The sequence below is a fragment of the Rosa chinensis genome, chromosome 5 (assembly GCF_002994745.2).
Source record: "Rosa chinensis cultivar Old Blush chromosome 5, RchiOBHm-V2, whole genome shotgun sequence".
NCBI classification, from domain to species: domain Eukaryota; kingdom Viridiplantae; phylum Streptophyta; class Magnoliopsida; order Rosales; family Rosaceae; genus Rosa; species Rosa chinensis.
This window is the reverse complement of record NC_037092.1, coordinates 51,508,803-51,652,981: the sequence shown is the minus strand read 5'-3', so window position 1 is coordinate 51,652,981 and position 144,179 is coordinate 51,508,803. Positions and strand designations below refer to the sequence as shown.

General features: G+C 39.2%; 7 protein-coding genes and 2 long non-coding RNA genes across 16 annotated transcripts; 6 read left to right on the top strand and 3 right to left on the bottom strand.

The window, feature by feature from the left end:
- Positions 1-17,275: 17,275 nt before the first annotated feature.
- On the bottom strand, positions 17,276-24,532 carry LOC112168119 (pseudouridine-5'-phosphate glycosidase). 3 transcript variants are annotated; one of them, XR_002924071.2, is made up of 14 exons: positions 24,236-24,532; positions 24,046-24,142; positions 23,846-23,956; positions 23,308-23,390; positions 22,856-22,915; positions 22,649-22,709; positions 19,891-19,997; positions 19,725-19,802; positions 19,473-19,518; positions 19,271-19,391; positions 19,092-19,177; positions 18,828-18,911; positions 17,602-17,698; positions 17,276-17,437 (listed from the first exon to the last, which is right to left on the bottom strand). XR_002924071.2 is itself a non-coding variant. In XM_024305240.2 (13 exons), exons 1-13 carry the CDS (start codon positions 24,323-24,325, stop codon positions 17,685-17,687), a joined length of 1,038 nt encoding a protein of 345 aa, XP_024161008.1. In that variant the 5' UTR covers positions 24,326-24,531; the 3' UTR covers positions 17,555-17,684. The 3 variants fall into 3 exon arrangements, 1 of the variants encoding a protein (XP_024161008.1); XR_005800839.1 differs by lacking the exon at positions 17,276-17,437 and having other exon boundaries at positions 17,555-17,698; positions 18,828-18,915; XM_024305240.2 differs by lacking the exon at positions 17,276-17,437 and having other exon boundaries at positions 17,555-17,698; positions 24,236-24,531.
- A 24,084-nt stretch (positions 24,533-48,616) lies between these two features.
- Positions 48,617-50,176, top strand: LOC112166783. The gene is made up of 3 exons (XR_005799138.1): positions 48,617-48,680; positions 48,797-48,844; positions 49,897-50,176. It is a non-coding gene; the product is annotated as an uncharacterized LOC112166783 (long non-coding RNA).
- A 6,767-nt stretch (positions 50,177-56,943) lies between these two features.
- Positions 56,944-61,261, top strand: LOC112166782. Of its 3 annotated transcripts, none has more exons than XR_005799136.1 (10): positions 56,944-57,068; positions 57,162-57,375; positions 58,197-58,343; positions 58,455-58,700; positions 58,797-58,899; positions 58,988-59,112; positions 59,481-59,562; positions 60,478-60,607; positions 60,818-60,975; positions 61,119-61,261. XR_005799136.1 is itself a non-coding variant. In XM_040505425.1 (10 exons), exons 5-10 carry the CDS (start codon positions 58,862-58,864, stop codon positions 61,183-61,185), a joined length of 558 nt encoding a protein of 185 aa, XP_040361359.1. In that variant the 5' UTR covers positions 56,944-57,068; positions 57,162-57,375; positions 58,197-58,343; positions 58,455-58,700; positions 58,797-58,861; the 3' UTR covers positions 61,186-61,261. The 3 variants fall into 3 exon arrangements, 2 of the variants coding, with proteins under 2 accessions (XP_040361359.1, XP_024159450.1); XM_040505425.1 differs by having other exon boundaries at positions 60,478-60,565; XM_024303682.2 differs by lacking the exons at positions 56,944-57,068; positions 57,162-57,375; positions 58,197-58,343 and having other exon boundaries at positions 58,445-58,700; positions 60,478-60,565.
- Positions 61,262-61,362: 101 nt separating this feature from the next.
- On the top strand, positions 61,363-63,067 carry LOC121049018. The gene is made up of 3 exons (XR_005799137.1): positions 61,363-61,502; positions 61,730-61,963; positions 62,778-63,067. It is a non-coding gene; the product is annotated as an uncharacterized LOC121049018 (long non-coding RNA).
- A 4,661-nt stretch (positions 63,068-67,728) lies between these two features.
- LOC112202374 (protein SET DOMAIN GROUP 41) lies at positions 67,729-70,963 on the top strand. 3 transcript variants are annotated; one of them, XM_024343369.2, is made up of 6 exons: positions 67,729-68,432; positions 68,522-68,561; positions 68,650-68,750; positions 69,001-69,099; positions 69,894-70,174; positions 70,265-70,963. In XM_024343369.2, exons 1-6 carry the CDS (start codon positions 67,917-67,919, stop codon positions 70,929-70,931), a joined length of 1,704 nt encoding a protein of 567 aa, XP_024199137.1. In that variant the 5' UTR covers positions 67,729-67,916; the 3' UTR covers positions 70,932-70,963. The 3 variants fall into 3 exon arrangements, with proteins under 3 accessions (XP_024199137.1, XP_024199136.1, XP_024199138.1); XM_024343368.2 differs by having other exon boundaries at positions 69,894-70,963; XM_024343370.2 differs by lacking the exon at positions 69,001-69,099 and having other exon boundaries at positions 69,894-70,963.
- A 1,260-nt stretch (positions 70,964-72,223) lies between these two features.
- Positions 72,224-79,341, top strand: LOC112201654 (protein STABILIZED1). 2 transcript variants are annotated; one of them, XM_040507438.1, is made up of 4 exons: positions 72,224-75,404; positions 77,371-77,454; positions 78,608-78,656; positions 78,772-79,341. In XM_040507438.1, the coding sequence occupies exon 1, from the start codon at positions 72,307-72,309 to the stop codon at positions 75,382-75,384; it is 3,078 nt and encodes a 1,025-aa protein (XP_040363372.1). In that variant the 5' UTR covers positions 72,224-72,306; the 3' UTR covers positions 75,385-75,404; positions 77,371-77,454; positions 78,608-78,656; positions 78,772-79,341. The 2 variants fall into 2 exon arrangements, with proteins under 2 accessions (XP_040363372.1, XP_024198334.1); XM_024342566.2 differs by having other exon boundaries at positions 78,608-78,680.
- Positions 79,342-99,875: 20,534 nt separating this feature from the next.
- LOC112202197 (uncharacterized protein At2g37660, chloroplastic) lies at positions 99,876-106,946 on the top strand. The gene is made up of 9 exons (XM_024343128.2): positions 99,876-100,195; positions 100,295-100,407; positions 100,783-100,836; positions 100,964-101,048; positions 101,301-101,406; positions 104,641-104,727; positions 104,828-104,925; positions 105,510-105,619; positions 106,670-106,946. Exons 1-9 carry the CDS (start codon positions 99,940-99,942, stop codon positions 106,733-106,735), a joined length of 975 nt encoding a protein of 324 aa, XP_024198896.1. The 5' UTR covers positions 99,876-99,939; the 3' UTR covers positions 106,736-106,946.
- A 1,026-nt stretch (positions 106,947-107,972) lies between these two features.
- LOC112202176 (phytochromobilin:ferredoxin oxidoreductase, chloroplastic) lies at positions 107,973-113,555 on the bottom strand. The gene is made up of 8 exons (XM_024343104.2): positions 113,196-113,555; positions 112,258-112,374; positions 111,188-111,282; positions 109,628-109,721; positions 109,387-109,518; positions 109,133-109,237; positions 108,461-108,511; positions 107,973-108,389 (listed from the first exon to the last, which is right to left on the bottom strand). The coding sequence occupies exons 1-8, from the start codon at positions 113,421-113,423 to the stop codon at positions 108,201-108,203; spliced, it is 1,011 nt and encodes a 336-aa protein (XP_024198872.1). The 5' UTR covers positions 113,424-113,555; the 3' UTR covers positions 107,973-108,200.
- A 1,788-nt stretch (positions 113,556-115,343) lies between these two features.
- LOC112166022 (CRM-domain containing factor CFM3A, chloroplastic/mitochondrial) lies at positions 115,344-120,502 on the bottom strand. Its single transcript, XM_024302773.2, has 9 exons — positions 119,490-120,502; positions 118,635-119,127; positions 118,435-118,565; positions 117,109-117,459; positions 116,769-116,925; positions 116,399-116,691; positions 116,199-116,258; positions 115,986-116,075; positions 115,344-115,888 (listed from the first exon to the last, which is right to left on the bottom strand). The coding sequence occupies exons 1-9, from the start codon at positions 120,345-120,347 to the stop codon at positions 115,661-115,663; spliced, it is 2,661 nt and encodes an 886-aa protein (XP_024158541.1). The 5' UTR covers positions 120,348-120,502; the 3' UTR covers positions 115,344-115,660.
- Positions 120,503-144,179: the final 23,677 nt, after the last annotated feature.

Genomic DNA, 144,179 nt, shown 5'->3' with positions numbered 1-144,179 from the left:
CCTGAAAATTGAAACGTTAGCAAAACAAATTAAAGAATATATATACAATATTTACGAAAATAAGAAGGGAATTTAAGATTTTATTTTCTAATTTAACAACTAAGTATTTATATACATGTGTGACACACCAAAACCAAGAATCAAGTAGAGATATATGAATGGAATGAAATTAGATAGAATTAACTACTATTAACACGTTGGCAAGGTTTCAAACATCAAATCACAAATCAAAATATATCCAACATAGAATCAATCAAGAACAAAGATGAACGCATACAAAGTTCTTTTTACTTCCCTTAATTAAATTAACTAGATGAACACACCATAGTTAACCCTATTGATCATGCAATTACTAGTGGTAGCTAATCACTAACAAAAACATTCTTAACGCAGTAAACACATTGAAAGTTTGATCAATTCAAGTCAATAACACAAGTTAGAACTCTAATCAAGCATGCAAGACTCATTGTTAATTTACCTAAGTAATTTTAGGTTTTCGGCCGAATTTAAAACGCTAGCACCTTAATATGGATTCAATTACATGTTCATCAACCTAAGTATGCATCCAAAGATCAATTAACACATAACAATTGGGATTGAAGCTCGAAATTAACAATTATGCAGGAACACATTGAAATCGCAATTTATCTTTTTGAAAACCTAAAACATGCTTCATAGTATTCGAAAACTACATATCTAAAATCAATCTTTCATCAACACAAGAAATCGCAAAACATAAATCCAAATAAGAAAACCAAATCGCAATTTATATAAAACCCGAAATAGTTTTATAATCCAAAATCGAAAACATAAATAGAGTTCTATGGTTACACTTTTTGATCTTCAAGAACGCAAGAAGTTTCAAAAGGTGGTGGAATGGATGAGAGCTACGACAAGGATGCTTGAATGGATAAATGGATGCTTCACGGCCTTGAACTTTGGAATTCTTTGAAGTTGCCGAAACCTTGGAAGAGAAAGGGTAGTGTTTGTGTATTTGATTCTGAATTTTGTGGTGTGTAGAATGTCTTCACAAACTCCCTTTATATAGTGAACGGCAAGGGCTAGGGTTCCCTTGAATTTCTCTTGAATTGCATCACTTCGGCCAATAAGAAAATAGAATGAAAATTGGAGAGCAAGTAACCTTCTTTTGCCGAATTCTTCCATGTATGTAGACTTAATTTCGGCCTCCTTGTATGTAGAGTCATAAATCAATACTTATTCCTCTATTTTTTCTCATCAAATCCCAAAATAATCCCATAATATCTTTTTGCCAAAATCTTCTAGTAATTCCTTGTAATTCTCACGGCATAAAGCAATTAGAACGGGCCAATGACTCCTCCAAAACGTCAAGAAGGATCTACAGCATCATGTGCAAGTCACACGCTTCAAACTTCGGGCCAAACTCTCCCAAAATGGGCCAATTCGAAATCCATCGTCAACATTGCCGAAATTCTTCTTTATTCTAGAACAATCTTGAACTATCTTGAGTCATCTTCAAGACACAGCATCTCCTAGTCTCACCAGGTCTCCTAGCAGTATCAGGACTCCTAGTGTGATCAGGTTTCCTAGTCCAACTGGGACTCTGTCATTTCTTCATTTCTGAACATCATTTTTCCAAGCTCACTCCTAGTTGCATTAGAATTCCTACTTCAACTGGGATTCATTCTCCTGGTAGAACTGGGAAAACTTCATTTCTTCCATTTCTGAGCAAATAACTCTTTGCCTTCCATTTCTAGACTCAAAACTACCTAAAAACATAAAACGAGTTAGAAATGACATCGTTAAGAGAATAACTAAGCAAAATGTAGAGAGAAATGTACTAAAAATATAGTAGAAATTAGTCTCAACAATTAGGACCTAAAAACTGAATGCTCGAGATGTGGATATGCGATCGAAAAGTGGGTCTATCAAGGAAATTCTTAGATATTAATATCTAAGGACCTCCTTAGCAAAGAGAGCGCCCTTCCACAAAGAGATCCCATTTTTTTGTCTTTTCTAGGGATAGGGCATTAGACTAATTTTTCGATCATATTTTGGCATCTCAACCGTTCAATTTTGAGGTCCTAATATGTAGATCATTTCGGCAAATTTGCAGCCAAATCGGTGTTCATTAAGGTATCAAACTAGATTAAATGAATGGACAAACCAAATCTATCAAACTTGAACCATTCATACCTATAATCTTAAGTTGTCGTTTTGAATGCCTTAATGATAATCAATTTGGCTGAAAATTTGCAGAAGTGATCTGATAGGAGCATTTTAATGCGACGTTTTACTTGTTTTTCCCTACATTTCTTGCGTTATTTCCTTATTAAAACCCTGTTTAGGAAAGTTTCCATTCTTTGATTAGGAAAGTTCCTATTTGTAGAAGTTTCTATTTTTGTAGTTTCTATTTTTCAATTTTTGGAAAGTTTCCATTTTCAGTTTAGGAAAGTTGCCATTTTTCATTTTAGGAAAGTTTCTATTTTTCTTATTAGTTTCTATTTTCAGGACCTCCGAGCTAAAAAGTGGAAATGAACTCACAAATGGAAAGAGGAGCTTGCGAACACCAAGGGGAGCAAAGATGAAGAACAATGAGCCACATAAATGAGCAGAAATGAAGAAAAGAAGTTTTCCTGGTCCAACCAGGAAACCCTGCGAAAATGAGGAAAGCTCACCAATGAAGTTTCCAACGTCACTATGAAAGAAAAAATGGAAAAATAAAGTGTTATGAGATTGGAAGATGACAAGGCTTGAATGAGAAGCAACAAGGCCCAAGAACTCTCAAGAATGAAGTGGATTTTCGGCAAATGGATAAAAGGCCCATAAAGCCCATACAATTAGGGTTTTTGACGCATGAATAAACCCTAGGGGAGTTTTGCCGTCCAAAATGAAGAGAGAAACAAGGAAGTGGCGTCCAAAAATCAGAAATTAAAAGGAGATTTTCTAGGGCTATTTTTATGGAAATACATCAAGAGATAAACCCTAGAATATCTTTTGCCGTCCAAGCCAAGAGGAAAAGAAGGAATGAGCCGTGAATTAAAGAAGAAACCCTAGAGATTTCGGCAAGATGTCATCCTCTAGAGAGTTTTAAGGGATGAGAAAAAGGTGGAGACCAAGAAAAGTGCAAAAGAAGTCTAGATACATTCCTACATTCCCTAAAGAGTTTTGGCCGAAATTAAATGTCTAAAATCAGAAAATATCTCTATATTTCGGCAAGGATTATTTAGGGAATTAATATTGGCATTTTGTGATTGGTTGCACCACCTCATAGGGCTTATGTGGCAAGAAATCATTGGGGGAAATTATGTGGAGGAAGCAAGCAAATGCCGTGAGGTTCTCTAGGGTTTTGGACGGCTTGGAGACCTAGGGGCCGTCCCCTATATATTCTCACACTTTCTCAACGTGAGGGGTCCGAATTCTTTACATTCGACACTTGAGAAAAAAATCAGAAAACTCTCTAGCTTAGCCGTGATCTTCTCCATCCTCTAGGGCAACCACGAAGTTCAAGCAAGGCCAAGGGAGAAGAAGACAAGCCGTGAGCATCATCCATCACCATCCTTGAAGATTGCTTACGAAATTCAAGAGACCACATCATCAATTCATTCATCTCATCTTCATCCACGGTGTAATCCGATTCTCCTTGTAACCTTTGCTTTGTAATTCGTTGGTTTTGCCCTAGTTGACATATATGTTTGAATAATTGTTGAATTCTGGAATTTTTATGATTAATTGATATTTTCAGATTCATATATTGCGATTTATGGTTGCTTTTGTGTGAGTGTTTGATTAAATTTGCATGATAGAAATCTTTTGTATATTAATCTTGAATGGTTTGAAACTTTTAGGGTTTTTATATGAATGGTGCTACGAATTTGAGAACATGAATCAACTTTTTGATTTTGTGTTCTTAAATCAATAAGTAGTAAAGGTTTTGTGCAAAAACCGAATTTAATCAAAGAGGATTGCAATTAGGTGGACTTTTTCATACTAAGTTGCACACTTGAGTTGATAGCCTTTCTAGGTGCTTATTGCGTTGAACATGTTGTGTTTGACTAGCTTTCTAGGGCTTGCATGCATGTTTGATAGGATTAGTCTTTGTGCTTTCACTTAGATTAATTAGCATTAAAAGTAAAATATGGGAAATTGTTTGCTTTTAACGTTTCACATGATCAACTCCTCTTGCATGACTATGATGAGCAATGTTAGAAGTTGATTCGATTTTTATCATATATTTCAGTTTTGATCTTTGTTCTTTCATTCCATTTGTGTTTTTATGTTTTTGCATTTTAATTGTTTTGTTAACTTAGTTTTATTTTACGAAAACCAAAATCAAAAATATTCCCCCTTTTTCGTAAATAGTGTATATGTGTGTAAATATTATACTTTGTTTTACTTTTAATTGTTTGTGTGTCCTACATTGACAGGTGTACCCTCAATCCCCGGAATAGAACAATCCCTGCTTCTTTATACTACTAATGACATTTCAGGGTTAAATTATGCGCTTGCTTTTGAGCGCATCAATTTTTAGCGCCGTTGCCGGGGATTGAAAAATCACTTGCTAAATATGTGAATATTTGTTTTGTTCATTTGTTGTGTTCGAAAAAAAAAAAAAAATTTTACTTGTTAATTGTTCATAATTTGTTAGTTAATTAGTTAATTAGTTAATTTGTAGTTAAATACTTAGGTTGTTATTTATATTATTGAATACGAATTTTAATTGTGAGTTGTAAATTAAAGAAGGAATAGGTGAAGTTGTGTTTATTAATATTGGCCTAAACCCCTTATTGGTACCTAGTTCAGGTCTCTTAAGGTTGAGGGCGGCCTTTATTAACATTCATTGAACTGTCTTCACACTTAGGACCTTTTTCATCCAAGTAAGTATAGCCTATGTGGGATGGTGTCTAGGAAGGGGACAACGCTCATGACTGGTTCTTGAATTCAGAAGTGCGTACAAATGGGCCTAAACCACAATGTGGGAGTAGCTCATGCCAAAATGGATTCTACCTCTCGTGGTCGCCCTCCCCTACCTGGCCATTTCAGTAAGGTTGCCCAAAGGATGTAGGAGGGACTTGGTGTCTAGACGACTATACTTGGGCCGCACGTCCTCTTGATTTACCACTTGGAATTTAATTTGAAATCAATGATATTTATAACAAAAGAAAATGTTGTGATGCACTAAGGTATATTGGATTAAACATAGTCTTGAAAAGGGTAGCTGTTTCAGTCCCATTGCACATCGAGACTCCCTGTTCCCGTACCTAAGTGTTGAAAATAATTGTAAAGAAAAGGAAAGAATAGAAATATTTGTACTTAAGTTCGTAAAAAAAAAAAAAGAGAAAAAAAAAAAAGAGTGTGTACAAAATGTGACGTTTGTTTGTAATCTTGTTTGAAAGTTTTTGTAAAATGTGTCTAATCTTGTTAAAGAAAAGAATTAATTGTAAATATCGTTAAATTCTTGATTGTTATAAGTGTGTAAAATCGTATGAGTAGATAAGGGCCCTTTTATTAATATTGGCCTTAACCCTTCATTAGTGCCTTTCTGAGGTCTTTTGAAGTTGAGGGCGGCTTTTATTAACATTTGGAGAACTGTCTAACACATGAGTTATTTCCAAGCTGAGTAAGGGGCATATAGATGGTGTCTTAGGTTGAGACCCTGGGTGACGGGTTTAAATTGGATCTCAGAGACACTATAGACTGTGCGTAAACCACAATGTGGGAGTAGCCGATAGGGGCCTAAACCTCAATGAGGGAGTAGCCTCCGTAGTGTCACCAAAATGAGTCCTCCCTCTCACTTACCTCATAAGCTGGCAATCTAGCCTTCTGAAACAAAGGAAAGCGACTTATGTCTAGGCGACTATCCCTAGATCGTATCTCACCAATAGTAGTGGTTTCTATTGGGCTCGACTTACAACTTGTAATCAACTGAGATATTAACTTTATTTGTAAAGATAATAATACACTTGAACATAACCTCCACTTGTAAATTGTGTTGTTTTGTACATTTTATACTTGTATAAACGTCTCATGTAATATATATTTGTGAAGTTTGTGGTTAGTTTGTAATTTATACTCCTCTTTATACTTGTATAAATTCGTGAATAGTGACTCGTGAATAGTAACATTTATGTATAAATCATTAACTTGTATTTACTTCACTATGTAATTTACTAACTTTTCTAATTTTTAATGATGTTCAGGATTTCTATGAATGACCGAGCCTTCTAGGCCCTCTACAATAAAGGAAATTGAAGCAAGGCTCGCTCGTTTGAAGAATCCTTCACTTCTTGAGTACACAAGCCCTTCCCCTTCAACATACAAAGAGTACACATTCAACGAGCAAGGGAAGCGGATTTACTCTTCTGAGGAGTCTACATCACCTACACCGAGTCCATCTCCTCCTTCACGTTCACCTTCACCTGTGGTTTCGTCCAACTCTACACCACCTTCACCCCCACCTGAAGAAGTCAAGGAAGAGAGAATGGCATCTATTAGGGAACTCTCCACAGCAACTGTTGAAGGAGGACCTCCTTCAGGCATAGTATACCCTGCCCCTGCAGCAGGAAGACAAGCAGAGTTTGAGCTTAAGAGTGGATTGTTGCACAAGCTCCCTATGTTCCATGGCCTCAATATGGAGGACGCCAACAAGCATATCAGAGAATTTCAGTCTGTGTGTGCTAACATGCAACCACAAGGAGCAGATGAAAACATTCTGAAGATGAAGCCATTTCCGTTCTCCTTAGCTGACAGAGCCAAAGATTGGCTATATGAGCTTCCTGCTGGACGTATCACATCATGGGAAACAATGAGGAAGGCCTTCTTGGAAAAATACTTCCCAGCTTCCAAGGTCATCACACTCAGGAAGAAGCTCAGTGGCATAGAGCAGGCCCATGATGAATCCTATGCTGCCTACTACGAGAGGTTCAACTCCCTACTTGCACAATGTCCTCAACATCAGATGAAGGATGAGACCCTACTTACATGTTTCTACGAAGGACTCTTACCCTTGGAAAGGCAAATGCTTGATGCTGCAGCTGGAGGAGCTTTTGTGGATAAGTCACTTGAGGTTTGGAAGGAACTTATAGCTAATCGTGCCCTAAACACTCAACAGTATGAGGGTGTGAGACAAACCACTCGTAGGGTAAATGAGGTGAGCACTAGTCCTGCCATTGCGGATCAATTGAGCAAACTCACCCTTCTTGTGAACAAGGTGGCGACTACTCAAGGCCATGGAGGACCTTCTGTTTGTGGGGTATGCTTTACCCAAGGACATCCTACAGATCAATGTCCTCAACTAAGTGAGAATGGTGGTTGGGAGTCTGTGAATGCCATAGGAGGCTATCAAGGGAACCAAGGGGGTCCCCAACGTCCAAGGTATGATCCATATTCAAATACCTATAATCCTGGATGGAGGGACCACCCCAACTTCAAGTGGACCAACAATGAAAATGTTCAGAACCCTCTTGGTGGCAATTTCCAACGTCCTCAAGGACCTCCCTATCAAAGACCTTACATGCCTCCTCAACACAACGTAGGGAATTCCAATTCTCACTATGATAAGACGATAGAGGCATTGACTAATTCCACTCAGGCATTGACTAGTGCCACACAGACTTTGCTTCAAGGACAACAGGCCCATACCAAGGACATTGCAGAACTCAAGAAGCAAATGGGACAAGTGGTGGACTTCATGACCAAGTTTCATGAAAGTGGTAAGCTTCCGAGCAACACAATTCCAAATCCAAAGGGAGGCTTTGAAGACCCTACCAACTGAGGACAACAGGAAACCACGTCTAGGCTGAGAAGACGTTAAAACCAAGCGCTACTTGGGAGGCAACCCAAGCAAATCAGATTTGCTTTCTTTATCCTTATCTTTTATTTTTTCGTTTTTGCTTATTTGTTTTAGTATTTATTTTTGTAAATTTCTATCTACATGCTTATTTGTTTCATTGCATGCTTATTCTTGATTACATTGAGGACAATGCAATATTTAAGTGTGGGGGAAGGGATTTACACTTTTGTCTTGAGTCATATATTGAAAAATACAAAAAAATTGAAAAATGTCAAAAATTTAAAAATTTTTCGTTGCTTTTTCTTAGGATGCCCTTTCAACTGTCTAGGATGATTCTATATCTCTGAAATCATGACTAAAAGAGGATCACAGAATTGAGATGATTTAAACACGGTATTCTTTGGTTAATTGAGATATATGAAAAATATGTGCCTTGTAGTGGATATGGATTTCGAAACTTTGGTACAGAATATGAGCATGTTAGGATGAGTTTTGATTCATATAAACCCATGTGAGATATTGAGCCCATGTCCCTTTTTCTTGGAGTGATAATTGAAAAATATATTCTTATTTTCTTGGCGATGTTTTGATGATCTCATTATTCTTTCATCTTGATTGACTACTTGCCATAGATTAAGTTTGATGGACTAGAGAATGCTAGAATTCACTCTTGTGCTTATTGAAACGTTATATCAATACATGGCCCTGATTCTGGAAAGGATAGAGGCACCCTAGGAATTACCACCATTGTCATATAAACCTGTGTCCCTAATTGTGCCCGTCGTGGGACTCCCCTAGATAAGCCCCTTTGAGCCTACATTAAGCATTTTCGTTCATCACCCTTAAAATCCTTAACCATGAAGCTTAGTATAGTTACAACCCTACCCTTTGTTCTAAGAACTTAGTGGAGCTATCTTTTGAGACATACTACGTGGGTTTGGTGCTAAGGATGAAAATTGAGAAGAGGTGAAAGTTCAAGTGTGGGGGTAGACTTGTCCATAAAAAAATAAAAAAAAAAATATATATATATATATATATATATATGTGAAAGCTGTAAAAAAAAAAAAAAAAAAAAAAATGTACGGCTAGAAAAGAAAAGAAAGAAATGTTTATGGATTTTAGTCCCCCATACTTAGCGATTTTGGAGTTTACTTTGAACTGAAGGTCCACTATAAGAAAAATTTGGCCTTTGTCCATTTCACTAGAGTTCAAGGGAAGCTTACATTGAAGATTGGGTCCAACATGAAGACATTAGGCCCTTTTATGATCACCCCTAGGGAAAGTGACGTTTTTACAATGCCTTGCTGGAATTTCTTGAGGTCTCTACATTTACAAGTGCTTTGCTAGGTTTTTAGGACACTTTGATAAATCCTTACCTTTCATTTCTTTAAACCATGAGCCTTAGCCCCATTACAACCTTTGAGAAGACCTTCTTGATCCTTAAGATGGGACAGCCCTTGATGTGGAGATGAGTTACAAGAGTTGAACCTATGGCTTGGGTCCATCTGTGCAAGTAGTTGGTATCCTTCATGAGATCTTTAAAAGAAATTTATACATGTGCTTTCGTTTCTTACATTATGTGATATACTTGCTATCCTTCACATATACTTGAGTGTACAAGCTTTTAAGCATTGCCTTGAATTCTGAGAGAAGAAAGAGTGGATATACCTTGTGAGGATTTGAATCAAACTTGTTTGAAACATGCTTAACAGAACCCATCACCATTGTTACGACCAAGTCCTACTTGTGTATGTGCGGATTATATGTTTTAATTAACTCTCGAATGCTTAAATATTTGAATCTTGGTTGAGTGCTAATCTTGGTGTTGTGAAAGTAAGAGATTGCTGAGACAAAAAGTTGAAGGGCAATAGAGTCATAGTATTTATAGAGTCTTTAAATTTCGTTGAGACTTAGTGTGATTTTGCTAAGGGACTAGCAAAAGCTAAGTGTGGGGGAATTTGATAGGAGCATTTTAATGCGACGTTTTACTTGTTTTTCCCTACATTTCTTGCGTTATTTCCTTATTAAAACCCTGTTTAGGAAAGTTTCCATTCTTTGATTAGGAAAGTTCCTATTTGTAGAAGTTTCTATTTTTGTAGTTTCTATTTTTCAATTTTTGGAAAGTTTCCATTTTCAGTTTAGGAAAGTTGCCATTTTTCATTTTAGGAAAGTTTCTATTTTTCTTATTAGTTTCTATTTTCAGGACCTCCGAGCTAAAAAGTGGAAATGAACTCACAAATGGAAAGAGGAGCTTGCGAACACCAAGGGGAGCAAAGATGAAGAACAATGAGCCACATAAATGAGCAGAAATGAAGAAAAGAAGTTTTCCTGGTCCAACCAGGAAACCCTGCGAAAAGGAGGAAAGCTCACCAATGAAGTTTCCAACGTCACTATGAAAGAAAAAATGGAAAAATAAAGTGTTATGAGATTGGAAGATGACAAGGCTTGAATGAGAAGCAACAAGGCCCAAGAACTCTCAAGAATGAAGTGGATTTTCGGCAAATGGATAAAAGGCCCATAAAGCCCATACAATTAGGGTTTTTGACGCATGAATAAACCCTAGGGGAGTTTTGCCGTCCAAAATGAAGAGAGAAACAAGGAAGTGGCGTCCAAAAATCAGAAATTAAAAGGAGATTTTCTAGGGCTATTTTTATGGAAATACATCAAGAGATAAACCCTAGAATATCTTTTGCCGTCCAAGCCAAGAGGAAAAGAAGGAATGAGCCGTGAATTAAAGAAGAAACCCTAGAGATTTCGGCAAGATGTCATCCTCTAGAGAGTTTTAAGGGATGAGAAAAAGGTGGAGACCAAGAAAAGCTCAAAAGAAGTCTAGATACATTCCTACATTCCCTAAAGAGTTTTGGCCGAAATTAAATGTCTAAAATCAGAAAATATCTCTATATTTCGGCAAGGATTATTTAGGGAATTAATATTGGCATTTTGTGATTGGTTGCACCACCTCATAGGGCTTATGTGGCAAGACATCATTGGGGGAAATTATGTGGAGGAAGCAAGCAAATGCCGTGAGGTTCTCTAGGGTTTTGGACGGCTTGGAGACCTAGGGGCCGTCCCCTATATATTCTCACACTTTCTCAACGTGAGGGGTCCGAATTCTTTACATTCGACACTTGAGAAAAAAATCAGAAAACTCTCTAGCTTAGCCGTGATCTTCTCCATCCTCTAGGGCAACCACGAAGTTCAAGCAAGGCCAAGGGAGAAGAAGACAAGCCGTGAGCATCATCCATCACCATCCTTGAAGATTGCTTACGAAATTCAAGAGACCACATCATCAATTCATTCATCTCATCTTCATCCACGGTGTAATCCGATTCTCCTTGTAACCTTTGCTTTGTAATTCGTTGGTTTTGCCCTAGTTGACATATATGTTTGAATAATTGTTGAATTCTGGAATTTTTATGATTAATTGATATTTTCAGATTCATATATTGCGATTTATGGTTGCTTTTGTGTGAGTGTTTGATTAAATTTGCATGATAGAAATCTTTTGTATATTAATCTTGAATGGTTTGAAACTTTTAGGGTTTTTATATGAATGGTGCTACGAATTTGAGAACATGAATCAACTTTTTGATTTTGTGTTCTTAAATCAATAAGTAGTAAAGGTTTTGTGCAAAAACCGAATTTAATCAAAGAGGATTGCAATTAGGTGGACTTTTTCATACTAAGTTGCACACTTGAGTTGATAGCCTTTCTAGGTGCTTATTGCGTTGAACATGTTGTGTTTGACTAGCTTTCTAGGGCTTGCATGCATGTTTGATAGGATTAGTCTTTGTGCTTTCACTTAGATTAATTAGCATTAAAAGTAAAATATGGGAAATTGTTTGCTTTTAACGTTTCACATGATCAACTCCTCTTGCATGACTATGATGAGCAATGTTAGAAGTTGATTCGATTTTTATCATATATTTCAGTTTTGATCTTTGTTCTTTCATTCCATTTGTGTTTTTATGTTTTTGCATTTTAATTGTTTTGTTAACTTAGTTTTATTTTACGAAAACCAAAATCAAAAATATTCCCCTTTTTCGTAAATAGTGTATATGTGTGTAAATATTATACTTTGTTTTACTTTTAATTGTTTGTGTGTCCTACATTGACAGGTGTACCCTCAATCCCCGGAATAGAACGATCCCTGCTTCTTTATACTACTAATGACATTTCAGGGTTAAATTATGCGCTTGCTTTTGAGCGCATCATGATCTACACATTAGGACCTAAAAACTGAACGGTTAAGATGCCAAAATATGATCGAAAAGTTGGTCTAATACCCTATTCCTTGAAAAGACCAAAAAAGGGATCCCTCACTAGAAGGGCCTTATGTATATGTACACACGCACACACCAACTATAGTTGACAATTAATATAAATAAATCTGACAACAAAGAAATTCCATTCTTAAATGAATCTTGTGAGATTTACTCATCTCTATATACCGCTACTTCTTCACACGCACACGAGATAAATCACATAACCATCAACTTTGTTGAAAACGACTTCGTCAAACACCTAATCACATCAAGGCCACAACTCGTCACGACACGAAGTATGAATGCGTTTAAACACATGTGTACTTACATGAGGATTTGCCTAAAGCATAATTAGCTATAATGAGCCATGCTCATGTTATCGCCAGCAGTTCCAACAGCTATCAAGGGTGTGACCTATGAAAACACCACCAGACAGGCTATCACCTGAGCTCCGGCTCAGCCCAGGATCGCCGCTGACGCGCCGCAACACCCCACGCCAATGTCACCTCGCTGAAGTATCAGAAGCTGGGAATAGAAGCATATCAGTCCCGCATCGAAAGCAAGGAAAATATCAGTCTCTTCCTCATCTATAAAAGGTCCACTCCTCTCTCCTCATTAAATACACATTTACTACTTACCTAACGTTATTCTGTAAATATAAATACATTGACTAACTTAGGCATCAGAGTAGAGAAGACCGCCAACCGCGGTCTCCCTCTGACGCCCTGTGTATTTTATTTGACAGATAGCAGAAACAACAAGAGCATCACAAGTAGCGGTCTGCCCTGTGGGCCAGCGTTAACCAAGATTCGGCTGCCGTTGAATCTCAGACATCAACAACGTGAACTAAAAACCAAAGACTACGTCAATTGACATGAAACTTCATCTGAGACCACCCAAGGTCTCTAAAACACTTCAATGATCAATTTTGTCAAAACAACAAATCGATCCAACGGTCAGATCATTATGGATCGAAAACAGAACGAACCAAAACTACGTTAAACCTAGCATGTCACAAACAATCAAAATTTACAACAACCTATATATCAAAATGCTCATATCGACGAGTACATGATAACGAAGCGAAACCAGCTCCAACCACGGCCGGACACACCGCCACAAGCGGCTGTGTATGAGCCCCATGCGCCGCCATTCCAACCTCAAAACCAGGTCGATCCAACCGTCTAGAATGTTGACCATGGTAAGAGAAGCAACTTTCATATTGGTACCAAGGCCAATTCGGCCTAAATTGCTGTCGAAAGCTCAAAACTTCAACTCGGAAATCGGAGTTACGTACTTGAAATCGACTGTGAAGGCTACCATGGATCGAAAAAGAATGAAGAGAGCTTCAAAACCCGACAAGTTTCATGTCTAGCCTCCACTGGAAAAGGGGGTTCCGATTGGGTTCGTCGCCTCCGCCACTTCTGCCATTAGATCCGCCGTCTGCGGTGTAAATTGGTGAAGATGAGAGGCAAGGATCCCAAGAGAAGGAAGAGGCGTCGGTCTATGTCAGTTTTGATGCTGAAGGACACCAGACGGCCGAGTCTAGAATGGGTCTCGCGGGTTGGATCTAAGTAGGGCTGGGATTGGGCCCGGCCCGTGTAATATTTATAAGGCCCGGACCCGGACCGAAATTTTCGGGCCGGGCCTAAATTACATTTTTTTAGTTTAGGGACCGAGTTGGGCCCGGACCGTTTTTTACGGGCCGGGTTTTCGGGCCCAACATGCTGATTAAGGGAGGGAAAAAAACACCCTGCTCTGTCCAAATTTCATATTTTCACAAGATCAGTACCACTGATGAACATGTCAAATTCCACCTGCTGAACTTAACATAAGTACATAACAACTCAACAAATCCCAGCAAATTCAAGCAAGTGATTCATCACAATTCAAGGCAAACCAAATGAATAAATCGACCTGCTGAACAAGTTTCAAATTCCAACACAAGTACATAACAACTCAACAAATCCCAGCAAGTTTCAAATCTTCCAAGTTCCAAATAAACAACCAAACAAGTTCATATTTCTGAAAAAAAAAAAAACAAAGTAAACAAGTTCAGTAAGCAAGGAGGCAACTCCTTCACATGGATCCAGTACTCCAGCTCCAGCAGCTTCATTTCAGTTCCATCCTAGCAGTGATTGAATATAGCCTTAATGAGCTTGGACAGAAGGATTGTTCCCTGCATTTCAAGAACATGACCAGCAGCAACTCAAAAACGTGACTTGCAGCAATTCACAAACATGACCCCCAAAATTGATGCAGACCAAATCACCAAAATTGCTTTCTTCTTTTCCTCGCACTCTCGCAGACCTTCCTTGCAGACAATCTTCTCACTGCCATGTATGATTGAAAGGAAATCGCATAAGAGATGGCATCGAACTTTTAGATTCAAGATCGAACTTTCAGATTCCAACAATCAAGTACAATGAGAAATTGAGAATTACTTACGAATGTCGCCTCAGATGGTATCGAACTTCGATATTTGCTTTCAGTTTGCTTTGATTCAAGATCGAACAGTCGAAGCAAAGTCGAAGAGAAGATGAGAGAGTGAGTCGAAGACTGGGCTGAGAGAGTGAGACTGAGAGGTTAGACAGTTAGAGATTAGGCGGCGACATGGTGGTAGGCTGAGACAGTGAGACTGAGAGAGGCCGAGGCCTGAGGGTGAGTCGAAGAGAGGCTGAGGCGTTGAGGGACTGAGGGTTAGGGATCGAGTAACCCTAAGTTAGGTCACTAGTTGGGATCGTAATCCCCTGCAGCATACATATTGTAAGCCTATTATCATACCAATAATATACAAACATGTGTCAAAGAACAATAACTTCGGGCCTTCGGGCTTTTTTTTTTTGTTTTTTGAGGCCCGGGCCCGGACCGTTTTATATTTATTTCGGGCCGGGCCTTAAAAAACAGGTATAGGAAAAACTAAAGACCGGACCGTTCGGGCCGGTCCCGGGCCGGTTCCGGGTCGGGTTCCGGGTTTTTGGGCTAAAATCCCAGCCCTAGATCTAAGTGTTTCAGAGAGAGAGAAACTTCTGGAAAATTCCAGGAAGTTTCCAAAATGGGAAACTCCAATATTTTTTTTTCCTAAAAAATCATATTTATACTAAAATTTCCTTAAATGGAAATAACTTCCACTGACCATAACTTCTTCATACGATATCCGATTTTTGCATGACGCATGGCTACGAACTCGTATCAATGCGCTCTACAACTTTAATGAATGAAGTTTTTGAAGAAAATCAACAAATAAAAAGTCAACCCTTGCCCCCTCGAAAATAAAATGCTTCGAGTAATTATTCGTGCAACACACTTTCACTTCACCAACGAAACAACTAATCGCACAAACAACCAACATAATAAATTTCGGAAAACACATGAAACTTAATAAGGAAATTCCGGGGTACTACATGCAACCCTCAGAATTTCGTCTCGAAAAAGAATGAGGATGGAAGGTTGTTGAACCCCCTCAGAAGGTTTGACGGCGACTTCATTGATTGCCAAACCTCTCTGTACAATAATTATAAGAATACAAATTAAATAGAAAATTTCACTTGCACGGACTTTGGCTTCTAATTAGGCCAGATCATTGGGTGGGCAAAGGATGTTGCTTTTTAGCTTAACTCTGAACTTTTGCATTGTATAAGCATATTAGACACCAATTTCATAGCCACTACGTAGACACCTTCATACTCACTGATTCTTTATATTTGTATACAATTTATAGTAGATTCCTCTAGAAGCATTTTTTAACATGGTCTTCATGCAATTTTCTACCATACCTACTGGCAAAACATCAAAAATCAGGTTATCCCTTTTATTCAGGACCTCTTTCTTCATAATACCCCTCTTCATCTTATCAATCAAACTAATATTGTTCTATCCAAAAAAAAAAAAAAAATCAAACTAATATTGTTTTAATTCCTAAGATTGATGACCTAAACTTGTGAATCATTTTCGTCCAATTAGTCTTCGTAATGTCAGTTACAAAATCATCTCCAAAGTAATTGTTAATAGACTAAGACAGTAAGACCTCTTCTTTTCAAATGTATTTCACATAATCCACGTGCTTTTGCCCCTGGGAGATCTATTCTTGATAACATTCTTATTGCTCATGAGCTTTTCTCTTCTTTTAATAAAACCAAAAATAAGAAAGGTGCTTTGAACATCAAATTGGATGCAGAAAAAGCCTATGACTTTTTGCATTGGGATTACATTGCTCATTGTCTTGCTAAATTTGGTTTTCACAAGCATTGGATTGATCTAATCATGAATTGTATAACTTCTGTCAGCTTCTCTATTCTTTTGAATGGGCTCTCCTCAGATTATTTTTTTCCCCTAGGAGCGGTGTCAGACAAGGAGATTCTCTTTCCCCTTATATATTTATTCTTTGTATGGAAGCTTTAATTCAAAATCATATGGGCTTATTAAGTTCTTCTAATGGTATCAAAATTTCCAATCTCTTCTTTGCTGATGATTGTCTGATCTTCCTTTCAAAAAAAAAAGATGATTGTCTGATCTTTACTAGAGCTACTGCTACAGCTGCCAGAAATGTTCTCCAGGCCTTAAATCTTTTCAGTAGAGCAACTGGACAGCAGATCAATTATCAAATCTACTTTATATTTTTCTCATAACATTCCTACTGCTCTTAGGAATCATATTAGTCATACTTTAGCAATTCAACATTAATCTACGATTGGCCGCTATCTTAGAATTAATAATATTTTCTTTTGGAAATATATTAATTTTAAGACATGGTCCTTAAAATGTAAAAGAAGTTAGCAGGTTTGAAGCCACCTCTTTATCCAGAGGTGGCAAGCTGATTCTCCTAAAGGTCAATCTTTCCGGTATGCCAAACCATGTCCTTTCTTGCTTTAAATGTTCTTCGGATATTATTCAGGCTATGGACTCTGAATGTAGGAAATTTTTTTGGGGCAATCTTACTCAAAACCCTATTGCTTGGAGCTGTATCTGTACTCCTAAAGATAAAGGGGGATTAGGCATTAGAGCTTTTTCAACTTTTAATCAAGCTGCCCTTGCTAAATTAGACTAGAAAATTCTTACTGAACCAACTAATTGGTGAGTTCGATTAATTAAAGCAAAGTATCTTAGACGTTTTTCTTTTTGGACTGTAAAGAAAAAATCATATGCTTCTTTTGCCTGGAAAGGAATTCTGGATTCAAGGAATTTACTAACTGTAGGAATGCGCCGGTCTATTGGAGATGGTAAGACTACTAATATCTGGTTGTTTAATTGGGCACATCCATTCCCTCTTCTGAATTTCATTCATGATTCTCAAAAGTATAGTATTAACACCTCTTAAGTTGTTGCGGATTATATTCAAATTTCCCATTGGAATGAGACTAAATTGAATGATGTTCTGCCTCCACAAGTAGTCAATCATATCCTGTCTATTCCCCTTCCTTATTTTCCCCACAATAATGAAATGGTTTGGGCTCCAACAGGTAATGGCAAATTTTCAATTAAGTCAGCATCTTCTCTTCTTTTATCAGAACGTTGCTGCTCATTCTAAATCTTAGCTCTTGTTAAAAATTTGGAAACAAAATTTACCTCCCAAAGTGAAAGTAAGAAAAGGAAAAACATCAAGCTCAAGTGTTTGCCAGATCTGGATAAAAATACTTTAGAGCTAGTGCTTACTCCAAACCACCTGTCAAAAGTAAAACTTGCAGTTATTTATAAGTGAATGAAAAGGCAGCTAAATTTTACCAGTAAATTCAAGTACTGTGCACACCAACAAGGAATAACATATTTAGTCTGGAAACCAGTGCTAATTCTATCCAATTCTCATGTAGGTATTCAGAATGATGACAGGATTCTACCATCTGTAGTTCAATCTTTCACAATTAGATATTGTCGGTTTCTGAATTGGGAAACTCAATTAAAAGTTGCCAAGGAGATGTCAACTATACAATAAAGATGCAATAACTAGAATGCAAGGGCAAGAAATTGTCAAGATAAAAAATCCAAAAAGAATGGCAACATGAAGAATTACTTCCATGACAGAATTTTCCATGTGTGAAAAGGAATGCTGTAGTTTTTCTTTGAAATAGTTACACCAAAAGATAAACAAAAGGCTAGTTTCAAAAGCTCCATTTTAAATTTTATTATTAGAAATCTAGCTTGTTAACCACTTTTTTTTTTTTGAGATGATAGCTTGTTAACCACTAAGCATCCCAGGTATAAAAAAAAATAAAAAATAAAACATACAGATATATCAAGAACTTCCCCAAGAAACTGGCTGATGAATAAGTAATTGAAACACATCTCTGCAGCTATATGCAATCCACATCTACTCACATGCTTTCACTCTGCTAATCATATTATTAATAGTGATATATCAAATCATGCTCTATGGGGGCACATTTGCTTTCTAAGTTGCCTCATAGAAAAGAAAAGAAAAGAAATCAGAAAACCTCTTACCAGTAGACAGGGCCAACTAAATGATAAGACTCTCCCTACCCCCTCAACACAACCCCACGTAATGCTAAACTCCAACTTCCACAAAATATCATAGGAAAGAGTCCACAAATGATAAATTCCTTTACTTTTATGATGATCTCAAGTAGAAAGAGTATTGCCAAGGTGTTAATTTAACCACCATTAATTGATTGGCTGCCCTTTCAACAACCTCAAGCCACTTAGTGCAGCTTTGTTTTGTCTCTTTCTGACTACTATATGGCATGACCAGTCTGTTCATTACTCAGTAATTTTTTCTTTAACACACAAGTGCATGAACTCTTTTGTCATTATTATGGCAAAACGCAAGTATAACCCACCTTTTCTACAACATTCTCTGATCTGGGAAAGTGCTACAGCAATTTTAGAACCAACAAGTGCATTATTCTTCACCAGGGCAATGTCTAACTATTGGTTAAAGAGGCTTAATCAGACGACATGAAAAGTGCATTATTATTTGTAATATGCATAAGAAATCTTTCAAGTCAGCCTCCACTATGCTTAAAGTTGGTTGTCATCAGCATTGTTTTCACTGAGAATATAAATATGGCAAAATGGTTTTTGAAAGAAATATTAAAGGATACTCGAAGCCAAAGATGCTCCTCCAGTTAGTTCATTTACTCTTGCAAGCAAGAATGGAGTAGCAGCATTGCCTGTTATGTTCTTATCCCTGCAAAATGCAAACTTCCTTTTAGTATGTATAGAAAATGAGCCCTAAATACTATAAAGTGAAAAATATTATGCACGGGCAGAACAAGTCCACCTAGCTTCTCTAAGAGCTGTCTGTATTGCAGACTCAATTAAATTTCCAGAAGCCGAGTGTTCTTTAGGAATTGGAACAGCAATCAACATTCCAGTTCCAAGCTCAAGTTTAAGGTTTGCATCTGTAAAATGAAAATATTTGAGAAGAGAAGGTATTACTCTAAACTTCGATACAATTTCTTCTAGGTAAAATAACGAATTACCTATAAGCCGAGCGCAATCATCTGGGGTATCTACACGGCAAGGCACCTAGATTTTGAAGTCACGATGGAATGCAGAACTCAGTTAAACACAGATTTATTTTGAAACAATGTATTGACAAGGAGACACAAACACAGAATGGTAGGATTTATTGTTAAGGCACCATTATAAAGCATAACATGAATCAATACATTGTTTTAGTATCTTGAGAACTTCTACCAAGTAACATTTTAAATAGTATTGACCATCGATACCTTGCAGCCACTTGCTTCTGTGAAAAATGCTGGAAATTCATTGGTCTTGTAAGCAGCTACACAAACTCCCTGTGTTTCCTGTTTAAAAAAGGTGCGACTTTAAATTGATAATCTTTTGGATATAATATAATTCCAATTATGTACATGGACATAGTTTACTACAGACCAAATATTCGAGGGTCCTTGGGATATCCAAAATTGATTTTACACCAGCAGAGATGACAGCTACAGGTGTCCTTCCAAGCTCAGTAAGATCAGAAGATATGTCCATTGCTGCAAAGGACAAAAACAAAATCTTATAACATTTTCCTACCCAACAGCACACTCCTTAAAGCACTAATCTTGCTACACACATCTCTGGCCCAAGGTCAAGATTTAAATAACATTAATTTCTACATATGAACCACATGAGGCAACAAAAACTGGTAGGCGTTATTAGGATGAGTTGCTGCACAGACACATAAGAGCGAAAGCAAAAACAATAGGTTTTTATAGAATATTAGTTCTTTCAAAAAATAGCTAAACAGCCTACACAATTCAGGTATCCATTTGAGGTACTTATATATGAATAATGATTTTTGCACATGTTAAGTCTCACTAATCACGTTTTTAGTTTTTCACTCTTTTCTTTTCTCTCTCTTCTTTTTTTTTTTTTTTTTTTTTTTGGTTTTACTGATAGGAAACGCTCATTAGAAGGAACAAGAAAAGCAATACAATACAGGGGACAAGATGTCAATAGCATGAGAACTATATAGCAGCAAAATACCAAAAAAAGAAAAAAAAACAACTAAAAAGAGACTAACAGATTGTAAAAAAGAATAATCTCTAGACTGAAGAAAATACCAATGCCAAAAGCAGGACCAAAAAAAAAAAGACGATTTTTACCCACAAGAGATCAACCTCTTCATCCCTTACTCCCTAAAATATCATCCAATTCCTGTCCAGCCCACACCACTAAAACACTGCCAACACAGGACCTCTCCTTAGCATAAGGCCCCTCTGTTTTCCTCCAATGAGCTTTTAACTTTCACTTATTAAGGCAACACATGAACTGGGATTGTCCCAGATCACTTGGATTTCCCTAAACAATCTTCGTCACAGGGACACAACAACTGGACAGTAAAGCAGCATGTGGATTCACCTTTCAGGATCTCTTTTACACATCAGACACCAATGGGTTGAGGCACCAAGAATGTCATGGGTCCTCTAAACCATATTGTGTTCATCATTCCATGAGCGCTAACACACGTACCTTGGGAGGTAATTTGGCCTTCCAATTTGCATGAGAGGGATATAAAAAAATTAAAAATTTAAAAAAAAATTTAAAAATTTAAAGAGAGAGAGAGAGAGAGAGAGAAAAGCTTTGATGCTTTGCATGAGAAAACTCCTAGTCTCCAACTTCCATAATTTCAATCCTGCCTAGACGGAACCAACAAGACATTTTCTAAGGCAAGACCTTATCCTCTTTCCTTACCAAATTTCCAACATTGAAGTCCCTACCCTTTTCCTGCGACTCTAATTTCATCTACCCAAATGATCTCTTTCCCCTTCCAACATGCCTTCCCATAGAAAATTCTGTCAAGCTTTTAATTCTTTTCGCCACAGTAATAGGGATACGAAAAAGTAAAAGTAAATAAGTTAATCTTCCCCCTCTAAATTCTTTTTTGCCACAATAATAGGATACTGATTGAATAATAGTTAATGTTCCCCCTCTAGATCGAGATACTTTGCTTCAATTGTCTAATCGTTTATCCACCTCTTCCAACATCAGATTCCAGAAACTCATTGGCCTCAAGAGGAGGCCAGAAACATTTCATAGGCCAATGTACCTATATCGTACACAAAGACCATTGCTCACTCCTCAATTTCTTTCTTTGGTATGTATCCCTGCAATTGAACATTTACAAATATTGATATTCAATCCTGCAACAGCACTGAAATATCCAATATGAAAAGCAAAACTCTCAGATACTAATCTCCCTTTGATAGGAAATAAAATTGTGTCATCTGGAAACTGCAATTGAGTGATCTCCACTTCATCCCTCCGAATTACCAGACCCCTTAGAAAATGCCACTATTTAGCTCTTCAAAAAAATGCTCAGACTGTCAACCACCGTAGTACATAAGCCAAAAGTGGATAACCCCCTACATGCTCCAAACTTTCCCCTTGTCATCCCATTAATTGAAATTGAAATGATTGCCAATATCAAACATACCCTTTTCCATTTCCTCCAAACAAACTTGTGCAAAAGAAAAATTCAAGAAATTCCAATCTAAAGGTCATAGGCTTTCCTCCACAGCCTCAGTATGTATTTCATAAAAGCATCTAAGATCTGCTGCCTTTTACAACTACCCTCGAGTTTGTAGTATAATTTCAGCATTTCCCTAGTGTAAACTTAGTAACGAGGATGACAAATCTCAGTAACGAGGATGAAAACACAGCCTCAGTATGTATTTAATAAAAGCATCTATAATCTGCTGCCTCTTACAAATACCCTTGAGTTTGTAGTATAAGTACAGCATTTCCTTAGTGTAAACTTAGTAATGAGGATGACAAAACTCTGCTACTTATTTTGTTTTCCATTTCTTATTATCGCAGAATACAAGGTAACTACACTTAAAGTATTTACTGAAGTGAATGATGACAAATATCATTGACATTGGCTCTTTTTCCTACGAGGGCCTCTATTTGCTACAGATAGACTACTTTGAGGCCTGCAATTTGGAGAAAACATGAATGTAGATTTGAGAAAAAACATGAATGTAGATTTGAGAAATATGGAGAAAATGATTGTGAGTATCATAGCATCACAAAAGATGGTAAAAGAATAAGCAAGGCACAGGTAGTCAAATATTAAAAAAGAAGGCTTCCATCATGATATCTTAGTAATATCTAACATCAAATGTATATACAACTGACTTACTATGCTCGCCATGTTGATGTACTCCTCCAATTCCTCCCGTTACAAACAATGGGATGCCAACCTGCAATAAGATGCACATTCAAAAGCTACCAAGCATATACATTCGTATAACAACAAACACATATTCTTTCATTTTACTTATACAAAGTGGGGGGGGGGGGGGGGGGGGAAGGAATTCCCAAGTAAAGCCAATAAAAGAGTATTTACCATATGAGCAAAAATCATGGTTGCAGAAACAGTAGTTGCACCGTTCCCTCTGGTTGCCACCTACAAAAGAGAGAACAAGTAACCTTGTAAAATTCAGCATCAGAAATGACCATGAAAGAATTACAATAATGGAGAAATTTTATAGAAAATGATAACAGTTAGAAAATCCCGTCAGTGTGTGAGTATGCAGTTTATTCCATAGGATCCAGCATTCTAATAAAACCAATAATATGTTACATACACATTTACAGAAATGCCGGCAATGCAAGTGATGGAAACCAACAATATAACCAGTTTTGGGCAATTCCCACCTCTAAAAGCATAAAGGTAAACTAAGACAATGATATTTGTCTCTCCAAATAGATGGTGGTATATGTATATGTGTGTATTTGTAAATTAAGCATTCGTTCTATAACCTCCAGTACAATAAATGCAATGCATAATTTACTTACAACATGTGCAATGTCTCTTCGAGCTGTCTTCTGAGCTCTTGGACCCAATCTGGCAAGCCTCTCCAGTTCTTCTATAGTTAGACCTACACAAAGATATTATTCTGAATCAAAAAAAAAAACTCATGTAATCAAGTCCCCCAGAGTAATAATCTGTAAACAAGTCCCTTAGCAAACGAGTATTATCAATTCATTATCATCTACCAGTATCTACTTTCCTCTGAATCAAAAGACTAAATCATAAAAAATAAAAATAAAAGCTCTAGATCCAATAAACAGAAACTCAAAAGGAGATCAAATCTTTTATGCTGACAAATAAAGCTATAACCTATTTTGAATTTGGTTGTTGCTCTAATTTTAACATTGTGACAGGTTATCCGGTTGCAATGATATACAATGCATTCTCCTTAAGTCTGTCAAAACTTCTCTTTCCCAAACCATATCCAATAGCCAACCGATACGAAGTCATACACCCACATGCATTCTCCAATTCGATATACATTGATCTAAAATGCAGAAGAAGAGAGTCGAATATAAAGACCTATGCAAGGTGTGCCATCCAAGATAGCAATGGTGGCAGGAACAGCCCCATTTTCCCTGACAATTGCCTCAACCTCCTTTGCAGTCTCCAAATTCTTGGGATACGGCATCCCTAGGATACATAATTCAGAAAAGAAAAAAGAAAGAACAAAAATTTAGCAGAGTTCCGAAGTATGGGGAGAATGAATGGGTTTCACTCACCATGGGAAATAATGGTGGATTCAAGAGCAACGACGGCACGCCCAATTGACAAAGCTTCGGAAACCTCTGGAGAAATCTTGATTAAGGCCACACCGTCCTTGAAAACAAGATAGCTCCCAGTGTGAAATTTGGAAAACAGGTTAGCAAGAGAGAGAGAGAGAGAGAGAGATAAAGTGAATTGGGAGGTCACCTTGTTTGGGTGGGAGGGATTGAAGTGTCTGCTGATACTGGACAGTCTTGAGAGAGCTGAAGACGACGACGACGCCGACGCCGACGCCATGCTTGATTGATACTACTCGATCGTCAGATGCTAAAACACCCCAACCCTTTTCTTCGGTAAATAATCAAGTCCCACCGATCAATAAATTACCCAAACAAACTTAAGCCTCTTGATTTCAAAGCTCCTATCGCTTCGGTTCAAAGTTCAAACTCCCCCGTCACTTAAAAAATTTCCCATTTAAGTCTCTGACAGTTATACTGTATAACTTATACATGTGCGCTTCTAATTTCATAACATGTATATCTTTATTCTCTCCGATTTAAAATAGAGCCACTCTAGTCCAATTATTAATTTTTTTGTTAATTATTTTAAATTAATAAAATAGCTCCATTGAGTTTCCTTATAGGATGATGGTTTATAAATTGAGAATACAAAATTATCCCGTATGTGATGAGAATTTCAAAATATATTAGCAAAAAAGATAAGGATTTGACAACATTGATTTTTTTTTTTTAATAGAAAATAGATAACTTCATTCATTTATCTATTGTCAAAAGGCACGTACATCAAATACTGTCTATACCAAAATCATAAATGGTATAAGCTACCAGACAAAGGACCCTCACTGCTAACACATTCGCTCACTTATTGAGCCTAACCACAAGAAAGAAAATGCTCCCTACCAACTTCCCATGAAGTAGTAACTTGGCCGCCTAAAAACCTCAATTGGTGTACAACTAGAGAAACTAAGATGAAAGTAGTAGAAAACTCAATTTCTAGTATTAGGCAAGGAAAACTGGAAAAGCCTAAAGCTTTCCCTTGCCCTTGTCGCTAGGGCTGGGATCAATACCAGTAACTGCAGGGTAAGAGAATCGTAAAGCAGCGACATTCGACTTCTTGCTAGGGCGATGATTCTTGTTCCTACTCCCAAGTAGCTTGCCCGATTTCAAAAACACCAGAGTGACATCCATCCAGATACAAAGGAGGTGAGCCTTGAAGGCAGTATGGTTGACCAGTCGGCAGGTCAGAGGCTTCCCAATCAGAAAAGATTTGGAAGACCAACGATAGCATCAATTGATCACAAGCGCAAGGGAGGCAGCACAGCTTGACACGACCCGCCCCGAATTTCACCCTGAAATCCGAGGTGGCCCTGTGGGCCCACCTTAGGGATAGCTCTACCAAAAATTCGGCAGAGTCACCCCTAAAATGGACTACCCAAAAACCTGTAAAACACACAAAAACACTTCAAGCAAACCAACCTTATACTCCTGGAGCCACCCTGCTCCCAATTACCAACAACTCCACTTTCACATAACACAAAACTCAACAATACTAATCACAAAGGTTATCAGAGCAATACTACTATACACAGGGATGTAAAAAGAAGAGTAAAGGATCAAGGGATCCTACACTGCGGAAGTAGTGACAACTATGCCTCAAATGTCATGTACGCCTGATCTCCACTAATTCGCCTGCAAACTGGGCATTAGAAACCGAAAGGCCCAGGGGAAAGTGGACGAAAAACGTTAGCGTGAGTGGACAAGAATAAACAATTTAAAAGAAAAAGGATTTCATACTTTCCCACATTTATTCTCTTAAAAATCTGATGCATGCAACCATAAGAAAACACATTTAGCTTTAAATCCAAGAATTTCAAAACGATAAACCGACTAGCCTCGCAAGTCACAACATTCGAAAAGATATATCGTAAAACCGAAATCTCGTTTCTCAAGAAGATAAGACTAGCCCCGCTAGTCAAGCACAATAAGATATGGGGAAGAAGTATCACCATACGAAAGAAGGGAGCCTCCCAGGCTCGGGTCGGAGTGTCCCACACTCTGGAGCACCCCATGCTCTGCTCGACTCACCCGCGAACACATAGTAAGCAGGGAGGAGTACTAATAAGGCTCGACTACACCCACGTGAGGAGGAGAACTAAATGACGACCCATGTATGGCGGGTAAAAACTATTCAAATCCAGCAAATCTATAAGGCTTCCTCATAAGTCCCGCAAATAAAGAAAACACGGGTACGATTCCCAACCGTACCCGGAAATTCTCGTAAAAAGTCGCATAAATCAACAGCGTGTCCCACATGCTAAAAGAATGATTAGATCATCATTCAGGCATTCCCAATGCCAAAACCGAAAGTCGAATAAATAAATAAGAAATAACTTCATCAAAATCCCATTTCGAAAATCTTTCCAAAAATCTCAAATCAATGAATAGAAAGATACTTAATTCCGGAAATCACCTCGGAAAATTACTTCAACGAAATTTAACATAAATCACAGACTCAAAATCGAGCATAACAACTTCAATTCGAAAATCCAATTGACATCGTAATAAAATATTTAAATCCGTTTAATATGCTTGATAGATTAAAACAATAATTTAAGTCACTAATTAATTTCCCAAATCAAATCAAGACAAATCAACAATAATTTCCCAAAGGCAAAATATAATATCATGGATTAAATAAATAAATAATTAATTCGGGAAAAACATTTGCATGCATCCTTATTTAAAAACAAAGGTCCACTCACAGTACTATTGGGCGACCACGCAAACGAGTTCCTTCATTTAACCGTAGCTCGCGACATCATCCTGTACACAATTATATTTCCGTAAACGGCAATCCGATAAAATAAATACAAACCTAAACGAAACCCGAAAATCCCTATCTCCATTACTTCTCAAATTCCACCCAAATCTCTCTCACAATACCAATTCCTCAATTAACATATTCCACAACGAAAACGAGGGAAATCCGACTGTCGGATTTCCCACAATTCAATCTCAAAACTCCGAACTTCGGAAAATCACAAACAATTCCAAACTCCTCCAAAATTCACCAAACTTCACATACAAGCTCTACAACATTTCTACAATTTAATGGGCTAAAAACTGAAATTAAAACACTGCCCTACACGCCTCCACGCGCCACCAACAGTGGCAGCGCGTGGGCCCCACGAGCCGGCGGCCACCACCTCCGATGGCCACCAAATTTTGGCAGCACCACCTACTCAACAGACCCAACATTTTTCACAACTACAACAAGTTCCAATTTTACCTGTAAGTGCTCCAAATTGGCCGGTGAAATTTTTTCAGAAAAACCCAAGAACCCTAGAATCTGAAATCGTCGATTCAACCTCCACACTGCAAATCGTGGCTCAAGGCTAGGGGGGAAATGATCCTTGGCAAAAATCGCACCTTCGACACCGGTGTGGTGGCCGGAATCGCCGGAAATCGACGAAACCTCCGTTTGGCTACAGTAATCTTCGGGGCTCAATTCCGAGCTCCTCTGGCCGAGCCACCGCAAAACACCACCGCAGCCGTGACAATGAGGAGAAGGCGAGCTTGCCGATGCCTAGATTCTGTCGTGGGTAGGCCGGAGAAGGGAGAAATCGGAGGAAGAAGAAAGCGGACCGAAGAGGAAGAAAGGGTCGGGAGAGAAGAGAGAGAAAAGCCGGTAGGTTTCCAAAAATGGAAACTTATCACAGTAACTTCTTATATTTATATAAACTTACCATGAACAGTAACTTTTACATTTTCTCTTATAACTTTCGCATACAAACTCGGATTTTTACGTACCACATATGCACGCGCTCGGTTTAACGTCCTCTACAACTTCCATGAAGAACATTTTCTCAAATTTTGACCCGAATGAAAAGTCAACTTTTAGGGCCACTAAAAGTATCGAAACAGAGTAAAAAGTGAAAGTAATTGTCGTTTACCGTCCAAATGACTAGTAAACCGATAAATTTAGGTTCTGGACGTAACACAGCTAGCGATGATAGTATCAATGGAGGCCATGTGGCTGAGTGAGGGTTGAGGGTGAGAGACGTAGAGAAGAAAACTAGGAGATCGAAGAGGAGGCGACAGCGCCGTAGAAAGCTAAGGTGAGAGAGAAAATCTCTCCTAGAAATTTTTTTTTTCCCAATTATTTTGACAACATTGATTGAAATTGATAAGTATAGGGATACCCGTGATAAAATTAAAAAGGGTTATTATCACAAATGGTACCTGAACTTATCCTCTATCTTATCGATGATACCTGAACTTCAATTTTGATCACAATCAGTACCTAAACTTTTCGATTTCATTTTAAATGGTACCTAAGGCCACCTTCGGTCACTATTCCGGCCAAAAAAGAAAACAAAAAACAAAAAAAACAAGTTCAAGACAAGTCTATTACCAAAAAATCATCACTATATATGATCGCAACCCTCGAAATCATCAAAAATCATCACTATGATCGCCTTCCATGTCGTTTTTAGTCGGAATAGTGACCGGAGGTGGCTCTATGTATCATTTAAAATGAAATCGAAAAGTTCAGGTACTAGGTGTGATCAAAATTGAAGTTCAGGTACCATCGATAAGATTGAGGTATAGTTCAGGTATCATTTGTGATAATAACCCAATTAAAAATGTAAGAGCACAAGTGATTTAGGATATAAAGGTCAGAAAGGTAAAATGAGATTTGCTCCAGAATTATGATTTCTTACTTTTTTAATGTAATTAGTTGACCATTATGAATATTACGTATTTATAAGTTTCCAAATGTATAAGTTTGTATCAGTATATTAGGAAATATAGAGAATAAAATCATCTCAGAATTCTCGAATCGTAAACTCCCTTGCACCCCCACATCCACACACACACACACACTATAAAGCCTTTGGGTGTCATTAAAGCTTCACCAAAAATTGAACTCTCTTCAACTTTGGAGTGGAGGAGGCTGGGGTCTGAAGAAAATCAAGTGTCAGTGAAGAGATTGACATGGCTTTTGGGCTGGTTTCGACTGAGAGAATGTTGCAACATAGTGCTTAAATGTCTAATGTTGGAGTTGGATATAAGTGGTCGGGCTAGTTTGGGGTGTTAGATGCAACAACCACTACGTTGGAACAAGATTTGGGTTTGGAACCAAAGTATAAGGGTCAAGAATCTCAGTCGGCTTTGGTTAAGGCGGTGTCTCCACCGTCTGGAGCCTAGTCTCCAATCAAACCCAAGGATAAGGAAGAGGAGAACGGGCTTGGGCCTTTGGGCCTTGGTTATGATGTATTGGGTTACCTAGTCCCATGTGCAAGACTGCAGCTAGTTTATGGGCTTGGGTTTGGGGTTGGCTAACATCATTTTGTGGTCATTTTGATGGCAGGCACATCTTAATTTATTAGTATTTTTAATACACCAAATGAGGTCTCCAGCAAGCTTACTCGTTTTAATTGCTTTGAGTGATGTATCATTTAAGAAGTTATGATTTTCTCTTATTAGTCGCTTGATTTAAAGCAAGCGGCATTTGCCGATTTTGTAAATGCTTGGCCCTCAATTGATGAATATTATCTTTTTTTTTTTTTTAAAGGTGTTTGGAACCCAACCTATCTGGGAGGCTCAGGCCCATCCGCGGTTCCATTTACTTTATTAATAGTAGAATTTTGCATCAGGGGAGACATAAAACCTAAACCCCGCGCTACAGGAAAACAGTGACAATAATCCTCGTAGAGAATATCCTGAATAATAGCAGGAGTCTCATCTAACCAAACATCATCAATAGCAAAACACTAGCAAGGTGTGCAAGCCTATTTGCAACACCATTTGCTTCCCAGTAGGTATGTTGAATTCTAAGTGATTGAAAAGAAGAAAAGTACTCTTTACAATCATCTAAAATTCTACTTACCTCCGAAAGATTCTCCTCCTCACTTTTAAGTGCAGCAATTAAAAGGGTCGAATTACTCTCAATATCTATGTCTGCCCAACCTTTGTGAATATCAAGATAGAAGACGATCAGCTCTACATGCCTTTGTCTCCATACTAAGGGCTGAGTGTGCATGTAAAAAAGGACTAGCCATGGCCGCGATTCCCCTACACTCATGATCTCTGACTACTACACCAATACCTCCACAACCATCATCCACACGAAAAGCCCCATCAATATTGATTTTTAGTCTGCCGCGAGGTGGATTCTGCCATTTAGTTAATGGCCTTTTCTTATGCTTTCCAGCTCTACAATTAACCTTCTGATACTCCTCCAACTGTCTGCTGTACCATTGTATCATGCACATAGGCTGACAAACACCATCATTCCAAACCAAGTTGTTCCTTTCCGTCCACACAGTCCATAACGCCATAAAAAATAATTCACATGGTCCTCTACTAGGCCATCAATCTGGTCAAAGATCCAATCCCTCACACAACTCCCAGGTTGCACCATTGTGTCTAGCTTCAATGGCCCACACATCCAAAATCCACTAAGAGCACCACACTTAATAAACAAATGCATGCTAGTCGAAGCCTTGGTATAGAACACACAATTATAATTAGGTAAAGAAACTCTACGTGATTTTAAGGCTGACCTTGTAGGTAGAATATCTCGTAGAAGCCTTCACATGAAGACTCGGACTTTAGGTGGGACTACAGCCTGCCATGTCTTATTCCAATAACCTCGGAGAGCATATCCATTATTGCTTGATGACACTACTGATCTTGCAGCAACCTCCATAGAATTCAGATACACGTAGTAACCACTTCTGACACTATACTAGCCTTTCTTGTCAAAATGCCAAACATAACGATCATTGGCATTATGTAGGCTCAGAGGGATAGCAGCAATCCTCCTTACCTCCTCCTCCGTGAATAACTCCCTCAGCAAGTCACATATCCATTCTTTATTTTCTTCGTCAATGAGGGCAGCCACTGTCCAGTCTTCTGTAACTTCCATAATTGGTGAAAAGGGTTTAAACGAGTACGGCAAGGGCACCCATGGATCCCTCCATATAAAGATATTTAACACGTTTCCCACTTGAAACCGAAGGCCTTTTTGGAGCACCAACCTACCAGACATGATGCTACGCCATGTATAAGACGCTCCTCCCTTCAAAACAGCTTCCATGAAGGAATACCGAGGATAATATCTAGCTTTTAGGAGGCGAGCAATGAGAGAGTCCGGTTTGTGTATGAGCCTCCAACCTTGTTTTGCCAACAAAGCCAAATTGAAATAATGCATATTCTTGAATCCCATACCTCCTTCATTTTTAGGGCAACACAACTTATCCTAAGAGAGCCAATGAATTTTCTTGCTATCAGTTGAATCTCCCCACCTGTGATGCCTCAAAAATTCGTATTTATTTTCCAAGGATTTTTCGGAATCTAAATTCTGATTTTTGGACGATTTCGTGGCTCGTAGATGGAGCGGAAGTGTTTCGGGAGAATAATTATTCGAAGAATATGGTTTTAAGGGGGCTGCAAAGGTTGAATTTTTATTCGTTGGGATTCTCCAAAAACTTCCTTATGAAAGTTGTAGAGCGCGTCGATACGAGTTCGTGGACATGTGGAATGCGTCAATCGGAGTTCGTATGAAGAAGTTAAGACCATTGGAAGAAGTTTCCATTTTGGTATAAATAAGGAATTTCCGAAAAATCATTTCATAATTTCACTTTCCTTTTTCGGAAAGTTTCTTCTCTCTCTCTTCACTCTCGGCTGCACCTTCAGTATCGAAGAAACCCGACTGACCCGACCGGAACCCAGAGGATCCGACCAGGATTTTTTGTAGAACTCCAGCGGTATCCGGCGACGAAACTCTCCAGATCAGATCGCCTGCTTGCTCTGGTCATCCCTGTGGTGTCCTCTAGCAGCGATTCTCGGTGGTGGCAGTGCTAGAAGGCAGCGAAGATTCGTGTATTTGAACCCGATCTATTCTCCGATCTCCGACGTCGGCGAGGCTTCAAGTCTTCTTGGTTGAGCTCAGAGCAGCCTCCTTGATAGATCCTTGGTGGTTGTTTGGATCGATTCACGTGAAACTTGGTTCAACTCGGATTGAACAGTAATCCACGGCTTGTGAGGTAGTTTTCGATCCTTTATGCTTGTTTTCTAACTTCAAGCTAGTTATGAAAATTCACAAGCATGCTTAGATGAAACTTTTTGATGTTGGGAGGTTTGTGAAATAATGAGTTTTGACCGGCGGCGGTGCGCCACCACCTGTGGCAGCGTTCTGGTGGTTTTCCGGCCATGTAGGGAACTGTTTTTGTATTATATATGTTCTACTCGTTGATACGAGCGTTTCGATATATAATATGCAAATTTTAGAGTTCGAATGGATTTGTTATGATTTTTACGGTTGATTTATTTGATCCGTGAGGATTCGAGCTTCCGATCGACTTGTGGTTTGGACACATCTATCGTAGAAGTGTTCTGGAGACTTAGGGAGGTCTCGAATATAGTTTCGCCTCAATTGGAGTTACTTTTGGGATTTGGGTTCAAAACGGGGGTTTCGAAATTTAATCACTTTGTGATTCGTGCACTGAATCAAGACCCTATGTGTTCAGGTGCTTGTTGGACTTGTTGAACGGATTTCGATGATTGTGCTTTTTTGGTTCTCTTGTGAAGACGCAGCGGGATTCAAAGGTGAGTAAATCTCACGATATTTGTTATGAGCATGATCAATATTTGTTATGAGCGAGATTACCCCATTGTCTTGGAGTTATTAGGTTAACTATGACTACAGTTGGTATTAGTGGTATTCCTGAGTGAATGACTACGTACATATATATTTGCGTGATATATATATATATATATGTATTGGTGTAATCTGTGTGATGAGTTGGATGATTGCTATCTGTGTGATGACTGATGAAATTGTGTATTGAGTTGTGATTGTAGGATATCATGTGTTGAGATACCATGGGTCTAATATGACCGTCTTAAGTGAGATTTAAGATATGGTAGCTTTTATAGGAATATCTATGTGATGAATCGATGACATCAGTATGATAAATCTTTGTGATGATTGTCATGTAAAGCTTGTGTGGAAATATCTGTGTAGCTTGTGTAGGAATATTTGTGTGATGATTGCTATCTGTGTGATGACTAGCAATGAATCTATGTGATGATCGCTATCTATGTGATGACCGACGATATCTGTGTGATGAATATGTGTGATGATCACTATCTATGTGATGACCAGCGATATATGTGTGATTATTAGTTGGATGATATATGTGTGATGATCAGTAGGATGATGGCTATCTGTGTGACGATCGGTGAAATCTGTGCGATGATCAGTGTGATGACTGCTCGGTAACGGAGCTGAATTTGTTATTAAGTTAACAATAATCGAGAAGACTGCTGTAATGGTCGGGGCTACCTACAAATATCAGAGTGTGAGATTACGATGACTACTTTGACTTGAATTGCTTGACTTAATGTGACTTCCTGAACTAAATTATATGCAGGGGTTATGTTAGGTCCATAATTACCTAATAATTATTCCCCTAATCTTGCACTTTTGCTTAGCCTTTGTGTTTATTTATATCTATTTATTATGTTTTCCTTATCATGCTAGGAAATGATGGAGAAGCTTGGAAATGCACTAAAAAGTCAGTCTTAGGACATTTTCCTACTCCGGCTAGGAAAAACAGAGCAAGGCAAAGAAGGAGGAGCGGCAGACTAACCAAATGAACTCCGAATGAGTTGAAAATTTCCAGATCCATTCTAAACATCCTAAGGATCATTTGTTACGAAGAGTGTAAGAGCTAGTTCAGAGTGGAAGGGCTTCAAAAGATCGTTACAAGTTTCTGACTAAAAGATGAAAACTACGAAACCGGAGCTGTAATGATTCCGGCAGCATTTTCGGCCACACCACGGTGAATTAAGCTCTGAAATTTTACCAGGATGATCTACACTCATGGAAGAACATTTTTTATGAAGAAACCTAAGGCCAATTCCTAAGTCTCCGTGGAGATTCAATTGAAGGAAGAAAGGAGAAAAAGGAAAAAAAAAGGGTCAATGAAGGTCAATGCCGAATTTCCAACCATTTCTAGCCAAGGACATGTGTGGGAGGCATGGAACAGCTGTTGACTAGGGTTAGAGAGTTTAGGTGGGAAGACTTTAGGTGTATGTTATTTTGAAATCCAAAATTTGAAGGATGACAAGGTCCTCCTCTTACATCTTACACCCTTCTCTCCCAATGACCCTTCTATCCGTACTTTATCTCCTCCACCAAAATATCTATGGGCTTCCTAGGTCATTTTCATGTAGAGTTAAGGATTAGATCCACATTTTGTGCTTACACATTTGTTTTTTACATCTAGCCCTTCATTTCCTTTGATCTCCACCCTCCATTCATCACTTTTGGCCTATAAAAACACCCTCCCCTCATGGTGGACGTTTTTCATGTTCTTCTCTCACTTTCTCACACATCTCTTCACACATTTCTCTTAGTTTCATAGCTTTAGTTCATAGTTTCTTAGTTTTGTGTAGAGATAGGTGTATAGCTTCTTGGGTTCTTGGTTTTTCCTTACCAAAACCCAAGTATCTATACACTTTTGATCAATCACAACTCCAGTTTCACATATTCGAGTCTTGCTCATCATACTTCTAAGAGACTTTGTGGAGTTGCATGGTGTTTTTGGATCCTTTCTCTTATTAGAAACCAAAAATACCATGCTAGGAACATTTCTCACCTTATTTTGCATCTTGGAGGGTAGAAAGTGTTCTTAGAGGTACGGTTTGGTTCTTTTTGGAACCAAACCCGTGGGTATTTCTTCCTTTATCTACTATTTTCTCTCTTAACTTGATGCTTTACAAGTTTATGGCTTTAATTTATGGAACTATGAGTTGTGAGTAGAATAATTTTGGGGCTAGGGTTTAGCCCTAGCCAAATTTGTTTACAAACTATGTAGTTAAATTTAATATGGATCATGCCATGAATTTTTACTTTGCTAGTTTAATTGTTCATCATTTATGCTTCTTAGATTTGTCACCTAAGGTTGGTAAATGTTGATAATTTCATGGAAGTATGCTAGGCTTGACAAACTTAGTAAACTAAAGCATGTTGCAAATGTAGAAATGGTAATCTTGTGATAATCAAATAAGGTTGTTTGGGTCCTTACAATTGAGCTTATCATGTGGATGTGGCTTAGGTGTCCGATAATCAAGGGATCTTAGCTTGCATCTACATAGGTCCACTTGTGTCTGATAATCAAGGAATGGGTAGAAACTAAAAGGATTGTAGGAGAATTATGTCCGATAATCAAGGGGTAGCTTCAATACATTCTCTAGTATAATTGTTTCTTGGTTACTCGATAATCAAGAGAACCGAGGGGGATTCCATCTTGGCTTGAGCATGTTAGATTTCGTTACTTAGAATTTGCACAAAGGAGGTTAGGTGTGATGCCTTACAACCCCTTTTATCTCATTTGATCAAATCTCTTTCACTTTGTTAGTTTATTTTGCTTTATTTGCACTTTAATTTTAATATAGTTAAAATTAACTCAAAAGCCGATTCATTACTATCCATTGTTAATATCACTTTTGGTAGTTAGGCTTCCAAAGGGCCAAAACTATTGAACTTGTGAAAAGTAGACTTTGCATGTGTTTTCTAGGTTTATTTTCGCGGTGATCTAGTTAGGGTGGAGTTTCCCCCAATCTCTTGGGTACGATACTCTACACTTTCCCTTACTAAAACTTGACCTTCTACACTTGGAAGTAAGGAACATCATACACAAATTTGCACACACTTTCACACTCAATGATGTCTCCAACAGGTTACTATGAATTGTTTTGCATGTTTTGAATTGTGATTGCTTTGCTTCTTCTTGATTGTATTGATTGATGGTTTTATTTATCTTGAAGACCATAGTGGTGAAGCTCTGTGTGAGGATAGGAAGGTGATTCATTATTTTCACCTTGATGTCATGTTGATGACAAAAAGCTCCTAAGGGGCGGAGGGAATGAGTGTGATTTGGAATTCGCCGTAGTGCGTTAGGATGGCGTCAAACATTGCTTGAGGAAGTCTTGTTTGACCGAAATTTGTGTAATTGGATGCTAGGATTGAGGTTCTGAGCATGAGGCTTTAGTTACCAGTTGACTTCTGTAAGCACAATATGGAAGGATATGGAATGGATGGTTGTAGGTGTGAGATGTGTGCTTATCGTTGTTTAGGTTGTGGTGACTTAAGAAATGTGTTTTGCTTTGTGGTTTTGAGTTTACTCATACGAGCTTCATAAGCTTACCGGATTTGTTGTGTGACAACCCGGTGCACTATTTAATGGAATGGTGTAGGGGTTAATCCTGCAGGTCAGGGTAATCGTGGCTGAAGCTGAGGTGGCGCCTTTGCAGCTTTACGGTAGGAAACTATCTTTGTGACTTTACCGTTGATAAGGACTTCCGTTGTATAGTTACTCTAAGCAGCATTTACGTTTTATTTTGTTGTTGACAATTTAATTAGTAAGCATTGTAATATATGACTCTGTGGAGCGGGTCAATATTGACATAATGGGTTTATGGCATCAATATGTACTTGGGTTAAAAGGGAAAAAGTTTCTAGGTATTTTGTATTGATGGCTGAACGTTCATGCATATGTAATTATGGGATTATATATATCGATTTTCATGTGTGTAAAATCAGGGGCGTGACAGTTTGGTATCAGAGCGTAAGGTGCATATTTGGTGACAATCAATACTCGAGTGATGGCCCGTCTGCAGCGGATCCCTATCTTATGCTCTTCAATATTGATATAGTCATTGGGTATGCAATGAGTGTAGGAATGTGAGTCTTTAGGGTAGTGTTGGCTCAGTGAACAAGTTGTAGGAGATTAAGGTTGCTTCTAGGAGTTATAGTCTTTTGAGGAATGAGGACCTTTAGATTTAACTCTTGTTTACGTTGGGGATAGAATTGTATCTTCTGACGTAGTGTGTGGTTGATTTAGTCATAACGATGACTTATACTTGTGTTTGAAGATTTTACAAGTATTAACCAAGGTTGCTATGCTCCTTAGGTTATGGATTCACAAGGAGGACGAGCTAGGGGTCAAGGTAGACCCAGAGGCAGGGGTAGAGCTCGAGGTAGGGGCAGGATCCCTCCTGTTGAGGATATATTCGAGGCTGTCGAGGCATCAAATGTTGGGCTGCTTGTTCCACCTATTGTGGAGGTTGCGAATGTTGTAGATCCCACTCGTTTGTCGAAGTTGGCAAAGGAGATTTCGAGGTTGGGAGGAGTTCCATTCCAGGGAGGTACGGATCACATGTTGGCGGATCAATGGATCGAGAACATGAAGACCTACTTCTAGATAGTCGTCTGCGACGACATTGAGAAGAGAAAGATTGCCACATTTATGCTCCAAGGAGATGCACGGGTGTGGTGGAATGGTACACAAAGAGTTATGGATGTGTCCACCATGACTTGGAATGAGTTTGTGGAACTATTCAGGAAGAAGTACTTTCCGCCTTCAGTGAGGGAGCAGTTGGAAAGGGAATTTATCTCATTAGTCCAAGGGACTAAGAGTGTGAGGGAGTATGAGGCTGAGTTCTCAAGGTTGTATCGCTTTGTGTGGCAGATGGATGCTGAGAGCTTAGCTATGAAGTTTCAGTGGGGACTGAATGCTTCAATCCGACGCGATGTCGCTGGTCTGGAACTGAAGACTGTGGAGCTCATTTTCGTTAAGGCTATGGTCATTGAGCAGGAGAACTTGACTTTCCAAGAACAGGAGTCAGCTGAGAGGGACCTTCAAAGGAAGGGAAAGGAAATTGTTGGGAGCAATGAAGGGACAGATAATCAGGGTGGGTTCTGGAAGAGGCAGAGGACTCATCAGCAGGCGCCAGGTAGAGTGGCAGCTGCACCTGCTGGGGTTGCACCTAACGGGCAGGTGGCACCCTTAACATGTTATAACTGCAAGGAAGTGGGCCATATGGCGAGGCAGTGTTTGAAGCCGAAACCTAGGTCATGCTATAATTACGGACAAGTAGGGCATTTGGCAAATGAGGGTACCTGACCTCAGGGTATGAGACAGAGGAATCAGTAAAGGCAACATCCTCAGGGACATGTGAGGGTGGTTGCTATTGGCCAGCAAAACGCAGGGGTGCAAGGTACCTTATCTGCTTGAATTTAATCTTGTGTAGATGAAGTGCTTACCTGCTTGAATTTAATCTTGTGTAGATGAAGTGCTTCTCTGCTTGAAATTAATCTTGTGTAGATGACTTGTGATAGTAGAGTATCGCATCTCTTTGTGTTAGTGTAGTGATGGGTTTACCTGACGTCTATAGTTAGACCTTTGTGTGTGGTATCTTTTGGGAAGGGGTGATCGTTGATCATTATGTATTGCGTGTTGCATATTTCACTTTTGTGGTAGTTGAAATTCCTTGCAACCCTGTGTGTGCGCAATACCATGTGATGATTCATGCGTGAGTTGATTTAGGCTAAACCTTATTCTAAATGTGTTTTGAGGTGGTAGGACACTGTGTGTAACGATGCATGCACCATTACTATTATGGTAGAACTTGCTATGGAAGTTGGTTTGTGAAATAAATTGTGTATTGATGATTGAGTTGAAGTGGTGCTGTCATTTCAATTCTAGGAATGCTAGTGTAGCGTTATCAATGTGTTGATGCATATACTGTTGGATGACAGGATTCTGAATTGTTGTGTAGTCTGTGTGAAATGCTATAGTTAGCAAATTTTGGTGTAGTGCACAGGAAAGAGATTCATGAAATAATTGGATTACCACCAAGTGGAATGGTAGATTGTACCAGGGCGGCGATACTAGGTAGGGTACCTGTATCCATGTTCGAACAAGGCAGGTGGTACTTGAGATGTGGAGACTATTCCTAAATGCACATGGATCACTCAAAGTGCGAGTGCGACCATTGTTGGTGGTTGAATTTCATTCTATATGGTTGACTAGCTCATTGTCGTGTGGAAGCTTTATGGAGAGAGCAATTCTTGTTGGGGATCGAGAATTGGATTTGAGCTTGGTTTATACGTACTTGTGGGAGTGGTACGTTTAAATTTCGGAATGAAATTTCTTTAAGGGGGGTGGAATGTGATGCCCCGGAAATTCGTATTTATTTTCCGAAGATTTTCCGGAATCTAAATTCTGATTTTTGGACGATTTTGTGGCTCATGGATGGAGCGGAAGTGTTTCGGGAGAATAATTATTCGAAGAATATGGTTTTAGGGGGGTTGCAAAGGTTGACTTTTTATTTGTTGGGATTCTCAGAAAATTTCATTCACGAAAGTTGTAGAGCGCGTCGATACGAGTTTGTGGACATGTGGAACACGTCAATCGGATTTCGTATGAAGAAGTTATGACCATTGGAAGAAGTTTCCATTTTGGTATAAATAAGGAATTTCCAAAAAATCATTTCATAATTTCACTTTCCTTTTCCGGAAAGTTTCTTCTCTCTCTCTCTTCTCTCTCGACTGCACCTACAGTATCGAAGAAACCCGGCTGACCCGACCCGAACCCGGACGATCCGACCCGGATTTTCCGGTGAACTCCGGCGGTCTCCGGTGACTAAACTCACCAGATCAGATCGCCTGCTTGCTCTGGTCGTCCCTGTGGTGTCCTCTAGCGGCGATTCTCCGTGGTGGCGGCGCTCGAAGGCAGCGAAGATTCGTGTATTTGGACCCGATCGGTTCTCCGATCTCCGACGTCGGCGAGGCTTCAAGTCTTCTTGGTTGAGCTCATAGCAGCCTCCTTGATCGATCCTTGGTGGTTGTTTGGATCGATTCACGTGAAACTTAGTTCAACTAGGATTGAACAGTAATCCACAGCTTGTGAGGTAGTTTTCGATCCTTTATGCTTGTTTTATGACTTCGAGCTAGTTATGAAAATTCACAAGCATGCTTAGATGAAAAGTTTTGATGTTGGGAGTTTTGTGAAATAATGAGTTTTGGCTGGCGGCAGTGCGCCACCGCCTGTGGAGACGTTCTGGTGGTTTTCCAGCCATGTAGGGAATTTTTTTGGTATTATATATGTTCTACTCGTTGATACGAGCGTTTCGATATATAATATGCAAATTTTGGAGTTCGAATGGATTTGTTACGATTTTTACGGTTGATTTATTTGATCCGTGAGGATTCGAGCTTCCGATCGACTTGTGGTTTGGACACATCGATCGTAGAAGTGTTCTGGAGACTTAGGGAGGTCTCGAATATAGCTTCGCCTCAATTGCCGTTACTTTTGGGATTTGGGTTCAAAACGGGGGTTTCGAACTTTAATCACTTTGTGATTCGTGCACTGAATCAAGACCCTATGTGTTCAGGTGCTTGTTGGACTTGTTGAACGGATTTCGGTGATTGTGCTTGTTTTGGTTCTCCTGTGAAGACGCAGAGAGATTCAAAGGTGAGTAAATCTCACGATATTTGTTATGAGCAGGATCGATATTTGTTATGAGCGAGATTACCCTATTGTCTTAGAGTTATTTGGTTAACTATGACTATAGTTGGTATTAGTGGTATTCCTGAGTGAATGACTAGGTACATATATATTTGCGTGATATATATATATATATATATGTATTGGTGTAATCTGTGTGATGAGTTGGATGATTGCTATCTGTGTGATGACTGATGAAATTGTGTATTGAGTTGTGATTGTAGGATATCATGTGTTGAGATACCATGAGTCTAATATGACCGTCTTAAGTGAGATTTAAGATATGGTAGCTTTTGTAGGAATATCTGTGTGATGAATCGATGACATCAGTATGATGAATCTTTGTGATGATTGTCACGTAAAGCTTGTGTAGAAATATCTGTGTCACTTGTGTAGGAATATTTGTGTGTTGATTGCTATTTGTGTGATGACTAGCAATGAATCTATGTGATGATCGCTATCTATGTGATGACCGGCGATATCTGTGTGATGAATATGCTTGATGATCGCTATCTATGTGATGACCAACAATATTTGTGTGATAATTAGTTAGATAATCGCTATATGTGTGATGATCAGTAGGATGATGGCTATCTATGTGACAACCGGTGAAATCTGTGCGATGATCAGTGTGATGACTGCTCAGTAACGGAGCTGAATTGTTATTAAGTTAACAATAATCGAGAAGACTGCTGTGATGGTCGGGGCTACTGCAGACGTCAGAGTGTGAGATTACGATGACTACTTTGACTTAAATTGCTTGACTTAATGTGACCTCCTGAACTAAATTATATGCAAGGGTTACTATGAATTGTTTTGTTTGTTTTGAATTGTGATTGCTTTGTTTCTTCTTGATTGTATTGATTGATGGTTTGATTTATCTTGAAGACCATAGTTGTGATGATTGTGCACTGTGTGAGGATAGGAAGGTGATTCATTATTTTCACCTTGATGTCATGTTGATGACAAAAAGCTCCTAGGGGGGAGGGAATGAGTGTGATTTGGAATTCGCCGTAGTGCGTTAGGATGACGTCAAACATTGCTTGAGGAAGTCTTGTTTGACCGAAATTTATGTAATTGGATGCTAGGATTGAGGTTCTGAGCATGAGGCTTTAGTTACCAGTTGACTTATGTAAGCACAATATGGAAGGATATGGAATGGATGGTTGTAGGTGTGAGATGTATGATTATCGTTGTTTAAGTTATGGTGACTTAAGAAATGTGTTTTGCTTTGTGGTTTTGAGTTTACTCATACAAGCTTCATAAGCTTACTGGGTTTGTTGTGTGGCAACCCGGTGCACTATTCAATGGAATGGTGTAGGGGTTAATCCTGTAGGTCAGGGTAATCGTGGCTGAAGCTGAGGTGGCGCCTTTGCAGCTTTACGGTAGAAAGCTATCTTTATGACTTTACCGTTGATAAGGACTTCCGTTGTATAGTTACTCTGAGCAGCATTTAAGTTTTATTTTGTTGTTGACAATTTAATTCGTAAGCATTGTAATATATGACTCTGTGAAGCGGGTCAATATTGACATAATGGGTTCAGGGCATCTATATGTACTTCTGTTAAAAGGGAAAAAGTTTCTAGGTATTTTTTATTGATGGCTGAACGTTCACGCATATGTAATTATGGGATTATATATATCGATTTTCATGTGTATAAAATCAGGGGCGTGACACCACCAAAATCTAGACATGAATTGGTGAATTTCATCACACAAATGTTTCTGTAATTCAAAACATCCCATAACATACGAGGGAATATATTGCTTGAACCATAGTTTTTATTAATACTTCCATTCCTACAACACTCAAAGTTTTCTCCCTCTAGCCTTGAATTCTGGCATGAATTTTTTCATTCAAAAACCCAAAGGCCTCTTCTTTTGAATAACTGATCTTCATTAGAAGTCCCAAATATTTATCATGCTTCTCCACCCTTTTAACACCCATTGCTGCAGCTAACTCCTCCTGAAAATTGAGTTCAACATTTTTACTAAATGATATACAACTCTTCTGGTAGTTTGCCTATTGTCCTAAGCCAAATTCATACTCCTGTACAATTCCTTTCAAAGCAACATAATCTACCATTTCAGCTTGAAAAAAAATAAAAGATTCGTCGGCGAATAAAAGATGGCTTATACGTGGGGCACCAACACAAATCTCTATTCCATGCAACAAGTCAGCCCGCTCTGCTTGCATAATCATCCTGGATAGGGCCTCAACACAAATAAGAAACAAATATGGGGAGATAGAATCTCCCTTCCTCAGGCCTCTAGAAGGAACAACTTTCCTCCTAGGTTCACCATTAACAATAAAAGAATAGCGCACCGTACGCACACAGCACATGTGTAAGACCCCGGATATTCATTATTAATTTCTAAATGTTTTCTGGAATTAATATGTGTTCGTTGGTATGATTTCGTGGTTCGAGGGTGGAGCGGAAGTGTTTCAGACAATTATTCGCTCAGAATGCTTTGATTCAAGAGTTGACTTTTTATATGTTTAGATTATGTGAGAACTTCCTTCATGAAAGTCGTAGAGCGCGTCGATACGAGTTCGTGCATGTATGGAACATGAAAATCGGAGTTCGTATGAATAAGTTATCACATTCGGAAAAAGTTTCCATTTTTGATAAAAGGATGAAAATTTCAGAAATTGCAGAAAAGCCCAGGTTTCCATTTTGGGAAACCCAAGCTCTCTTCTCTCTCCTCCCACCGGAAATCACCCGATTTCCTTCCACCGGCGATATCTCCCTCCTCCGGCCACCGTCTAACGTGAAACAAGTTGGGTTATCTCCGCCTCAACCTTGCGCACCTCCCCATGGCCGCCTTGCAACCTATCTCGGCCTGTAGCCGCCGCAACGAGCTCGCCCCGATTTGGATCCAAAAACGAATCAACGCCGATATCTCGAGTTTCCTGCTACCATTCTTCGAGTTTCTTGGCTTGTTGAACTCGCCTTGAGTTGCTGAACAAGCTTTACGAAGGATCGGGCCAAGTGATGGACGTTTTCACGTTCGTCGGAGCTTCACCGGTTTCTGGAAGAATTCCGGCCACCGACGACTGTTTTTGGTAATTTTCGACCACTTCCGTTCATTTTATGACTTCAAGATAGTTGTGAAAATTGTTCAACTCGATGAAACGATGGGGTGCAGCCTGGTTGCACCGCCATTGGTGGTGGTTGACGGTGGCTCTGCCATCGTCTGTGGCTGCCATTTCCGACCACTTCCGGCCACCCCTGGAATAGTTTTTGTTCCTCTTTTTATTCTACACATCGATACGATCATTTCGATATATAGTTTGTAATTTTTGGAAATCATATGAGCAAGTTATGAATTTTCAAAGTTTAGGGTTTTCGGTTCGATCGATTTTCGATCCGAGAGGATTCGGCCATCCGATTGACTTGTAGTTTTGATATGTTGATCGTATAAGTATTCCAGAGATAGAGGTGGCAAACGGCCCATTTTAAGCGGGTCTAGTCGTGCTTCGTGCCGTGCTTGGTCCAGCCCATTTATTATCGTGCCAGGCTCGTGCCTGCCTATTTACTTAAACATTAAGCCCGATCCAGCCCATGGCCTGAGCCCATATCTTGCCGGGCCGTGCTCGTGCCGAGCCAATAAACGGGTCGTGCTCGTGCCTATCCACTATAAATCACGATTTTAAAATCTTAATTTGAATAAATAAAAAATAATTTTATTTAACTATTTAGAATATTCAAATAAATTAAGTTCTACAATGGTTTTCTCAATCTTAGCTTTTTAAGATTAGTTTTCTAATAATTTTTTATATTCCACTACAAGAAAGAAAGAAAAAAAAATAACTCAAAATATATTGCTTTTAGTATATTATTGTGAGATTAATCTTTATTAATATAATGAAGATTTATGTAATGAAGATTTAGTATCATATTATTCTTTCCTTCATTCTATAGTTGTATTATTATGAGATTAGTTTTTATTCATAAACATATATTTAATATTTAGAAAAAATACTTTATGTCAAAACAAGGATATAATGTTTTTTTTCACTATTTTGACAACATAAAAGAAATAGCATTGGTGGAATTGTCATGAGATACGAATTCTATGTAAGAACAAAATGAGTATTTTCATATCCTTTGCATAGGACGGTCTCAGTTCTAATTTTCCTAAGGAACGGCTTTTGTAAAACGAGTGAGAGGCTTTAGAAACAACCAATGAGAATTTTGGTTAGGCCTGAGCGTTTGAAACGCTATTTGAAGCAAGTTGGTGATTGAAGCATCACCTGGGGCGCCATCACCATGATGGACGCTATCCATGGTGTCATGGATATGGACTGTGCCAGCTCTAGGATGATAGTGGACGGAGGTGGTGCCCTAAGCAGCAGCGTCAGTCACACTTAGTCCAGAGATCAACTTTTGATTCATGCTTCATTTCGCTCGATAGAAAAGATGTCCATGTGAAGTCTTTAGTAGACGGATCATCATATCATGACCAGGATGACCTATCCTGTCATGACAAAGCCAATATGTGTCTAAATCCAAGAGATCTTCTCTCATAAATTTATTGGATTTAATAGCTCGAATAGTGACATAAAGTCCACTAGAGAGACACATAAACTTCTTTAAGATGCGCCTTTATTCGCAATCATTAGAGGTATTGCAAAGGAACTCATTTCCGTTCTCTACATGCGTTTTCGCATGGAATCTGTTGGCAATTCATATGTGCGATTTGCCTTCATATGTGCGATTTGCCCTAGGAGCGTAGAGAGTTTTTGCGATAGTAATCAAGGTGCCATTTGGCAGGGGGAACTTGGACTATTCCATGTCCTTGAATTAATATTGATGACCCAGCCATCGTAGTCACAAAAGCAACATGCTCAGAATCAAAATTGAGTCATCATGAGAAGAACTCGAAATTTTATTCATACGCCAACGGAGTTATATCATTGTCTCTTTGACAAAAAAAAAATCTAATCCAAAATGCTAGCCCTAAAAAATGGATCTAATTGCACTTCACGCTCCAAATTTTTGATAATTGAATCAATCTTTCTCGGGGGAAAGAGGGGATATCTCGATCGGGGAAGAGAACGGGAAAATACTGTATGCCCAATTTATCTGACAAGTTCGCTAATGCAAAACAATGGTACTCGTCTAACTTCTTTCAGTAATTCCAAAATAAATGTGACCAGGTGAGTAGAGAGATGTCGGTGGAGCAAGACTCGCTTAAGTACCACTAATCTCAGAACCTTCCTAGACATCACACTTACTTTGGGTGAGCCTACTTTGAAGAAAAACTAAATCATTGGCATTTACTACAAAAATATATGACAAGTGCCTATTACATCTCTTGGAAAAATAAAGACTTAAACAGAATTGGCGATCTATTGATCCAAGCCAGATTTGTAGTCTTCAACCCTTCACTCTAGATCATCTTCTTAATCTTCTTGTTCCACATAGTGAGCTTCTCTTGCTTCACAATATGCTTTGTAGGCGGTGACAATTTCTTCACGAGCTCTACAAATGTGTGCCCAATGATCAGACACTCCACATCGAGAACATACATCTCTTTGCTTAAACTCTATTGATTGAGGAGCTTTGAAAGCGTCATTTAGATGGCTCTTAGTGTTGGTGGCGCCACCAACATGGCCAGAGGCGTTGCCTCCCTCTCTCTTTCCACGTTGACCTCTTCGGTTCTGTGTTCGCCTATTTTGGCAGTTACCTTCCTAAGTAGAGCGATTATATGGACCAAAACGTCCAAATGTATCCCTAAGATTAGGGTTTCGCTCTTGGCGCCCTCTCTTTGGGGCGCGGCTATAATTGGATTCCGGAATATGCTCTGTTCCCACGGATCTCGAATTATAGTTCTTCACAAGGATGTTGTCATGCTTTTCAGTGACATTCATAGCTCTAATGAGCTCATGAAACCTTGTGATCCTTCTTGCAGTAACATCGATTCGATAGTTCTTAGCAACCATCAATGCAGAGACGGGGAAGGTAGAGAGAGTCTTCTCAATCAATATCGCATTTGTGATTTCTTTACCACAGAATTCCATTAAGGATTTAATGTGAAGTGCTTCCGAGTTGTAGTCAAGAACTGACTTGAAATCACAGAAGCGGAGGCTATGTCATCTCACTTCTAGGTCAGGAAGCATGGAGTCACAGACGTTGCCAAATCTTTCTTCGAGTGAGACCCACAACCTTCTGGGATCTTGTTCTTTCATATACTCGTACTGGAGCGAATCATCCATATGACTAGTCATTAGGATGATGGCTTTCTCCTTATTTTCCTCTAAGGTTGCTCTATTTGCTTCCAAAGCTTGAGCTTGCTCAACAGTTAGCACGTCCTAGCTAGGCTCGAGAATCGTATCTAGGATTCCATCGGCCTTGAGATGCTGGTGAACATCACGAACCCACCTGTGATATCCAGAGCCAGTTGTTCCCAATGGAGCAAAGTCCAATTTGTTCAGGTTACTCATCCTGAAAGAGAACAAGAAATTAGGGTTAGTTTCGGAGCGTAAAAGGCTACCACGAAAACATATAAAATTTCTGAGCGTAGTTGCTCCCAAGAAATTAGGAATTTCTGAGCGTAATTGCTTCCAAGAAATTCAATTCCAAGAGGTATTGGATTAGATCGAAACAATGACGTAAGTGGTCGATCATAAATTCTCTACAAACTCTAAGTTTGGAGATCTCAACAAGCTCCAAGCTTGGAGTGAGCACGAACCCCCACAGTTCGGCTTAATTAGGTCTCCCCTATGATGAAGAAAGGGGGGTGGAAGAAGGGATGTTGCAAGTCCCCGAGAAAAAGAAGAGAAATTGAATAAAAACTCAAAAATGGGAACTTTTAGTAAAAATTACATTGAAATAGGTCGTCAGAAAATTTAGCAGGAAAAAGTGGCCTGAAAAAATCGCCAAAAAAAGTGCCCGGAAAAGTCACAGGAAAGTGGCCGGAAAAGTCACCGACGGTAGTTGACCGACGTTGATGGTTGACGAGCGTTGACCAGGAGCTTACCGAGCTGACGTGGCAGTGGGTCCCCTGATGCTGACGTGGCAGCTGACTATTCTGCTGACGTGGCTGTGGGGTCTGGTGCTGATGTAGCTGTGGATCTGTGTCAGTGGGCCTCTGCCTTGGGCTTGGGCTTGTTGGGCTTCCTTTCCTTTCCCTTTTTTTTTTCTTTTTCTTCTGCCGATTTTTCTGTTGGATGATCAGGCGGCCGGTTCAGCAAGATTTAAGCCAGTTTTTGGACTTTTTCTTCCAGTTCCTGAATCGTTAGATCAAGGGGCTTCTGGTACCAAATTTTGGTGGAAATTGGAGGTCCGGAAGATGGTGAACCGGTGGAATATTTGCTGCGGGTTGTATGAAGCTTCCGGTGGCCGGTTCAGTAGGTTTCCAACCGGTTCTGGTGGTTTCGCCGCCGGTTCTGGGTTCCTGGGGTAGAGCTCTTCAGGTTGTGTGGCGGAGGTAGAAAAGGGTTTAAGCTTTTGTATTCGGATTTAAGGTTTTAGCTTCTTGAATCAAGGTTTGGCTATTTGTTTCAGGGTTAGGGTCTCATGCTGATAACGTGTTTTAGGGAAACAATATTTGAGAGAGAATTGCTATGTGTTCTCATTGATAATAGGGGCCTATTTATATAGAGGATTACAATGAATAGAATCTGAATTGTACAAGGAAATGTAATCATACAATGAATGGATATCTCTAAGATATTCTCCGAGATTCTCTCTAATTCTAAATATACTAAAGTTCCTAGCCTGCTTCTACTGTTCATCACTGTTCACCAAATGAAGTCCCAGTTTTGCCCTTGCTACTTTTGTTTTTTACAGAGTGCCATCGGTCTATAATTGATCGATTGTTATCGGCACAATCTAGAGAGATCGGTGTATTTTTGAAAAGGGGAAAAAGAAAAAACTAGAGAGATCAGTGGTTGAGAAGAAGAACGACTGAGAGAGAGAGAGAGAGAGAGAGAGAGAGAGCGTGTGTTTGTTTGGTTTGTGCGAAATAGATAGACGGATCGAAGGGAAATTTTCAGCTTGCCATCTGAGTACGGGGTGAATAGGGTTTTGATTTGACCTTATTTATACTACCTGCAGCTGTCTCTCAATTTCTGAGATTTTGCTCCTTTCTGATTCATGTTTTTTCTTATATTGGTTTTACAGGGAAAATTTGAGGAGATTTTTTTGTTCGCCGAACACAGAGAAAAGTGACGAGACGGGAAAAAAAAAGAGGGAGAAGTGACGAGAAAGAAGGAAAAGGAGGAGAAGAGACGGACGGGAAGCTCTTGCGTAAAAGGTAACTTCTTGATGTTAATTTTTCCAAAATTATCACCACGACAAGGGTCTGATGTACATAGATCTGTATCTATGAATCCGTCGTCAGTAATTTTTTTTTGCTTTCTTCCCATGCAGAATTGGAGTCAAGGGGAAGAGTAACATTTGGGTCTAGGTTTTAATCAGGTAGCAACGATACTTACTAAGTTACTATACTGCTCTTTTGTAACAGTATCTTTCTATTTGAAGCTATGATGAAATTGAGCTTTGTTTTTTATTCTCTGCCACTTGATTTCAATTATATTGAGCTATTGGATTTTGTGTTTTATTGTTGTTGTGATTGTCGGAGGTTTGGTTAGAAGCTGAATTTTTTTCGTGCGGTCCGAGTCTTGGTCTCTGTGTCCAGTAATAATTTGGTATGATTTTCTGTTTTCAAAGAATAACTTGAATTCACTGGCAGTGGATGAGGTAATATTTTCGACGTATTGAAGTCATTGAATTTATCTCTTCTCGATCTGACTTAGTGGAAGCCTATCTGAAACTAAGGGGCAAAAAAAGAGTTGCATTCTTGCCATAGCAGCATTTTGGATATTTCTGCTCAATTTTGTGATCACCTTTGAATTATGCTATGAATTGTTTTGAACCAAAGGAACATGCACGGATGCAATTTGCATAAAATCTGACACTAAAATTTTGTATCATACTTCAAAGTAAGAACACTGAAGCATATTTGAAACTGGGAATTTATTAAAAGGATGCAGGTCTGTGTTTTTTTTCCTTTTTTTCAGATTTATTGTATCTTCTGCTAATGATTTTTACTGGGATTTTAGTTTGCTTCTTAATGTCATACTAAAAGGTCAATTATAGTACTAAGCTCTTAAAATCTGATTTGCGTGTCTCCTAGACTACAATGCATAGTACAAATAAAAAGGAAAGAAATTGAAGTAGGTGCTAGAGTATGAGTATTTAAATTGAAGCAGGTGCTGGAATTGATACCACTAAGTTTATTATTGAGGAAACTTTGTTTATGGGTAGTTTGTTCATTTTGGGTTTGATTGGCAGATTCTTTCTCTGGAGTATGAGTAAAGAAATTGAAGTAGGTGCTGGAATCGATTTAAATTGAAATCGCATAGTCGCTGGAGTGTTTTGTCTTTATGTATATGTTTTCCTCTATTCTAGCTGTTGGAGTGTTTTGTTTGTGTTCGAGCGGTAATAGTTGTATCGTTTTGATTCTGTAGGTTTTATGCAAAAGAGTTTCTGGATTGTTGTTCTCCCACTGTTTCTGATTTTGTTATTTGGTGTTAGTTCAGCGTGCTCTTTTGATTCAGGTATGTGAGTTTCGTTATGAGATTATTAATTGTTGAATCAGTTTTTGTAATTATTTGCTTTGTGTTGAGGATATGTCATTCGATTGAGGATTTATATTGTAACTGTTGATCTATGTTATATTATTTTTGATACTGTTTGAATAATGGAATATGCTTGGGTTGTGATTTATATAGTTGTAACAAGTGGTTTGTTTGTTTATGCTCTCTGCATATATCAGGAATAGTGTGGTATCAAAATTTGAAAATATTTTCAAATCAGGTATGAATGTTTATGTGATTTCATTAATAAAATTTAAAGAGTAATGGTGAGTATTATTCTTTATCTAAATAAAGCTTGATTTTATGTGAAGTTCAGATGATTCTCAATCATATTCAATTTATTGTTCATTTGTACAAAAGTTGAAATTACTGGATTGTTAGGTTGAAGGAGTTTACTAACTACTCATTCTTGGTCTGTCTCTTTATACCTGAAGTTGAAGTAATGCTATGAGTTTTGAAGAGTATATTATCAAGGATAATAACGTAAAATTTTTAACTGTGTTATACATTTTGATGTAGTGATGGCACCAAAAACTGTGGCGAGAGGGACAAAAAGATTACTAAAAGAGTGTGCTGCTGAAAGTCATCAAAGTACAGAGAGAATTGATCAAAGAAGAACTCAATGTAATCATGTTTTTTTTCGTGGAGATAAATGTGACCGAGTTAGATCAGAAAGATGGAACTTGGGTGGGTATACTATGTAAATAGTCTTTGCAAAAACTGTTATGTTTGCAAATATATACTAATTCATACTATTTGATTTTTGGTTGTAGTGTCTCATCCGCAAATTGCAGAATCATCAAATCAATGTCAGGATGTGAATGCATTTGAACATCATGAGAAACGATTTAGAGGCGACAATCAAAATCATGGTCCAACCATAAATGAAGATCCCTTTACAATTCCAAAGGGTAGATTGTTTAATTACTTTGATGTGCAAACTGAATTTTTACAATAGTTTTCTTCTGTTATACAAATCCGTGAACTTTTGTTTCACTAATAAGTTTATATTTGCTTTAATTTTCTTCTCCAATCAATGAAGTTTTCTGTTTGTATGTATTTTCATTCAACTAAGTGTTTGTATGGTGTTGTGGTACAGTAATCGTTTGATATCTGTTTGTTTAAAATAGTTATTTTGTCTTTTGTACACAGTTTTGTCAATGATAAAGATGTTTTTTTTCTTGCATCCTTATTATATGCATTCAGTTTTATTTCATTTTAACATTTAGAAAAATTTACAAACATTTAAGATTCTGATCCCATTATATATGTGCTATCACGAAGAGTTCTGCCAATGTATGCATTTTTTTTTATATAAAGTTTAATACGCACTGTATTCTTTGCAGACAATTGTCTCTGATCAGAGTCAAATCGAGTTCTACAGTTTAGGCAGCTGTTGATGGACAGATTTAAGAATTTTTCTATTGCTAGGTTCTTCCTTGGTTCAATCAAAGTGTGTGGATAAAATGTTTGTCTGCATGCTTCGTTCGAGCGAAAGAAGATGTGACTTATATATTGCAATATGGGTTTTCCCTAGGATTAAAATGATACCATCTTTTGCTGCCAGGATGTAACTTTATGATCTTGAATGAAAATTTCTGATTTCCTGATGAAACAGAGATGCTAATGATGAAAAGAAGTATTGGTTCTAATGTCTACGGTATAATTTCATTCAATGGATTTAAAGTGTTGATTGACTTATGTTTTTTTAATTGTACTTTTTTTGCCTGGACAGAAACGCATCATGATGAAACTGATGGTAATCAAGGGAGAGTGGAACAAATCTGTAATAATGCAACTGTAAGTGAGAATTTGCTTCCCGGTAGAAACTCTGATGGCAATAATGCAGGATCATTAGGTAAGTTCAGTGACTGATTCAGTGGTAACAAGATTAAATAGATCTACATAATCTTACTTCATTACCTTATGAGTTTCGCATGTAAATACATTATCACATTTGAATGGAAACAATTCTTCTCCATCTGTGCACGTTGATGATATGATAGGTTTGGTATTTTCGAACTAATGATCATGTTATTATAACTTTGATGAATACCTAATTATTATGAAACATTGCACACAGGGAATCCTCACATTCATTTGGTCAAGCCTTATATCAAAAAAGCAAGCAAGGTTAGTTCTCTGAGATATTTCACCTATTGTCTCTGAAAAATAATAATGATGATGATGATAGAAATTCTTTAACGAAAACAAAAATTCTCATTGCAGGATCAATTGTGACGTATGAAGATTCAGCCGATAACATTTATACATGTGATCATTGTAATGCCTCTTTTTGGTGTGGAGAAGCTCTTAAAAAGTCATCTTTAAATGCACCTCTTATTTATACGAATTGTTGTAAAAAAGGTCAGATCAAACTCCAGCAGCCAAAACCAACACCAGCTTTCCTTGAACATTTATTAAATCCAAATAATGACTCAGAATCCAAAATTTTTAGAGAAAATATTAGAGTTTACAATTCAATGTTTGCTTTTACATCAATGGGAGCAACTATTGATCGCAAAATCAATACTGGATCAGGTCCTTATGTTTTTAAACTTAGTGGCCAAGTACATCATTTGATGGGCTTTGTATTGCCATCTAATGGAGAATCTCCTAAATATGCTCAGTTGTACATATACGACACAAAAAATGAAGTTTCAAATCGTATCAATGCGATAGATCCAACTCATGTTAATGAACATATCAAATCAGATATTGTTAAAAGACTTATTGAAATGTTCGATGAAAATAATGAATTAGTGAAAGAATTTCGAACAATGAGAGATAAATTTGAAAATCATTCTTTACCCATACTAAATATGACTATGCTTGATCGTCGGCCTACTGATAGTAAACAATATGAAACACCGATAACTGAAGAAATTGGTGGTTTAATTGTTGGTGATATTGGAGAACACAATTCAAATAAAGATTTGATTATTGAATCAAATGATGGACGTTTACAATGAATTTCTAAAATACATCCAAATTACATGTCATTACAATATCCAATACTTTTTCCATACGGTGAATATGGATATAAACCAGATTTGCCAATGCAACCAATTACAGGAAATTGTAGCCAAAAAAGAGAAAAAATATCTATGCGAACTTATATTGCGTATCAAATTCAAGATAGAAGCAATGAAATGACTACTTTATTAAAAGGTGAACAACTATTTCAACAGTTCTTAGTTGATTCTTATGCAACAGTTGAAGAAGATCGTTTGGATTGAATTAGAAAAAATATAAAAAAAATTCGCAGTGAAATTTATAAAGATATTTTTGCTGCATCTAAAGCTGGAATTAATAAAGCTCACAATTTAGGACAAAAAATTATTTTACCAAGTTCTCATACTGGAAGTCCTAGAGCCATGGCAATTTGTCGAAAATATGGTAATCCTGCTTTATTTATAACTTTTACGTGCAATGTTAAATGGCTAGAAATACGAAAATATTTTGAAAATAAACCTATGTATAAAGTTGAAGATAGACCTAACATAATTTCAAGAATTTTTAAAATTAAATTACAAGATATGATCACTTATATTAAATCTGGAAAACCTTTTGGAGAAATCGAAGCAGATGTTCATACAATAGAGTTTCAAAAAAGAGGACTTCCATATGCTCATATGTTATTCTGGTTGAAAAAAATTACAAATGTTATTCAACAATTGATATTGATTCTATAATTTCAGCAGAATTACCAGACAAGAATGTTGATCCGAAACTTTTTGAAATTGTTAGTTAATTTATAATTCATGGACCTTGCGGACAACTAAATTCAAAATCTCCTTGCATGAAAGATGGAAAGTGTTCAAAATTTTTTCCAAAACCATATAATACAAATACTATATTTGAAACAAATACACCTTCAATATATAGACGTCGCAATGATCATACAAAATTTGTAGAAAAAAATGGTGTACATATTGGAAATAATTTTGTCGTACCTTATAATTCAGAATTATTATTAAGATATAATGCTCACATCAATGTTGAATCATGTTCTCAATCTATGTTAATTAAATATTTATTTAAATATATTAATAAAGGTCCAGATAGATCGAGCTCGAATTTTATTCCATGAAAATCTAAATGATGAAATTGCAACGTATCTCAATTGTCGTTATTCAACTCCTCATGAATCTGTGTGGAGATTGTTTGAATATCCAATTCACTCTTGACATCCTGCTGTTCAACATCTACATATTCATTTTCCTTCAGAACAAAATATTGTTTTTAATGAATGCCAATCTATCAAATCAATTATAAAACATAAAAATGCGGAAGATACTATGCTTACCGGATGGTTTAAAGCGAATGCAACTTATTCAGAAGCATCTGAATTAACCTATACAGAATTTCCATCTAAGTTCGTATGGGATAGTCGTGCAAATTGTTGGACACCAAGGAAAAGATATGAAAGTATTGGTCGAATAGCTCATGTACCTCCTTCATCAGGTGAATTATATTTTATGAGAATGTTACTAAATATTATAAAAGGTTGTCAAAATTTTGATTCAATAAAAACAATTAACGGTATTACATACTCTTCTTATCAAGAAGCTTGCCGAATCTTGGGTTTATTAGATGATGACAAAGAGTGGATTGAAGCGTTAGAAAATTCTTTACACGTTGCAACAGCTTCTGAAATTCGTCAACTATTTGTTATAATTATTTTGTTTTGTGATGTGGCAAATCCTAAAATGTTACTCGAATCATATTGGTTAAATATGTGTGATGATATTTTGCATAAAGAAAAAATTGAACTTGGAAATCCAAATCTAATTTTACCTGATTCAGAACTGAGAAATAAACTATTATTTGAATTGGAGCAAATATTTAATCAATCATCATCTTCATTAAAAGATCATCAGGTAATGCCTGATACAAGCAAAATATTGAATTTAGATAATAGACTGTTGAGAGAAGAATTAGATTATGATTGCATTCAATTAAAACGTGAACATACAAATTTAGTGGCTCAATTAAATCAATGTCAAAAAATCGTATATGATGAAGTTATTACAGCAATTGAGAAAAAAACATGTAATACTTTTTTTATCCATGGCTATGGAGGTACTGGTAAAACATTTTTGTGGCATACAATAATAAATAAATTAAGATCTGAAGGAAAAATTGTTTTAGCTGTTGCTTCATCTGGAATTGCTTCATTACTACTTCCAAATGGTAGAACTGCTCATTCTCGATTTAAAATACCTCTAACAATTAATAATTTATCGATATGTCCAATAAAAAAATGCACTCATCTTGCAAAATTAATTGATCAGACTGAATTAATTATTTGGGATGAAGCTCCAATGTGCAATAGACATTGTTTTGAAGCACTAGACAAATCTTTGCGTGATATTTTATCAAATCCAGATGATATGCAAGGTCATAAACCATTTGGTGGTAAACCTATTTTATTAGGTGGAGATTTCAGACAAATTTTACCTATAATTACAGGAGGAACTAAAGAACAGATAATTGATGCTTCATTAAATAGTTCATACATTTGGTCATCATTTAAAATATTTCGCCTGACAGAAAATATGAGATTATAAAAAAAAATCTAACAAATGAGGAGAGAATAAATATTTCCACTTTTGCAAATTGGTTATTAGAAATTGGAGAAGGCCGTATACATTCAATTAGTTATGAAAACGATGAAGACACATCTTGGGTTGAAATTTCAAATGACTTACTTATTGATATTTATACAAATCCAATACAAGCAATTTTTCATGCAACTTATTCGAATTTCAACATTAATTACAACAACTTTAATTATTTAAAAGAACGTGCAATTGTTACACCACGAAATACTACAGTAAGAGATATAAATGATTACGCTATAAATTTATTACCAGGTTATACGACTACTTACTTAAGTTCTGACAGTATTTTATTAAATTCTGTAAATAATGAAAATATGAATCTTTTATATCCTGTAAAATTTTTAACTAAACTTGAATTCAACTGATTACCATCACATGAATTAATTTTAAAGATTGGAATGCCTATCATGTTGTTAAGAAATCTGAACCAAGTAGCTGGTTTATGCAATGGTACAAGATTGATAATAACAAACTTATTTGATCGATTAATTGAAGCAAAAATATTAACAGGAAATAATACAGGTGAAAAATGTTTCATACCTAGAATTATTCTTACTGCAACTGAAAATAAATGGCCATTCACATTTAAAAGACGACAATTTCCAGTAAAACCATGTTATGCTATGACTATTAATAAAAGCCAAGGTCAATCGTTGAATCAAGTTGGCATATATTTACCAGAACCTGTTTTCACACATGGATAGTTATATGTTGCGCTTTCAAGAGTTACATCAAGAAGTGGATTAAAGATTTTAATAAATAATAACAATGACATACCAAATAAATATACCAAAAATATAGTTTATAAAGATGTATTACAAAATTTATAATAGCAATTTGCAATACATTATATTCTAACCCAATAAAAAAATTGCCTTTTCTATTTTGTTTAACGTCGAAATAAATTAAGATTTATAGAGAAATATTTGATATATTTGAACCAAAGCAGTTACATATAGCAACCAAATTATCAGTTTTCTTAAAGCTTTGATTTTGGAGTAAAATTGTGCACATTTTATGTAACACACATGTTCAAAGCATTTTACACTTTTGTATCTTATGTAGTCAATGCCAGAAAATAAAAGTCAATGCAAAGAAACAAAAGTCAATGCAGGCAAACAAAAATAATAGTGTTCAAAATTATCTGAAAGAACATTCAACGTTTCAATCTCTTTCGAACATTCACTTTGATAGAAAATAGTTAATGTGTATAAAAAAGTGTATTTAATGTAAGTTAAACAAAACCAATAGGGCCAAACAGAAAAAAAGAAAAAAGAAAAAAAAAAAAAAGGGAAATCAAACGGCATTAAATGTTTAGTGCAAGAAACCTTCTTCTTCCCAAACACTCAGACTTTTGATTTCAGCTTCTCCAAAACGTGAACGATGTAGATCAAGCTGTATTGTACAAAAAATAAGGTAACCAAGTTTTCCAGATTTTACCCTACTCTTCTAGATTGTTACCAAAAGATCTTTTCTTATAAAAATATTTCCTTTTGTCATCTTTTCCAGAATCTAGAGAAGTCCGGACGCTGTTCCACCAATTTACATTCACACCATTACCGACATCAATCGGTAGCCTTATAATTGTCTTCGCTAAGATTCTATCTCAACCGACATTAATCGGTAGCCTTATAATTGTCTTCGGGAAGATTCCACCTCAACCGACATCAATCGCTAAAGCTATCGAAAATCTTCCATCAGCATCAGTGTTCACGCCAAGAAGGTTATCACGATCAATCACAATCCTTTACTTTGTCTTTCCTGAAACCGATTTACCCCTAAGATTTTATATACTCGAAGTGATTTTGTTTGATTTTGATTTTAGCCATATTACCTTGCGTTTGAAAACGATTGATACCAAATCCTTTTTCTCTGATTTGTAATTCTATAGAAACAAACCACAAATCAGTCTACGTTTCTTCGGAAACAGGGAGTTTATTACTTTTTGTTGTCTAGAAATTGTTTGATATCATTATTCATGTTTGAAACTTTCTTTGATTTTGTAATATGTACTGTGGCTCCTTAATCGGTTAAACAATCTAAGTTTATGACCACTGTAAATAAATTACGACCACAAAAGAAACCTGATAGAGTAAAATATGAACAAAGTTTTTATTCTATATCAATGTGAATAATCAGAAATCAAAACAATCGTAATGGTCTAAACAAAGTTACAGGTGTTAGGAATAGGTAATCAAGATATTAAATTTTGATTCTCTTATCTACCACTTTGGTTAAGAATTGTCTGGAGCTGAAACTTAGTACTGCTTAATTTAGTGTTTTCCACTATTAAATTTCATAAACATTATGGCTCAGTTATTCAATCATTTAGTATACGCAACAAATCAGTATATAGACTATCACATTACTAAACTGTTCTTCGTTTGACAGTATATTCGATGATTGAAGTCATGTTCTCTGTCTTTATATGTTCTTTTGGTATGAGATAGTCTTATGTATTTTCTGTCTTTGATTTAATTTGATTTGCTTCATTGTGTGTTATACGCGAAGTTACTAAATTTGTGTTTACTATATTTATATTAGGAAATCATGAGATCAATATTTGTACGTGATATAAAGAGTTTTGACTTTAATCTAAAACTAAGAGCCCGAGTGACAAGGATATGGATACCAAAAAAGTATGATGGTGAGACGAATGATGGTCTTCACTATGTTTTACTTGATGAAAAGGTAAGATTTTTATCAACACTTCAATAACAATTTAACAATTTCAAAATCTGCATATACATGTGAAAGAAAAAAATCGAAAAAACTTATCTATATGACATGCAATTATTGAAGAGAATGAGGTACCTCATCTGGAAGAAAAAATGGAAGAAGGCTATGTATATGACATCTACCCATTTCATACAAAAGGACATCCATCAAAATACATGGTCATCAATTATGAGGCAGTGGCTTATTTCAATCAAAAGACAAAGTTCACCCGAGTTGAAAACAGCTTTCCACCAATACCTTGATATTCGTTCTTCCTCCTTGAGTTTGATCACCTGAAAGAAGCCATGAAAGACCAGAAAGTGCTTATAGGTAAGTCTATAATGTTTAAATAAATCATTTCAAGGCTTATATATCATACTTTTTTCTGATGTAAACTGACAAGTCTCTTTTTTTGTATAATCGAAGATGTCTATGGCTGTTTGAAATAAGTGGTACCCGACTATTGAACACCTGTGAGAAACCAAGATAAAATGGAATCCAAATCTGAAATCATACTGGAAAATCTCAAGTACGGTATTCTAAAAGCTTTTCATTATTAAATATTTAATTTTAATTAAGTAATACTGAACACTATACTCTTTAAACTTGAAATATAGACGACAAGATCTGAGAATCACTATGTGGGGAGATGTTGCAAGACGCTTTGATCTAGAAGGAATTCAAAAGCACCCTCCACCGGTGTTAGTAGTGTTTACAAGCTTGAGACTTACTGAATTCCAAGGTAATTAACATTGAAAATAATAAACATCTTTCTCAGAATTTTTTAACTTTGGTTCATTAAGTAGATATAAAAAGTGGAACTTCATAGTAAGTTTCAAATTTTCTTCATGGCTCTGCAATAATAAACATGTTCATAGGAATTTTTTAATTTTGACTCATTAAGTAGATATGAAAAGTCAATTTTGAAGGTTGGTTTTAACTTTTGTTCATCACTTTATAATGATTTGAAATGATATTAAGTTTAATTAGCTTCAGCTGATTGATCTATATTTTAACTGAAGTTCCTAAATTTTTTTGATGTGCTTTTTTTTTTTTTTTATCTTTAAGAGATCAAAGATCGTGATTTCCTAAATGCTCTTTTTGTGACAGAGCGAATCACCCCATCAACTACAAACGACACCTGCGTCATCATAGATCCAGATATTCCACAGAAACAAGAATACAAGAAAGAGTAAGTCTTTTTATTCTAGCATAATGTTTTTATGTTATCTTTTTTTTAATTTTTTCTTTGTATGTGAGTTTTGTTCATTGATATCGCATTTCAAATCATTTCTCTTCTATTAATATCACTAGAATTGTTGATATAATTGTTCTTCAAGTAGAAAATTACATGTAACTGTTGTTCAACTACTTTACATGTAACTGATGTTGTAAAATTAGAATCTTATAGCCCATATAATATAGTCGTTGTTCAACTAGAAAATTACATGTAGATCATTATTAACCTGAATTGGTTGTCTTGCGTTTTGGAAGTATTTTTTTTTTTACCATTCAATGCTTTGCAGATAATTATTACAATTGTAGAAATTAAAATTTGAAACAACTATGGTCACAACAAGACAGGAGAGGAGGAACAATAAAAGATCAAAGAAACTGAGTGATTTCAATAGCACTTTTTTTGTCTTGACCATAAAATTGATTATTTAGCCCAACAAGTTTTTTTGTTAGATTAGATTAGAAGTACACTATGTTGTTCACAGTAAGACGAACATTGATAAAAGATGACAGGCATTTCATTGTTATAGTTCCTAGAAAGAATGCAACTTTTACTAGCTTGGTTCTTATTAACACAATTGTGATACTAAACAAATAGTTTTACAAATTATTTATTCAAGTTTCCTTTTGTTCAATCATGCTTTTTCATACCCATTGCATCTTATTGAGTTTACTATAAATGTAGTTGTAAAACTTCTTTTTCTTTGCATACTATACGGAACTTATTAAATTTGACTATATTCGTTTTCGTATTAAATGGCTTTTGTATGATCATCCAGCCCTTTCAATCTCTCTTACTTTGGCCATCAGTAAATACACTATTTGCTATAATACAGTATTCAAAAATATTTCCAATTTTAAAAAACTGCAGATTCTCAAAACCGGGTGACAAGCTGAAAGTGATTCCAAATTTGTCAAGACAAGCAATAGAAGAAGAGGCACAAAAGCAAACGAGAAAGGCTGTTTCTTAAGTAAATGCGCTGGATCCAAAATTATACATGGTATGAACTACTAGATTACAAATTCTTATCAAAAACCAACTTTAAAGGTTTAAAAAAACAACGTTTTATTACATGTTTTACCTTTATTTATGTTCTCCATCTGTTATATCTCAGAAACCATGTTACATTTTAAAATTTTGCTTCTAAATTTAATCTCCCTTTTTTTATTGTTCTTATTTTTTATACACTCACATATTTGCTTACACACAGAATAAGAAGATCTATTCTGCCGCTACAATCGTTAGATTTCGTACACATACCAATTGGTGGTACAAAGGATGTCCCACTTGCCGCAAGTACCTAAAATACAAAGAAGACAACAATCAGTTCATCTGTACCGAGCATGACATTCAAGTCCCTCTTCCATGGTATACATTATCACTCAATACAACTACATCAATCTTTAACTAAATTTCATTGTATAATAGAATGACATGAAATTATATTCATAACTCAGTTCAATCATGCAATATAATTATTATTATTTTATTATTTTTAATTTTACATGCAGTTACAAGCTTCACATGACAATTGAAGATAGGGAGAACCAAGCAACAGTTGTCCTTCTTGGAAACTAAGCTGAACAGATATTTGGCATAAGCTATTCTGAACTGGTGAATAAAACTTCATTTCCAGATGAACAAGCACTCCCAGTTGAAATTACAAATGCGAAGGTCAAAGTTTTCTATTTCAAATGAAGATAAACATGAATGGTGAACTAAATGTTAGAGGAGTTTATCCAGCACCAGAAGATTATCTTGCACCTACACCATTTGAACAAGTCAGTACAGCATCAACCAATCTGCCAACTACTGCAACATCAATCAATCTGCCTTCGGAAAGAAAGAGAGGGTACTCAAGCAAGTGCAAGAAGACTGTTGAAAAGGATAAAGAGGTAAACAATATGCATCATACTTATTTTATCATACTATACCAATCAAAAATTATGTCCACAATCATAACTCTAATCACTTTAATTATTGTCACGCAATGCTATTTTAAAGTCTCTATCGAAAATCACAACTGTTATCACTTTGTTTTCCATTCATATGTATATATCAGCAATCAATACCTTTAATCATCTATGATCATAATTATAATCACTTTGTTTTCAATTTATAGGGAAGCCGAAGATGAAGGAATTGCGTCACCAACCGTGGCTAAAGAACACCAGCAGCAGCAGAAGCGTACCTGAATCACACAAACATATATGTGTGTGTGTGTGTGTGTGTGTGTGTGTATGTCTGTCTGATACTATAATAATATATGTTATGCACTTGCAGCTACACTGACTACAGTTTTTGTATCACTGTAGTCACTGAGTCAACTGGAGCATTTTGTATATCTACAGCTGGAGTAAGTAGTTTTTTTGGAAGAAACTCTAGACTTAAATTCTGTGAATCAACTCCAATTGCTTTAGCAGCATCTAACTTTTTGAATAGTAGAAGCAATAGACACCTTGGATAGTGTAGACAAGTAATCAGAGCCAGGTTCATGCATAGCAAACTTTCATAGCTGGCATTTTTGTATTAGCTTCTACAAAACAATGTAAAAATTCTCATATATTAATAAGATATATAATCTTCTACTATGTCTCATAGTATTTGCTTCTACTATGTCTCATAATCTTCTCTTCTCATAGTATAAAGAGAAGTGGATACAGTGGTCCAAAAAAAAAAAAAAAACAGCAGTGCATGAATTTAGTGATCAATACACCCATCTTCAACCCCTCCATCTGCCTGACGAATGGTATTGATAGTCTTCATAGAAAATAGGAACTCCTTCACATAATGCTTTTATGAATGTCCAATTATCTCCAGCCATTTCATAAGGATCATTCTGATCCCAATAGACAGCCAAAATATTGTCTTTTGAAAACCACCTTTAGTGTATTTATTTTTTCCTACTTTGCCTATGTAGTTTCTATACAGATTACAGTCCCAGCCAAGCCAAACAATTGAGAAAATATATGCTGACGGTCTTTTCTAACAGATACATGTTTTATTGCTGATGTAGAAATAACTTGCCATCTTCGAATTCTACTTCGCAATACTATTTGTTTTTGTATCTGGAACTAATTGGAGTTATGCTTCATCTACTATTTAGCTGACTTTGAAGTATGAGTTTTTGTCAATTTTGGTAGCATAACTCTATTTTCTTTGTTTTAAAGTGACAGGCCTGGATTTCGGGTAATTTCAGAACTGTTTTTTTTGGTGCTGGAGTGGTGATATCGTTTTGAGGCTTTTCACAGTCGAAGTTTTGAGGTAGACTATAACATTAACATTAGGTTGGTCTTTGCTTTCAGCTCTTTCCTCAATCGGAAGCCAAATTACTTGGATCAAGAAGCTTCCACCAGCCAAAACATTTGAGCATCCCACAATTTTGGAGTTTTTAAGTGTTGCGAGAACTGCAAGGAGGTGATCATTTTGTTGTTTTTGAAATTTCCCACCCCCCCCCCCCCCACCCCCCCCCCCCCCCCCAAATTACAGTTATCGGTTGGTAATTGGAGCCATGACTATAGTCTGCAGTTTAAACTTCTTTAAGTTACTATGTTGTTGTAGAAAATAGTGGCTCCTCCATAAGGTATCTGTCAATGTAGTTAACTGTATTGATAATACACCCGCAGAGTAACCACATTGAAAAAAAACAGAGAGAAAATAGACATATGGTTATCATGATTGCTGACAGGGTAAGACAAGCTTTTCTTTTGGAGAAATTACAGTGGATGAACCAGCAAACAACAATAACAGAAAATGAATATTCTATTATATCTGTCTTCACAATACCCTTTCAAATCAAATAAAACTTACCAAAATTTTTGCACCACTATCAAACAATTTAAAGCAAGCCAAATGTACAAACCGATAATACAAAATCAATGATATGCTTATGTGTATGGTCATTTTCTTTTCTAAGCAATTCACTAACAACCATAACTCCCGCAGCAATGCGCGGGCAGCTATGGCTAGTTAAAACCTTATTACCACTAGGTCAAGTAACCTAGAGTTTGGGCCAGACACACAAATAGGGATTTACTTGAACACTTTCATGATTTTATTTTATTTTATTATATATAACAATTTGTTAATGAGTCGAACGAATATCGCATTTACTGCATAAATTAAAGGGAAAAAAATACAAATAGTACCCAACTTAAAGCCCACTCCGAATTTCTATACCTAAGTTTCCGAAACTATCACAATGGTACCTCAAATACCCTACCCGACCCAACTTTCATACCTGCCGTCCATAACGGCGTTAACTCTCATGCCACGTGGCATTTTCTTAGGGGTAAGACCGATCCTTTGTCTTTACCTCCACCATTCCCAGTTCCCACCATGTCATCTGTGATCAACCCTCCAATTTTTATTTTTTTCTTTTCTTTTTGATCTGCTGTGAGTTATCACCTTGCCATCATCACACAAACTCCTCATAATTTATTTCTCCATCACCAATCCACCATCAACATCAGCCTCACGAATCATCTCATCCACTTCCTCATCAGTGAGCTTCTCCCCAATGTTTGTCATCGCATGACACAGCTCAGCTGCATATATGAAGCCATTCTGATCCAAATGGTGAGCAATTGATCATTTGTTAACTAATCATCATAACTTTGGTCTTGGTGGTCTGGTCTGAGGCTAAAAAACGCTCCCAAACAACTTGGGATTGAGTTCATCACTTACTCCCCTATTTTAATAACCCAGCTGTCTCTTCTTCCCCAATTCTCATATGTATAAATTTTTCCAATCCCTCTTAGGCATTTTCACAAACACGTGATCTGCATTCCTCAGTGAACCAACTAAAGCTACAATAAACAAACATCCACCCCCAGTTGCAGTACAGTCTAATTAATTACCCCTGTGACCCCCTGACAATGGCTTCTAGTAACCATTTGGCCATTTGCAGATCCAAACGCGGAAGAGACCAAGGCTAATCGGCAAGCATCTTTAGGGAAGGTTAGGCAAAGAATATAGGCTCAAATCACATAAAACAGCTCAAATCCATTTTTTCAATTACAACCCAAAGAAATCTTGTGTGTATGTTTCAAATGGAGAATCAGGAGGAAAAGATTCTATGTTCAACGAGAGAGAGAGAGGACTCGATGAACGATCTCGGTGGCGGAATCGGTGGTTGTTGGCGCTAATAGCATTACCAAAGAGGCTGCATCGGGTGGTGATGGCGGAGATTGAGAGTGAGATTTAGCGTTGTGGTGGTGAAGACAGAGTGTGAAAGAGATGGAAGAAGAAGCTTGTAAAGAAAGATTTTTTGGAGCTCAAAAGCTAAGGCTTGAGGAGGCAAAGAGATCGACAGAGAGACAGGCAGAAAAACAGAGAGGGAGAAAGAAAAGGGACTATGCTTCGATGGAGGTAGTCAATTCCGACACGACCCAATAACACGACTTGAAACCCTCATGAAATAAAGCGGGTTGAACTCGCACGATTAAAAAGTGGGTCAGCCATGGGTCAACCCGCCATGACCCATTTAATAAATAGGTCAGCCATGGGTCAACCCGCCAACACGAAGTGAACCGGTATAACCCGATTATGCTATAATTTATCCTGAAATTTTAGACGTTGGGAGTATTTGATCATAAGATTAGACAATTTGAAATATTTTTCTTTATAGTTATTGGATTTAATTATTAATGAATTATATATAATTATTTATATTCTTCGTCTTGTAGAGTTTTTAGTGAATTTAATTAATTTATGCATTTTTTAAGTTAAATTTGTTGCATTGTTAACCCTTAAATGAGTCATTTTGTCAAGGGAAAAAAATGCAAACAGTACCTGACCTTTGGCCCATTAGTAACTTTAGTACCTGACAAAAAAAAAAATCACTTTGGTACCTGAAGTTCGGACCCCGACCCAACTTTAGTACCTAGAGCCGTTAACTCAGTAACGGTGGCATATATTGAAGGGTAATTTCGTCCTTTCATATTTAATTCATTATTTATATATATATATATATTTAATTCATTATATATATATATATATTACCTGTTCTTCCAAAGCTCTCTCTCTCTCTCTCTCTCTCTCTCGTCCCTTAACCATTATCAGCGACCACCCATCACAAACCGTCATTCCTCTCACCGGCACTTCTGCTCCACCACCTCCTCCACAACGACCACCCATCACAGCCGTCAATCTCCACCACCGCCTCTGCCGCCATGAGGTACCACATCTTCATGGCCGATCGGAACGATCCCAACCACAAAGGCCCCCTCCCCGCCGTCTAGATCAAAGACTCCGACGACAACTTCATTGTCACGAGAGCCTTTCTGGGATTCGGGAAGGAAATCGTCAAGGTCTCCGTGGACGTCGAGAAGAACACCGTTAGCATCAAGCTCCAAGACTAGCGACGGCTGCGAAACCCTAGTTCCTCTGCCAGAGGGTTGTAAGAGCGGTGAGGCTAGGGCGGAGGTTAAGCTTGGTTTGGTGACAGTGGTTGTGCCGAAGAGGAAGAAAGGAGCGGAGTAGAGCTAGGTTGAGTTCCAATTGCAAAGTAGGTAGGTAGGTTGCTAAGCGAAATCTGATCGGGATTTTCCATTTCTATTTGGAAGATCGGGAAAGAAAATGCAAAATCAAAAACAAAATCAATATAAACTTCAAAATTTTTTGGTTTCATCATTTTGTTTTCTGGGTTTTGTTCCAACCTATTTGGTTGTTAATCTCATATGTTGTTTTCTGGCGGTGAATTCATTTGGGAATGTGGATGTGGTGGAGACGCCTGATCGGGTTTCATTCAGGCAATGGTCTAGAGAAGATGATGGTAGAGTTGGGAGGAAGAAGAAGAAGACGAAGAGAGCTTGAGGAAGAAGAAGAAATTTAGTGAAAGGACGAGAACACCCCTCATTGTTGACAGTTGACTAACGCCGTAACGGCCAACAGTGTTTTAGGTACTAAAGTTGGGACGGGGTCCGAACTTCAGGTACCAAAGTGATATTTTTTTTTTGTCAGGTACTAAAGTTACTAATGGGCCAAAGGTCAGGTACTATTTGCATTTTTTTCCCTTTTGTCATACACGACACAACATATTTATTAAATGGGTTAAGCGGGTTGGAAACGGGTAACTCGTTTAATAAATGGGTTGAGTTTGGGTTTAAATTTTTGACTCGATTATTAAATGGGTTGGGTTTGAGTTTGTATCTTGCGACACGACAAATACCTTGACTCGACACAACCCGACACGACCCATTGACAGCCCTAGATGGAGGAGACAAACAAGGGCTGGGTGAGAAAATTACCGAAATACCTATCTAATTTTGGAGCGTAGCATGCGGGTTAACGCCGTCATGGACGGTAGGTACGAATATTGGGTCGGGCTGGCTATTTTAGGTACCATTATGATAGTTTCGAAAACTTGGATATAGAAATTCGGAGTGGACCTTAAACCCAACTTATATTTTTGGGAGAAATATCACTTTGGTCATTGAACTATGGCTCGCTCGACACTTTGGTCATCCAATTTTTAAAAACTTCATTTTGGTCATCGAACTATATCACTATATATCAGTTTGGTCATTTCGTCAGTTTTCTCTGTTAACTCCAGGGGTATTTTGGAGATGAAATGTTTTACCCGCCATTTTTATAACTTAATCCAATTTTCCCCGCCTAAACATAAAACTTCATCCAATTTTGCCAACTTTTCGCTCATTTTATTCATGCATTCATCATCAATAATCAAAGCATACAATAGAGAAAAATAATTGAGTAAGAGAATGATTCAAAGTGAGGGAATATAAGAGGAAGAAAAATATTGATTTAATAAATCGAGGAATTATAAGAGGTAAAAGTTGGCAAAATTGGATGAAGTTTTATGTTTAGGCGGGAAAAGTTGGATTAAGTTATAAAAATGGCGAGTAAACTTTTAAATCTCCAAAATACCCTTGGAGTTAACAGTGAAAACAGACTGAACGATCAAAGTGATGTGCGATGATATAATTCGATGATCAAAATAAAGTTTTTAAAAGTTGGATGACCAAAGTGTCGAGCGATCCATAGTTCGATGACCAAAGTGATATTTCTGCCTATATTTTTTTCCCTAAATTAAATGGTAAAAATAAAAATAGAAGCTTAAATTGCAGGGAGGTATTTACCGTAGTTGCTCATTAGACGATGGACTGATGGAGATGGAGATGGAGAGGAGATGGAAGTAGGACAAGACTTAACCCCATCCCTCCCTCCTCGCTCTTTCGCTCTCCACGACTCCCTTCTCTCCTCTCACTGCTCTTCGTGCTTCTCTTCCCTCCCTCCTCAACCTTTTCCTCCTCTCCATACCCCTCCCTTTCCCAACAATTCCCACCATGTCCACTACTGCTCCCCGCCTCCGATTCTCCCCTCCACCTCTCCAGGGCCGAGCCTCGCCTTCTCCTCCTCCTCCATTCCTACCCCTCCACCTACCCCCACGGCGACTCCTCCGACCTCCGCGCCGCCCTCCGCCTCCTCCACTCCCTTCCCGCCACCTCTCCCCCGCTCTTCCCCGCATCTCCGGCCTCCTGACCAACCGCCTCAGATTCATTGACCACGATGATGACCTCAGAATTCGCGACGGCGCCAGGGCTATGTTTCTCGCCAGGACAATGCGGGACGCTCAGGACGACGACGCCGTTTTGGAGGAGGCTGTGCTGTGCCTGGTCCTGGTCCTGACCAACGCCGTCGAGGTCCAGGATAACACCGGCCGCACCCTCGGAATTGCAGTGTACGATTCCTGCTTCTCTTGGATCAACCACAGCTGTTCTCCCAATGCCTGTTACCGCTTTCTGCTGTCCTCGCCGCCGCAGTGCGCCGAGACGCCGCTGCGTATTGTCCCCGCCGGCCAAGTAACGTCATAAGTTACCATATATTTACTTGTTCTTCATTTTATATAGTGCAATAAAATTAAGAGTTTTGACATCCAGGTTTGTTGCAGATTGAGAGTGGTGTTTGTAGCAAGAATTTGTTAACAAAAGGTATTATGGTTCTTAATTTCGATTCGTTTTAATTGATTTTTTAGATTACGAATTTCGAATTTGAACTTTAGCTTATTTTTGAATGTAGAATGCGGGAAATATGGTCCAAGAGTGATAGTTAGGAGCATCAAGAGAATCAATAGGGGAGACGAAGTCACTATTACGTACACTGACTTGTTGCAACCAAAGGTATCTATGATTTTCAGATGCCTTGCACCCATTATCAACTCAATCTTATGTTAGATCACTTATTGGAACATAATGATATGAGAATCGGCTGGTGACATTCTATGTTTAAGAACCCTGACTGAGGCTTCTTTTCATTACGAGGCTTACAGGAACCCTTTCTCAGTGGCTGAATTCCTATCATGTTTATGTTCTTCATTTGATAAATGAGGTATTTCATTATGATCGTATATCTTTCTTGTATTAATTCCAGGCTATGAGGCAGTCTGAATTATGGTCAAGGTATCGGTTTGTGTGCTCATGTAAGAGATGTAGTGCATCACCCCTAACTTATGTCGACCATGCTTTGGAGGTGTGAAATCTTGTTGGTCTTTGTGTACTTTTTCTAAACTACTGGGTTTAAATATAAGGTTGTACTTGCTACACAATGGCTAATGATCTATATCTTTTTTGTTACTGTTGTTAGTTATGTGCATCGGTTTAATACTTCATAATCAAATGTCGTAACACTTATTTATCAATTTATATAGCCCAGATCATTTCATGCATGCCCTCATTTTTTTTATTCTTTTAACTATCAGCAGTGAGCCTGCTTTGTTCCTTTGTATTTTTTCAGTCTTTGATGATTCCACCATTCTGCAACCTGGTTGTCTGCGTGCTGAAAAACCTAGTAATCTTTTGGTTCTATATTATTTATGGATGTAATGTTATTTTACTAATCTAAGTGTGATCCATCCACGGTCTTTTCACAGATCTAAACACGTCTATGAGTTCCATATCTGTGGCAGTGGCCCTGTAAAGTGAAGATTTACATCATTGAAATGTCCTATGTTCCTCATATCTTATTCATATTTTTTGTACTTACTGATTCTTAAAAGTCTGTTTGGCATTCTCCCCTAATTTCATTCATTACTATTTGGAAAGACCTTATGGTATTACTTTTAGAAATTTCTTGCTACTAATACTTTAGTGTGTGCGTACAAACGATCCAGTATATTTGAAGGAAAGCACCTCTTCAAACTTTGAACCAATTAAGAACTACGATCTTAACAATTTTTTTTTTTTTTTCCCATTATACCTCTCGCAACTTCATTTGCAAAATTGGATATCTTGAACGAGTATTAACGTTCATTTGCAATCCTCCAGGATATCTATGCAGTCAATTTCAACTCTTCCAGATTGAGTTCAGATATTAGCTTCAATAGAGACAAGGCAACTGAAAGATTGACTGATTACATTGATGATGCTATAGCTGACTATCTGTCAATTGGTAATCCTGAATCTTCTTGTCAGAGGCTTGAGCAGGTACTCACACAAGGTCTTTCTGATAACCAGCAAGAGGGAAATGAAGAAAAATCAGAGTTAGCTTACTGGTTGAACCCATTGCATCACCTCTCTCTAAATGCGTACACCACATTGGCTTCAGCGTATAAAATCCTTGCAGATGACCAATTAACTTTATCTTCTTCAATAGAGTCAATAGGCAATCATGTAATGAAAGCTTTTGGCATGAGCAGGACAAGCGCGGCATACTCATTGTTGCTCGCAGGCGCAGCTCACCATCTCTTTAACTCTGAATCTTCCATAGTTGTAAATGTTGCACATTTCTGGACGATCGCTGGGGATTCCTTGCTAAATCTTGCTAAGAGCTCACTCTGGAGTGAGATAAACAGATGGGATTTGCCTGTGTCAGACCACTTGGAACTATACCGTATTGCAAAATACAAATGTCCAAAGTGCTCATTGATGGATAAATTTGAAACTTATTCATTTCATGATCCAGTGAAGCAAGCAGATTTTGAACATGCATCGAAGGAGTTTCTTGATTGTGTCACTAACTTAACACAAAAAGTTTGGTATTTTCTGGTTCAAGGTTGCCGCTATCTGGGACTTTGTAAGAATCCTATAGATTTTTGCTGGCTTGACACTTCAAAATATTCAAGTGAATGTGAAGTTCTTACTCAGTCTACTGGTACTAACTGTGGGAATAAAAGAAGTTTTTCTGGAAGTGAAGCAGAGGAAGACACCAACCAGTTAAGGATGTATGTTTTATATCTCGGTGTCCATTGCTTACTATATGGAGAATTTCTTGCGAGCATATGTTATGGTAGGTATTCCCATTTGACTTGTCATGTTCATAACATTTTAGATCGTGAAGAGAAATCATCAAATCCTTGTCATTGACTGCACATTGAGTTTGAGAAAATGTTAATTTATACTCGGTTTGCTGTTGATTACTTTATTTAGTTTCATTTACGAATACATGAAATCGAATGAGGAAGAGAATGAACGAGTTTTTGTGATCATTAGGCAAAAGAATTGCTGAAACTTTTGCTCGTTGCAGCAACTCATCATGGCTTAAATTAACATGCGCACACCAAATATGTCTATCTGGACATTGCAATCGCATCCTATATCCCATAGAAGAAGCGTGATGTTTCGGGTTAGAACTCGAGCTCTTTGTGGAATATGACTTCTTCCATTGATACAGTTGAAGCTGGATGATGATATCGACAGGGACTTTGGAATTGGGTTAGGAACTTTGAACATTATGAGATTGAAAGGACAAAGTGTTTTGGGTTCGACCTTCGTAGCCAAGGCTCATTTCATACTCTCCCCTATCTCAAAAGGGCTTATGCATTCCTCTCGTAGTTCACAAATTGAATGTTCGAGAGAGTGATACATTCATTTTAGTGGCTTCTCCCAACGCTTCACAGTTCACCCTACTCTTTCATTTCCGCTTAAGCTTCTCCGGTTTTGGGGATCAATTGATTAGATACTCGAGAACCATCATTTTTTCTAAGAACAGCTTTTATGAGGGTACGCGTAAAAGTATGATTAGTTCCACAAATCTCACTGCACTAACCATTGTAAACTCCTCCTCATTGTACCGCCGTGGAGATCTAATTTAAATAACCAAGTACAACATTACATTTGAAAATGAAAATGAAGTAATAAAACTCAATCGGAGCAACAAGGTTATAGTACTTGAGATATTGAAATTTCGGAGCCGGAAACTATTAGATTGTAAATTGTGTTTTTATCTATATTCGTGTCTCTTAGAGTTGATTGTGTTTTTTTATTTCAATTTCTTTTCAAAACTTTGAATTTTGATGTGTCACTGAATCTAAAGACCCAAGCGTTTCTTCTGCAGAGAAGAAATGAAGAACTCTACTTATAAATCTTTTCATATCTATTTGTTTTTTCATATAATAAATAATTTTAAAGATACATGTAGGTTCTTCTAATTATATTTAAGATTAGTTGTTTTTCTAATGAAGACACGCCTATTTAATGTTTTCACGTTGTGAATATAAATTATAATCACATATTAGAATTTTTGTAATTACAGTTCATTTGTAGTCGCACAAATTTTATTTGATAATTTATTATAAATAAAAATCATTTAATAAAAAAAATGAACAAAAAAAAAATGCGAGAACCGACTATTAGTTTGATAATTTTTGACAACAGAAGAAAAGTTTGATAATTACAAAACCGACGGGATCAAAAATTGAGCCCTAGTTTCCTCCGTCGCTGAGAGAGAGAGAGCACAAAAATGGTGTTCATCACATCTCCGAACCACAGAACTCTAAACCTGAATCTCAACCCAAAAACCACCACCCTCGAAACCCTCAAGCTTCAAATCCAGCAAAACTCCCACATCCCCATCTCCCAGCAGCGCCTCTTCATCTCCCAAAGCCTCCAAATCCTAACCCAACCCGACTCCACCCTCCTCTCCGACCTCGGCATCTCCCCCCTCTCTACCCTAACCCTCCACATCCCCTTATTCGGCGGCACCCAACCCCCCGCCGTCCCCAAACCCCGCCTCGACTTCCTCAACTCCAAGCCTCCCGCCAATTATGTCGCCGGCCTCGGCCGTGGCGCCACCGGATTCACCACGCGGTCCGATATCGGGCCGGCCCGCGCCGCTCCCGACTTGCCCGATCGGTCGGCGACGACCATCGGCGGGGCTGCCGGGGCGGCTCCGCCTGGGGTGGGCCGCGGGCGCGGGAAGCCGGAGGAAGAGGAGGAAGACGACGGCGAGGAGAAGGGTTACGATGAGAATCAGAAATTCGATGAGTTCGAAGGAAACGACGTCGGTTTGTTCGCGTCGGCGGAGTACGACGACGAGGATAAGGAGGCCGATGCGGTGTGGGAAGCCATTGAGCAGAGAATGGACTCGAGGAGAAAGGATAGGAGAGAAGCAAGGTTGAAACAAGAGATTGAGAAGTACAGAGCTTCGAATCCGAAAATCACAGAGCAGTTTGCGAATCTGAAGAGGCAGCTGTATACAGTTTCGGCTGAGGAATGGGATCGCATACCGGACATTGGGGATTACTCAGCCAGGAATAAGAAGAGGAAGTTTGAGAGCTTTGTGCCGGTGCCCGATACTCTTTTCGAGAAGGCTAGGCAGGAACAGGAGCATGTTACTGCATTGGACCCCAAGAGTAGGGCGGCCACCGGTACAGAGACGCCGTGGTCGCAAACGCCGGTTACGGATTTGACTGCAGTGGGGGATGGTAGAAGTACTGTGTTGTCTTTGAAGTTAGATAGGCTTTCGGATTCTGTTTCTGGGTTGACAGTTGTGGACCCTAAGGGTTATCTCACTGATCTTAAGAGTATGAAGATTACCAGTGATGCGGAGATTTCAGATATAAAGAAGGCTAGATTGCTGTTAAAGAGTGTGACGCAGACTAATCCGAAGCATCCACCGGGTTGGATTGCGGCTGCGAGGTTGGAGGAAGTGGCGGGGAAGATTCAGGCAGCAAGGCAATTGATCCAGAAAGGGTGTGAGGAATGTCCCAAGAGTGAGGATGTGTGGTTGGAGGCATGTAGGCTTGCCAGTCCTGACGGAGCCAAGGCTGTGATTGCTGCTGGAGTCAAGTCTATACCAAATTCAGTCAAGCTGTGGATGCAGGCGGCGAAATTGGAGCATGATGACTCGAATAAGAGTAGGGTGTTGAGGAAAGGGTTGGAACACATTCCTGATTCTGTTAGGCTGTGGAAGGCGGTGGTGGAGCTGGCAAATGAGGAGGATGCCAGACTTTTGCTTCAGAGGGCTGTGGAGTGTTGTCCCTTGCACATTGAGTTGTGGCTTGCACTAGCGAGATTGGAAACTTATGAAAATGCCAGGAAGGTCCTTAACAAGGCCCGCGAGAAGCTTTCGAAGGAGCCTGCCATTTGGATTACTGCAGCAAAGTTGGAAGAAGCTAATGGGAATACATCAACAGTTGGGAAGATTATTGAAAGGGGTATAAGGGCTTTGCAAAGAGAGGGGTTGGTGATTGATAGAGAAGCATGGATGAAGGAGGCTGAAGCTGCTGAGCGTGCAGGGTCTGTGGCAACTTGCCAAGCCATTATTCGGAACACAATTGGGATTGGTGTGGAGGAAGAAGATAGGAAGAGGACATGGGTTGCTGATGCAGAGGAGTGCAAGAAACGTGGTTCCATTGAAACAGCCAGAGCTATCTATGCGCATGCACTCACTGTCTTCTTGACTAAGAAGAGCATATGGCTTAAAGCAGCACAGCTTGAAAAGAGCCATGGGACAAGGGAATCTCTTGATGCCCTGCTTCGGAAAGCAGTTACCTACCGACCACAGGCTGAAGTCTTATGGCTTATGGGTGCTAAGGAGAAGTGGCTTGCTGGGGACGTGCCTGCTGCCCGTGCAATCCTCCAAGAAGCTTATGCTGCCATTCCGAATTCTGAAGAAATTTGGCTTGCTGCGTTTAAGCTTGAATTTGAGAATCATGAACCTGAGAGAGCTAGGATGCTTCTTGCCAAAGCCCGAGAAAGGGGAGGAACAGAGAGAGTATGGATGAAATCAGCAATCGTTGAAAGAGAATTAGGGAACCTCGATGAGGAGAGGAAGTTGCTTGCTGAAGGATTGAAGCGCTTCCCTTCGTTCTTTAAATTGTGGTTGATGCTTGGACAGCTAGAGGAACGGCTTAACCATTTGGAAAAAGCCAAGGAGGCTTATGACTCGGGTCTTAAGCACTGCTCCAATTCTATACCACTCTGGCTTTCTCTTGCAAATCTTGAAGAGAAGATGAATGGGCTGAGTAAAGCTCGTGCAGTTCTTACGATGGCCAGGAAGAAAAATCCTCAGAACCCTGAACTGTGGCTTGCTGCTGTTCGAGCTGAATTGAGGCATGGTAATAAGAGGGAAGCTGATATTTTGATGGCAAAGGCCTTGCAGGAGTGTTCCAATAGTGGTATCTTGTGGGCAGCTTCTATTGAGATGGTACCCCGTCCCCAAAGGAAGACCAAAAGTATGGATGCTCTCAAGAAATGTGATCACGATCCCCATGTCATTGCTGCTGTGGCCAAGTTATTCTGGCTCGACAGGAAGGTTGACAAGGCTAGGACTTGGCTCAACAGGGCAGTGACACTTGCCCCAGATATTGGAGATTTCTGGGCTTTATACTACAAATTTGAACTTCAGAATGGGACTGACGAGAACCAGAAGGATGTACTGAAAAGATGCATTGCTGCAGAACCAAAGCATGGTGAAAAATGGCAACCTATTTCGAAGGCAGTGGAGAACTCTCACCAACCAACTGAAGCTATCTTGAAGAAGGTGGTTGTTGCCCTTGGCAAGGAAGAGAGTGCAGCTGAAAATAATAGACAGTAGGTCTGGCTTGTCTTTTCCAGGTTAGGTTTAGTTATTTTATGAGATTGTAGCAATGAAAAATGGATGTGGAATTTTACAAGGTATCCTGCTAGAAAATGTTGCTCTATTATTTACTCATTTACTCTTTATTTCTTGGCATGAATATTATAGATCAAATGATTTTGATGATGAAACTTTCCTTTAATTATCGTTCGAATTACGATGGGTTCTGCTTTGTTTTTCCCTGTTGTAGTTGCATAATAACTTCTAGATTCTTTTGATATCACATCTTCCTGCTTCTTGATGGTCAATATATAACTTTTCTTGAGTTCAAATGTAATAGGGTTTGCTTGCAGTGTTTTTTAGTCATTACTATCCCTTTTTATTACCACTCTGGAAGAGCTAGAATTCTAACCATGTGTCATAATTACTATCAAATATGACATATGGACAAATACGCAAGTGGTTGCACCTTGATGGTTGATAGTAACTTTGCTTTAGTTCAAAAGGAATAGGGTTTGCGGTAGTTTCTACTCATCATTATTAACCCTTTTTATTGTTGCAACTTTTTCTGTATATCATACATTCTGTATTATTCGAGATTTTTTGTTCTGTCAGAGTTTGTGGTATGAGTTTATAGAAGTGGTTCCCTTGGTGGTAATGTTTAGGTTTAGACTTTAGTTTTCAGGCATTTTTCAGATTCAATGTCAAGTGGTTAATAGAGAAGGAGCAATAATGGAAAGGGGAACTGGTGCATTAAGTTCTGTATTAATGGAATTTTTGTTATAAGATTCCATATTAAATGACTACTATACGCTGCTTTTGGGAATTTCATAGTATACTGGAGGAAACCCAGTATGCTTTTTGTAAAATTTCTAAAATTAAATTTTACCATGATATAAGTCCCTTAGTGTGTAGTTTTGGTGGTTTTCGGAGTTAAGAGACGGTTTCTGCATAAAATATTAGGGATCTGAGATAAGAATTCTATTCTGCATTAGTACTTGAATATTTAGCTTTGTACTGGCTTAGAAATTCTGAAGTCATGAATGACAATGTTCTGTTATGTGGGATATGAAGCAGTAGAGTAGATACCTGACTTTGTAACAATTGTTGAATGTAATAGCTTAAATTGCTGGACTTCATTGCTTCAAGCCTAATTATCAACTGTCTTCCCAACTTTCTGCATTTTTTTTCTTTCATTTTTTATATTCCTAGGTTTATGCATATTCTATGGGCATTTGATTTGCAATTTTTAGGATGTTTGATTTGAGATGTTTAAACCAGATCATAATGCATTTGGAGGTTTAGTACTCCCTCCAATGAATTGCACTTCCCAGACTGCAAATTGATCTATTGATCATCACAACGGCAGTAGCCAACACATGTAGTTTAGACTCTTAATTAGGAGAAAGCCCTAACACCTAGAATTCTTATTGTGGATTGCAATTTTAGTTTCTGAGTACTGTTTCACTAGTGTGATGATAGTTGAAGGTTAGTGGTTTTTGGATCTGAAATATGACCAATTCTGCCTTTGCCTGATGTTTGGTATTTATGCCCAGGCCATGTTTTCTTTAGCTGTTAAAACGAGTCAAATAGGTGTATTTACTCTCTGCACATTCCATGGTTTCAAGCTTATAAAAATGAAATCTGTATTTAAAGCAACAAAGCTACCTTTTGGTACAATTGCTACATACTACCTTTTTTTTTTTTTTTTTTTAGCTTAGTAATCTATAGAATAGCTTTAACACAAATTCACTATGAATTTGGAAACCAACCACACAGATATCCTTAAATATATTGCTCCATGTATCTTTCTATCTATACAACTAAGTAATAACTTTTTACAAGTCTCCTACATTCTGATTCACTTGGCTCAATCAAGCTTCCCAGACTCAATTATTTCACTTATGGGCTCTTAGTTCTTTCTGCTTTTCACCGAAGACCCTAGACCCTATTTCTTGACTTCGTTTCTGTTTCTGAATTTGTAATTAATGTCAATTCCACCAGAGAAACAAGTATTGCCAGTCTCAATTGTGACGGAGGAAGAAGCAGCTCTAAGCGACTCAAGAGTAGGAGAAGAAGACAAACTGTGTAAGTGGGCTTTGAACCGTCTTCGTTTATTTCATTCGACTAATTTCTGGGTATTTATTGCTGTTTCAATGCATTCAAGCTGTGACTCTTTGTTCCCTTTTGCCCAAATTTACTATTTTCTCCTTGAAAATGGGTTGATCTCAAATTGGGTTTCTGGGGCTTTCTGTTTCTTTGAATTTCTCGAATGCTCTCTCCTAGGGTCATGAAGGAAGAAAGTTTAGGGAGTGATGATGCACAACATCTGATATAACAAAAAGAAAGACAAGTGCGAAGTTAATGATGTTTTCTCCTCTGTTGGTGCTTGCAACAAACAACCATGTGTTTATGTGATTGTGCCTTTTCAAAAAAAAAAATATGTGATTGTGTATTCAATGAGTTATCATTCAGTTTATAGATAATACCATGTCCTAAAGGCTTGACTCCTGCCATTTTTGTTGGAAAAAGCTGTGAGAGCAGCTTAGTGCCTTTTTAGGCAGAACTTGGACCAAGGAACTTTGTTGTTGTCTGCCTATCTATCATCTCAGACCTTCTTTGGTTCTATATACAACTTGGGCTGTAGAAATGGAAAATGCTCATATTAAGTTTGATTGCTCAGTGCTTAAGTTCGCTGATAACAGTCTTGCATGCTAAACATTACTTTTCTAATTATATCAATTGTAGATATTTTTCAATACTAAACTGAATCGTTTTCCTCCAAAAAAAAAAAGACTGACTTGCATATTTTGCTGCTTAGTAAAAGCATCATAAAATTGACAAAAACCGTGGCTTTGCTCCACAAGCTGTTCATTGACACAAGACCAGCAAAACCAAGAAAGGAACAAAAGAACCAAACCTTCAAACTTTCCATCATATTCCTTTCGCCTCTCTAAACTATTCTATTTCTATGACTAATAAAAGTTAACCTCTAATATAATAATGCTATTATTTCTAATTCTTGAAATATTTTTGGGACTGCACACACGACTCCATCCCCAGTTAAGCATTCTTCATCTTTGTTTACATTCTATCCTCATTTCTTCAAAGTCTATGTCTGTATCTTATACAAGTTGTTTCCCTCAATAATATTACTTACTAATTTGATTACAGAATAAAAAGGCTACTCTAAATGTGTTTTCCGTTTACTCATCATTTTATAATACCCATGGTTTTGCAGTGTCTCATTCTTGATCTTTAATGAAGCTTCGAAAAGGGATATATACGTGGTAAAAGTCCAATACCGGTTGCATGTGAGTTTATGTTCTTTTGGTTTTCATTTTTTGTCTTTACTGTGTTATCTATTGGCTGATCATATTGTTCGTTTGATATGCTACTGATTAGGTATCAAGTGCTCAACTAACCAAGAGAGGCCAACACCTTATGAAATGAATATCTAAAAGCATCAAAAGAGCATTCTACCTGCAGCCAGTTATAAATGCATCTAAGGCCAACACCTTATGAATGAAATCAGCACATTCCCCAACCAATGCTGACGTTTTGAAATCAGCAATAGCCTTTCATTCTTAATAAAATTTATCAAATGTACAGTGCAGGGGCCGAACCATAATCTGCATCGATGTTCAATCAGATTGGTGGAGTTTCAGAATAACAGCAAGGCACAAAACCGCTAATTTTGAAGCCAACGTCCATCAAACAGTTCTCAACATTGTATTTCATCTATTGCTTTATTAAACGATATATACCAAGTTTGATTTGTGCTCATGCAGTTGATTTTTGCAAAAGATCCTCCTAAGGTTGTAGTTCTTAACCCTAAGTGCCGTCAAGCGTTATGCTCTGTGTGGTACCACCAACGCCCACCAAAAAGCGAGCAACATCAGGCAGCATCCTTGTATGGAACTGCAGGGGTATTGTGAACACTGAGACACAACGAGCCCTCATTGATCTCGTCCACGCCAAAAAACCATGCCTCATTTTCCTCTCGGAAACCCTAGCAAGAAAGGAGTTGATTAACTCGCTCACACACCGTATTGGTTTTCATGATAACATCTGTTTCGATTGTCAGGAGGGGTCACAAGGTGTAGCCCTAATCTGGTATAATGAAACACATGTTGATCTACGTTCTGCTTCGGCGCATCACATTGATGCTGTGATTGGAAAACCAAGTGAAGAACTTTGGAGATTCACTGGTTTATACGGCTGGGCAGATCGAGGACAGAGAGAATATACCTGGCAGTTGATCCAACAGCTTGCTGGGGAGAATTGTCAATTAGCATGGCTCATGGATGGTGATTATAATGAGGTTATGTCCTCTGCTGATAAGTCAGGCGGCCCACCGAGATCTGCAGCAGCAATGGCAAGGTTTCGCCACACCATGGCTCAATATGGACTTATAGACATGGGCTTTACAGGGTGTAGATTTACATGGAGCAATAAATTTACAAAAGAAAGATTAGACCGGGGCTTTCAATCACCACTATGGAGAGCTCGTTTTCCCTTCAGCAGAGTCATTACCATGAGCCCCAGTGAATCTGATCACTGTCCTCTCCTCATAGAGGTGAACGCAGAAAACAGAAGTACTAGAGTGTGGTAAGTTTTGATGTTTGTACTGCTGTCAGAAATTTCCTTACTAGTGGGGAAATGTGGGATGAATCAAATTATACACACTTATGTTTGATTCCGAAGATAAAAGACCCGAAAGTGGCCATGCACTTTCGACCAATTGCTTTGTGTAACGTTATTTGCAGAATCTGTTCTAAGGTAGTAGCAAATAGATTAAAGTGTTGGTTACCTGAGATCATATCTCCTGTACAAAGTGCGTATGTACCTGGACGTTTAATCTCAGACAATACTCTTGTAGCCACAAAAGCTGCACATTTCATGCACAAGCTTCGAAATCAAGAATCAGGTTTTTTCTCCCTCAAACTTGATATCAGTAAAGCCTATGACAGGCTAGAGTGGGATTTTATGCAGGCCATTCTAACAAAATTGGGTTTTTTGCTCGGTGGATTAACATGATCATGAAGTGTGTTGTTTCAGTTCATTACTCAATTTTAATTCAAGGAGAGCCTACACCAGTAATCTCTCCCACCAGGGGAATAAGACAGGGTGACCCTTGGTCACCATATCTCTTCATTTTGTATTCAGAAGGACTGTCGGAACTTATATCCAAGGCAGCTTCTTCCAATATAATCTCTGGACTAAAAATGTGTCCAGAAGCTCCTACTTTGCATCATCTGTTATTTGCTGATGACTCCCTCCTATTTGTTGAGGAATGCACTCACTTCTGAAGAATACTGAATGTCTATGAAAGAGCCTCTGGACAGATGGTTAATTTTCAGAAAAGCAGTATGGTGTTTAGTAAAAATGTTCATGCCAACAAACAGCAAGAATTGGCCTCCATTCTTAATGTCACATGTGTTCAGGAGCATGACAGGTACCTTGGCCTTCCTCTAAGGGTCAGTAGATCAAAGACTGCAAAATTTGAGTATATCAAAGAGAGATTGTCAAAAAGCTCATAAGTTGGAAATCCAAAATTCTCAGCAATGCAGGTAAAGAAATTCTAATCGAAGCTATTGCTCAAACTATGCCATTATATGCCCTGAATTGTTACTTGCTACCTAAAGGGCTTTGTGATGATATACATCAATTATGTGCCTCGTTTTTTTGGGGTGACACAGAGGAAAAAAAGAAAATTCATTGGAGGAGTTGGGAGAGATTATGCCTCACAAAAAATGAAGGTGGAATGGGTTTTAAGAATCTGCATGCATACAATTTAGCAATGTTGGCCAAGCAAGGATGGAGATTAATCTCGAATCCCACTTCTCTTATCGCTCGGCTATACAAAGCTAGATATTATCCCAATTCTTCCTTTTGGGAAGCTGAGTTGGGAGAAGCCCCTTCTTTCTCTTGGAGAAGCATCTTGCAAAGTCGATTAATTCTAAATGCAGGTGTGCATTGGCGAATTGGAGATGGCAGTATGACACATGTTTGGACAGACAAATGGATACCGAATTGTCCTCAATATCAAATTCATAGGCCTAGCAATACAGAAGTGGAAATGGTCTCGGATTTAATTGATGCTGGAACCAAAATGTGGAAGTATGATGTTGTGCATTCAATCTTCCCAAGCAACATTGCTGAGAAAGTTATGTGTATTCCTCTAAGTGCAAGAACAAGTGAAGATAGAGTTTACTGGAAACCAGAAAAAGAAGGGGTTCTATTCTGTCAAGTCCGCTTATTGGATAGCAAGAGAACATGTCCTGAGTACAACCATGGCCTCCACATCACAAGGAGACCCTTTCAAACCTCTCTGGAAGAGAATCTGGAAGTCAAAAATCCAGGGTAAAGTTCAAATAAATGCGTGGAAGGATTGCAACAATCTACTGCCCACAAAAGTTGCTCTTCTTCACAAAGGCTTTACTGGGGACACTAGTTACCTCCTCTGCCCGGCCAAGTTTGAAGATAGAACTCACATTTTCTGTAAGTGTCCTTCAGCTCAAGCTATTCTCTCTGCACCACCTTTTAATTTCCAGCAGCATATGGCACCTAATATGGATTTTAAGGCATGGATGTTAGACATGACAACCACTCTGCAGCAAGATGTCTTTGACAAACTCCTTATGAGTCTTTGGGCTATTTGGAAGAACCGAAACAACATGCTCTGGCATGGTACATCTCAATCACATAATGAAATGATGTTTGCTACATTGTCCAGGTTGGAAGATTTTCGGAAAGCAAGATCAGCAACCCAACCAACCAAAGATTCAAGACGCAAGCACAAGTGGCAGCCGGACACCAAAGGTAATTGGAAACTCAATGTTGATGGTAGTTTTCTACCACATCAAACCAAGGGAGGACTTGGTGGAGTCTTAAGAGATTCACAAGGCAATTTCAAAGCTTCATTTACACTACCAGTTCAATATGTGGAAAGTGCTAAACAGGTGGAGTTGCTAGCTGTCAATGAGGGATTAAAATTGATGTGTGCCTTTCCTGGACAACCAGCTATAATCGAAACCGACTGCCTTAAGGCTACTTTGGACCTCAACAATCCCAGATGGGATCTTTTACCGTATGCAGCAATCATGGCTGACATTCGAGTTATATCACAGTCCAAACCAGAGCTACAGATTTGTTTTGCTCTTAGGACCTGCAATAGGGTGGCACACAGGTTGGCTAGTCTTGCTTTTGATGACAATGATAGTCATGTTTGGAGGGATCATCCCCCTGAATGTATCCTAGATGTACTAGCCTTGGACTGTAACTCAAGCTAAGTCCTTATCAATAAAGATCATTCTTCTACTCAAAAAAAAAAAAAAAATGCAGTTAATTTTTGCTACTGATTCTGAGGTTCTTATTTTTGCCTTTAAGAAAAGCTTTTCTGGTCAATTATAGAGATGTACATGGCAGTGGCCTTCTGATTATAGTGCAGTGGTTGTTGGACTTGGAGAAACAATGTACTTAGATGTTGGTTGATTCCCTAACTTTCTATTTATTGAGTCTCTTATTGGTTACGACAGGGTTTTTTTCTTTTTCTTTTCATCTTACATTTATTGCAAGAGTAGAAAATTTCCCATTTGAATCTTTTGCTAAGGAATCCCCCTACTGGAAATATAGGCTGATTTGTGAAACCTAAATTGTTATTACAACATAAGTAATTTTTTTCTTCTGTCGATGGAAAGATTTTTATTCAAACAATAACTACATTACAAACAAAATACCCAAAACGGGCCCAAAGAAAAAACCCAACAAACAAGCCCAAAACAGCCCTACAAGCTTCAACCATAGTACAGATCTACTAGGAGAGAGATGATGTAGTGACGTCGCCGCCACCAGCCAAATCCAAAGGTGACAGAAACGTCACCAGACCGGCCGGCGAAAACTTGGAGTCCAACCAAATCCATCCTGTGCAAGAACAGCAGCATAGAACCCATCGATAGATCTCCATAACCCAAATCTCTAAAGCATACAAAACATCCTCAGACACAAACATAGTAACCAAAGCAGAAGAAAAAAGGAAGAGAAGAGGAGAAGGATAACGATCCGCAGAGGGATCAACGGGACAGACAGCCGAAGACCATACAGACCCTTGTTGCGCTACCGTAATCATCGGGTTTACGCGCTGTAACGGGAAAACCCTGTTTAAATAGACAATCCAAGTGACGCTGACAACAGAGCTTCGATGGACCAAGGAGCAATCGGTGAAGGGAAGTCCAATGCGTGAGGAAGATGTGCATCTTAACCATGAAAAATCAGAGATTTGAGTCAAATAGTAGGAAAGAAAAAATGAAGAGAGAAATGATGGAAAAGACATGAGAAGGAGGAGAGATGGTGGGGAGGCTGAAGAAAATGGTGGAGATGGGTATGCTGAAATTGAAAGATTAGGAAGGGTTGAAAGAGGGGATCTGGGAAGGAAAGAAAAGCAAAGGCAAAAGGGAGATCATACTTGCCACCGCCAGGGCAGCAGAGAGCTACCACGAGAAGGGTAGGGAAAAGCCTCATGAAGAGGGAAAATATCTCCCCCGACTTTCAAGCCAAAGATCCAGATCAAAGTGATCTAGATCTGGCAAGGAGGGGGGGGGGGGGGAAGCTGGAAAGTTGGGTTTGCTAGAGAGAAGGCAGAGTTTCTCTCACTAGATGGGTTTGGTCAAATAACAATTTCACTCCATAAATTTCATGTGATTACAATATCAAAATTCAAATAACAATTTGACTCCATAAATTTCACGTGATAACAATATCAAAATTTGGCCTTTTCGGTGGTTCTGAAATCGGTTTGGGGAAGCCGCTAAGGCCTCCTCAATTAAGATTTTTTTTTTTGCAACTATTAACGACACCGTTACTGACAGGACCACCCTGGATTCCACCCTGAAATCAGAAGTGGCCCTGCTGGCCCACCTTAGAAGAAATTCTACAAAAAAATTGGCGAAACTTCCTCTAAAAGTGGATTGCCCAAAACTTGTAGAAAGACATTTACACTTCTATAATAATCCAACCTTATTTTTCTGGAGCCACCCTGCTCTCTAAAACATAACATCTCCCATTTCACAAAACAATTATGAACTTAAAAACATCAATCTCATGGGTTATCAGAGAAATCTAATGCACCAGGTGTATAAGAGAATAGAATACAAGATAAAGGACAGATATTTTTATAATGCGGAAACTATGACAGCTATGCCTCAACCCCATGTACGCTCGACCTCAAGCTAATCTGACCTGCAAACTAGGCATTTGAAACCGAATGGCCCAGGGGAAAAGCATTTGAAAACCATTAGAGTGAGTGGACGAAAAATAAGTAATTTCGAATGAACAAGTGAAACTTAATGCTTTCCCAAGTTATTCTCTAAAACCTCGCATGCAGTAAAAATCTTGAAAACACTCTTAATCACCATCTTTACTGAAATCTCAATCACGTAAAATAGAACATCTCAAAATCTCTTTAAAATCTCAAATCCCTCAAATACATAATGATATTTCAAACATCTCGTTAAATTACTCATATCTCAAAATAGATAATGACTATAGAGGACTGCCTATTAGTCATCTCATGCCTCCTGGAGGGGACTTCCGACCTGTGACGCATCAGAGGGGACTACCGATCGGACGAGGAGGTGATGGTTAGAGGGAACTGCCGACTTACTACCTCATGTCATCTGGAGGGGGCTGCCAACCAGATGACGCATCGGAGGGGACTGCCGACTAGAATATTGTCTGGAGGGGACTACCAACCAGACTTACCTGGAGGGGACTGCCGACCAGGTAATGCATGCATGCGCTAACTTATTTACCTCCTCAATAAACTAGAATCAACCTCTTACAAATAATTGCTTCCGGAAAAAAAACTTGATATTAATTCAATAAATCATCAATAATTCACTGAAAGCATAACTTAAGAATATCTCGATAACTCAAAGCCAAAGCTCAATATCTCAATAAATCCTCGAAAGCATAAATCAAATACTCCGTAAATCAGTAAATGCTTTCGGAAAGAAATCTCAATATAACTTCAAAGCTGATAAGTGCGGAGCTCCAAACTCAAGAAATCTCGATAATTCCATCGTGCTATAATATTTGATAAATCATTCGTATTCGTATATCATCATATAAATCGATAATCAAAATTAATAATTCTGATAGTATTTTCTTAATCAATCACTTCCCGAAAATCAGTCCCCAACTCAATAATCCATTAATAAATAGCCCAAAAATCTACTGAAAGCCCTCGGGAAGGAAATTCACTAGCCTCGTAATTCATAAAGCATAAATAAATCACAAGAAAATTAAGCTCATAAAATCATAAAATCTCAATAATTCAAATCATAAATTAAATCTCAACTGAAAAAAAAAAAATAATATACTGCATGCACAGTTAATTTAAAATAAATTTCCACTCACGATTTGCGGATACAACGGCCGTCCAACTATCCCGTCCTCAAACTAGCATATCTGTCGTCCTGAACAATCAATATAATAAATAATTATTTCTCAAGAACCGAGACTTAATTTACGATAATAAATTCAATACCCTAAAACCAATAAATCATTGGATGATCAAAATCAACACGGAACGAGCCCAAACTTCATACGTTATATCCAATCAACAATTACATCAACATATCGAAAATAGGATCGATCCAACGGTCGGATCTTCCCAAATCAAAATCCGAACTTTTCAAACTTTTGCAAATTCTGATTAATATCCAAACCTCCTCCAACTTCCACCAAACACCTATCTATATATTCGTAACAACATATACTACCCAACAGACCAAAACAACCCATCAAGAAAGGCCGGACGAGCCCCCACGCGTCGCCACAGGCGACTACGCTTGGGCCTCACGCGCCGCCGGTCAACCACCATATCTGGATACCAAATTTCATCCACATCATCATCTCATCATCCTAAACATCTTTCATAACTGTGGCCAAACACCCTAGCCTGCCCCTGAGGTAGTTGCCTCTGCTGGTTCCCTTGTCCCCTACCCTGCTAGGTACAATCCTTTGAGAAGTGCCCCATCTGGCCACATGTAAAGCATGCTAAGTTCTTCTGTTTCGTGCAAGCTTGAGCAACATGGCCCATCTCATTGCAATTGAAACACTTCTGGTTTGCCACCTGCCTATTAGGTGCAGCTGCAGCCCTAGCTGGCGCCTGCTAATTAGTCATCCATCTCTTCCAGAATCCACCTCAATTCCCAGATGTCTTACTACTCCCCGCAGTTGCCTTTCCCTTCCTTTGGAAATCTCTCTCAGCCGATTCCTGTTCCTGGAAAGTCAGGTTCTCCTGCTCAATGGCCATAGCCTTAGCGAAAATGAGCTCCACCGTCTTCAGTTCCAGAACAGTGACATCACACCGGATCGAAGCATTCAGTCCCCACTGAAACTTCATAGCTAAGCTCTCAGCATCCATCTGCCTCACAAATCAATACAACCTTAAGAACTCAGCCTCATACTCCCTCACACTTTTAGTCCCTTGGACTAACGAGATGAATTCCCTTTCCAACTGCTCCCTCACTGAAGGCGGAAAGTACTTATTCCTGAACAGTTCCACAAAACCGTCCCAAGTCATGGTGGACACATCCATAACTCGCTATGTGTCATTCCACCACACCCGTGCATCGCCTTGGAGCATAAATGTGGCAATCTTTCTCTTCTCAATGTCATCACAGACGACCATCTCGAAGTAGGTCTTCATGTTCTCAATCTATTGATCTGCCAACAGGTGATCCGTACCTCCCTGGAATGGGACTCCTCCCAACCTCGAAATCTCCTTTGCCAACTTCGACAAACGAGTGGGATCTACAACATTCACAACCTCCACAACAAGTGGAACAGGCAGCTCAACATTCGATGCCTCGACATCATTCTCTAACATCTCTTCAATAGGAGGAGGAATCCTGCCCCTACCTCGGGCTCTACCCCTGCCTCTGGGTCTACCTCGACCCCTAGCTCTGCCTCCTTGTGAATCCATCACCTAAGGAGCATAACACACTTGGTTAATACTTGTAAAATCATCAAACATAAGTATAAGTCAACGCTATGACTCAATCAACCCTAACACCACGTCAGAGGATACAATTCCATCGCCTACATCAATCTCGAGTCAAAACTAAAGGTCCTCATTCCTCAAAAGTCTTTAACTCAAAGAAGCTACATCTAGCTCCTACACTTCATCCCTTGAGCCGACACTACTCTGACGACTCAACATTCTAGTCTTTCCTACATACCCAATGATTATATCAATACCGAAGAGTATACGATGGGGATCCGTTGCAGACAGACCATCACTCGAGGAGTACTGATTATCACCAAATATGTACCTTACGCTCTGATACCAAACTGTCACGCCCCTGATTTTTAACACAAATAAAAATCGATATATAATCTCATAATTATACATGCATGATGGTTCAACCATCAATCCACAATACCTAGAAACCTTTCCCTTGAACCCAAGTACATATTGATGCCCTGAAACCCACTATGTCAATATTGACCCGCTCCACAGAGTCATATATTACATAAGCTTACGAATTAAATTATCATCACAAAATAAAACGTAAATGCTCATCAGAGCTTACTACATAGCGGAAGTCAAACAATAGCAAAGCCAACAAAATTTGCTTCCTACCAGTTCTGCTGCCAACAAGCTACGTCAGCTTCAGCCACGATTACCCTGACCTACAGGATTAACCCCTACACCATTGAATAGTGCACCGGGTTGCCACACAACAAACCCGGTAAGCTTATGAAAGCTCGTATGAGTAACTCATGAACATCAATCAACAACTCCCACAAATCAACTTAAGGAAACAATGCAACCATGATTCCTTCTAACATTTCATGTCTTTTCCACCGAAGGGACAACATAAGCCACCGTTATGACAATGTTCTATTTGCTAACTTAACCATCAAGAAGCAAATCAAGTCTCATCTAGACAATAAAAGAATAATACTTTCGGAACTCTCTTTTAAACTACATACTTAAGAGTCTCTAGCAACCTCGACCGTTACCCCCATAAGCTATAATGGCAAACAGACTAGAGCTCTAACTGAAATCGTAACCACTCGTTCAACCAAAGATGTGATTACCGATTTCCTGCCTTGGTCACCATCTGCGACCTGTCACCATCTGTGACATATGATTTTCAGACCCCGTCTAGTCTTAAAATCAAATGTTAAGTAAGTCGCACCCGACCTAAAAATGTTACAAAAATCTAATTTCGGCTTTCCCCATCCCTGCTCACCATCTGTGGCTCTTGGTACAAGGACCAATACATTTAAAATAAGTCACGTTTGACTCAAAAATGTAACATCAAACTGAATACTTTTCAAACAATAGAAAACATATTTTTCCACAATATTGTTTCCTAAAAAGTCGACTTCAACAATAATATGAACACAATCCTGCATATTATTCCATCACGCATCACTCACAAGAATATATATATTTCACATAAATATATATATATACGTAGTCATTCGCTCAAGAATCTACTAATACCAACTATAGTTTGCAGTTAAACAAATAATGCCAAAACAATAATGGTAACTCTGTTCGTAAATGAACGTTGTGAGATTACTCACCTCAAAATTCCTGCTGCGTCTTCAACACAGAACAAAGCAGCCCAACTACAATTTAACCGTCCAAGAATGCTTCATCAAGTAGCTAATCACATACGGTTTCAACTTAGTAACGATTCACAAATGATATTTAAGTTCGAAACCCCTGTTTTGAACAAAAATCCCCAAAGTGACTCCAATCGAGGCAAAACCACATCCGAGACCACCCAAAGTCCCCGAAATACTTCCACGATGGATATGTCCAAACCACAAGTCGATCGGACGCTCAAATCCTTACGGATCGAATAAATAGGAAGGTCTGAAACCGTAAAAATCATAACAAATTCATACAAATACAAAAATTGCGTATTATATATCGAAATGCTCGTATCGACGAGTAGAAGATATATAATACCAGAAATAGTCCCTTACATGGCCGGAACACCACCAGAACGCCACCACAGGTGGTGGCGCACCGCCGCCGGCCAAAACTCAATATTTCACAAAACTCCCAACATCAAAGATCTTCTTCTCAGCATGCTTATCAAAGTGAAAAGGGTCTAAAACTGCCTCGCAAGCCGTGAATTACTGTTCAATCCGAGTTGAACCAAGTTTCACGTGAATCGATCCAAACAACCACCACAGATCGATCCAGGAGGCTGCCGCGAGCTCCCCAAGCCTGGTTTGAAGCTTCGTCGACGTCGGAGATAGGAGAACCGATAGGGTCCGAATACACAGATTTTCACCGCCTTCTAGGACCGCCACAGTCGAGAATCGCCGCTAGAGGATGCCAGAGGGACTATCGGAGCAAGGAGGCGAGCTGATCTGGAAAGTTTCACCGCCGGAGACAACTGGAACTCGTTGGAAAAGCGGGTCAAGTCAGTCGACTTTCTTCGATACTGAAGGTATTAGTCGAGAGAGAAGAGAGAGAGAGAGAAAAACTTCCGGAAAATGGAATTATGAAGATATTTTCAGAAATTCCCTATTTATACCAAAATGGAAACTTTTTCCAATGGTCATAACTTTTTCATACAAACTCCGATTTTCACGTTCTGCATGTCCACGAACTCGTATCGACTTACATGAAGGAAGTTTCTAGAGATTCTCAATGTATAAAAAGTCAACCTTGAACTCCCCCTAAATCCACATCTTTCGAATAAATAATTGTCTGAAACAACTCTACTTCACATACAACATACGAATAACGCACAATAACAATAATTCGTACAACTGGTCCATTATTAATTACCAAAAATCCAGGTCATCACAGCCACCTCCACTACCATCACTACCCACATTGCAGCCAAAGGTTGCTGCGATACCCCTTCATTGCTACTATCACTCACACTTCCTTTACCCCCCCCCCCCCCCCCACTTTTCTCTCTTTCTACCAAAACCCATATATAAACTCTAGTAATCCATCCCCATAGGTCTCTCTAATCTCCATCTTCGACCTCCCTCAATTGGCAACACTTGCAAACACCAAAAAATATCATTCAAAAACCCATTCTCTATATCATTCAACTCTACATCAATTTCGATTTCATCTCTGCATCAATTTCAGGATCACCCCCAATATCATTCAAAAACTCATTCTCTGTATCATTAACACAGGGTGCGATGACCATATTAAAGATTGATACCCTGACTGAATCCAATGCAAAACCGAGTCATCGAGGCTAGAAGAGAACAGCCGGCCACAAGGTAATCCTTTCGAGCCAGCCCGGCGCTAAATGAGGGACGAAACACTCTTGTCAAACCTTCAATCCACTAATTGATTCAAAATCAAAATCAAAGTATCAAACACTATCATCATTGCAAAATAGCAAGTAAAATTGTTGACAGTACCAGCTGACAGTGCCATCCGACGACACCAGGTGAGACGAGCCAAATCTCGACGGAGCCGTCTGCGCAGGCGGCGGTGATCTGCGATTCAAGGATCAACCCCAAAATCCAAAACTGAATTGGATTAGCCCCCAAATTCAAACTTGTCCTCTCCTTCACTGGCAAGGTCAAAGACTACGGCACCGACCTCAAGCTGCCAATTGCGAAGTAAAACTCCCCTGTCTTTCCAGATCCGATCTGAGCACAAGCCAAGAAGTCCCAGCCAGCCATGGCTATCTGAATTGCGTGGCACTCAATCAAAGTCCGCCGCCGTGGGTGATATTGGCGGTGAAGGGGTGTCGCAGCAACGTTTGGCTGCAACGTGGGTAGTGATAGTGGTGGAGGTGGCAGTGGCAATGACGAGGATGGAGGAGAGGAGATAAACATACCCAAAAAAATATAAAAGAGAAAGAATAACTTAAAAAAAGATTTAAAAAAATTAAGAAAAAGAAAAAAAATGAACTGAGGGTATAATAGACATTTTAATGGGTAGGGATTGCCACGTCATCTAGTCAACGGAGCTTTTTGACGGAGAGTAACGAAATAGACCGATTGGTCCAAAATTGAGAGTAGGAGTAAACGTGTGAAATTAGAAGAACAAGGACTAAAGTGTTTTTTGGATAAAAGTTCAGGGAGTAAACAGTATTTAACCCTATTTTATTTATGAAATAAATGGTGAAATTAAAGTAGAATTAAAGTAAACTTTTATTCATTACAATTGAAACCAAACAAGCCACACAATAAAAGTTAAAGCAAATAAAAACAAGTCACACATTAATAAAAAATTAAAAAAACTAAGACCCGAGCACTATGACATGACAATGAATTGTCAATTATTAGGATGACAATGTAATTGTCATATCCCTAGCCTTGTCCTCTTCTTGAACAAACATGTTTGACAAGATCTTTTTGTAGATGACTATTTCCAATATGTGAGCGTATCCTCCAGTAACAAGGCATGTATTCGACCATTGTAATTTGCTCAGTTCTTGGATTAAGAGGTAAGTTTAGGCCATCATATATTCTTTCTCGTGCTCTCCTTGACCTATTTGGGTTTGGTTCATCATCATCGGACTCATCATTATAATAGTCATCTCGCTCGTCCTCCACAATAATGTTATGAAGTATTACGCAAGCCAACATAATTGTCGATAATGAATCATTATCCCAACCTCTTGCAGGTTGCCTAACTATTGTAAATCGTGCTTGTAGAATTCCAAATGCCCTTTCAACATAATTGTGGTACTCCTTTTATGGAAAAATACTCCTCCTGTTCATTCTCAGGTTGTTTGATAGATTGCACCAGCGTCACCTACTTTGGGTAAATACCATCAACAAGGTAGTATATCTAACAAATAAGGAGTCCCGTTGACATAATAGTTAAGTGGTGACTGACCTGTTGTGATAGCATCAAACAAAGGGGAGCGTCCGAGAACAATGAGATCATTTTGAGCTCCCAAGATTCCAAGGAAAAGCATGCCAGATCCAGGTGACGAGACCTGCCACAGCTTCAAGAACAATGGTTGACTTTTTCATTTGGCCGCTAAAGCTACCCTGCCATCCCACTGGATAATTCTACCACTGCCAATGCATGCAGTCAAGGAAACCTATCATTCTAGGAAACCCTCATTTCTTGGCTCTTTGTAGGTGCATATATATCTAGATGTAGCATTCGTGATAAGTTGTGACAATGGTACAACAAAATTAACTAAGATTCTCAATGGTAGTTAATTCTGGTATACAGAAGGATTCATCTAAGGAATCAGCCAAGCATGCAATGGTTAGCATTCAGAGTGCGCACATCAATTTCTGGTGAGGAGAGAATCCCGGATGCCCAGCACAATCTTATGACTACCTAAAGTATGGGTCAGTCGTCTGGACATGCTCTAACATACGGAGGAACACTTCATGCCTCATCCTGTAACATCGTTTGAAAGTTTCGGCAGGGTAACGGGGTCAGCTACGAAGTAATCATTTAACAATTTTTCATTAGTGTCACGCCCCGAATTTTGAATAAAGAAATTCAAATCCGAAACGCGAAAACTTAACCAAATGCCCAAAATACTTAGAAACTTTTTCAAATGAACCTTAGCAATAACAATCGTCAATAAAGACCCGATCACTTAAGTTGAATATCACATCAACAAGTGTATACAAAACTCGAGAGAACTAATATACAAATGTACACGCTCACACGGAGCATACCAAAAACAGCAGTACGCTAACAAAATAGGTTATGAACCTAACACTGCTGCACTCCACGCCCTGGTACTCAGCCTTGGTGGTCCTCACCTGCAGGAATAAACGCTACACCATAGAATAGTGCACCGGGATTGCAAACAACAAACCCGGTAAGCAAGCTCGTATGAGTAAACTCAATTAAAATGACTCACGTCACTCATGCTTATAATTTCTCTACTCGTGAGATAAATTAAAGCAACAACATTTAACTCCACAAAACACAACCAAACATCCAATCACACTTGGTAAAAATTAGTAATCCCTGCATAGAGAATTAGTTCAGGAGATCACCCAAAAAGCACACAGTTCAAAAATAGAAATCATGGTAATCCCTGCATAAATTTTAGTTCAGGAGACTACATTAAAATCAATCAATAGAAATTATAGTAATCCCTGCATATAGCTTAGTTCAGGAGATTGCTTAAAATTCAACAATTAAAAGGAAAAGGAAAATCAATAAAGAAGTCAAACAACTCACACTAAAGTCAATCATCACCCATCAACTCCAAACTAAAGTCGATAGTCGATGATCACCCATCAACTCCCAATAAACACCAGATCCGAAGATCAGAAAACTGTCACCACTGTGACACCAGATCCGAAGATCAGAAACTGTCACCACCGTGACACCAGATCCAAAGATCAGAAACTGTCACCACCGTGACACCAGATCCGAAGATCAGAAAACATTTAAAACAAATCCCACATGACTCAAATACCTTCCTCAATGAAAACACACTTTTACACAATAATCAACACATCATGATAATTGTATGCTCGTAAGAGAAATGCTCGAAATAACAATTCAATCAACTCTCAATCATTACTTCACCAATGTCACACCATCCATTATATATATTCCACGTAAATATATATATACGTAGTCATTCACGCAGGAATGACTACTAATACCAACTATAGTTTTATAAATTATACTTCTCGAAAATCATTTTATATCAAAACATTGTTTTAACCTACCCATGAACCGTTGTCGATCAAGTTCATATACTTTAAAACAAATAATTTGTTTCGAAAATGATTTAACAATTAAACAAGTAATTCCGAGTAATAATTAAAGCAGTTCGTAAATGAACCACGTGAGATTTACTCACCTCCAAATCCTGCTACGTCTTCACACAACCCGAGACAAGCACAAAATCATCCATACTCCGCTCACACAATTTCATCAATCACCTAATCACATCAAGGTCACATTCAATACAACACAAATCATACAATTCACAAAACACAATTATACAACGATCCAACAGTCGGATCATCATCCGAGACCATCGAACTACCTCGGAACACTTCTACAATCGATAAAACAAAACTACAAGTCTATTGAACGGCCGAATCCTCATGGATCGAACATCGATCAAACCAAAAACCCTAAACTTTGAAAATTCATAACTTGCTCATACGATTTCCAAAAATTACAAACTATATATCGAAATGCTCGTATAGATGAGTAGATCGAAATCAGGAACAGAAAATGTTCCTGAGGTGGACGGAAACTGCCGGGAAACACCACCACAGTGGCGGCACCGCCACCTGGCCAAAGTCGAAATTTGGCAAAACTTCCAACACCAAAGTTCTTCATCTCAACTCCAATTGAAACATTCATAACTAGCACAAAGTCTGAATCGAAGTCATATGGCCGGAATTTACCTCGCAATCTCTGAAACTCGATGAACCCTAGAATCACAATCTTTAAAATTCGACCTCCACAGGTTGAATCGTTGCAAGCTGTTTTGTGGAGAGTATCTACGTCCTCTGGGCTTTAAAAGCCCCCAAGAATCACAGGCTATGGTAGCCAGAAACGTGGTCTCCAATCTGGGCGATCTGCAGCTCCACCGTGAGACTTCTCGACCTTGTAGCGTCATGCACGGTGCTTCCCACGACGAATCACCACCACAGACGTGTAGAGGGGACTGAGGAGAGCAGGATTTCCTTTGGAATCGAAGCAAAAGGTGGCCGGAGGAGGAAGAACGACGCCGGCGAAGGTGAGGGGGCGAATCGGAGTCGGGACCGAAGAGAGAGAAAAAGTTTCCCTTTTCGGAAACTTCTGGCTTTTCTGATATTTTCGGATTTTTTTGCTATTTAACCAAAATGGAAACTTTTTTCCAATGGCCATAATTTCTTCATACGAACTCCGATTTTCGCGTTCCACATGGCCACAAACTCGTATCGACGCGTTCTACAACTTTTATGAAGGAAGTTTTCGGAGAAACCCAACGTATAAAAATTCAACCTTTGCAACCCCCCTAAAACCATACTTTTCGAATAAAAATTCATCCGAAACACTTCCACTCCGTCCACAAGTCACGAAACCGTCCAATAAACATAAAATTAATTCCAGAAAATCCTCGAAAAATAAATACAAATTTCCAGGGCATCACAATTAGCTACCTCATGTGATCTATGATGGGTAGCGCAGCCTAGAGTAGAACCATCCCATTGAGGTTGTTGTTGAAGTGGGTTAGTAGCCAACCAGCTAGCTGCTTCTGCCATAACTTGTGTTATATTTCTTCGCCTCTGCGCATCATATTCTTCATGTTCTTCGTCATCTTCGTCGTCTTCACGTCGCCTCTCATTCTGCTGAGAAAACCAGTTCGAATTCATTGCAAAATGTAACAAAAAGTTATAAAATGAACAAATAATTAGAGAGGAGATAGAGGAGATAATGAAATATGCATCTGAAACCATCTTTTTTATTGAGGTTTGAAGCTGAAGATAGAACCGTCATGTATGCATAAAATCTAATCGAAAATCTAGAGAGTTGATCACAACACGACACGTGACATTCAAAAATCCTATTGAAAAATTTGATAAGACTCTATAATGATCAGTTTTGCCACATCGACACTATATCTAATCGGGAATCTACAGGTTTGCTTCCGAAGAGGCACTTGGCACTCATTCTATCTGAAAATATTATCAATAATACCACATAGATACTGATCCAAATATACACCTTAAAATTTATTTTTTGTCTCAAAAATTAATTTTTGTCTAAATTAAAATATTATTAAAATAAAATAATATCATAAAATTAAAAAACATAATGTAAAATCATAAAATACTTGAAAAGGCTAAAATTTAGTTCTGCCTTACCAGAGATGGTTCACTTGTTCATGAATAAAGAATAATATTTCTGGGGGCTAAATTATAGCCCTGACCCAAATATAACTTCCTCCTACTAGAGATGGCCTTAACCCCTCAAAATCATTTTTGGTTTAGCATAGCCCTTCCATTGGAGAGAGAACACTTAGATTTAGGGGCTAAAAGTGGCCCATAGCCCAGGGCTAGAGCTGGCCTTAAGAACCTTTTCAAACCAGATTTTTCACTTTCTCACCTACTGAAAACATCCATACACTCTTCACCCTTAGATCTTGTGATCCAAGGGTCATCCTTCCTCCATTCTTTTCACTTTTCTTCCTTTTATCACCCAAAAATCTTATTCCATTGATTCCCTCCTCTCTCAAACCGAGAGCACCCATTTTGGGACTGCTCTCTTTCTCCTCTCTCTCCTCTTTTTCTATTTGTTCTTTATTTTTCTGTAAGTTTTCTTTGTGTTCATCACAATATCAGGTAAATTCGGGGTAAAATCAAGTCAGGAGCTCCTCATCAAACTTGTCAAGCTCACTCACCTCTACAATTTGATAGTGATATTGAATGGAAAACATCAAAAATCAAGGAGCAAATCTCAAGGAAGTCATATCGACCCTATACGCTCTCAACCGCCATAATTTAATGCATTTATAATGCAATAATATATACATACATACATCACTAGAAAAAAAAATTAAATAAATAGAAACCACTAATTAAGACAAGTCTAGAGTCCCCTATTTGGAAATTTGCTTTAACTCTGTACTCTAAGTTAGGCCAACACCGTGATAGCTTGCCTTTTGAATAGGGATAATGACCATTTACACAATTTTGGGGTTAATTAACCCCACTTACCTAAACATTCTAAGAGATTGCCCACTTACACAATATTTTATATATATTTTTCCCTAATAACCAATTAAGTATTTTTTTAATTTATTTTTAGGACAATTTTGCCCTCTCCTTCTTTGTCACTTAGAGAGAGAAGTCATCGGAAACCTCGCGGGACTCCGGTAACCGGAATCCGGCAACCGGTGACTGGAATTACCGGACGGGTGACTGGATTCCGGCGTCCGATTTTATTGCCCCCTAATAATGCCTAATAATCATATCATTGCCTCCCAATAAACATTTTTTTGCCCCCCAATAATCATATTATTGCCCCCAATAAACATTATATTGCCCTCCAATAATCATATTATTGACCTCCAATAAATATTTTCTTGCCCCCTAACAATCATATTATTGCCCCCAATAAACATTTTATTACCCCACAATAATGATATTATTGCCACCAATAAACATATTATTGCTCCCGCACAATGCCAACCTCTCTAGATTGGGGCAATTCGTTGCCAACGTTTCCAAGCCAGGTGTAAAATTTCCAGATCCAAGCAATTGGAGATTGCGGCCAGCGCAACGTCGCTAACCTGAAGCTTTTCTAGATGGATTTCAACCATAGACGTGACTCTGCCCGAAACACTGTCCATTGTAAAGCTCTTTCAGGCAAATTGTCTTGAGCGACAAAGCAGAAATGCCCAGCCTAGTGGGCTCCACCGCAGACCCGTCCGGCCCAAAACCAAGGAGTCGCTTCACCGATAACTCTTCCAGCGCCGAGCAATTTTCCAACACGGCGTTCATTCCCTTGGCTCCGAAGGTGCACGATCCACAGGAGAGCTTCTTCAAACCTTGCAGTTCTTCGCGGACGCCATCATGCCTACGTCAGTCAACTCGTGGCACACGCTAAGCTTCAGGTGCGTGAGGTTCCGCCACCGCAGCGGGATGAGAGCTTCAGGTGCGTGCGTTTGGTGATGGCGTCGAACCGAGAGAAGAGGGAAAGGATGACAGGCTGTAGATCCGCGTTGAGGGAGAGACGGTGACAGCTCTGTCCCTTTGACCGTCAGCCACCGCCGGCACACCGGAGAGAGAGAGAGAGAGAGAGAGAGAGAGAGAGAGAGAGAGAGAGAGAGAGAGAGAGAGAGAGAGTCTGAGATGAGAGAGATCGATCAGTTTCAGTTTAATTGATAGGGCAAAACTATCATTAAATGTTAAATTGGGTAAATGAGAGTAAAAAACTCTTAGTGGAGTAAGTGGACAATTTTTAGGCTCAAATTGTGCAAATAATCTTTTTTTTTTTAAAGAAATTGTGTAAATAATCATTATCCCTTCTGAATAAGTTTACATTATGAGTTCCCTACGTATGATAATAACACTCGACTAAAATTTAACCAATATTTATACCAAATATGTTTGAATGAACAATTGATAACACGTTTGGTTCTTGGGTGTAGACTTTCCCAATTATTCCGGACACCCAACAATGAATCTCTTCCAATAATTTCAATGGGTCTTTCTAAATGTACCCAGCAAATTTCTAAATAGACCCAGCAATTTAATTTTGTATGAAAAGACATTTATATCCTCATACAAAATGACAATAATAGTCATGGTAAATAAAAATAACAACAAAAGAAACCAAGAAGTTTACAACTCTTTTTTGTATTTGTACCCAGCATTTCATTGTGATGACGTTGTCACGTTGTTTCTTCGAGCAAAACTTTAAACCCAAATTTCACTTTCCTTCCTTTATAATTGGTTCAAGGGTTTAATACGCATGATATTGACCAAGTTGTGACTGCAATTATGATTTCGGAGGCGTCAAATAAGGTTTGTGTATTTTGTTTATCATAGAACCGAAAAAAAAAAATTACTGCAGTTTATCACACTTCAATCGGTCAAGAAAACCCGAAAGTCATTAGAATATTCGGCCGGAAACCACCGAACCAAGTAGAAAAGTTTGGCGGATAACCGCCGAAATTTAGCAAAATATTCGGAACACAACCACCGAACATGATTGCTATATTCGGCCAACAACCACCGAATATCAGTACAAGATGGAGATATTCTTGAGTTTGAGACTGCGCTTCTTTTGCTCGACTCGGCACCGAAACTTTCCTCTATAATGATGCTTTTCACGAGTTCCTCTCAATTGGGGAACGAGCTTGGCGCGACCCTCATTGATGCCCAGATAATCATGGTTTTGTTGGGTGTGAAATTGCTGGGTGTGAGTTTTGAGCGTGAGATTTGCTGGGTGTGAGTTAAAAATAAGGGTATTGTCGGAAAAGTTGCTGGGTGTAATTATAAATTCTATTTTTTTACTGAAAATAAAAAATTTGCTAGGTCTACATAGAAATTTGCTGGGTACATTTAGAAAGACCCATTTCAATTGATCGAAAGTAATGAATGATGCAACCTAACACCATGATACTTACCATGCATAATTAAGGAAGTTTAAGGAAGATTTCTTCCTCCTTGGGACATGCATGGCTTAGTATTGGCTTCTCCAGCTTGCAACCTTCTTGAACCTCAACTACGTTCCCAGTTATTCAATTAAAGAAAGATAGGACAAATGTACCTACAGCTTCATCAATAATTCTTGACATTGCCTAACCAATTGAGGTGCACACTGAAGAAACATAATTTTGTACCTGAAATTGAAACAGAGGCAAAATTGTACGTTAATGAAATTTAGCTTGGCATTGATTGGGAAGTATGTAATTTTGTTGGGCAAATTTTTTTTTTACTTTTTTGGTATATATTCTTTGAATTAATGACCTAACTGAAATTTTGGGTGCATTTTGGTAAATCTAGTTAGAATCATAACGACCACATATAACTGCTGTTTTGATTACGTTACCCTGTTGGTTTCCCTCCCTCCTCTGCTATTTGCTCTGATCTCTTTGCTCTTTCATGGCTTTCAGACTCTCACTCACTTCCACTCCCAATTTTCAAATCTCAACCCCAAAACACCCTCGACAATTACCTCTTCCTCTTCTGGGTTTTCAGTTAAAATGTTGCTCCAATTCCATTTCGCGCTCAAAAGCGGGAGCAGTTCATGCTGTTCAACAGGAGCAGGAGGTTCTCCAGTCCCCAGCTTCAGATTCCAATTCTGTTCCTTCTTCCTCGTCCAAGCTCGTTCTCGTCGTCGGTGGTACCGGCGGTGTTGGTACTCCAATCCTCTCCTTAAATTAATTTCAATAGCCTTTTTCGAATCTTGTTCATTGCTCTGTATTCTGTAAGTTGTAGTAGTTTAAACTCGTTTCAGGTCAGCTGGTAGTGGCTTCATTGCTGGATCGGAATATCAAGTCTCGCCTACTATTGCGTGACACTGAGAAAGCAACTGCATTATTTGGTGAACATGACCAAGAAACATTGCAGGTACCAGTTTCTCTGTAAGTTAATAATCAAGAGATCCCTAGCAGTCAAATATATGCATTAATTATCTTCTCTGTTAATTAACTAGGACCTTCTCACCCAAATCGACTTCATTATCTTCAAATATGTGCATTATGCCATTATCATCTATTATATTTTAAGGGTTGATTACTTATACTAGGCTAGATATTCACATGTTGGTTTACTCATGCCGTGTAAGAAATGTTGTATCTGGACTCAAAACTATTTAGTAATGGATGCAAAGACATTAAATTATACATACTAAGATGTAAGAGATTAGATGCATTGTCTTGCTTTAACCTTGTTTTCTTTACTGAGTAGTGTTGACTATGTCTATAAAGCTTCTAAAATTGATAGGTATTCAAAGGGGACACTCGCAACCCAGAAGATCTAGATCCATCTATATTTGAGGTTTGTGCTTTTGGTTGAGTTACTTACACCTTTTTCTTTTTTCTTTTTCCTTTTTCCTTTTCTGGATTGATTATGTGGACTATTATTAGTAATATCTGAACAACAAATTTGACATCTTGTCTTCTAGGGAGTCACACATGTGATTTGCTGCACTGGAACTACAGCCTTTCCCTCTAAGCGTTGGAGTGGGGATAATACACCAGAAAAAGTTGGTTAGGGTTTATCCATTATAAAAGTTTAGTTTTAGGAGTGTCCAAGTACCTGCAGTACTAAGAAATTTGCACCCTTTCTTTTTCTGTTTAAAATACGTACTCGTTGACGAACAACCTTTCATATCCGAATATTTCATAATTCATGTACCAATAATAGATGAAGTTATGCATGGAAATTCACACAAAAAGGATTGCTTACTCATCTATACATATGCTTTCATCACTTTGACTTCTGTTTTCTTTTCATTGAAGATTGGGAGGGTGTGAGAAATTTGGTATCCGCACTGCCTCGGTCACTGAAGAGAATTGTTCTTGTATCATCAGTTGGTGTAACCAAGTTCAATGAACTGCCATGGAGGTAAGTCACTTCTTTATCGATGAGGACTGATACCAATAACACCTTTTCTTTGGTAAGTGGGAACTTACCGGAGATTACATTTTGTAACTTGATTTATATTAGGGTCATTTAAATACTGACAGTTGAGTGAAAGTTGCATAACTTCAGAATAATATTTAGCAAGGAAACTCTTATAAACAAAAATACTAGTAGAAGAGGTGATAGTTCTCAAGAAGAGAATGTAGATCTGTTCTGCTATGAAGAACAGTTTCTATGATGCTGACAATTTTGATTAAACAGAGAACTAGATCAGTGTTGGAAACTTGTAATCTATAAAAAAAATATATATATAGTCCTAGAAAAAGTGTATTATCATTTTCTTCAAATAATCTTATTAGACCTACTTTCCAAAATTCTGTAAGGTTACCAACTACATGTTATCGGCCTAGTGTCCACAATGTTAATGAGACGAAGTTCAATTCGTCCCTTCCCTTCCCCCACGAACAGAAAGTTCAATCAAAAAAGAAAAAAAAGTAGGGTTGGATAACCAATGGATGGAAGCTCCACATGCCCAAGGGTATAAAGGAAGGTGCTTTAGTATTATTAACCAACACATGGGGAACATTTTCCATCACATTTCATACTTCTATATTTTCTTGTTCCCTATAAAGGCTGGGAATGGAGTCACTGGGGCTTCTCATTTCTTTTGTCGATCAATGTCATTTCAGGCCGAACTCTTGAAACATCCATAAGCTAATATTAGTTCCATGACAGTTTTCCTATTTATGTTCATCAATATGCTTGTGCAATTTGAAGCATACTAAGTTTTCACTCAGAGGTAAAGTGATAAGAACTAACAAATTAACATTTAAAGGAAAATCACAAAACTGCATAAATGCAAAAGTTGGATTTCATAATATCTGATTTAGCATGGTGACACTGTTTGTGGGTAGTATAGCTTTATTTCCTGTGTTCTATATATATAGATTCATTATAATCTCTGACCTCCATATTCTGACAATAAATTTCTCTGATCAGTAACCTCTTCTAGACAATGAAGGATTTCTCATAGAAAAATTAGGATTATTCTGTTCTCTCTGTCTGTTTCTACGTCTGTCTCTTTCGCTCTCTGGATATCAAAGAGTCTTGCAGACACTGTTTTCTTATACCAAGAATATTGTCCTGTGGATGTTTAATTTGGATCCTTAGCATAATGAAGATATCATATTGTGAGTGGCCCATTCTTCATGATTAATACATGTTTAAGGGAGAATTCTTGAGTACCTTGGTGTTTGCCATACCCTCATTTTGTTAAATATTTTGGACCATTGGATTAGTAATATATCTAATGGTTCAAAATATTTAACAAATTGGTAACTTGTTTAGCCCTTAGCCTTTCTAATTATGCTACTCATTTCCAATAAGCAAAAATGTTAACACAAACTACTAATTGAATTGAAAACAATAAAGCCAATTAATGTTTGATTATCAATTGACAATTGACAATTATGATTTTTCCTTTTTCAAAAAAAATTAAAAGAACCTTCTATCCTAAGTTCACCGAATTACTATTAGTTAAATAGTCTATATTACTAATTAATTTTTTATTAGTGAATTAATGTTTGATTAATGCTTGTTATTAATGGATAATTACACAATTGAAAATTATGTTTTTTCCCTATTAAAAACAAAACCTTCTAACCTAAGTTCGCAAAATTAGTATTAGTTAAGTAGTCTTTATTACCAATTAATTATATCATTAGTAGTTTCCTTAACCAAATATAATTCTTTTTACATGCATTTCATGACAACCACAACAATTAGTGTAAAAATAAATAATATTTGTTTTAAATGTAGTCAAATGAGAACCTACTTTAGCACTTATTTACTCAAATGAGAATCTACTTTACTCTAATGAGAACCTATTACAATTACCACTTTTAGGAATTAATTAATTACTCAAATGAGAACCAACTTTACTCTAACGAAGACCTTATTTACTTTAATGAGGATTTTTTTTCTAATTACCACATGTGTCCTCAAAGTGATTACATGAGTCCTCAGAGTAGTAAATATTATATAAAATAAAACATGTATGAGAAATGTTAATGTCCATAGTTTTACCCATCCACATTTGTGTAATAAAGTTCTCCCTTGCGTAATGAAAGTAATATATTGTGTAATGTCTATCGTCGAATTAGTAATTACTTTTAATCGACGTAATTTACCACAAATTCCAACAATTGATGAAAAAAAGAAAAGTTTTGTTCTAATTATAGTAATTACTCCACCTAAACTATTGTACTAATTTATGGACAATTTAACAAGTATGACAACAAATTTGTTGTCAGAGTGGTAAATCTTTATGTTTTTATCATTAATGAAATGATTACTACAATGACTACACATTTTACCACAATCACAACAATTGATGTAAAAGTGGTAACTTTTGTCCTATTTATAGTAATTACTCAACCTAAACTAATGTACTAATTTATGGACAATTTAACAAGTGCAACAACAAATTTTTTGTCAAAGTGGTAAATCGTTATATTTTTATCATTAATGGAATAATTACTCAATGACTACATATTTTACCATAACTCGAAACTATTGGTGTAAAAAAGGTAACTTTTGTTCTGATTGTAGTAATTACTTCAAAAACTATACCATTTACAAGATTACCAACTATTTTACAATTCCGACAACATTTGTGTTGTGAACATGGTAAAATTAAAATTAGACCAAAAGATATGTAACAACTCAGTATTGTAAGGAGCTTCTCCACTTGATAATCAAGGTTCTAAATTTGATAAAAGTTGTCCAAATATGATATTTACATCTTTGACCACTCAATTACAATAACTACAACAATTGTTGTCATAAGTCATAATTGTAGTTCAACTATGTGTAATTTATTATTTTGACAATACTTGTTACATGATTTTTAACAATGTTACATATCAAGAAAGAGTGTGTTGTTAATATGATAAATTTTATTTTTTAAAATGACACTTGTCAATATTTAATTAGATAACCTGTTGACCAGTTCAGTAGGTTTCCACTATATTAATTTACTAAAAATAAAAAAATTAAAAAAATAAGGGTATGACATACATCAAGGTACCCAAGACAAGAAGCACAATTTCAAATTGAATCATGTTATGCATCCCATCAGCTCATATGCAGTGGGTTTTCTCTTTCCTATTTCTTTTCGCATGGAGTAATGATTTAAGGTGCTTTATTTTTTTGCAGTGTTATGAACCTCTTCGGTGTTCTCAAGTATAAGAAGATGGGGGAAGACGTTCTTTGTAATTCTGGTCTACCATTTACAATAATCAGGTTTCGAAACATTCTAAGAAACTAACTAGGGCAGCTTACTAATAAGCTGTATATTCTTAAAATTGTTGTTTATAATGAATATAAGTTACATGTCTTTCAGGCCTGGTAGATTGACAGATGGACCTTACACATCATATGATCTTAATACATTGCTCAAAGCTACAGCTGGCCAACGACGTGCAGTCCTAATAGGTCAAGGTACGATTATATGTTTACAGAAGTGGAAATGAGCATCAGGTATATAATTATAGGTTTAGTCCCTGAGGCTGAATAAAGCTTCCTATAATTATAGGCTTGCTTATGTCATATTTGTTGCACAAATGCTCCTTCAGGGTTTGTGATGCATCTGAGTCATTCAAAACATTTATTCCAGTTATGAATGTGTTCAAGGACAAAATAAGAAAGGCAAACTGAGATACCATAATAATAACGATAAAAATTACTTCTTTTGTTTGAAGTTGTCTCTTCTAGGCTCCTGCAGTTCAATATTATTGACGCTCTCTGTTAGGTGAATCCAGTCTGGTTCCGGGAACATTTCTCAAAAACCTAGAAATTAGCCACACATTGAGCCACTTTCAATATGTGGGGAGGATTATTTAGCTTGGTGGAATGTGTGGTGATTTACATAAGGAATTGCACTAGATACCATATTAGGTTTTCCTGATACGCATGGAATTCTTTGGTTTAGGAAAGGATATTGGCATATTGCCTGTGTATAGTGTTAGTAGTCCTTTGTATCTTATGCCTTTATTTTGATGGGTTTAATTATTTATGTGATCCAGGAGATACACTAGTTGGAGAGGTTAGCAGACTTGTTGTTGCTGAAGCTTGCATACAGGCGCTGGACATAGAATGCACTGAAGGAAAAATATTTGAAGTCAACTCAGTTGAGGTAAAAGATGATTGCAGAAATTAAGGGGCTAATGATATGCAGAATTTCTGGTTTGCTTTTGTATGCTTTTTTGAGACAGTTACTTCTACCAACTTAATAGAAAAGAGCATACTTAGGTTTTGGAGCATCACCTTATTAGCTGCTGGCTGTGCATTAGTATCTCACAAAACATGCATAGCCGTCAATCCTTTTAGCAATTAGCATGCTAGATTCATGTATGTTATTAGTCTAGCAGCAAACCATATGAACATATAAGCCAAAGTAGAGGTGTGAATACTTGGAACCCAAAAAAAAAAAAAAACCAAAAAAAAAAGGTGTGTGAAGATTATACTAGCTTGGCCTGGATTTAGATCCTGGAAGTCCCTTCAAAGTTTGTATAGCTGCTGAAACAATAGTGGAGGTTGATTAAGTAGCTGTTATATTACAAGTATATGATCAAGATACAGAAACAAAATAACTGTCCTTGGAATGAACTATAGTTCAAATAGTCCAAGTCTCAAACTCTCCCAAACTTATTGCGAGTTATGAATGTTGCTTGCTTCTTCCCTTGATTAGTTCCTTTTCGGCTTGTTCTCAAAGAGCACGTTGCTTTTACTGTTTTGTGTCAACGATTTGGAACACATTTGTTTTTGCTGCATGGTTGCTGTATTCATCAGTCTGTAACTAGTTTAGCTCAGTGCTCCCTTTGAGTACTTTATTTCATTTTGTTCTCAAAGAGGTTTTGGTTCTTGTCCCCGTCTCTCATCTTGTGATCTTTTTTCTTTTATTAATAAAATAAAATAGAGGGACTGGCGGTGGGTTCCCGATTGCGATGTCCCCCTTTCTTTCGAGATTGCGGATGGGTGCTAGTCACCCCAAATCGGCTGTCGCAAAGGAACTAATATTGCCTAATCCTCTATTTAATTTTTTTTTTTTTTTTTAAGTTGTTGCGAAGTTTATGAGCCAACTCCTATTTGTGTTGGACTCTAATATATCGATTCCTAATAACCCTGCCCTACTCTGCTACTTTGAGAACTTTCTTTCCATTACTGAAAATCTAGTACTGCACAGGGAGAAGGTCCCGGAAGCGATCAGCAGAAGTGGCGGGAATTATTCAAAGCTGCCCAAGCACAATAACTGGATTCTTAAACTCTATTTGGTGCATCCATATGTACCAGTGATACTGCTTTATAACAAGAATTACAATAGTGATTAAAAAATGAGGGCACCTTTGTCACAGGAAGAGGGTCAGGTTACCTTGTTTATCTATACTGGAGTGGGTGAATTGCCTACACACTGTAAATAATTACCCAGTAATATATTTTTGTGTGTGTAACCACCCCCCCCCAAAAAAAAAAAAAAAAAAAAAACTAGAAGGAGAAGAAAACAAAGGATACAAAGAACCACCTCAAAAACAACCAACACCTAAATTACTAAAGAAAAGAGCATGATGGGCTTAAAGAATGAGACCATTCGACTGGCTAGAAATGCCAATAGAATGACAAATATTGGCAAGAGCATGAGTTACAAAATTAGCTTTCCTCCAAATATGCACCAAGGAGTGTCAATATTCCCATTAATACTGTCAATAAGGATTTTGGAGTCACCTTCAACTTGAATTTGGGTGTAACCATGAATTCTTGCAGCATCCAAACCAGCTCTCAAAGAAAGAGCTTCAGCCAATAAAGTGCTACGTAACCCAGGTTTTAGCATAAGCGAAATGTTTTTACCCACATTTGCACGTCCACTTAGAGATAGGTAATGTGCGGATGGTCCTAATTTTTAGGATCGACTGGCTAGAAAATGTAATGAACTGCTCAATGAGTAACCTGGCCGGTCGTTAGGTCCATAAGTAGATGGTAAGGTCTATTTCAACATTTTCCATACTTTATATTTCAATAGATGGGTGGTCGGCGAGACTTTAAGCCAGAGCCTGGCCTTTGACAGACTTCAATGCCATAGTCCATTTTTCAATTCAGCCTTTGATGATCAGCCGAGTGAGCATGTATTTGATCAAATCCATTTGTGAAATTATGTGAATAGCCAATGGAAACATATAATGCCGCAATTCATTTGCCAAAAAGTAAAGTTGGAGCCATAATTTTTCAATCGGCGAATATCTTATTTCAACGAAGTAGAGTACTACGTATAATTGGTTGTGGAAATAATCGTCTCCAACGTTTTCTCATCATATTTCAAAACCATGAATCGATTTCATCTTCTTCTATTTTTCTATTTTCAAAAATAAATCTTAAAACCTCCCTTGTTTTCCTATCATCTTTCTTCTAGTTTCGTTAATCTTCTCCTACCTTAAAAAAAACTCTCTTCTTTCTTTTCTTTTATTTGCCAAATTTAAGTTTCTAAAATCAACGCATACTCTCATTTTTTTCATTCTTATTCCATACATGTACAACATTGGAAATCCATTCTACATATCTAGTAGGTCTAACAAATTTGGATTGAACTCCGTAAAACCGAGTCCGTTCAAGTTTTGTTTAGCTACTACTATTACTGTACAAGATCTGGATTCAAAAAAGCAGGAAAAAAAAAATCCACAAAGTAAACAAATGAAACAGATGGTAAGACAAATTTATATTACAATCTAACTTTCAAAATTGCTACTAACAAACTCTCCTTTTCTATCCCACGGGCGACTTTCATAAGACTTTCCAATTATACTACGTTTGTGATTTATAGTCCCATCCTCACAGCAGTACTCGGGAAAGTACTCCAGGAAACTTTTGCTTCCTAGTTTATCAATTCCATTGAACAGGAAGTTCACCAGCAAATCCTATGGATTTGGATTTGAAATTAGAAAAATGGAGTGATGTAAGAAAATCAAACAAAACCAATGTTTAATACCTTTGCTTGTGTCTCCCCAATCAACCTTTTCAGAACTCCATGTCCAGGATCCTGTTATCATGTTGCCTCATCAAATAAGTCAAGCAAATGAACAATGAGACAAGAACCGCGTCAAAATTAACAATGCTACAGTTAATTCCTTTCAGTTCTTAAATTTTCTCAAGCTTGACATCTAGAAAGCAAGCGTAGTGCTTCATAAAATCATAAATCATTCCAGAGTCCAGACCGTTTCAGAATGCGTATTTTTTAATTGTCTGCAAATATTGACTAAAGGTTAAACCATTAATGTAAACTTACAGGGATTTGAACACCAAAAATACAGTTGTATGAGGTCTGTCTGACTAGAAAGCTTTTGTATGATTTTGAAATAACATGGGTGGCGGTTTCAAAATTTGATAAAAAAAAACAAAAAAAACAAAAGGTGATTATCAGAAAGGTCCTAAAGTTTTCATTGAGATGCAAAAATATTCTTGAATACGTTTCTTCTTTCACTTTTGGTACAGCTTAAAGATAATGAACTTCCATAAAAGGTAGACCATCCCTTTAGGAATTCCACAATAGCACTGTTTTGCAGAGAGAAGATCTATTTTAAGGTCCTATAAGAAACAACAAGAAATTCATAGAGATGGCGGGATGTATGGAAGAAAAAAAACAGGCAAACATGGTAATCACCTTTTCTGCTCTCCAAGTTAGATATCGATGTTGCGCTTCACGGTTACGTTTAATTTGAGAGGCATTTGTCTCCACTACTGCTTGGTCCATCAGCTCGAGCCATGCCTGTGGAAGCAAGAGGATTGTAACCATTACAATATTCTTTAGTATACGAACTAGCATACATATGTTGACAATAAAATTTCAATTAACGGCATCATTAAAGCTATCACAAACAACAGAATTTTTTGCCATAAAAACCATCAACTCTGTACCTTGTAATAATCCATGAAAGCCGAATATAAAACCTCATATTTTTCTGGACTTGACGTAAATCTTGTCCATATAACAATGGGTGAAAAAAATTTCAATGACTCGCTAGTAAGCTTCCCACCCCATGGTAAAAGCTGCATGAAATCTGTTATCAGTCACCACCATATCTCTTAGAAAGGAAGTCTAAATAACGATGAAATCAACATATGCAGTATAAATGCCAGTTCTATTGATTGTACTTACCTCAGCATATTTGACACCAAGAGGTATTAGGCCTTTGTAGTATTTATCTCTGTATTCTCTTTCAATAATAACGTTGTGCAAAGGGTTGAGGTCCCTATCAATTTAAACTACCAGTAAGCTCTGAACTCTTCAGTATTCAATTACTAATGTATTCTGTGATAGATAGATAGATACCAAAATGACCTCAAAGGAATAGTACTCAATAATAAATTGCAGTAGAACAATTATTCATTTCAGAGGAACAGTCATTTGGCATAAAAAAGAGAGGTAAAAAGGTGGTATCATTAGATGCACCAGATTCAACATGAACTATGAAAAGAACAATGTACAAATACATCAAGCCAGAAAAAGTAGTACTAGACATTCTTATCCAATTTTGATAGTCACTTTTTAGTCTTATTTGTTTTTCCACATAAGAATGTTATTCAAATCCAATGCAACAGGAGATCATGAATCTGTAGCTATTTCTTGTTGTCGAAAGGCCCAAATGTAAGCACTAGGAATGGAAAAACAGAAGGAAGAGAAAGAACTATAGAATAAAATTCTCTAATGACAATTAAGTAATTAACAGACTTGGGATTAGTTTGTGATCTTCCTATGAATCAGTACTATGACATTCAGTCGTAACATTACTCTCACAATTTCTTATAACCCAATTCAACATGATAGCTGAAAAGGTGTTGAGACTGAGCATCATTTAAGAAATCAATGGTTTAATAGAGGCTTGAACGGTGTTATCTTGCTAGCCTCAATACAAATATTAGGTGCACGTTGCTTTCATTTAAGTCTCGTATCAAGACCCAATTTTATCATTTTTATTTCTCCTCTCGAGACAAAGCAACATATTAAAAAGTTTAACAAAAGCAAATGTCCATTATTCAGGAAACCACATACAGAAACTCAATAGTAAGTAATAATACAGTGCATGTTCAAAAAAAAAAGAGTAATAATGCAGTGCATATGTAGTGTTTTATAATTGAATCTATGTTAGTTAGCCAAATTTGTGAAAGCACTGAAGAGTAAAGCTATGGCATCAATGAAAGCATTCAGTACCCATACACATGACTTATCTTTTTCTAGAGAGTTATGTCAAGTATTTTGATAACAATAAGAGCACCTGCAATGATACTCCCTATTTTTCAACAAATTTGTTGAAAAAAAATAGCTAAAAGTTAAATTAAGAGCTACTTTGAGAACCTTAAAAATGTTGCTCCAACCATGCTCAATACTCTAGGGAGCCCTAAATTTTATTTTCTTCTACACAAAATACTTGTTGAAAAAAAAAAAAAAACAGAATCAGATATTTAATGCGTTAGGATCTCCTAAAAGTCACCTTTCTCCTCAATCTTAGGAGCTACCGATTTCCGTATTTTAGGAGCGTGGTTGGAGCGTTTTATTTTTAGTTTCCCTCTTAATTTGACTAAAGAGCTTGAATAGGGAGCCTCTAACCTGGTAGGGATGACAACACTACAGTAATGAATTAAATAATTACTACAGAAGCGCATTGATCCTATTATTATGTATAGAAAATTATTATAAAAAAAAAAAAAGAGAGTTTACAGCACAACTATGTTGACATCCGCACTGGTGAAGAAGTTGGCACAAAAGATTGGCATATCAAATTCTGGTTCTGGGAAGACAGCAAAATCCAAAACCTGCAATCATTTACGATTCATGAGTTACTGCAAAGGTCAGTGCGAATTGTGTTGTTCAAGTATCAATAATAACAAAATACACAATGTACACACACATCTTTCAAAGAAAAACTGTGTTTCAAAACCTATGCTCATTATGCATAGCATACAGATTCTCAGGCCATGACCACTATAACAACTGAAGCTCCTAGATTAATATATTATTGAGCAAGATATCAATGTCTATAAATCGGGAACACTCCTATTTTGATTTTAGATCCACACATAAATGCCTTACATATGAGAAGAGTGTAAAAAATATATTTCTCGCCGTCTAACTAAATATTGGACAAGAGAGAAATTACAAGTGTTAAATCCTTCAATACAGTTACTTGACTCCCATCCTTAACTTGTCCCAATGTGTTGTCCTTTTCTTTTAATTTCCAGAAATCCCCAACCCACTTTGCTGACCAAGGTGTTCAGCTTCTTGCAAGGCATTAATGATGCCAGATTGTGTAGACACTAATGAAAGTATGAATTGCAAACATTTTTTTCAGAAACTATACTTCAGCTGTTATTTACAGGTTCTAACATAAAAAGGAAAAGATAATCACAAACAGAAAATCTGAACCTCTAATTGAGACCAAAAAGGATAAAATTATGCTTCCAAAAGGAAAAGAGATCTTTGAGCACCTTCCTGTAGTGTGCATTTCCTACTTTTAGAGGCCAAATTAAAATATGAGATATTGTTATGTATATTCTCCTGAAGATGAGTTTCCAAATGGGATGTTTGACAGGCATCCCCACAATGAACAACCTTTACTTTAATATGTTGGTGAAATAATGATTTAACATGGAGTACTCGGGAGCAGGCAATGACTCCACTTAATAGTATGAAAGCGATATAAGACAAAACAAGAAGATTAAATTAAACAGTATCATTGATCTATAGCTAAAATATAAAGTACACAGGGTGACATAGGCCAAAGTCCACACCTGCATTGTTCGAGTCTCAATACATAGGCTACGTAAAAGCCTAATCTTAGTAGCTTTGAAGGATGACATTTGAAGTTCTGCATTACCATCCATGGAAACCATGGAATTATATCTTTCCTGAAGACAAAAACTTACTGTTAGTCATGAATAGCAGAAATAATAACTAGGATGATGGTTATTAATGATTGGTGAATAAGTATTAGAAAACTGAGAGTTTTCTCCGATAAGTAACATAAAACATTATTTGAAGGAGGAAAACAGTAGAAAGCAAGGTGGAGAAGGAGTCCATCAGGAACCACAAACAAGGACAACCAGAAAACCCACCAGGCCAGGCAAAGTAACACCTTTCAGAACAGAAAAACAGAACAAATTAAAGTCAGGGGAACAAAACTTAATCCTCATTCTCGATAAATTAAAAACAACTTAACCCCATCACAGATGAATCCACCCCCACTTGCTGCACTATAAAAAAAGAAGCGGTGATGTCGCAATTTCAAAGAGAGATTAATCTCTCCTCAGCACCTCTTCCAAAGCGACATTCACTTCACAATGGTACAAACTCCCCCAATAAAAGCAACAAAAAGTTCCAAGGAATTGGGAACCAACTTTTTTATATATAGGTACAAAGTGAAGGTGTACTTTTTGTTCTCAAAATCGATACCCCACGTCCCACAGAGGCAAAGAAATGTAACCACAACAATAGTCAAATTGGGAGTGAATTAATTAATGTAGTTGTAGAGATATGAAACACAAGACTGGTTTGAAAGAAGATTAGGGTGTTGATGAAGCAGCTTGAATTAATATTCTGAGTAATGACCTGTTCCTAAGCAAAGTCTACATTGTTTAGTGGCATTTCTTCTTCTCTCTCTCTCTCTCTATCAACACCAAACAACAACAACAACAAGAAGCATGAAGAAGTGAAATGGAAAGAGACCGACCTGGAGGGGAGAAGGGGCCAAATGGGTGCGGCGTTTGGATTCATCCAAAGCGAAGTGAATGAATTTGTTGTAAGAAACGGCGGAGAGTTGGATAAGGGGTCGCCGCTGCTGCTGCTGCTTCCTATAAACGGCGGTAAATGGTGGTACAAATGGGCAAGGCTTTCGCAGTATGGAAAAGCTGCTTAAAGAAGAGGAAGAAGAAGAAGAAGAAGAAGAAGAGCATTCCATTGATCGAGGAGAAGAGAGTACCGACCAACACTAGAATGCTGCTCGACCCATCTTTTTCTTTTGGTGAATTTGATAAATCTCTCTCTGTGCGCTGTTGGACTGTTGGTACAGACAAGTAATGATGCTCACTCACTGTCCGCACAAAATCTACACTACCATTTCTTTATATATTTATTTATTTATTTATTTTTTAGTTTTTTATTTTTTTTTCCAAATATATATATCATTTTAAAAGGGGTAAAAAAAATTTTATGTTAACTGAGGTATGTAGGGATGGCAAAAATCCCCAGTGGGGCGGAGCTCCATTGGATACCCGCCCCTAATGGGGGGAGAATTCGGGGACAAATGGGGAATGGGGATGGGGATCCCCAATCCCCGCTATCTAAGATTGGGGATGGGGCGGGGATGGTATTGTGATCCCCATCCCCAAACCCGCCCCAATAATATATACATATGGTTACATATGGTTAACTTATATATATATATATATATATATATATATATATATATTAATTTATTTTTTATAATATAAATCACAAATATATACATTAATGGCTACACTTTTACTTTAATAGTGTTTTGATTTTTGCACTCACTGAATTATGATTTATGAATTTAATCATATTTTAAATTTATTTGTTGTAGATTTTGATTTAAAAAAAGGCAATATGAGAAAAAAATATTTTATTTATTAAATTCTTATTGGGGATTTGGGGCGGGTTTGGAGGTTTAGTCCCCAATGGGGATGGGGACGGGGAATCCCCAATATATTTTTATTGGGGATTGGGGCGGGGATGGGGATAGAAAATGACCCCGGGGATGGGGATGGTATTGTGATCCCCATCCCCAACCCGCCCCATTGCCATCCCTAGAGGTATGGTCAATTGGATAATTTAGTATCTAATTTTCATAAAACGACAATTTAATATCTGAAATTACGCTCCGTTTGACTTTTTGGTATTTCTGTTAATTTTTCAGTTAAATATAAGGGTAAAATCGACATTTAAAATTTTATATAAAAAAAATGAGTTTTGTGGGTTAATGACCTGAGCTCTAGGTGTTCATCATTTTTTGAGTCTTTTAGATGCATGTGTAGTTGGTGAATGCCCTTTATTTTTCACTCTTTATTATTTTATTTTTTTAATTTGTGTTTCCATTTTTTATTTTTTTTATTTTACTAAAATCACTATAATAAAATATTTATTTTTTTTAGACTAAAAAAGCATTTTGGGTAGTTCTTAGTATTCAAGAAGTCAGGTCCTTATTGTCCCAGTATCCTAATTTTTACGTTACTTATGTCAATAGAAAAGCAAATAATGTAGCTGATGCATTAGCTCAAAATACTACTAGGTTAGATTCCTGCTTTTGTATGCTCTCGATTTTATCAGTGGTGTTCACCTGGTCAGTTGCTGACCAATGAATTTATGCTCAATAACCCTTAGGTTTACATCCAAGGGTGGAAAACAAAACACATCAACTTAATAATAATTGAACAATATAGATTCGGCCTCCGAGATATTTTTTGAGGAAAAGACCTTTTATTGATTAGCGAGGAATGTCGTTTAAGAGTACATGCTTTATAAAATCGCGAAAATGTTCACATGGTCAGTTATTGACCAAGAAAATAATGTTCAACAATCCTTGGATGTAAATCCAATGGCAGAGATAATTATTATTAAGTTTATGTGTTTTGTTTTTCACCCTTGGATGTAAATCTAAGAGTTATTGAGCATAAATTTTTTTGTTAGCAACTGACCAGATGAACACCACTGATATTACCAATACCAATTTAGACTTTGAAAAATAAATACAAAAAACCTTGATTCTCGACACATCCAATTTGCGCTACTAAAATCATACAAATTTGCCGCAGTTGCCTTGGCGTGAGTTATGTGGCATTTCTCAAAAGCAATCAGGGAATGAAGGAAAATGGTCAATCTTAACTGAATCTTTTGTGAAACGAAAGAACAATTCTGTCGTTACCCCCTTCGTAAAGTTAGTATACAATATAAACCACCCTATATCCTACTTCCACATTTTAGAATGTTCCATCCTGTGTCACTGTAGCAAATTTTTGTAGTTCACCAGTAAACACGGCAAATTGCCTTGCAAAAAAAGCTAAAAAGAAATTAAATATACATGGAAATAATTTGTACAACGTGACAAGTAACCAGAATATTACTGCAAGAATCCGTGTCAGCATATTTGAACCCTGTCCTTATATTCAGTTCATTCCATCATTGTAAGCAGTTAGCTTGCTCATCTGGGTCTGCTCCAACACTCATACCCTTGCGCGCTGCGTGTATATGTTGCTGCGGAAATTCCAATTCTGCTAGAGAGTCCTCATTCTGGAGATGATAAGGAAAATTGGTTTGCGTGGAAGTATTGTGAACTGAGCAACTGCTTTCTTCTTCATCATCATTTTCGCTGTTATATGTTTCAAGATAAGCATCGTCGCCTTCTTCCTAGAAAAGTGAACAAAGGTGAAACCTTGTAAGAAGTTAGAAGGTCAACCAAGTACTAACAAAAAGAGTAAACCCAGAAGATCAACCAAGTACAAACCTCTGTATCCTCATCATCAGTAGGATAAGAAGAATCTAATTTGTTGTACAATGCTTCATCTCCATGATGTTTCACAGTATCCATTTGTTCCTATCAATGTGCATACAAGCCACTTAGAATGAAAAAGAAAAAGGCAGGATTCTAAATTTTTCTTGCCAAGTAAAATAGTTAAGACTTGTAATAGCAATGACTAAAATGTGTAAAGAGCCTTACAATTTCAGATCTCAGTCTATCCACCCTGCTCTGCACAGCTGCAATATGTTTCAGAAGAGCCTGTTCGACAAACAGAAGATTAGTCAGGAAAATCATTGTTCAAAAAGCTATGATGGTGGAATGATACTTCGATCATCAATAAATCCTATCTTATGAAACCAAAAGCATTAGATCAATAACATTTAAATTTCTAGTGATACCTCCTGCCTTTGAAGCTCAATAGAACGTGCCAAAGCTTTCCTTTTGGTCAAAAGATTCTTTGGTCTCAACGTAGAAGGTCGCTGATAGTCATTTCCCCGGTACACAATTACAGCATATTTTTTGGAGACTTTGTCTACTGAAACCAAGACACCTCCACTTTCAGCTTCAAGTGCTAGTGCAATTTTTTTTACTTGATCAAAAGTTTTAGCATTCACCATTATCTTGACCAATTCACGGTACTTCCAGTGCAAATGCATGTTCTCCACTGTACCATCAAAAACTCCACGTCTACCTGAGTAAATCAAGCTTCTGTAAGTAGCCATAATAAAAGCACAGACAAGTTAAATGAGGAGTTGGAAATTATTATACCAAGTAGTAGGAAAGCTTTCATCTTCAAACCAAGCTTACGAAACATAAACCTCTCCTCATCAGTAATGCTTTCTGGGTCTGCTTGCTGCTTCGATGGTTTCAATGACTCCTCTACCTTAGATAAGGCTTGTTCAGCTCTCATGAGCTTTCGTTCAGCCTAGTAGACAAAATTAAAAAGTTCAAACTAGCGGAATTTGTACCACCGAAGCAAGTGAGAAATCAAAGTAGCATATTAAGAATTCAAAGGGACATTGACTGAAGGACACTTTGTTAGACTGCAAGATATTTCTTATATAAATCCATCAAGAATAGTTACAATACCAGGCTTCAGGGAACTTACAAAGGCAAGCTTCTGTTCAAGCTTTCTAACCAGATTGGCATGCCTTAATATTCCTGCTTCTTGCGTCACCTTCTCCTTATGATGAACATCCAACCTCTTTCCCCACTTAGCATCTGCATCCAGAGTCTCCCCAAGTGTACCAGCTGTACCAAAATGTTGAGCTGGTTCAACACTTGGCATAACCATCGCTGATGCTCTCAACCTGGCCTGTTCCTCTTCATCTTGAAGGGATTTTGCCAATCTCTCCCTTTCCACTAATGCTTCAGTGACTTCTGCAGACAAAAAATTCTTTCCCCTGTAGAAGACCAAGAAGTCCTTGTTTCGAGATAGCAGCACACCCCCTGTCAATTTCTGCAGCAAATAAAATAAGATTTTTGTCAATTATCCAACATTTGTCAGCAGAGAGCTAATACAAACTCAGATGAGATATGAAGTGATATTATAACGGGTAATATTCCATGTCATAAAGCCCAGTATTGTATAAGTAATCTTTGAAATAAATTGCCCAGAGCACCCAGAACCTCAATCTCACACCTTTAATTTCTCATCTTATTATAAAATAATAAATCTGGTGACCAATTTTACTCCGATTTTAAAGCATGTTGAAACAGGATGAACAACAAATTTAGGAAAATTAGGAAAACAAAGATAACTACTTTTCTCTGGCGCACCCATAAAGTATTTACAATAGATATAGCAAATGGAAATGTAATACTGTCACCCTTTCTTCAGTTTCTGACTCCTTTTTCTTTTATTTCTTTTTTCAATTTCCCAGTAACAATGGGTGATGATATTCTGCCTAAAGAACTGCCAAGTGTTATGTTAAAGAGTTGATTTGATTGATAGCAGAAAAAGTAATTACATTGAGTAGACAACAGTCAGAATGATATTTATGCAACAAAATCAAGACAGAGGTTACAGTGCCTTCTGCAAAGATAAACCTGCTTCTAACTTTTGTTGCATGATGTAATCCCTTTCTAATGTAATGCCTCTGTAAGGAAGTAAGCTTATGTTGCATTCTAACCTCTTAAATAATCTCTAACAAGAAACTTGGACCAGTTGGCCAACCTTTTATTTTTGATAAGTGGTGACTGGCTGGCCAACACTGCCAGATTATGAATATATGGTCAATAACATCATATTCCAGTTGCCCTGGTTTCACTGTAATTTGCCTACCGAAATTTCTCATGAAAGATGCCGAAAACTAGACTCAGTAATCAAATATATAAGATATTATTCGCCCACCTTATTTAGAATCTGAGCATGCCAATTTTGTTTAGTGATAATTACTATCTAATGAGTCATAAATTGACCGTTTTCCATTACCTTGATGTCTTCAGCCATTCTCTCACTAGTAGTCAACTGAACACCACGTTTCAGTGCAATCTTTGCAATCAAACTTCTTTCCCATAGTTTACTCATAGCCACTGCTAAGCCCTGCAGCTGCCTATTTCGACCTACAGGCAAAGATTACAGAGGATCAATAAGAACCTTGAATATCATGTGTCACCAAAAAAAAAAATTACCTAAAGCAAAATGTGGTGGAAGAACCCTAGCAAGCCTTCTTAAAGATGTTGCCTCCTTTAAACCAAGAGATGATCGCACTCCATAAGGAAGTATTCTGAATGGCGGTTGGAAACCAGGAACTATCCCTGGGAGCATGTCTGCATCTACAGGTAATGGGTCACATCCTGGCCAATCCTTGAATCGAGGGCCTATGCTATCTAAAAGTTGGTCTACTTCATCTTCATACTTCACTTCTGGCAACTGTTCTGTCTCTTCCTTCTCCTGGGATGTATTCTCTGACACTTCTGAGGGTGTCTTTACAATACTATAAGAAGCAAGCACAGAAGGTTCCCCCACTGACTTATCAGCTACAGTTGGTGAAGATGAAGAAGAAATTTCATTTCTCTTGAATATCCGCTTGCTTAGTTGCACGGAAGGAACTTCATAGCTCACACCTCTGTACAAAGAAAGCGATGTGCCAGACCTCCAGATAACCAAACCACCAGTTTTCCGCTGTCATGATAACAAATAAATAAATAACCTATGGAACAATTATATGGGAAATAACCAACATTAAATTCTAAAAATTCTGCTTCTTCTTCCTTTACTATTTCCTAGATGACATATTTTTGTTGCAGATAAAAGTAACGAATGAGAAGGCAACGAGCAAAGCTTGTAATGTGGACCATTTAAAGCCTACCAATGCTATTTGTAAAAGAGTTTGGACAAGACTCTCAAGAGTTTCTACCATCGACACCCACCAATGTTCCTAGGACAGCATCAGGTGCTGAAGTGGTAACAAAATTGTCTAATATAAGAACGAGAAAACAAAATTGCATACAGAAAGTGGTAACAAAATTGATTAGGAAGCAAACCTCCAATATCTCATGCATTCTCTTCATGTTGAGTGCAGGTGGACCTTCGATTTTCAATCTCACAATCTCGGACGTCTTCCATCTCTCATGAATCATCTCCACTACTGCTTGAGTAACACCAGCACCTCCAATCCTAGTCTTGTGCTTCTTCTGAAATGTCATATTCCTTAGCCTCCTCAGCTCTGACTCAGGAAGAGTCAATTCTGCCAATGAAGTCCTACTCCTCCTCCTGACCGAACCGTCTTCTTGCTTCTCTTTCTCCCTGGGCTTTTCCCATGGAAACCTCACCTCACCACCACCACCACCATCATCTCCAAACACATTCTCCACCCCTAATGGCGACTCTGCGGAGAACCCACCTCTAGAATTCGGCAACATTCCTTCCTCAACATAAAATATATCCTCCACAGAACCTTTTTCGATCACTCTCTCCCTCCCTTGACCTTTACCCTCATTCTTATCCGCCGCAATGTACCCAAATTTCTTTAATTTCTCCACAATTTTGTCCATTGTACTACCCCCATCATTGCCTGAACTACTCAAATTCCCACTTTCATTGCTCTGATAGTCCAACACGGCCCGCGGCGCCCTGGGCCCATTTTGTTTCCGGGATTCATTCCATCTATCAATCCAACTACAACTAGATAAAGTCTTGGTGGGTTTGTATTGAGAAGTCAACAAACTTGATTTCCTGGGTGGGTTTTGCTCACCAGAGCTGCTAAAGTAGTGGGTTGCATGGAATTTCTGCTTCTTGTAAGGAATCGAGGAGCCATACCTGAACAAGTGGATGTGGGTGCCACGGAAGGAGCTCTCCAATAAGCTCGTTGGGTAAAGTTGGCGACTGGGCACAAGAGTCATCACAGATTCTCCAGGTACATCAATTCAGTTGAGTTCTGGGTTTTTCTAAAACCTCCCAGGCTAAAACCTTGAAGGAACGGAGCCAAGTGACGAGTGGAGACTAGTTACAAGAGCTAGCTGACTGCGTTATCTACAATTAGCCTCTTCCAAGTTTCATACTGACACAAATTATACAAAATTACAGTTTGGCCTTTTATCACTATCTTCACCTCCTCTGTTTGGAGATAACAACTTTCACTAATTACTATTTTTTTTTTCCTGCTCTCACCGACATATTTCGATGTAAAAGATTGGGCCATTTTGGTCCCTTATGTAACCAAAGAAAAAGAAAAAGTTCAAAATGTCCTAATGAGTAAAAACTTTTACCAATAAATTTTCGTAGCATAAACGTAGACTTTAAATCACTTGAAAGACTTTGTCTATTGAATTCATATTGGATTCATCCTTATACTTGTTGATAACTCTATGTTAGCTGCATCTACATCGGCTTCAACGATCTTCCTTGGATGCTCGGGATGTCTCATATCAAAATTACATGTCTTGGCAAGCTTGTATGAACATATGCCTATAATGAATGTGTATTTTAGGTTAGGGTTTATTTTATTTTATTTTTTTCTTAGGTAAATTTCATTTTACCTTCATGACCTTTACACCTTAAATTATTTGTACCCTTAGACTTTTAATTTCATCTTGGGTGCCCCTGTACTTATCAATTTTAATCAATTTTGTCCAATGTTAGCTTTTTTGCCAACTATTGTGTGATATATTTTGAAATTCTCATCACTTATATTATGATATAACTTTTCAGCCACGTTAGTGAATCATCATCTACAAAGTTCCACATTTTCAATTACAATCTTGATGAAAATTAGAAGTGCATGGGCAGCATTGATTTAAGGTGTAAGATTAGGGAAGTAAAATTAAATAAATCCTTTTCTTTATATAGTTTTTTTTTTTTTTAATAAAGCGCTGGTGCGGCTGCCCTCAAGTCTTGATTAATGAAACTGTCGAATACAGGGGAAGACAGTGAGTCTAAACCCCTGAATACAATAAGCATCTAGAAAATGATCTGAAATGATATCAGAAGTGTTCAACTAGGCACCAACTAGCAAAAAGCGCTCTACTGGCGACTCTATTTGTTTTGACATAGCGGTGACATAATGGAAAGATAACTTGATATGTAACACGATTACAACGTAATATAATTACCAATAGCGGCGGCCAACTCCTCCTCCGGCCACCAAATTTCAACCACAGAATCATCTCAACATTCTAAGCACTTTTCATAACTGTGACCAAGTGAGAAAATACCTTGAAATGCACCAATTTTGCCGATGAACACAAACCCGGAAATCTCCAAACCCACCAATTTGGAAATCCTTCAAATTCACCTTCCAAACGTGGAAATTCCAACTAGAAGTCTTGAGGGGAGATGATCAGTGACTCGAGGCGCTCCTAATAGAGCCAATTTCACCGCCGAAGATAGCCGGAAACTGGGGAATTTCGCCGGGGAAGCAAACTGCTACAGTAACAATGCTTGCATAAATTCGGGGTTTTCCGGCCAAATCGCCGATACCCACTGGTACCATCGTGTAGAGGAGGAAGAGACGGTCCAAGGACAACTGGAATCAAGTCAATCGGACGCCGGACGATGAAGAAATCGGAAAAAGAAGGAGAGAGGGCGACGCGGGGGAAGAGGGGGAGAAAATCGGGGAGAGAGAAAATGACGAGTTACCACAGTAACTCGTCCTATTTATAGAAAGTTACTATAAACAGTAACTTTACCATTTCGCTTATAACTTTTGCATACGAACTCCGATTTTTACGTACCACATATGCACGCGCTCGGTTTAACGTCCTCTACAACTTTCATGAAGGAAATTTTCTCAAATTTTGACCCGAACAAAAAGTTAACTTTTAGGGCCCCCTAAAATGTCGAAACGGAGCCAAAAAGTAAATGTAAATGTCGTTTACCCATCGAAAGACTTGTAAACTGGTAAATTCGGGTTCGGGACGTCACACCTTACTAACAAGAGAATTAACAATAAATGAAAATGATGAGAATACTTATATGATTGATGATAAAAAAATAATAATAATAAAAAACCATAACATATAAACTTCTATTATTATTAGCTCTTAATTACTAGCTAGTTACCTGCACGTAACGGCAAATGTTGGTGATAAAAATCTCCATATGTGATTTTGACACACAGATTTTCATAACCAACAATAGAGTTGACATATATATGAGTCCAATTTCTTTATCAAGTTTAAGATCATGAGGCCCACCCTATATAATATATATAACTTTTCTTTTCTCTTTTCAAAATTTTAACAAGGACACGGGACGCAGTTGGGCACATGCATGCTCCCTCCACCACTAATTAGGGGTTACATATATGATTCATTTACATCCTAATTACTATAAAAATTAGCTTAGGAAAGTTTGAGAGAGAGACTAAAGAACAATAAAGTTTCAATATTGTATATTCATTAAAATTTCAAGTTCAAATTTCCTCTTCCCATTATCACTTCATAATTTCAGTAAAGTAAATTTTTTTTTTTTTGGAAGTAAAACCTCATAAGAACAAGGCAAATTTATTGCAAAGAGGAAATGCTACAGAGTGGGCAATCAAAACCAAACCTTGCCAACAAGAGAATTAACAATATATCAACGAGAATGGTAAGAAAAGTATAATATTTAGGGAAAATGTCCATTTACCAAAATTTGAGCTACACTAACCTCATTGTTGAGACAACCACTGCAAGTGGCCTAGTGGTTCTTGCCTAGTTGGGTGTGCTCCCCAACCTAGGTTCGAACCCCGAAGCTGTCAAAGTGGCCAGGCACTGTGCTGCAATGCACAGTTGGAGCATTTCACATGCGCTGAAGGGGTTTATTTTGGGCCTAGGAAGCCTTTGGGTTCCCCTTGACAAAGTCAAAAAAAAAAAAAAAAACCTCATTGTTGAGACTAATTTCGACTATATTTTTAGTGCATTTCTCTCTACATTTTGCTTAGTTATTTCCTTAACAGTATCATTTCTAACTTATTTTATGTTTTTAGGTAGTTTTGAGTCTAGAAATGGAAGGCAAGGAGTAAAGAGCGCAGAAATGAGAAGAAATGGAGAAATTAAGTTTTCCCAGTTCACCAGGAAAATGAATCCCAGTTGAAGTAGGAATCTTAACTCAACTAGGAGTGAGCTTAGAAAAATGCTGCTCGAAAATGAGAAATGACAGAGTCCCAGTTACACTAGGAGTCCTGATGCTGCTAGGAGACCTGGTAAGATTAGGAGATGTTGTATCTTGATGATAACTCAAGATTGTTCAAGAATGTTCTAGAAGAAGAAAAATGGTGTCACATTTGAAGATGGGTTTCGAATTGACCCAATTTGAGAAACCTAGCCCGAAGATTGAAGCATGTGACTTGCACATGAGTCTCTAGAATCATCCATGACGTCTTGGAGGAATCCTAATCCAATATTGCTTGCTTTTTTCCTTGACAATTAAAAGAAAATATCAAGGAATTTTGGCAAGACCAATTTGGGATAGTTTTGGATTTCTATGGAATTTTGGAGAAGAAAATAAAGGAATAAATATTGAAATTGAATTCCTGATTCCATTCTACATACAAGGAGGCTGAATTATGGTCTAGGTACATGGAAGATTTCGGCAATTAAATGAGGTGACTTGTTCTCTACTCCTCAAGGAATATTTTCATTGGTTGAATGATGTCACAAGTAGATTTCGACCTAGATACCTGTACATACATGTGCATTTGCAAGCATAATTAGCTATAATGAGCCACGCTCAGGGTACCACCAGGGGTACCAACGCCCACCTCATGAGTGACTGGCGTAAAGACAGCTAGCCAGGTTACCACCTGAGCCCCGGATCAACCCCAAAGCACCGCCGACGCGCCGCCACGCGCCGTGTCAAGGTAGCATCAGAAGCTACTGAAACTGGGAACTGAAGCACATCAGTCCCACATCGAAAACAAGGAGAAGATCATCCTCTTCCTCACCTATAAAAGGTCCTCTCCTCTCTCCTCATTTATGACACATTCAATACTTACCTACTGTTACTTTGTCAACATAAATACATTGACTAACTTAGGCATCGGAGAGTTGAAGACCGCCCGGCGCGGTCTCCCTCTGACGCCCATTGTATTTTATTTGACAGGTAACGGGAACCACTCACAACATAGGTATCGATCCGCCCGCCGGATCAGCGTTAACTAAGGTCCAGCTACCGCTAGACTTTTAAACATTAACATTGGCGCCGTCTGTGGGAATCCTTGAACAGAAGGTCATCCCATCACAATTACCATGACTAACGGTAGCAGGGGAAATATCGGGGAACAGGCAGACCAGTCCGCCGTTCCCCAACCCGCCCGCCCAGCGGTAAGCATCAACCGCGCACTATTCAACACCCCGGTCAACCCTGGCGGCGAAACAAATCCAAGCAGCAGCCGTCCCCCAGGTCAGGACCTCACCGCCTTGTATGAGCTGGCGCTGGCGGACCTCCACAAAGCAAACAGAGAGCGCGAGCAGGAACGCAAGGAGAAGGCGGAGGCCCAAAACCAAGTGGCCACGCTGATGACACGTTTCGACGAGCTAAGGCGAACACTGGACGCAAACGCCAACCCCGCACGAAGTGAGCAGTCACACAGCACCAGGCACAGCCGGCCTACCGCTGGTATGGGACCCATCGTCCAAATGCAAGTACCACTAAACCCACCTGAGCTGGCAGGAATGGGACCACCCCCTATCCCACAACTGCTAGAGCAGGAGGCGGAGTCATCGCTGCGCACCCACCACTCGAGGACAAGAACAAGGACCGAGGGTAATCTACCCATTCCCGGGCGAGGGTTCGCTCCGCGGAACGCCCAAGCGGGCCCCGCTGGCGACGCGACCACCCAAATTTTGGAGAGGATGCAGCAGTTAGAGCGGAGACTAATCCTGGCGGAGGCTGGCACCCCGGCGCCAGCCCCAAACCCACTCTTCGCATCCAGGCCAGGCCCATTCACCGCTACAATTTTGCAAGCCGTCAGGCCAGCGTTTGCAAAGACCCCAAAAATGTCACATTATAGCGGTAAGACTGACCCCTTCGTCCACATGGACACGTTCAAGAAGGTCACCAACAACAAGGGATTTGATGACGCCACCCTGTGCCACTTGTTCAGCGAAACGCTGGATGGTGAGGCAATGAGTTGGTTTTTCGAGTGTCCGCCAGGGTCCATCGACTCATTCCACGCATTATCTCATGCCTTCCTCTCTCGATTCATCTTGTTGTCCGCCGGTCATCACAACACCAGCCAGTTGTTTGGCGTCAGGCAGGGAGGGGACGAATCATTGAAGGCATTCGTCACAAGATGGCGAGCGGCAGCATCTCAGTGCCGCGATCTCGACAAAACAATGGCTTCGGCGGCTTTCAAGCAGGGACTCCTCAAGGGACCATTCCTCTATCACCTCAACTACAATCATCCAAATGCGGCGTACGATCACCTTATGAGTGAGGCGGTCATTCATGCCCAGGCAGAGTTTATCACATATGGAGAAACCCCACCGCCACCAGCAGCACCAACAAAGTCATCTCAACCCTCCTCCAGCCATCAGGAGACCGCCAGCAAAGCCCCCACTGCACCGCCAGCCGACAAGAAGAGGGAGTGGCAGCACGGCAGTTATCAAAGCAAGAGGCAGAAAGACAACCACTACAAGGGCAACCGCCCATCCCATGGGGACAATCGCAACAAGCAGACGGAGTCCTCTCAGCGGTATGCAGTATTCACCATCCTCACAGCCTCGTACGAGGAAATTTACAATCAGTGTAAGGATCAGATACCACCACCACCCTCACCGAAATTCCCCAAAAGGGGTAAGCCAAGAAACACCGGCATGTGGTGCAAGTATCACGAGGACAGCGGTCACAATACCAACAGTTGCAACGCTCTCAAAACAACCATTGAGACCCTATACCGTGACGGCAAGATGGATCAGTTCAAGGTGTGCCAACCGCCACCTGTGATTGCCAACATTGAGCCACTGGGCCGCATCAACACCATCGACGGCGGGGCTCCAATCACCAACATGTCTCACAGGGCAAGAAAGCGTTACACACGCGCCAATCACCCAAAGGAAGTCTGTAACATCCGCTACGAGAGATCCACCAAACTCCCAAAGTCTGGTTGGGAGCCCATCACCTTCTCAGAGGAGGAGGAGCGCGGAGTACATCTACCCCATGACGACCCATTCCTGATCGATGCCATTCTCGACAGATGGTCAGTAGGAAGAATCTTGGTGGATAGCGGATCTGCTGTCAATGTCATATTCAGCGGTTGTTACAACAACCTTAAGCGGAACAAGAAACTACTACAAGACCATGAGCCATTGCTTAGCTTCTCCGGCGATATCACTCAGCCGCTGGGTTCTGACTACATGCGATTAACCATCGGCTCCAGTCCATGTATGGCGGAGGTACATACCGAATTTATAATTGTGGACTGTTTCAGTTCGTATAACGCCATCATAGGACGGCCGGCACTCAACAAGCTCAAATGCATCATTGCCGGATACATGCTTCTCATGAAGTTCCCCACACCCAACGGCACGGGCTGTGTCAGGGGAAGTCAGCAACTGGCACGAGAATGTTACTCTACCACCATTGCGCGGTCAACCCGCCGCCACGAAATCCTAACGGTAGGAAATCAGGCACCGCCACCAGATATCTTCGAGGATCCTAGGGATGAGGAGGAGAAATATGTAAGGAAGGAACCGGTCAATCCGGAAACATCGTTGAAGGTCATCAGCATCTCTGACGAGCACCCAGAGCGGACAGTCCGCATAGGAGCTCAGCTAGACCCAGAGGTGGCCGCAGAACTCACTCAATTCCTGCGGGATAACGCCGCCGTTTTCGCATGGTCATATGCGGACATGCCAGGTATCTCTCCCGAAATCATCACACACAAACTAACCATTAAGCCATCCTTCCATCCCATCAAGCAGAGGCGAAGGGCCTTCGACGAGGAGAAATACCGCGCCATAGGAGAAGAGGTCGCCAAACTCCAGGGCATTGGATTCATCCGCCAGGTAATCTATCCCCAATGGATCTCCAACCTGGTCATGGTCAGGAAGCCTAGCGGCAAGTGGCGGATGTGTGTCGACTTCAAAAATCTCAACAGGGCATGCCCAAAGGACAGTTTCCCTCTGCCACGCATTGACCAGCTGGTCGACGCGACCGCCGGGCATGAACTCCTCAGCATGATGGACGCCTTCTCCGGCTACAATCAGATCAAGATGCATCCCAGCGATCAGGAGTGTACCACCTTCACCACCGACAAAGGGCTGTACTGCTACAATGTCATGCCTTTCGGTCTGAAGAACGCCGGTGCAACTTATCAGCGGCTGATGAATGCTATGTTCGCTGAACATTTGGGCAAGATAATCGAGGTCTACGTGGACGACATGTTAGTCAAAAGTATAAAAGCCAGCGGACATGTGGCAAATCTCAAGATCATAGTTACCATCCTCCTGGCCTATGGCATGCGCCTCAACCCAGAAAAATGCTTCTTTGGCGTCACCGCCAGCAAATTTCTGGGTTATATTGTCAGTGAACGAGGAATCGAGGCTAACCCGGACAAGGTACAGGCCATACTCGACCTGGCGGACCCTGAGTATAAGATACACGTCCAGTGCCTCCAGGGCAAGTTAACCGCCCTCTCTCGATTCATCTCCAGGCTCTCTGACAGGTGTGCCCCATTTTTCAAGCTCCTCAAAATGACTCACAAGAAAGTTATCAACTGGAACCCAGACTGTCAGACGGCGTTTCAGGGCTTGAAGGATTACCTAGCGGCAGTCCCACTACTCTCTATCCCTGTGCAAGGGGAGACACTGTTCATATACCTAGCGGTATCGATATCAGCGGTGAGTTGCGCCATTGTCCGGCGGGAGGGACAGGACAAACTCCCAGTTTTCTACGCCGGCAGAGGCATGAACGGGGCAGAAACAAGGTATCCTCCCTTAGAACAGCTAGCTCTTGCACTCATCGTTGCCGCCAGACGCCTCCACCAGTATTTTCAAGCGCACACAATCCACGTGCTGACCAATCAACCAGGTGATGCAGAACCCTGAACATTCAGGGCGCCTCAGCAAGTGGGCCATCGAGCTCAGTGAATTTGACATAGATTACAAGCCAAGAACCGCCATGAAGGGCCAGGCGGTAGCGGACTTCATCGCCGAACTCACTGAGCGTCAGCCCAATCCCAGCAAGGAGAATGAGCCCGGGACGGAAATGGTCACCGCTAAGGAGCCAGCTCCCCTACAATCAGATTGGAACCTGCATGTGGACGGCTCCGCCAGCGCCAAGGCCAGCGGCGCCGGAGTCATCCTCACAGGACCTGGGGGCTGAATGTGGAATACGCACTAAAATTCAACTTCAAAGCCTCCAACAATATGGCGGAATACGAAGCACTCATTGCCGGCCTACTCCTCGCCATCGATTCAGGGGCTGACAGCGTCAACATCTTCAGTGATTCCCAGTTGGTCGTTAACCAGGTCAATGACAGCTTCCAGGCCAAGGACCAACAGTTAGCGGCGTACTTGGGGTACGTTAAGACACTCCTCAAGAAATTCAAATTTCATAACATCACACAAATCCCCAGGGAAAAGAACGCCAGGGCTGATTCACTGGCAAGGCTGGCAACCGCCCAGCCACATCAGAGTCCAGCGGACACAAGAGTGGAGTGTCTTGACAAGCCAAGTATCACAAAAACCCTGGCGGAGATCTTCAACATTGAGGTCAATACCAGCTGGATGGACGAAGTCATTGAGTACAAGCGCAACGGCACATTGCCGGAAGACAAAGTTAAGGCGCGACAACTCCAGCGGAGGGCAACCCGCTACAACATCCAGAACGGCAAGCTGTACCGCCAGGGATTCACCCATCCCAACCTCCGCTGCCTAACCCCAGAGGAGGGAAAGGTCGTTCTGGCAGCAATTCATAGCGGAGAATGCGGAAACCATTTAGGCGCCAGATCCTTAGCCAATCACACAATGCGACAAGGCTATTTTTGGCCTACTCTCGGCGACGATGCCCGCCAGGTATCAAGATCATGCCACAAGTGCCAACAATTTGCTGATATCCCGCATGCACCGGCGGAACCACTATCGGTCATCGTCGCCCCATGGATCCACTCAACTTGGGGTCTGGATCTGATGGGAAAATTTCAAACCGCCAAGGGCCAGTTCAAGTACATCATAGTGGCTATCGACTACGACAGCAAGTGGATAGAGGCGGAACCACTAACAGCAATAACTACCGCCAAGGTAATTCACTTCCTCTGGAAGAACATCTACTGCCGTTACGGTGTCCCACACACGATAATCACCGACAATGGCACTCAATTCAACAACAAGGAGCTCATCTCTTTCACCGCCAACTTGGGTACTAAGATGAGTTTTGCATCTGTCGCCCACCCCCAGACCAACGGTCAGGTCGAAGCAGCAAACAAGATAATCAAAAAGCTGCTGAAGAAAAAACTCGACAAAGCAAAGGGTCTATGGGCGGAGAAACTCCCGGAAGTTCTATGGGCCATCAGAACAACCCCAACTTCCGCAACTGGTGAAACTCCTTTTTGCATGATGTTCGGAACGGAGGCTGTCCTGCCTATTGAGGTCTCTCAACCTACCGCCAGGGTCGAGGGCTACCGCCCAGAGACCAACACTGACGGCATCAACCTGGACAAGGACCTCCTGGAGGAAAAGCGACACAAGGCCCACCTATGCAACCTGCAAAACAAGCAGCGGGTATCGCGTTTCTACAACGCCAGAGTCAAGGCCCGGAACCTCCAACTGGGGGACTGGGTAATGAAGGAAGCCATTCCACCGCCAACAAAGCTTCGCCCAACTTGGGAAGGTCCATACAAAATTGTGGAAGTCGTTAGCCCAGGCACCTTCTACTTAATGGACAAGGATGGCGTCACAACGACCCACCCTTGGAATACCGAACACCTTCGGTATTATTACAAATAGTCATGCCGCTACCCAAGAGCATCTTGACTTAGCTAAATTTTTGTTCAATATTTAGCTAAGGGAAGCTACCCAACGGGTACTACCCCTCTTTTGTAAACGCTGATCAGTCAGCTATCAATGAAACGAGGAATTATTCAAACCATTGTTACCAAGTCTAGCACTGAGGGCAACTGGCAACGCCAGGAATCGTCAGCGGACCACGTCCGCTACGTGGTGCACTTGGACCAATTTTAATTCCTTTAATGTTTCATTGCTTGGCAAAAGAAAAATCTCTACGTCAAAACTCTAGCGGTACAAACACATCATGACAAACGTCAAACTCTGAAATTTCATTTCAGGGCTGGGACTCCCCACCCAAATAGTTCATTATTACAAAGTGTCAAAAAAAAAAAAAAAACCCTATGGAAGTCTCAGCTAGCTTCGGCGGTTGTCTTCGGCTTCTACGGCTTCAACTGGCGGCGGCGCGACCGATCGGCTCGCCTGATCGGACCCTCGAGCTGTCGGACTGGGAGTCTCCATTGTACCATCCGCCCGGGTGTGTGCCTCCAGAAATCCGGCACGTGACACCTCCGACGGGGTCTGCTGGGGAGTCTGCTGGGACCTTTCCGGCAGATGGGAGCCACTTTCCCCGCTGCCCGAATGAGTACCCGCCGCAGGGGCAGGCACGACTTCTGTCTCCGGCGAGACACTCTTGACCACCGGCACGTCGGGCTGTGACGCCTTTGCAAAGTCAATGGCGCCCTTCCGCTTCAACATGTCTATATTGGCCCGGGCCCCAGACTTCGCCGCTTCGGTCAATGTCTTTTTATACTCCGCCGACAGCTTGAACGCTTCAACGGCGGCGGCCGCAGAAGAACTCTGCTCATTTTTCAGGCGGTTAACCTCCCCGTCCAGCCGCTGCATCTCATCCAGTCTGGCGGCAGACTCCCGCTGCACAATAATGAGCTTCTTATCTTTAGCGGCTATCCGCTCCTGCAGCAATGCGATCTCCTGCTCCAACTGGGAGACGCGTTCATTCCTCTCCAGGTCCCGCCTTATGGCCGCATTAAGCTTGCCGCGGGCGTCCGCATAGTCACACTCCGCCTTGACCAGTGCCCGCTCGACCTCCGCCAGTCTCTCCTTGGCCTCCGCCAACTCCCTCTGGAGACCTCCGATCTCTCCCCTGAGCTCTTCCTCAATCCGGGGCTGCTTAGACGCCGCCTCGAACATATCATGTAACCCCGCAGATATTTGACCAAACGCCGAGCTGAAGGGCGATTGGTCAATTGCCGTTGGGCGCGATATGCCCGCCAGACCCCCGAACCCCAGCCGCTCGCACAGATGGAAAAGGAATGCCCGCTCCCCTTCTGTCATGAATGGCGCATACTCGGCAAAGGAGTCCAGATCACTGACGGCTGCCGCCTCTCCCTCCGCCACTGCAACCTTCGACGCAGCTTGTCGAGCCTTCTTTTGTTGGCGGACTCCGATCACCACCTCTTCTTCCTCTTCCTCGACGGGGGAGTCAGGCTGCCGGCGTTTTTTCTCCAGCGCCCGTTGTGTCCCAGCAGCGGTCCTCGTCACCCGCACCGGCGGCTCACCCCGGGACTCGGTGGCAGTCTCCGTCGGCTGCACCGTCTTCTTTTGAGGACCGCGCCGGGTGGTAGGCATCCGCTCCCGCGGCCTTGTACCAACAATCCCCTCTCCCCGCCGCCCGCTTGGGTGTCCGCCTGCACTACCGGCAGGCCATCCTCACCCAGATGGGAGTGGTGCGGCATCGGCAGCTCCACCGCAACCTCGGACTGGCTCGGCACCAGCGTCTCCGGGTTCACCACCGTCTGCTGGGCCGCCAGCCCCTCGGCATACATAGCCTCAAGAAAATTCTCTATCTCGGCGCGATCCATTGCTTTTTCGAAAGCGTCGCGACTAGATTTGTTACCGGGCGGGGTTTCTGAAAAGAAAAACACAAACACCCGTCAGTCCGGATCAATTACAAAAAAGAGGTGTGGCGGAAATGCTCTCACCAATAGAGCGAGTTAGCCCCAGGTCGACCAGCAATTCCCAACCGGTCAGAAGACGGAAGTCAAGCAAATTGCGGTTCCGCCAGCAGCCACGGATCCTCGCCACGCGACACTCCTCTTCGCGCGTCAAAATGTACCTTAGTCCCGCTGCACAAACACAATAACCATTAGCAAAAACCGCAGGTTTGCAAAAGTTTGAACCCGCCAGTTATTTTTAGCGGAAACCAGTTGCCAACCTCGGATGGGCTGGAATTCCGACTTGGCCTTAAACGTCGGCCCCTCAACATTCGACCTGGTGTGGTACTCCCAGCCATCTGTGGCGACGCAGAAGGTCCCCCGCCAGTAGGACATTGAGTCCCTTAGATTCTCAATCAACTTGGGCGCTCCCTGGCGGCGGCTCAGGTTCACACACCCTCTGCAACCTCGGCGCTTCACATACACTAGCTCGTAGAAGTGAAGCACTTCCGCCACGGTAGGCCCCTCGCACCCCGACAAGCGCCACAAGGAGTTCATCGCCAACATCAACCGCCACATGTTGGGACAGATCTGCCCAAAGGCAAGGCCAAACTCGCACACAAGAATTTGGAGATTAGGCACTAGCGGGAATGTCACTCCTTGGCGGAATATGGCCTCGTGCACGGCAGCACATCCCGCTGGGAGCATCGAGGCCTTCTCATCCGCTGTCGGGGGGCGCAGCTTCACCGAGCCCGGCAACCGGAACGTCCGCTTCATCCAGTTAACAGCGGCGGCATCCATCCGCCCACCTGCCTCGTCGACGGCGGTGCCATCTGAGAGATACCACGCCGACTCGACATTTTGGCCCGGCACTTCCCCTTCGCCAGCGGAGCCGCTAGCAGCACTATTGCTCGCCAAGCGCTCGTCGCGCCTAGCAACCTCACCCGCCTTAGAGCTCTCTGGACGCGAACCACGACCCATAGCTACTTCCCAGGGGATGGTCTGAAGTGGCTCAACTTCAAGCGGTTCTGGCAGTGAGGTTCCTGCATGGGCAGACGGACGCAACGAGTCAATAAAAGTCATATCCGCCACGCTGAACGACACGTCAGACCCGGAATCCTCACTGCTCGAAATCTCTATGACGTTGGCCATCCCAAACCCTAAAACCCACATCAGTTAGCACAAATACAGATCTAGCCTACTCTCACATCAGATATAGCCAAAGATGTCAAGAACAATTACCCACAGAAATACCAAAACAAAAACAACCGCACACTCAACCCAGATTTGACCGTCTAGCAAAACCCAAAACCCCAACTTTCTGTCAAACACCATAACCTCCCTCAAATCTCTCCCTACACCCTCCGAGAATAACACAGAAGCAATATCATACCATTAACAGAGATACCAAAACCCAGAAACCACCATTGCAGATTCAATGAAACAGGAAAAGGATCCGAAATACCAACCTCACGTCGAAGACTTTGGAGTGCAGCTCGCCTTCACTGACAGATTTCGTCCTCTCCAGTCCGACTACTTCACGCAAACCCGGGGATCTCCTTCGCAATTCGCAGACGAACAAGGCTCGAAGGAGGCAACTCAGATTTGAAGATTTTCCAGAAGTGTCGAGTCTCGCTCAGTTCCCCCCTTTTTATGTCAACATCAAGTAATCCTGAGCCGTCCGCTACAAAACGACATCACGTAGCAACCGTACACGTGTCCCACGTCTTCACTAACTCCCTGGACTGGCCGAGGCGTCGCCTCGGTTACGAAATCCATCATTACTCACATTAATGACGAGAAGACGGCTAGGCTTAGCAGACAAACCTCCACACGCTAACCCTCTAGGAGTTGGCCACGTGTCAGCCGTCGTCTTCTTCAGCTTCCAAGGGAAGTCACCACTTGAGAAGAAACTCCAAGTGACGGAGTCTCCGCTGAGCGAAACCCCGCCAGCGGACCTTCACTTGCCATTCTCCAAGTGACGAAGTCTCCGCTGAGCGAAACCCCGCCAGCGGACCTTCACTTGCCATTCTCCAAGTGACGGAGTCTCCGCTGAGCGAAACCTCGCCAGCAGACCTTCACTTGCCATTCTCCAAGTGACGAAGTCTCCGCTGAGCGAAACCCCGCCAGCGGACCTTCACGTGCCATTCTCCAAGTGACGAAGTCTCTGCTGAGCGAAGCCCCGCCAGCGGACCTTCACTTGCCATTCTCCAAGTGACGGAGTCTCCGCTGAGCGAAACCCCGCCAGCGGACCTTCACTTGCCATTCTCCAAGTGACGGAGTCTCCGCCGGGCGAAACCCCGCCAGCGGACCTTCACTTGCCATTCTCCAAGTGACGGAGTCTCCGCTGGGCGAAACCCCGCCAGCGGACCTTCACTTGCCATTCTCTAAGTGACGGAGTCTCCGCTGAGCGAAACCCGGCCAGCGGATCCTCACTTGTCATCTCCCAGGTGACTCTCCACTGAGCGAAACCCCGCCAGCGGACCTTCACTTGCCATTCTCTAAGTGACGGAGTCTCCGCTGAGCGAAACCCCGCCAGCAGATCCTCACTTGTCATCTCCCAGGTGACTCTCCACTGAGTGAAACCCCGCCAGCGGAGCTTCTCTCGTCATTTGGGAAACGGGGCGTCCTCCGCTACACAGCGCACCGCTAGCTGACCCCCTTTCTCATCTGACAAGCTGCGTACTTTATTCAGCGCAACACCGCTCAATAAAATACCACCAAGCACGTCTACTTGACGCTGCTTCCTGCTACATCTAGCGGGGGGACTTCCGCCAGCGGCGGATCCCGAGGCCACGCCTCTCTGACAACGCCGCCACGCGGAGTTACGGTCAGAATGTCCCTACGGGACACGGGGACTAGTCAACAGTCTACGACAACCCTGATTAGGTACGTTGACCCCCGTCACTTGGGTGCTAAGATTGGGCTCGCAACCCAACACCCTCTGCTCCGTGCAGCGCTGCTCCGTGCAGCTCCCCCTCAACAAACAATAACAGCGACCATCCGGAGGTCCATCTTAGCCGGGGAGTGGGGGACTCCCTGGGGGGCCTAGCAGGGGCCCACCCGAAAGGGCACAAAGCGTTTGCTCAGTAAATCCATGGCTGACAACGCACTGACGCTAATTATGCTTCTGCAAAGTCTAGCGGGAGAAACGCTTCAAACCGCCGATCAACTCCCCAACCAAGATTGCCCTCCTTGACTGGGGATTTGGGGGACTTGTACATACATGTGCATTTGCAAGCATAATTAGCTATAATGAGCCACGCTTAGGGTACCACCAGGGGTACCAACGCCCACCTCATGAGTGACTGGCGTAAAGACAGCTAGCCAGGTTACCACCTGAGCCCCGGATCAACCCCAAAGCACCGCCGACGCGCCGCCACGCGCCGTGTCAAGGTAGCATCAGAAGCTACTGAAACTGGGAACTGAAGCACATCAGTCCCACATCGAAAACAAGGAGAAGATCATCCTCTTCCTCACCTATAAAAGGTCCTCTCCTCTCTCCTCATTTATGACACATTCAATACTTACCTACTGTTACTTTGTCAACATAAATACATTGACTAACTTAGGCATCGGAGAGTTGAAGACCGCCCGGCGCGGTCTCCCTCTGACGCCCATTGTATTTTATTTGACAGGTAACGGGAACCACTCACAACATAGGTATCGATCCGCCCGCCGGATCAGCGTTAACTAAGGTCCAGCTACCGCTAGACTTTTAAACATTAACAATACCCTAGCCCTTGCCATGCAATATATATAGGGGGTTTGTGAAGACATTCTACACACCACAAATTCAAAATCAAAAGCCACAAACACTTCCCATTCTCTTCCAAGTTTCGGCAATTCATGAAGAATCCAAAGTCAAGGCCGTGAGCAATCCTCCTCTCCATTCAAGCATCCTTGATGTGATCTTTATCCATTCCACCACCTTTTGAAGCTTCTTGCGTCCTTGAACATCAAAAAGTGTAACCATGAACTCCTTAATTTGTTTTCGGTTTTTGAATGTAAAACTATTTCTGGTTTCTAATATATTGCGATTTGGTTTTCTATTTTGGTTTCTTGATTTGCGATTTCTTGTGATGATGAAGTATTGATTTTAGATATTTAATTTTCGAAAACTATGAAGCATGTTTCAGGTTTTAGGTTTTTAAATTGAAAATTGTGATTTCTTATATGTCTTACAGGATTGTTAATTTCGATCTTCAATCCCATCTTTTATGTGTTAATTGATCTTTATATGCATACTTAGATTGATGAACATGTAATTGAATCCATATTAAGGTGCTGACATTCTAAGCTTTGATAATTGAAGTGGAAAACCTAAAATTACATAGGTAAATTAACAATGAGTCTTTCATACTTGATTAGCGTTCTAACTTGTGTTCTTGGCTTGAATTGATCAAACTTCCAATATGTTTAATGAGTTAAAAGTGTTATTGTTAGTGATTAGCTACCACTAGTAACTGCATGTTTAATAGGGTTAACTATGGTGTGTTCATCTAGTTAATTTAATTAAGGGAAGTAAAAAGAACTTTGTATGCGTTCATTGTTCTTGATTGATTCTATGCTATGACATATTTTGATTCGTGATTTGATGTTTGAAACCTTGCCAACGTATTAATAGTGGTTAATTCTATCTAAAAATCGTTCCATTCATTTATCTCTACTTGATTCTGTGTTTTGATGTGTCACATGTATATAATTAATTAATTGTTAAATTAGAAAATAAAATCCTAAATCCCCTTACTTGTGTAAATTGTAAATAATGTGTATAATATATAGTTTTGTTTTGTCTAACGTTTTATTTTTCAGGAATTAATAGATCCCTAATCCCCGGTTGAGAACGATACCATACTTACCCTTACTACATTGATAGGATTTTAAATTGAGCACTAATTTTTGTGCAGGTCACCCATTTACCCAAACATCTTATAAGATTGCCCACTTACCTAACAAATAACATACTTTTTAGGGGAGTGAAATTTGCACTCCCACTTCTTTTTTTTAATAATTTCTCTTCCTTTACTTATATCTCTTTCCCACATTACCCTTACAATCATAAATCTGACTCCATCTCTCTCTCCTCTCTCTTGGTGGAAGACTGGAATTCTTTCTCCTCTTCTCCTTATCATCTTCCCGTTTTTCTTGTCGCATAATGATCTCTCTCATTTGGCTTCTATGATTTTTGTTCCCTGATTTGAGAATTACATCATTTTCATCTAATTGTTAATCTCTTTTAATCTTGATTTCAATGAGGGACGTCGCAATTGGGAGGTAGGACGCCATAGACGGTTAGGTGTTTGGCCTTGGCTGGATGAAATCGACGTCGACGTCGTTACAAACGATGTGGACGTACCCGTCGAAGTCAGTGTCGAAACCGCTGATGAGCGCCAGGAAGTGAGTCAGGGCAACAGAGAGAGATTGCTTCAGAGAAGTGACAAGGTTGTTGATAGAGTAAGGTAGGGAATTGAACATAACTCCCTTCTGAATGTAATGGCAGAAGAGCATGGGAAGTCGGAGACCAAAGCTTGCGGAATTTGATTGTTGATTTCTGGTTGGGATAAACTCTGCATTTTGAAATCAGAGTCACAGAAGACGAAGAAGGTATTTTGATTAGTTGTGTGGGCTTTGTTTGGGATTGAGACTTTGTATGGGTGTGACTGAGCTAGTTGGGTAGTGACGGGTTTATATAGGAGAGGATACAGGGTTGGATTCATGCACTTGCCTCCTACCTTCGTTTTTTTCTATTTTGTCTCATGATTAAACAACCAAACTCTTCTCTCGTTTGTCTCCAAAATCTCAATTTGCCTCTTAATGAAATGGATTTTCTGAGTGAAAATCAAAGATTAAAAAAGCAACAACCCAGAAAATAAAAGAAATTTTTTTGAAAATTGGAGTCTCAGATGTAGGTACCAATCTAGACATGAATCTGTTGTTCTTATCTTCTGATGGTGCTGCAGCTAACATGTGTTCATAACCAATTTTGGCCTCGCCGTGCGCAACCAACATTTTTCATCTTATTTCAGTTCTAATCCATCGAGTTGTAGAGAGAGATAAGAGAACTGAATTGATCTACACCCAAAACCCAATTGCAGGTCAAGAAACGAAGACCCATCTCAGAAGTTTCCAACTTCCCAGAAATCTATGCAAAAATTGTAACGCCCCAAACTGCACCTCGCCAGTTTGAGCACGTCACAGTGCCGCGAGTCTCTAAAATATAAACCGAAGGCTCGAATTACATTCTAGAGAACTGCAAGGCATTTTTGTTGATAAACTTTTCTGAAAAACGCACAGCGGAGATTTTGAAATACTTTTGAGGTGAAAGCTTCTTGAAATTACAAAATTCACTTTGTTCGTCTAGAACTTGTCATTTTCGAATAGTCGAGGACTAATAGACTTAACCACACAATGAGAGAATGGCGTGGATCAAGAAATAAAGATCAAGAGTACATCAGAAACTCGTTTACCGTCCGAAAAGGTTATCAAATTCAGTGCACCCAGCTCCGTCCGCTACAATCCCGTTACCAGTGCACAGTACCTGCACATACACTGTTGTAGGGGTGAGCTTTCGTCCTCGCTGCTCTGTGGGACCTACTCCGGCTAAGTTTGAAAATCAACTAAAACTTTGTAATAATTTGGATTTGGGCCCAGTGTGAAAACAAAGCGAATATATATGTAAGAACGACAAACTTAAAATATCATTCATCTTAAAACTCGATGCATGATTAGAAAACTACGTGCGATTTACCTGATGGCCTGGTTCTGTAGAACCAACATCTGACCTTACCAGTCACAGAGCGCCAAACTTAACACACTAGCTACACACATGGAGCCGGGTCGTCATTGTGATTGCGCACCGTCCGACCGGTGTAGCTAACCCTCCGGAGGTTTAGGGGTGGCTAATCCCCAAGGTAGTCATTGACCACCTTTCTGCTCTCACACACCGCCATCAAAATCTTATACGCACGTTAACTTGAAAACATTTTAAATTTGAACTAACAATACACTTTCATCATGCATCACGTATTCAATCAAATACAGAAAATCACTAGCCAATAGAGAGTCCCGAGTCCCCTATCTGGATTTCGATGCTTTCTCTCACGTACTCCGAGAGTCGCGAACCTTCTGTTCCTCGGGTATCTGGAGTCCTAAGTTCCAACATTTCGATAGTTAATAGTCTATTGAACAAATATTGAAATCTTGACGATTAATAAATCGTCCGACCAATTTTTCCTGGTTTGACCAGGAGTTGACCAAAGTTTGACCAATCGAGATAGGTTCGATAATTATTCCAATTACCGAACATTTTACTTGAGATTGGAATATTGACTACTTTCCATTTCAAACTTTCGTTATATAATAATTCGAGACAACTACTATGGACACCCCACACAATACACCATTCTATTTTCATACACGGTGTGCCCAAACTACTAAGGACACCCAAACATAACTTCTCTCCTTTAACTGAAATACAATCTTTTCCGATTCAAATCAACGCAACCATTACCATAACTAATTGCCTTAGCAACCTTAACTAATATCGAACTGATAAAACCAACTCCCTTACAAACAGTAACTACCAACCAGAAACGAACCCATACCAATTCAATCCACCATTCTCAACACGACGTCACAGTAAACTTGTAAACACAGGCATTCAACTTCAGAAGCAAACTATACAAGCAAATTCCCAGAACTGTCAAATAGATTCTAACTAACCTTGCCATCAAACTCGATCACAAACAAAATCCTAAACTGCAGGTCGGCTCTCTGTCAAAGAACACACCAAACCGGAGTCAGCCTAGTCGATTCTGAGTTGATCAACTCAACCCAAGACTGCAGATTGATCTCGACCAAGACCCAAGCGGTGGTTAGGACGCAAAAGTTAAACCGAGGAAGCCAAAACAACTGTCGGCAACGCCAATTTCGACGCCGTCCGAAGCAAACCCAGAAACACAATCCATCAATCTCAATCGAATTGAAAAACTAATTAGACTAACGTGCAGAGCGTGGCGAGAGGAGTGAGTTCCATACCAAATGCAGCTCAATCGGTGGCCGGAGTCGTCGGAAACTACAGAACTCGCCGGAGAAAGCTCAGACCTTCTCACCGTCGATTCTTCTACCTCGTCAGGTGCATGGACGATCCAAGGCTACAGGGTTGTAGGCGATGGAGAGACGAAGCCATTGCCCATGGTCCGCCGCGGAGAGGCGGCCGGAGGAGCGCTTTCCGTCGGACCCAGTCGCGGTCCGGGTCGGAGAACTCTGGTTCTCTCTCTCTCTCTCTCTATCATTTTGGGTCTTCCAACTGATCGAAGGCCTATATAGATTTGTCCATTAATCAATGGATGGCCATGATCAAGCGGTGGGGAAAATGGATGGCTAAGATTGCTCCACTTGTTTCCTATTTCTCTAATTTATTTTCTAGAATCCCATGACTTCGGAAAATCGCTATAAATAGCTCGAGTATCCGGAAAATTCCCCGAAAATTTCCACGAACTCGTCGTGTTGTGTACTTTATCTTCCAACTCTTAAATAGAGTATTTCACTTTATGAAAATTTCTGAAAATATTCTCGAGCACTCTGACGTTTATCGAGATCGCTAAATAATTTCTCATACGATCTCCACTAAGCTCGATACATTTTTCTGGGGCTCACAAAAATGCTTGATTTTCTCGTTCCAAACTAGCCCAAGAGAAAAGAGACTAGGTAGGGGGTATTTTTGGAAGAGGAAAATTCATCAGAAGACCAAAATTATTAAAATAATATAAGGGAGTGTGTTTTTTGTAAAAACTGGTGTGTAAATTTCACCCCCCATTTTTTGCCCTAATACCCAATTAAGTTATTTGTTTATTTATTTATATTTATTTTTGGGACAATTTTGCCCTCTCTCCCTTTGTCACTTAGAGAAGGAGACTTCACTGGACTCCCGTTGCCAGCCTCCAGACTCCCATCACCGGCAGCCTGAATCAGGAGACCGGCCTCCGGAATCCGAACACCGGCCTCTGGTGTCCTATTTTATTGCCCTCAATAAACTGTTTATTACCCCCAATAAACTTTTTATTGCCTCCCAATAAACTTTATTGCCCCCTAATAAATTTTTTATTGCCCCCCAATAAAAATTTATTGGGGGTTAATAAAAGTCTCTAGCGACCTCTTTGCGAACTTTTGCCAACCTCTAGACCGATGACCGGAGTCCCGCGTCCTATTTTATTGCCCCAATAAATTTTTTATTGTCTCCCAATAAACTTTATTGCCCTCAATAATACCTAATAAACATTTTATTGCCCCGAAATAAACTTTATAAAAATTTATTGGGGGTAATAAAAGTCTCCGGCTGTCTCTTTGGAAGCCTCCAGCGACCGGTGAAAGAATTCCGACGGCCGGTGACCTGATTTAGGAGGCCGGTTACAGGAGTCCAGTGATCGATGACCGGATTCCTGCGACCGGTGGCTGGATTCCGGTGAGATATTCAATGATTTTTTAATTATTTAAAAGGCAAACTTGTCTTTTTACATTTAAATTGGGTAACGCACACAAATATTTTGGTGGAGTAAGTGGGCATTTATTGGGCCCAAATTGGGTAAATAGTCGAGAGCCCTAATATTTATATGATCGATAAAAAATTCATAACTAAACTACTATTATTATCAGCTCTTAATTACTATCCCGCACATAACTACAAATGTTGATGAAGAAAATCTCCACATTTGATTTTGACACGGAGATTTTCATCACCAACAGCAGAGTTGATATATAAGTCCAATTTTTTCATCAAGTCTAAGATCATGAGCCCCACCTTATATAATATATATATATATATATATATATATATATATATTATATATGTGTGTGTGTGTGTGTGTAATATTTTTTTGCACGGGATGTAATTGGCCCCAAACATTTTAACTTGAAATGTTATGGCTCCCTCCACCACTGATTGTGGGTTACATATATAGTTATTTTTTTTTTAACTAATAAGGATTAGGCGATATTAGCTCCTTTGTTGCAGTCTGATAGAGTGACAAGCACCCACACAACCTCGAAGGGGACCACTGCAACTGAGAGACCACCGCCCGTCACTTGTTAGAATTATATTATACTGTACCCAATATTACAAAAATGGAAAGGCGGACTAGACCAAAACCTTTCCCAATAAAAGTGAAAAAAGTTCCACTAAGTATAATAAGAAACCAGCAGAACAGAAAAATGAAACAATCTACAAGCAAATAAAACAACCCTATCAAAAGGACACAAACGCTAACCAAAACGATAATTAACTCTAGAAGCCAAGTCTCTACCATATTCAGGAGTAAAGGAACTAAGCAAAGATCTCCACCAAACTGCACCTTCATTAGCAGCAAAATATCTTGCAATTCTATCAGCCAAAGCATTCCCTTCTTGAAATATTTATGAGATACAGAATGTAATTATACTAACCTGGGACAAACAGTTGAGTCACTGAACCCTTAACCTCTAAAGAATTAAAGAAGAGGATTCAAAGTATTTCACCACTGAAGTAGAGTATGTTTGTAACCAAATATAAGTCCAATGCCGAACCAAAGCCACATTTGTAGTTTCAATTACAATAAGGACCTTAGCATCTATAACACATGGCACCAAAGCATTATGAGAGAAGCCACCCAAAAATAGACTATCAGAGTCTCTGAACACATCGCCAAACCCCGCCCTTGAAGGGTCAGAGAACGACCCATCTGTATTCACTTTTATCCAACCAATTGGAGAAAGCTCCCAAATAGCAGGAATGAATTTGGGAGCCCGGACTCGAAGGGGAGAAACCTCCAACAAAGCATATACTAGCACTACATTGGTAGGTCTAACATGGTGTAAAATAACACATAGCTGACTCTTTGAATGAAAGTAGAAAAAACTACATAAATCTCAAAAATGAGAACAATAACTAATCAAATTGTAATATATTTCTCTCGGGCCAAATGCACCAAAGTAAATTACGTAATTCTATTCTCCAAAGCAGCTTAGAGGCCAAGGGCAACCTATCCATGAGATCAGACGAGAAAAAAAAAACTGAAGATTGATTATCATTCCATGTTGCAACCGATAAATATCTTGCAGGTACAAGAACTATTTATTGTATGTTGGTATTCCCATACAAAACCTTAAAGTATCCTACCTGATCTCAGACAATCTCAAGTAAATGCATCCATGCATACATGGTCAGTCCCGTGTGTTAATTAGTGGTTGGTCTAGGAAAGTATCTTTGGGGTTTATATTTTTATTTAAAGATATTTTTCTGTTTGTCATATTATGTTATTGATTTCCCAAGTATTTTAGGATTTGGTGTCTTTATTTGATTATCTTTAACACAAAAGATTATTTCCTCGTAGAAGTCAAATTAGGGTTGTATTCTGTTTGATTGAGTATTGCATGGCCCTTATATATATGTGTGTGTGGAAACAAACGGTCATAGGGGATAGACGCAAGAATTAGTTTAGTAGTCTTACTTGCTTGAGATCGGTTTTGTCAATCATAAGAGTCAAGGACACTTGTTCCATGCTTAAGTGTTCTTAGTCGTGTTTCTTATATGCATAAACTCTCTTGAGATCAGTAGAGAAGCTGTGAAGAAAGGAGAGTGATAATTGGCAATCGTTCAAGTGAAGAAGGAGTTCAAGATTGAAGACAAACTTCTCATTAGTTATGTCTAGTAATTGTAGCCGAGCAAGTGCTATTTGAGTTTGTAAAGAACATATCCTTCATCTTAAGTTAATTATTCTTTTTTGGTTTTCAAGAGTAAGAATCCCGTAGTGTTTTTAATCTCATGTTTGGGGTTTTCACTGCGTAACCAAAAATCCTGTGTTCTGTGTTATTTTTG

Coding starts and splice junctions, on each gene's coding strand:
- LOC112168119 (XM_024305240.2), bottom strand. CDS start 24,325: ATGGCGTCGGCGTCGGCGTCGTCGTCGTCTTCAGCTCTCTCAAGACTG. Junction 19,803..19,890: donor CAAGGACCCTCGAATATTTG/GTCTGTAGTAAA, acceptor TTTTTTAAACAG/GAAACACAGGGAGTTTGTGT. Junction 19,178..19,270: donor ACAGCTCTTAGAGAAGCTAG/GTGGACTTGTTC, acceptor TGCATTTTGCAG/GGATAAGAACATAACAGGCA.
- LOC112166782 (XM_040505425.1), top strand. CDS start 58,862: ATGGAATCCAAATCTGAAATCATACTGGAAAATCTCAA. Junction 59,563..60,477: donor AAACAAGAATACAAGAAAGA/GTAAGTCTTTTT, acceptor AAAAAACTGCAG/ATTCTCAAAACCGGGTGACA. Junction 60,976..61,118: donor ATTCAAGTCCCTCTTCCATG/GTATACATTATC, acceptor TTTTACATGCAG/TTACAAGCTTCACATGACAA.
- LOC112202374 (XM_024343368.2), top strand. CDS start 67,917: ATGTCCACTACTGCTCCCCGCCTCCGATTCTCCCCTCCACCTCTCCAG. Junction 68,562..68,649: donor CAAGAATTTGTTAACAAAAG/GTATTATGGTTC, acceptor TTTTGAATGTAG/AATGCGGGAAATATGGTCCA. Junction 68,751..69,000: donor CTGACTTGTTGCAACCAAAG/GTATCTATGATT, acceptor TATTAATTCCAG/GCTATGAGGCAGTCTGAATT.
- LOC112201654 (XM_040507438.1), top strand. CDS start 72,307: ATGGTGTTCATCACATCTCCGAACCACAGAACTCTAAACCTGAATCTC.
- LOC112202197 (XM_024343128.2), top strand. CDS start 99,940: ATGGCTTTCAGACTCTCACTCACTTCCACTCCCAATTTTCAAATCTCA. Junction 101,407..104,640: donor TTCAATGAACTGCCATGGAG/GTAAGTCACTTC, acceptor ATTTTTTTGCAG/TGTTATGAACCTCTTCGGTG. Junction 105,620..106,669: donor TTGAAGTCAACTCAGTTGAG/GTAAAAGATGAT, acceptor AGTACTGCACAG/GGAGAAGGTCCCGGAAGCGA.
- LOC112202176 (XM_024343104.2), bottom strand. CDS start 113,423: ATGGAATGCTCTTCTTCTTCTTCTTCTTCTTCTTCCTCTTCTTTAAGC. Junction 109,238..109,386: donor CTTTCATGGATTATTACAAG/GTACAGAGTTGA, acceptor TTGCTTCCACAG/GCATGGCTCGAGCTGATGGA. Junction 108,390..108,460: donor TTGGGGAGACACAAGCAAAG/GTATTAAACATT, acceptor CCAAATCCATAG/GATTTGCTGGTGAACTTCCT.
- LOC112166022 (XM_024302773.2), bottom strand. CDS start 120,347: ATGACTCTTGTGCCCAGTCGCCAACTTTACCCAACGAGCTTATTGGAG. Junction 117,460..118,434: donor GAATGGCTGAAGACATCAAG/GTAATGGAAAAC, acceptor TATTTGCTGCAG/AAATTGACAGGGGGTGTGCT. Junction 116,076..116,198: donor ATAGACTGAGATCTGAAATT/GTAAGGCTCTTT, acceptor GCACATTGATAG/GAACAAATGGATACTGTGAA.